At 43.1% G+C, this 143,849-nt stretch overlaps 7 protein-coding genes across 13 annotated transcripts in view; 4 read left to right on the top strand and 3 right to left on the bottom strand.

Moving 5' to 3' along the window:
* Positions 1 to 16,852, bottom strand: part of LOC311017394 (protein bicaudal D homolog 2-like) — a 40,451-nt gene extending 23,599 nt beyond the window's left edge. The window contains exon 1 of one of the 2 annotated variants that reach the window (XM_084015695.1): positions 16,300 to 16,852. In XM_084015695.1, coding sequence (XP_083871821.1) covers positions 16,300 to 16,539 — 240 coding nt within the window. In that variant the 5' untranslated portion in view covers positions 16,540 to 16,852. The remainder of the gene's footprint in view (positions 1 to 16,299) is intronic. The other variant, XM_084015696.1, reaches the window with a different exon arrangement.
* Positions 16,853 to 19,655: 2,803 nt separating this feature from the next.
* ptpdc1b (protein tyrosine phosphatase domain containing 1b) lies at positions 19,656 to 25,804 on the top strand. 4 transcript variants are annotated; one of them, XM_084016090.1, is made up of 12 exons: positions 19,656 to 20,206; positions 20,461 to 20,541; positions 20,639 to 20,717; positions 21,280 to 21,445; positions 21,533 to 21,613; positions 21,724 to 21,842; positions 22,260 to 22,397; positions 22,489 to 23,516; positions 23,775 to 23,951; positions 24,480 to 24,590; positions 24,686 to 24,769; positions 25,687 to 25,804. In XM_084016090.1, the coding sequence occupies exons 3-12, from the start codon at positions 20,681 to 20,683 to the stop codon at positions 25,690 to 25,692; spliced, it is 1,947 nt and encodes a 648-aa protein (XP_083872216.1). In that variant the 5' UTR covers positions 19,656 to 20,206; positions 20,461 to 20,541; positions 20,639 to 20,680; the 3' UTR covers positions 25,693 to 25,804. The 4 variants fall into 4 exon arrangements, with proteins under 4 accessions (XP_083872216.1, XP_083872215.1, XP_083872217.1 ...); XM_084016089.1 differs by lacking the exon at positions 25,687 to 25,804 and having other exon boundaries at positions 19,658 to 20,206; positions 24,686 to 25,304; XM_084016092.1 differs by lacking the exons at positions 19,656 to 20,206; positions 20,461 to 20,541; positions 20,639 to 20,717; positions 25,687 to 25,804 and having other exon boundaries at positions 21,386 to 21,445; positions 21,755 to 21,842; positions 24,686 to 25,304.
* On the bottom strand, positions 24,568 to 29,847 carry fbxw12 (F-box and WD repeat domain containing 12). Of its 2 annotated transcripts, XR_014597644.1 has the most exons (11): positions 29,658 to 29,847; positions 29,493 to 29,530; positions 28,653 to 28,819; positions 28,163 to 28,287; positions 27,846 to 28,052; positions 27,610 to 27,774; positions 27,309 to 27,516; positions 26,085 to 26,266; positions 25,874 to 26,004; positions 25,613 to 25,788; positions 24,568 to 24,586 (listed from the first exon to the last, which is right to left on the bottom strand). XR_014597644.1 is itself a non-coding variant. In XM_084016093.1 (10 exons), exons 1-10 carry the CDS (start codon positions 29,754 to 29,756, stop codon positions 25,689 to 25,691), a joined length of 1,422 nt encoding a protein of 473 aa, XP_083872219.1. In that variant the 5' UTR covers positions 29,757 to 29,847; the 3' UTR covers positions 25,375 to 25,688. The 2 variants fall into 2 exon arrangements, 1 of the variants encoding a protein (XP_083872219.1); XM_084016093.1 differs by lacking the exon at positions 24,568 to 24,586 and having other exon boundaries at positions 25,375 to 25,788.
* An 886-nt stretch (positions 29,848 to 30,733) lies between these two features.
* On the top strand, positions 30,734 to 38,953 carry LOC311017411 (protein Wnt-7a). Its single transcript, XM_084015727.1, has 4 exons — positions 30,734 to 30,951; positions 31,461 to 31,687; positions 33,883 to 34,154; positions 37,610 to 38,953. Exons 1-4 carry the CDS (start codon positions 30,881 to 30,883, stop codon positions 38,090 to 38,092), a joined length of 1,053 nt encoding a protein of 350 aa, XP_083871853.1. The 5' UTR covers positions 30,734 to 30,880; the 3' UTR covers positions 38,093 to 38,953.
* Positions 38,954 to 62,538: 23,585 nt separating this feature from the next.
* LOC311017666 (fibulin-2-like) lies at positions 62,539 to 85,281 on the bottom strand. Its single transcript, XM_084016160.1, has 17 exons — positions 85,173 to 85,281; positions 81,966 to 83,442; positions 75,351 to 75,465; positions 74,377 to 74,506; positions 72,805 to 73,009; positions 71,396 to 71,614; positions 70,668 to 70,772; positions 69,952 to 70,053; positions 68,941 to 69,072; positions 66,899 to 67,036; positions 66,206 to 66,340; positions 65,980 to 66,108; positions 65,463 to 65,588; positions 64,959 to 65,075; positions 64,714 to 64,842; positions 63,599 to 63,722; positions 62,539 to 63,508 (listed from the first exon to the last, which is right to left on the bottom strand). Exons 2-17 carry the CDS (start codon positions 83,314 to 83,316, stop codon positions 63,151 to 63,153), a joined length of 3,615 nt encoding a protein of 1,204 aa, XP_083872286.1. The 5' UTR covers positions 83,317 to 83,442; positions 85,173 to 85,281; the 3' UTR covers positions 62,539 to 63,150.
* A 7,462-nt stretch (positions 85,282 to 92,743) lies between these two features.
* On the top strand, positions 92,744 to 123,498 carry nup210 (nucleoporin 210). Of its 2 annotated transcripts, none has more exons than XM_084015441.1 (40): positions 92,744 to 93,361; positions 94,480 to 94,619; positions 96,481 to 96,612; positions 97,475 to 97,571; positions 97,707 to 97,857; positions 98,242 to 98,374; positions 98,466 to 98,624; positions 99,025 to 99,093; positions 99,199 to 99,305; positions 99,755 to 99,895; positions 100,019 to 100,156; positions 100,359 to 100,514; positions 101,614 to 101,812; positions 102,504 to 102,649; positions 103,474 to 103,692; positions 104,523 to 104,696; positions 104,780 to 104,972; positions 105,653 to 105,759; positions 105,964 to 106,068; positions 106,670 to 106,771; positions 107,772 to 107,900; positions 108,081 to 108,208; positions 108,295 to 108,430; positions 108,517 to 108,579; positions 108,912 to 109,091; positions 109,579 to 109,659; positions 109,744 to 109,875; positions 110,153 to 110,311; positions 110,664 to 110,755; positions 111,689 to 111,863; positions 112,513 to 112,688; positions 114,178 to 114,398; positions 115,034 to 115,170; positions 116,374 to 116,494; positions 117,936 to 118,082; positions 119,474 to 119,721; positions 120,308 to 120,512; positions 120,913 to 121,029; positions 121,379 to 121,456; positions 122,358 to 123,498. In XM_084015441.1, exons 1-40 carry the CDS (start codon positions 93,195 to 93,197, stop codon positions 122,459 to 122,461), a joined length of 5,664 nt encoding a protein of 1,887 aa, XP_083871567.1. In that variant the 5' UTR covers positions 92,744 to 93,194; the 3' UTR covers positions 122,462 to 123,498. The 2 variants fall into 2 exon arrangements, with proteins under 2 accessions (XP_083871567.1, XP_083871566.1); XM_084015440.1 differs by having other exon boundaries at positions 120,910 to 121,029.
* A 4,291-nt stretch (positions 123,499 to 127,789) lies between these two features.
* Positions 127,790 to 143,849, top strand: part of LOC311017806 (uncharacterized protein) — a gene marked incomplete at its 3' end in the record, with an annotated part of 36,765 nt that continues 20,705 nt past the window's right edge. The window contains exon 1 of the mRNA XM_084016383.1: positions 127,790 to 128,719. Coding sequence (XP_083872509.1) covers positions 128,457 to 128,719 — 263 coding nt within the window. The 5' untranslated portion in view covers positions 127,790 to 128,456. The remainder of the gene's footprint in view (positions 128,720 to 143,849) is intronic.

The following is a 143,849-nucleotide window of genomic DNA, read 5'->3' as shown; positions in this document are numbered from 1 at the left end:
ATGGAGTTAATCTCAGTAATTCCTTTAGAGAAAGAAAAATCTGGAAATGTGCATTAGTCTCTCTGGCCTACTTGCAGGATTTACAGTAGACTGAATGTAGGAAACTATTTCAGTGGGTCAAAGGAAGCGCGTGACATCGCGTCTCATGCCGGGCGGCGCCTGCGGGAGAGATGGCGATGCGGCGACTGTGAACAGATAAAGCCTCACGCTGGGACGCCATGTTGCTTTATTTAGAACTGCAGCGACATGAGGAACCTCGTCAAACCACACAGCAGCACGTCTGCTTATTTATAAAAGAATGTCACAAGACTTTACAACTGATGTCTGACGACATTTTTAACCAGCTGCAGCAGATCAAATACCGACTGAGCCAACAACACCCTGAAATGAGAAATAAATCAGACACTATTCACATTTTATGTTATTCATATATTATTTAAGCTTTGTTTGAGCTTCTCCTCTGTGATGATTTGCTGCTGCTATGTGTTAAACGTAATACCTTTGGGTTTGGGAGAAGAAAAAAACAAGCAACTTGTAGACATTATTCATGTTCAATTATGCACTGTTTGAACATGCATAATTGCACTGTTTACAGTTCCATTTGCACCGTTTTAGTGTTCTTACTTATGACTAACATCCTGCCTTTTAAATGACTTTGTTTTTATACTTTTGGCATTCTGTGGACAGCAAAAGAAGAATGTCATTGTACAGGGAATTTCTTTACTGTGCATATGACAATAAACCCTTTGAATTTACCTGCCATTTAATGGACCAAAAAAACCCAGATCAATCGAGAAAATTGTATGCAAATGAATTAAAAAAAGTTAGTTTCCACCCAGCAACACATTAACTGGACCTGTTTGTATCATAGAACAGCAACACAAGATCAGCATATATATCTAGTAGACGTGGTGCTCCAACCAATGAGAGCGGCTTCAGACATCTTCAAACCAAGGTTGATATGGTTGATTATTGGCAGACTGTCCATAAACAAATTCTAGATTAAATATCTGTTAATAAATGTCCTCACACCTTCCCCTCCTCTCCAAACATCACACCACCAATCAGCAGGAGATGGCATTTGATTAGAAAGTCACAGCGATGGGATTAACCCAATCAGACACTCGGGGGAATCCCATCATTATAATCTTGCTGTATGGTAGATATGGAAAGGACTCTGATCAATCTGATCTCGGAGTCCTTCAACCCCCCCCCCCCCCCCCCCCCCGAGCCAAAACCCCCTCTGACCCGAGGCCTTTAATCTAAACTCCCCAAGCGTGGGTTTAGGCTACTTTTAGGGAGGAGGCTAAATTGGGGACGCACGCGACCAAGCCAGTAATCCCACATCGAGCTGCCCACCCCAAATTATAATTCATCTTTTAGCTTGCCATATGTTACATAGGAGCGTGGATTATTAATCTCTTGTAAAGCTAATCAAAGGCACGTCTGTAGTCATTAGCACGCTGTCTGGACTGGATTTGCCCTACAGAAGGCTAACGCTACATAAGGAAAAGTCAATAATTCAGGAGATTTAGCCCTCTATGGAAGCTGATTCCAGATGAGTGCATCCACGAGGGGGTTCACGAGGTCAAGACCCCCTGCTGAGCTGGTCTTTGTATACGGTGGGCTGTCATGTGGGGATCAAAGCACGGAATCACTGATCAAAAGCATCGCGTGATTGAGGTGGATTGATTAAAAACGAGATCTTCTTTCTTTCTTGTTTTTTTTCCTCTCAGCCTTCAGAGTGATTTTCATTCCTTTCCAGAGGATCTGATTCCCCGAGTCATAACACGAACACATGGGCACGTTACATGGGTGCATGGGTGCAGACTAATTAAAGGGAGGGTGTGGTTAAGCTTTCATTTTTTAACTTAAAAAAAAAGGTACAGCCGACAACAAAACAGTGGTTTCTCTGGGAAGGAGGGTGTTAAACAGTCGGCTCGCTTCCAGCTAAGCAAGTGTTGCTACGGCGATCTGACTGTTTGAGTTCTAAGCCTGTTGGAACATGATGTATAATTGTTGCATTTGTTCTCCAATTTCGACCAAAGACACAGGGCCGAAGTAAGAGAGAGGCTAAGCCCCGCCCCTTCCCGTGGACCACCTTTTAAAATATGTCGGATCGTAAACGTCGAGAGACAAATACTTGTTTGATCCCATTTGAATCGTGACAAGAATTACACAAGATACATTTTTGCAATACACGAAAGTGGCATTTTATCGTAAAAACAGTAAAATAATTCTCGTGAACTACTATGCGTTTCGTACCAGGATGTACCCACGCGAACAACAAGTCAAGCTTGTTCTTTAGCTTCCCGGCTGATAAAAACAGTCGCTGTATAAAAAAAATCAGTTAAAATAACATTCAATTTGTGAATGAAACACGGTTAAGTTACCTAGCTAGCTAGCTAGCTAGTAGGGGTGGGCAAAAAAATGTATTCAAGTAAAAATCGCGATTCTTATTTTCTAAGATTCTAAACCGATCCATAACATCCAAAAATCTATGTTTTTGTTTTGTTTTTTTTAATACAAAAAGTTTGTGCAAGTTAAGCATGAATGTAATATTTGCTCTTAGATTTGCCTTTTTTTGTTTTAATATATTTGTTATCAGTTTTAACTTTACAAACTTTAAAAAAAATGAATGCTCTCATGCCATAATTTGCCACATCACCTTTATTAGCTCACAGAGGACCGGAGTAGATCCTGAAACATCTACCAATTCAAAAATCTATTCGGAAACTTTTGAATCCAATGACCGTGTTGGTGACGAACATTATCTATCACGCAAAGCTAAACTACGACACACCTTTCTCAGATGACAAATCATCTTTTACACATGTGATATTCATGGCACAAGTCAAACGGGGACCACGAAACAGGATTTGTCTCGTCATCGTTGACTCTTTCCCAAATAAGGCCTCATGGGGGACACCAGACGGGAGGGACTCGGCTCCTGCCTAATGCTAAACACTGGCTTCTAGAAGGTTCAACACCTAACATGGTGACGGGCGTTTAAAAGCAGAGAGAATGTAGGTTGAGGAGTTCACTGCTCACAATCCTCCTTCTCTGATCCTCTGAGTCAAGATCACGGGTAGCAAACCGATCGATGCTGCCGGTCTCAGAGGCCCTGTGGAGCTCCAGCAAGCCGCATTCAAAGGGTCTATTTTCAGTGTTTTTTTGTGGGAATAGGGAGCAGGGAGACATGTATCCAGAGATAACAGTCCTGCAGACCCTCTGGGTTAGGGAGAATATAAAAAACACACTGGATACATTCAAGGTAAGAAGCCGGGAGGATTTCAATCAAAAAGAGTGAGACCTCCTGAAAAGCTTTGTCTTAAGACTGAAACCCAATTAAGGAAACTCTGGATTTGAGACTTCTATCTGCGGTCCGTCTGTAATCATCTCACCGTTAAAGCCTCCATTTAGCCTCCTGTGGTCACACAGCCTGCATTTAATAGGAAAAAAAGAAGCAATGCTCGCTGCAGCAGGAGAGACAGACTGAAACAGGATCAGCCAGACAGCTTCTTTGTTGCAGAGTCAGACTGAAAGAAGCTAATCTTCGCCATAGAAGCTAACCAGAGCCTTCTGCTCATTTCCTAATGATTTATACATCCTCAGGATACAAGGAGGAAAAAATAACGGTAAATAAAATCTGCATACTGAGGGGGGACACATTCAAATCTAACAGGACAGAAAAGCAAAAAGACATAACGCTGACATGATAACCAGGTCACAGCGGAGCAACGCCTGCTTAAAATACCAGACGACACACCCTCGAGATGCAGTAATGTGATACGAGCAGGCATTTGGCAGCAGTGGGCCGATGGAGATCTTCAACTCTCTGCAGCTGCATTCTTGTGCTGTGAACAATACAACCGCTATGTCAATTAGATCTATTCAGTTAGTCATACAGATGGTGAGTGTTGAGCCTGGACGCGCTGAGTAGGGCCCTTTGAAATCTCTTCATTTTTTTTTAATTCTGTGTTTTTTCCCATGAACATTTTTCTAAATTCTGTGTTTTTTCCCATTAAAATGTTTCTAAATTCTGTTTTTTCCATTTAAATTTGTCTAAATTCTGTTTTTTCCCATTAAAATGTTTCTAAATTCTGTGTTTTTTTCCATTTGAATTTTTCTAAATTGTGTTTTTTCCATTTAAATGTTTCTAAAATCTGTTTTTTCCATTTGAATTTTTCTAAATTCTGTTTTTTCCCATTAAAATGTTTCTAAATTCTGTGTTTTTTTCCATTTGAATTTTTCTAAATTGTATTTTCCCCATTTAAATTTTTCTGTATTCTGTTTTTTCTATTAGAATTTTTATAAATTCTGTAATTTTCCCATTTGAATTTTTCCAAATTATGTTTTACAATTTAAAAGCATTTTTCCATCATATGGTGTCTAATCAGGTGGTCGATTAATCTATATTCAATACATCAATAAGAAAATATGAGAAATTTATTGAAAAAACATTCTAATAGTTCAAATTAGAATCCCTCGCCATTCAGACACCGTGCAAATGTTCATAAATATGTAAATATATAATAATATATAATATAATATAAGTATATGTGCAATCATTATGGAGTCACAATGCTTAAAATCATGACTTTTCTTTTCTTTCTGTTTAGGTGCAGTGACATGCTTATAATGAGAGGGAAACCCTCAATTTTGATAAATTGTATCCAGATTTTGACAAATTTGACTAAATTCTGCGCTTTAAAGTTAGTGTTGAGGGATATCGTTGCAGCGGAGGAGGAGGAGGAGGAGGATGAAGAGGAGGAGCAGGAAAGGAAAAAAACCAACACTAAATGATTCTTGTGCATGTGAGTCACAGCTCACGTGGAGTCAGTTAGTGATGATAAACAGAGACTCGCTCTCTTTGGCCTCGTTTCCATCCGTCTCTCTCTCAATATCTCGACTCTGCAGTCGAGAGAGAGAAGGCACAGATTGCCTAAAGACTATATTTAGCCCTCTATTATCAACTCCTCATAATAAAGATAACTCGAGGCACGAGTGCTTTCCCACAACACATATATGACCTCACACTACATTTATTTCTTTAGGGAAACATCAGCGTTCTGTTTCACATGTTTCTGAGAGGAATGCTCTCTGTCACGTGTCGTGAACTCATGCATGTCAGAGCCAGAAGCCGATGACACTTCTAATGAGTAACAGAGACGCTAATCATTCACTTCAGACTTCACTCTTCAGCGAGCCGTAAATTGAAAATTCCCGTTCATCCCTCGACAAAATCCGTGGAGGTTACGATGGACTCTCCACGGGGTTTGAATTTCACAGCAAATCTCAAGCAGGGATTTATGTCTATGGAGAAAACTGTGATATTTAACAGTCATACCAGTATATGTGCCAAACAAACAGAAGGAGAAAGAAGGAAATATAAAGCGGTGAGAGTAAAAAGGAGGGAGGGAGGTTAGCTGTTGGCACTGAGCCACAATGATTCACTGCAGAGAGCCGTCGGGGTTATTATTCTCACACACGGGCCTGGACAATTTCACACACACATCCCACATTTTCCAATTTTCCCAGCATGCCCTGCGGTGGTCAGCCATACTGCAGCACCTGGTGTTCTGCCGTGTTGAGGCTCGCTCGCTCCTCCAGAGATAAAACGAGGAAGAGGCGAGCGTTGTCAACACGTAGAAAACCGCACGCCAGAGGCAACGAAAAGACACTACCGAGAAAAATAACCACATGTGGGTTCACAAGACTTTTTAAGAAAAGAGATCATTTTGCCTCGAGTGTACCGGCTGAATGTTACGCTCTCGTGGTGAGACTTTGAGGGCGTGAACTTCCGAAAAACAACCACAAGTCTGATCCAGATTGTGGATCTCCTGAGCTGCAGGGCCGGACGGGGAAGGAGAGTATAGATGGGATGGAGCTATTGGGGAGAAGGTAGACCCATGCAATTAAATCACTCACACACACACACACACACACACACACACACACACACACACACACACACACACACACACACACACACACACACACACACACACACACACACACACACACAGGACTCTGGGTACGAGTGATGGACTAATCAGACTCAGGAGGGCCTTTACACGCCTCATGACCAGAGCGGCCTAATTAGGCTGCAGTGATACAAAATATCTACATATGCTTCCCCCTGCTTCCATGATTACACGCTAGTTAGTGTTTCCATCAGATCCGACGCTTCATGTTTTATTCTGACTTCATCCATGATCAGAAGTCAGCGTTCAAACAGCTTCTTTATATTCCTCACGCGTCAAAAAGACAGAAGCTGGAGAGAATATACCTCCTAAAAGGAAAAAGGTAAGACACCTGCAAAGAGAGGACAGTTAATCCGCCCACTGCCATTATAGTGTCAGCCTGGAGGGGTTTAGGAGGGGGGGGGGGGGGGGGGGGGCTGATGGACTGGCTCCTGTTATTACAAGGTAAAAACAGTCATTATGCCTCCAGCAGAGAGCTGAGGAACCCGGGTCTGCACACGGTTTATACAGACTTCACTGTATAATGGGCAGCTTTTACATGCTGCTGGGTATTATAACTTATAATAATAAGAAAATAGAATTCACTTCTAGTCTAGAAACAAACCTCTTTTTTTCCATTTACAGAAAAACAGTTTCCTGAGAACGCTCGTCTCGACTCTCCTTCAGTATTTATTCTCATTTTAATCACAAGGAAGCATCTGTTTAGCCCTGGCTGCTTATTGGCTCTATTGTTCATTTGCTAAAGCGGCCACAGAATGGAGGTAAGAGCCGGCGTCTCGGGGGGAGAGCAGGGATCGCATCATCATCTCAGCGTCTGAGCCGGACTCGCCGTTCGTATGGCGGTGAATGTTCCCCACCGAGGCGTTCGCCAGCTCCGTCGTTTGCAATGCAAACTCGGCCTTATCTGCTCCGTGGCTGGATGAGATCTCCCAGGTCCACGCGCCTGCACCCCCCAGGGGGACGGCCGTCGTTACGGTTATGATGCCAATTACAGGGGCAGAGTGGCGAGGCGGCCGTGAAGAGGCAGATACACGGACACAGATGGCGGTTTGAGAACTTGGACCAGCACAGATTGCTCTCCTCCCTCTTCCTCTGGCAGCAGCCCTGCTCACCAGGTCCCGTCTCATATTTGAAATCCGTCCTGACCATCATGCTTTTCATGATTTTAGTTTTTTTTTTTGCTGTTGGCTATCCAGCCAAGCCTACATCAGAGTAAACAAGCAATAAGAAAGGTCTCTATTAAGTGTGTATTTCTGCATATTTCCCAAAAGGGCGCCTTGTGGAGCTTTTTACATACGACCTCCACAGCTGAACGGCCTCTTGCTGTTACCAACACACATGGCCGCGGAGGGGAGCAGCTGCAGCCAGGCTTACATATAAACACACACACACACACACCCACACACCCACACACACACACACACACACACACACACACACACACACACACACACACACACACACACACACACACACACACACACACACACACACACAATTTCCTTCCCAAGTCCAAGGTCAGGTTTACAGGAAGCAGCGGGAGGGTGAAGATGTTTTGACAGTATTTTATAAATCAAACCCACAGCCTGCCGACATTTAACCTCAACGTTAATCATGTTGTTACATTCATGCTGTATGTGAGACCCTGATGCATTGCCCCCCCCATCTCATCCATTAAGTGTTGAGACACGTCCAATCAATCAGGGTGAAGCATTGACAGGATGGGGGGAGGGGTTTTCCCCATCTAAGGCACGCGTTGCCTCCTGAATACAACTCGTCGTTGCTCCCTGATCAAATCTTCCTCCGCTCACAAACAAAGCTGAAGGTATCTCCTGATCTGTTTGTCTCCGTCCCTAACTCCCCTCTCTTATCGCTCCATTCAAACCCAGACTACGGTCTCTTGGGCAGGTCCTGCCCCCCCTCCCCAGGCCAGACGGAGACTGGTGGCCTCCCTTCCCCATTGGCAGTGATTAAATCCTGTATGTGACTGCACGTTCTCCCTACCAGAGAGGTTAAACCTGAGGTCACGGTGGCGAAGCTGTCCATACGAGGCCGTGATGGATCATATCTGTGTGCTCAGACTGAAAAAGGGAGAATTATGGACTATGGATTGTATTACAATCATTCATTTCTACATTAGCTTTACATCTCATGAATAGATGAAACATAATGCCCTGCAGGAAAACAGCAGATACATGTGTTTGCATAAAGAAAGAGCTGGTTATTCTCCATTTAAAGTCCCGGCTCTTTAAACTCATTATGCCAGCTGATAGACCCCCCCCCCCCAATTCTTCCATTTTTAAAAGGAGCTGGTTCCCACAGGAATGCCCCTCCCCTCCAAAAACCCTCTCCCTTTCACCCCCTTTTTCCTCAAGGACCCCAGAGAGAGAGACTGGCACCCATCCAATTAAAACCCCCTCCTCTCCTCTGAGCCCCAAAACTATAATGTTGTTATTGCTGTACAGGCACCCCCCCCCCCCCTAATACAACTCCGTCTTCTTATCTCCCCTCCCTTTCACACCCTTTTTTCCTATTCCCAATGCCTCCCTCTCTCGCTCGCCTCTGTTCAACCGAGCCTGAGTGGTTCAAAGCGTGGGCTCCCTGAGACTGGGGGGGAGATCCAGACCCAGAGACCCAGACCCACTAGCCTATTTCCAATGGGAGCCTGGGGAAGGAGGAGGAGGAGGAGGAGTGGGTAGTGCAGATAGATTGTAGACGACATGTTCTCCAACTCTGCTGTGGTGCTGAACTTAAAACCCCCAGGGTGAAAGGGGACAACCCTTTGAAAAATTGGGGTTTGGTTTGAACAGATATTGAGACCAGGTTTTAAGAATCTGCCCTCTGGTCTAATTAATTTAGGATGGGAGATTGGAGGCACCACTCTGCCTGTTAAGGAGGTAATTGAGGACAGTGAGGACTCTCAGAGGAACCAGAGAGGGCCGTGCCTGTAAACAGAGAACACTATCCCATCCCTGATCTCAACCCGGCCCCTCGGGACAAGACTGCAGAACAGAACTACTTCTTTCAGTGGGAGGATGTGGGTGTCATAGCCCTTTGGATATGTATGCACCTAGAGGTGGGGACGGGGGGGGGGGGGTCAGCCGCCATCTGTCCAGCAACCACAAGCTTTTTCAGGAGACCATTAAAAGGAGATCAATATGTGTGTCGCTCTAAATGAGCAACATCTATACATAATTTTATTTTTCTTTAAAAAAATAATAAATAAAAAAATATTATTATTATTATATATACCTACCTATATATATATACATATACATATAGACATACACATGCCACGCACTCATACACACAAACGTGTTTTTTAACCACCTACGGACATGAAAAAAAATAGTGATGGGCAGCTTTTGAGGCACAAAACAATAATGTAGTGTGAGCAAACTGAATGTCCGTTTCCGTCTCCGTTGCCGTGGAAATGGCCAGAACGTTGTGAGGAAACGCAGCATAATGAGCGCCGGTGTTAACACAGCGGGGGTGAAACCTCAGACTGTGACATTCCTCTCATTATAAATCATCCGTATTGTTGAGACCTTCGTCCTCGGTGAACGGAGGTGACGGAAGCCTGATGGACCTCATGTGGTCATTTCCTCTGATCCACTCCAAAAGAGATTCAAACTGATACAGAAAACATATTTCATATGCTTCCTATGTGCTATTAAAAGCCAGAAGCCTCACAAGTAAACAGGAAGCAGAGCGATAGGAGGGGGGGGGTTCATTTCAATAGAAGGAAGAGGAAAGATTCGATGGGAGTCCTTATGGTTGCAGGAAACCCATTTAAAGCCATTTATTATCCCAACACAGAGCCATAAACACACAGGTTTAGGAAGGTTTGTGGGCAATGTGATACAGCCCACAGCCTTTCATCTAGACTCAAAGGAATGACTCAGACAAACTTCTCTACCCACATGCCTCGCTGATTCATGTGTTCATATAATAAACCACTGTCTCAGAATAAAGACAACCCTGCTTTGAACCCTTTAAGCTGACGTTAACTAAACCAAAACGCTGGTTCTCAGGCCTCAGGGGAAACTGGACCACGTGCTCCAGTGGGAAAAAAATAAGAGTATCTATCTCAGATGATGTAACAAACATAGTCTTGGGTTACCAAAAGCTATACAGTAAGGTAGTATTACTGTGGAGCACACTTATACCTAACACAGAGGCTGGTGGGGGTTTTCCAACACAGACCATAGCCATTAAAAAAAGCCTAATTTAATTAATTCAATTTCATGACAAACCCACATAAAATATCCATTTGTGGTGCTAAAAGGAAAGCATTAGTTTTAACCAGTTGGTGTACAAAATGGGATGCAAAGAGACACAATGAAAGTTCACAATAAAGCCAGCTGGACATGCAGGAGGGATAAGCAACCAGCCAACCACGTGCACACACTTCGGCTTCTTCGCCGACAGATTTATACCCGTTTAAAGTCATGCTGCAGGACTGGCCTATTGCCTGAATGAACCACGTCTTACTGTCGGAGGCACGCTGCCATTACTATGACCTCATCCTGCTGCTTTCAGCCCCGACGGACTCCTGCCTGATCTGGTCCCCGGGACTTCAAGTAATTGGATTACGCTGGAGGAATCATGACCCTGCTGGGCTGCCATACAGCTTCTCTACGTGCACCTTTGACTTCCGTGAATGTTTTAAAGCGATCTTTGTGAACTAGGGGGTTAAATGTCACTGTAGGCTTTGCAATACGGAGAATTGAGCACAATAAATATCCAAAATAAACCACTTTGTTGCTGAGTTTCTCATGGACACACTTTATTAGCTAATAGCTTTTCCTGCAGCCAGAAGCCGGTTTCTCAGAGGGGGCCGGCTGATGACGCACCCAATTACATTAGACAACCCCCCCTCGGGCGGTCAAGGCTGGGATCCAGAGGCAACAACAAACTGCTGCATACCGAGAGTACTGAACACACAGACATTGTTTAAGCAATGCATTTTTTCCTTTTCATTTGCACACACTCTGCACAAACACTCTTTACACCACGAAGCATTCCAAGCAGCCCAAACAATCTACCCCAACAGCCCTCCACTAATGCTCCAGAGTAAATGAGGCCTCTGCTTGACCTGTGCATGGATGCTACTGATGGTATTTTGCTTATCTGAGTAAAACACAATCCCTTAAAATCATTACGGATTAACCTGAAACTGGGCGGAATGATTCTTTCATTACTCTGCAATACCATATGGTCGGCCTTCTGTTATACACCAAACATTAGTCTACAGGCCTGATAGTGATCAGAGATCAGACTAGGCTCGGCGCTGGCAGCCACCGGAGTAGGCCACTGGATCAGGACCTGGCCAACAGGGCACCTGACAAGTCTCCTCACAAGCCTCCTTACCCCCCCAGAGTCCACCGCCCTGTCCACCGGCTGCAGCAGCTGCCGGGTTTGACCGAGGCTGGCAGACTCCCAGACCGCCGTAAGCCCCGTGCATAGCGGCTGGGATTCATCCTCTTAGGCCCAGAGGGCAGGGGGATTTAGGACTTTATTTAGTGCCATTTAGAAAAGATTACCCCTTAACTGCAGACTTGCCGTCCAGCAAAAGACTTTATTGATAAAAAGAATACCCCAAACAATGGTTAAAGGTTTAGTGTACGCTAGACTGACAGCCCAGTAAAATAAGACAATTATTGAGTTTCGGGAGCTTTTAGGAAAGGCTTTGAGTTTGTGATAAGACACAAGAACGTCTAAAATACATGAGAAAAGAGTGTTTGAGCAGCTGTTGATGAAGCATAGCTTCGTGTGACGATCCAATCATTTGATTTATTTATAACTCGTCATATACGGGACCAGGTGGGTTTTGTGTCCTTGTATTTTCTACTGACCTCCAATCAGCATCCAACCCATTTAACACCACAGAGAGGGCTTAGAGTCCCACCAGATATCTTTGTTTGAGGACATTGGGATATATCCTTTAGTGATCTGCCATTTCAAAAGGGGACAAAGGTGGCCAATCCTTTCAAACGGGGACCCACAATGGGACGCCTCTCTCACTCTCCTTTGTCACACACTGTTCTGTTGGCATTTAACCCTCTCTTCATCTGTGACACCCAAGACCCGTTAACCCCAGTCGGCTCAGAGACACAAAGGGGCCGGCGAGCCGAGCACAGAGACCCCAGGTTTCACTGAGCTTAACAATATTTTACGGTTCCGATTGTCTGGTTGAATTCCACAACGCGGGTCCACAGCTGCTGCTGCACCGACGGGAGCTCCGCAGGGCAGGATCGGGGTCCGCGTGGGACCGGGTGACTTCGGAGCCCTTCTCGGACACTCAAGGGCCTGAAGAGCTCCAGGCCTTTATTTTAAGACTGTAGTCCGACAAAAGAAAGAACCGGATGTCTTTGTGGCCACTGTGGTCTTTAGGGACAGACTGGGCATGATGGAACGATATTTAATGTTTCATGTCTAAATTATCCTGGCCAAATTTACAATATTATCAGGATAATCATAAAAATGTGTTGAATAACACTAAAACATACTGGAATCACTTCATATTTAGTTATGAAACTAATTTTTTTTTTTGCATCAAAGATAAGACGACTTTTCTTAGTGAACATCCTTTTTAGTGAAAAATAATCAAACAATTTAAATATAAAGTCTCGCTGCATAAATAAAGGATACATTCATTTTTTATCTTGTATTTTTAAATATTTTTATATTTTTTCACTTCTCTACCATAACAGCAAGCTAGCTTCATCAAGTTACTATTATTACGATAATGGAAATTCTTTATTAATAATTATTATGAGCAGGTTTTTTTATATCGTCCCATCCCTGACCCAGACTACACACAGGAGCCAGCACTTCCCTTCAAGACCTGCATTAACAGTGCAGGTGTGTGGCCCCTAATGTCACCTGTGACTGGCTTAGCTTAAGAATATCAACAACAGCTGAGGGACTCTGCAGTGTGATGTCATCAGCGACCTCACCTCGTGACTCTGCCACCTGCATGAGAACGGGGGGGAAAGTCCAAGCAGCCTTATCCATATCTCCTCTCCACGAGGGACGCCTTTATCAGAGCACAGTCTTTATCAGAGCACAGTCTTTATCAGAGCACAGTCTTTATCAGAGCACAGTCTTTATCAGAGCACAGCTTATCGTGTACAAAAACCAGCTGTGTGACATAAGCTATAATGTACTGTGTGTAAAAATGATTTGGGGAAGTGTTGCATAATCGCATAGCAATGCAACGATTGGGGGAAGTGGACATATAAAGTCATAGCAGTCTCTGCAGGAGGCAGCATCAGGAGGCAGCGGGCCAAGTGACTCACATTCACCGTACAGCACCAGGCAGCAGATGGACCTCTCTAGACCGGATGCAAACCCATCAACTAGGCTATACACGTGTTGCTCGACAACTTTACAACTTGCACAGAAGGTCGGACACAATAACCGAATGGAAGAAAGCCTCGCCGGAAACAGCTGGTAGTTAATGGCGATATTTTTCTGGATTCATATTTTTCCCCCAAAAATTTGCAACTTTAAATAATGAATACTGTCGGACATAGAAAGCTTTTAAAAAGACATTTTTGTGATAAATCAACAAATATTTTTTCCACAAATCCTCCAAAATGTTGCTGTTGAGGCTTCAGGGGGTCAAACGGGGGATGTCGGACCCCCGGAGACCCACTGTATTTCACACAAAAACACATAAAAAGGTGACTATCATTAAATACAGTCACATCATTTTCAGTGGAGTAAAAAAAGACGGATAGAAAGAAGAAGGATATCGACAGGCTGTTGCAGAAACAGACAATGCATCGCGCCAACGGCCGTGACACATATTACACAAATACTACTACCAGCCGACGCCAAAGCATATATTCTTCTAGCTGTGAGCTGATCTCTGAGCAGTCGGCGACCAACACACTCAGGAAGCAGCACCTGCTGAGGAGGCAACCACAGCTGCTCAAATTAAAGGCGCAGGGCTGCCCCGTTACTAGGCAACAGCACAGAATTCCTCCATCTTCCTGCCTCTCGAGTATGTGGGGGTGTGTTTCAGTGCAGTGAGAGGGAAGTTTGCTCGCTGTCATGATGATTTCTGACTGGCTGTTTACATCCAGAGGGAGACAAAAGGAGTAGAATGTGAGCATATACATCCTGAGAAAATACACGTGTTTTTTATGGTGTGTTTGTGCATACCAGAGAGCGAGGGAGAGGTTTGGAGTCCCTACACTGTAAACATCTCCCAGACAATCTATTCCAACAGTCCAAGGGATCAGAAAGGAAAGAGATACCCATCAGTGTAAAGAGAATGTGGCTTTTACATTTGATGACAGTAATAACTGATTTATGTTTTGTGAGAGCGTCCTTCAAAACGTCCCACGAATCAGAGCACCGAAAAGAAGATAAATATGACATTTGTCTTCTCACAATTTGCAATGATATCTAGATGTATAAGTTTGGATTTGGAGTGGAAACCCACCACTGAGATAAGCGTTCATTTGAGCCCCCTGTTCAGACAGTAGCTTATCGTGTTGTGCTCCCAGCCATCTACTGTTCCTCTACAGACAATAGAGAGGAAGCAGAGAAGGAAGTCAGGAGGAATGTGTTTGCATATCTCTCCTGATACCATCACTTCTGCCCTTCATACAGAGGCTGTGTTTGGGGTGGAGGGAGGGGGTGGAGAGGGGATAAAGCACCATAGCTATAGTCTTTTCAAAGGGTTAACATCTGATCAGTGATCCACAAGCCAGTATAACCCAACCCTGTGGCAAGAGAAAGAAACCTCGGCCACAGCTCGGAGCAAATAATTGAGTTTATTGGCCGCACAGATGGATGTTTGTGTTCCATTATGAGACGAAGAGAAAGGCAAAGTCTAGGAGGCAGACCGGACTCACCATCAACTGGTTTATTTTGAAAAACCAGAGATCAAACCTCTCAAATATCCCTCCTCCTTTTTATTTTACTGCCATGGCTATTCTTTTAGACCGTTTTCTGTTTGTTTCTTCTATTCAGATCGTTTTGCTGTCATTCCTCTGCGGCAGAGCGAGGCCTTCCTGCCAATAACAACGACTTTGAGAGAGAGAGAGAGAGAGACTCAGACTAAAAGGGGGGCCGATGAGCACATTTCATGGCAAGGAATAAGGGGGTTTACCCTGAACACAGCTTTCTCAGCCATTGGTTGCCTCGCCCAGTGGGAGGACGCAGGAAGACCTCATATCTCAAAGGAGGATGTGAGCAACCAACTAGTCAAAGGGGGAATCAGATGTTTTTCTTTTCCATGAACTCTTGTCGGCACAGAGTCAGTGGCAGCAGCAGTCAGCAGCAGGCCAGTCTGCTAAATGTCACTCTCCTACCAGACTTCTCTCCTTTTGGATCACAAGACATGACAAAACTGCCACCCACTTGAAGAAAAAAACTGGACAGTGGGGAGGCGGGATGAGTCCGGCTACTGTCCAGAAAAACAGAAAAACCTTTATATCTGACGCTCTAGCTCAGCTTGAACACGTCACTCAACATTCTTTCCATTCCCAAACGGTCGTTACTCGTCTGGTTTCCTCTGAGAGTTATCATCGCTCCTTCTCTCTGAGCGGGAAGGTTCAAAATTCAAAAACTTACTCCCGCCCCCCTTTCAAACTTAACTAGTAATTCTGGTTCACGGCCTGAGCAGAGACACTTTTGACAAGACAATCTGATGCCACTCAAACATGTAATTAAAGTGTTTTTTCACATGTAAAATGCAATTAAAACATGGCAAAGGAACAGAACTGAACTTTAAACAAACACAGGTCACAAATGAATGACTCAGGATGCTTTAATGCACCCGTATGAAGTAGTGCAGATAATTGCTTGTGATAATGGTCATATTTGTACAGTCGGTAGATCTAGATTACAGAAATGGGGGGTGGAAACACGCCGAGGCTTTAGACTTGATAAGTCAGAAAAGGAATGTCTTCAGAATAAGAGCCCACGTGAGCAGCATGAATAAATAAAAAGGTGGCAGAGCGATGGGGGACACCCTGAGTAAAGAGGGGGGGTGGGGTGTGGAGGAAGCATCCCCTCCTCATCTTGCATTTTTGACCTTGTAGGATGAAAGACAGATGGCTGTCCAAATGTCCATATAAATATTATTATTATTATTATTATTATTATTATTATTATTATTATTATTATTATTATAAGACCATACAAATAAAAATAAATTATACAAGCTGAATGATAGCCAATAAGAAATGTGTATACCTCATGCTCCAAATTAAATATTAGGTTCAGGGTTGATTTGAAGATCCGATAAATTAAATATATGAGTGATTTATTTATTTAAAAAGCAGCCTACCTCTTTCAGCAGGTCCACCTCCTGCCTGACGCCCTCGTACTCGATCTCCAGGTCGTCGTACTGCTGTTTGAGCTGCTGCTTCTCCTCCAGCACCGCCAGCCCGTACTCGGCCGCCTGGATCTTCTCGTTCGTGGTCTCGCTCAGCTCCCGGGAGAGACGCTCGATCTCGGCCCGCATCCACTCCGGCGCGGCCTCCAGCAGCCGCATCGCGTCCGTGTAGCCCCGGTCTTCCACGGACATGGTGTCGGTTCAAGTGACGATCAACCAGCCAGCTGATCTACGGCGAGTAGATGGGAGAGGGGGGTGATGCCGGGGAGTCTTCAAGCGGTGTCACCTTGAAGAAGAAGCGGGTTGCTTAAATTCGTCTGTATTTAAATTGCATGATTGTTACGCTTAGGTTGCTTCGTTGCCGGTCTCGTTTTCTTTGGTCAAGTAGATGCCCCTGTTTTAAATGAGCACAGACGAGGGGGTGGGGTAGAGGGGGAGCTCGTCTGTATCTTCTTAAAACTGCTCCATCGTTGGGCTCCAGCGTTTCCTTCACCTCTCCCCCGGCTTGTCGGAGCAATTGCGCCGGAGCAGGAGTACTAACTGCCAAGACAAGAAGAGGGATAAACAACTTCTGGTTCTTACTTTCAAAATAAAACGCTCGTCGAAGGTATGGGAGGGAATAGGTTTCGGATCACGTGTGGTTTTGCTTTTTTTTAACGATACTTCGTATAATTAAATATAATGTTAGGTTGAATACACATTGTGTGAAAATCCACTGATAATTTCTCATATTGTTAGAACTCTTCTATTTTATTTTGAAGGCACACGGAATCAACTTCCGGTAAATGCCTGCCATCGGCACCGGCTTATTTGAAAGAACGTTCGTCCATACAGCTGCACGGTGCGTTGAAATGACACGCGCCTACGCAACCAGCTGGTACAGCGGCGGTGCCTGTCGGGAAATGTAGTACTCGTACTACGTAAAGTCAACGAAAGGGGGCCCTGCCGACGCCAGGAGCTGAACTCACTTTCCCGACAGCCTTTGCCTATTTGCTTATGTGGAGCGCGGAAATCTCCGTCCCAGCCGTTTGTTGTTGTAGAAACAGAAACGGGGCCAATGGCGGCTCCGCTGCAGCTGCCAAACGACTATCTGCTGCCATCTGTCGGAAACGATCATTAATTAATCATTTTTTGTGATTAAGTTCACTGCATTTTCACATATATATAGCTATGCTAACACATTCGTGTCCACTTGAAGGGTCCTAGCTTAAACAAAAAAATAGCTTAAAATGTTAGCGCTACTCGTCATGATTTACGTCACACTGGTTCCCCTACCTGTCACCGTCGTTGTCTACATAAAGTCGTCCATAGTTCTGTTAACTTGCTATATTGACACTTTCAGTCCAAATCATGACATTAATCTATCATTCAGCTCCCTCTCGCTCCAGGTCCAGATCCTATCGAACTACTTAACCCAAAATCTCGCGATATCTCCTGAACCATATCTTAACAGCTATACTACACCCCACCCCGTTTCATTACATTACTCTTTAACTGAAGAATTATTTCCTTGTAGAAAAAGATTTCTTGTAAAACAGAAATTACATCAGAAACAAATGTGATAATAAGACAATTGAATAATTAAGAAAACAGATATTGTACAGATATTTTGGTTTGATATTCACAACTGGATAAAAAAATGATGATGCTATATCTAAAGATAATATAACATTTGGTTTGACCTTGCAAAACAAGTAAATTTAAAATATTCTTGAAAAATACAAAAAAAAAAAGGGGCCAAAGCACAACGTTTGTATAACGTTATAAAATAAAATGTAAAATAAAGAGCTATGCTTATATTAATTTGGTTTCTTGTCTAGTCTTCTTCTATTTGATCTTGTCATTCTATTAACCTCATTTTATAACTATTTACATTTTTCTGTCATTCATTTTTACGATCGTAGGCACTTCTGATACTTTGTAACTTAATGAGTTATTATATATATATAATTAATTAGAGTTAATATATATGAGTATTTTCCCACTTGACAATCCTTTTGTATTAATGAAACCTGTAAAGGTGTCGATGTTGCCGTGTTTGAATTGCACATCAATAAAAAAAATACTTTACTCTAAATAAAAGGTCTGAACTCAAGTATACTCACAATTGAATGCATGCTTTCATGAATGGTATTCTCGTCTAGTTTATTAGCCTACCTGGTTCTCATTTGGACAGACAGATTTACTGGTGTCGAGACAAACATACAGGTGTGTGATTAATTAAATTAGCCTCATGACTCACTGACTTCACCCACAGGGATTCTTACTGTACATGAAACAACCATCATTCATGTTAACAATTACAAGTACATACTCAAGTTTGACCTATAGGTTACTTTAAACATGCAGGCCTATACGCTAAATTACAAATACTTTCAATAAAAAGCCTACAAAGTAACTGATGAAATGTAAAAGATAAGTACTTCTTTTCCTCGAGTAATATTTGGAATGCAAGCTGCGTACTTTATGGAGTATTTTATCGTGTGTGGGATCTACTGCTACTTTTACGGAGGTTGAGGATTCATTCACGTCACACACCACTGCTGTTCATTGACACCATGAGATGTTGTTGGGCTGATGCCTGGCTGTGTTGCGATACAAGGCAGGAAGGTACCGTGTTGGTCCACGGGGCTGCGTTCCTCATCGCTGGTAAGTTAGTTTCAGGGATTTGGATTTAGGGTTCTCGATAAGAGTGCAGATTAAATCTAAAGCATGCTTCATGAAGGGATCACAAGACATGTGTGAGTAATGGTGTCATTTGATTGGATAAGAGCCTGCCTGTGATCACATTTATCCCCCTTTTTTTTAAATCTGCAGGACAAGAACTGTAAATTGATTGTTATTATTTGCTTATCTGAATCCTATGATTTACAGTATCTCAAATTAGTTGCTGTTATTTTGTCCTACATGATACATTTTAATACTATTGTATTTCCATATGATGCCCCCCGAGATGGAAAACACATTTCAGAATACAAAGTAAGACTCCAACATTTCACAAAATGGAAAAGAGAAGAACAAAGTATATTTCCCTTTCTTAAATCATAAAAACATTTAAATGTAACCAGCTGTAGATAGAGATACATCCAGAAATGCAGTTTCTGTCACTTTTAAATGTGCAGCATTTTCAGACCGCAATTAGGGTTATTGGCTTTGAAGTCAAAAGCTGTACATCATAGACCGATCTATCCCCTAACCAGCTTTAGCACGGCGCAGGGTAAGCCAATCAGATTTTATCTACTTGCTATGTCACCGAGGTCCCACTATTTGTAGCAGCAGAGTAGGAGGGCTTAGAAATCCTCTGAACTGGTTCATGATACACACATAAAAAAACAGAATCTCTCTTGAATGAATTCACAACACATCATCTGGAAGAGTTGGACAACGTGCTTCAACAGACAGAATGTAATTGGGAATGGTTGTATCTTACAAACGTCCAGCAGACGTGGGTTGAGGAGTGGGAGCTCTGTTTTATTCCTTTGCAATAATGAGATTAGCCGTCTAATCCAGGAGGAGTCAGGAATAGCCCTCCTCTCCCCCTCAGACCCGCAGACAGGGGAAAGCGTAGGGATCATTTTAAAAGACACATTTCATTTAATCCCACGCCTGATGATGATGTCAATGCTGGTGAGACAGGTGACTTTCCACAAAAAGGGTGCAGAGGCTTGTTGTGGGTCTCTTGTGACGCCACGCGGGGATAATCTGAGATGAATCAAATCAAGCAAAGGCCACGGGATTGACTTTTCAGAGCCGGAGAGGGAAAGGCAGCGTCAGAGCCGCAAGAAATGTCTGCCATGCAGCCGTGAACTCACTGTGCTCGTAGATGGTTGTTTCAAGGATCCCGTCTCACCCACTACAGGTAAATAGTGTTTTACTTATTTGATTTGCTGTATTTAGTGTTATCTCATCTTTAAGTGGGTTATTTTGCACATTGGTCTGTGAGGTGAAGCTTCCAGCTAAGAATAGCAGCTTTGCCAATCCTTTACAATGGCTTACACCTGCTTTACGTCTGACTGGATACGATTCACGATGTTGATATTTGATCATAAATGTGTATTTGTACTTGGTTTCTTCATGTTTAAAAGCTTTGATCACAGTTTCTTTTTGTTACAGTCCAAAAATATTAAAATCCAGAGCTCTGGTTATTCATGAGATGCACGGTAAAGAAACTGCTCACTGTATTTCAGGCTTAAGGTGAGACTTGTTGATATTACATATGATCAGGTGTTATATATTGTAATGAGGCATATATATACTATACATTTATATATATATACATGTGTGTGTCCAGGCTTTGCTATGACTGTGGATGTGAGCCGAAGTGAGTCTTCACATGGCAGAAACAAGAGGGGGGGCGCTGATGGAATACAGTAAGTAAGATGGTCGTCAATAAGGTGGTCGGGTACATCTGTGTTTTTTTTTCATTCCATCAGAATGCAGAGTAAAAAAAAATCTGCCAGAAGAGTTGCTATTTTTATTGTAATGCCCTCATGACATACTTGCAATGCCAGCTAAGGATTAGACACCTCTGTCAGTGAGCTCTGATGATCTTAATCATTCAGGTGTTACAGACCGGCCTGCATTATCTGTGCTGCACTCATATATATATATATATATATATATATATATATATATATATACACACACACATATACACAGGGTTAGTTCCATAAGGTTGGAAAAATTTGCAAATGTCTCGTCTTTTATAGCCAAACAAATGTTATGCATGAATTCATTTCCCCTGGGTAGTTGTGACACATAATGTAATCTTTGACCTGGTCAAAAGTGATGACTGATGCGTTTAAATAGGAATAAACAGAGTATTGTGTCTGAAAAACTGAAAACTTTATTAAATACGATAAACAGGTGAGTCATATTACGAAGGATTTAAGAGTAAAGCTTTGTGAAATAACAGATCTTTCTTGTTTTTAGTCCGAGCCCCCAGGGCGAGGTACACGATTATCGGAGAAGCTATACGTTACGTCATCCCCGGACATATGCAATGCTCAATCGGCTGTGGAGGTCAGGCCTGCAAATACGACAATCCGAGTTACTGGAGTGATAACCAACAGGCCATAAGTGGCCTCTACTCATCCTGGTACGTATGTTTCTTCTTCTTCTTCAGTCAGCGATATTATAAACTGTAACATTCCTCCAAGTGATCGGCATCTCTGCACCCCTTTAGGGTTTCCGATCATCTCCTCGCCATGTCCAGACCCTCGACAGAAATCATTGAGAAGTACAACATCATCGACCAATTCAGAAGGTATACACGACTTCCATTGTTGAGCTTTCCTGAGCAAAGAAGCCACAGCGCCTCGACGACAATAATCAGCTGTGACTGTCTCTTGTTTGTGCGTTTGTGTCCGTGTCAAGGTTTGGTATTAAAACAGTGATCAACCTACAGATTCCCGGTGAGCACGCCAACTGCGGGAACCCACTGGAGCCAGAGAGTGGCTTCTCGTACCGGCCGGAGGTCTTCATGGAGAACAACAGTACGGAAACCATAATTTTCTTGATACCATTGTTTTCTTGCTACCATCGTTTTCGTGATAATATTGTTTTCTTCATACCATAGTTTTCTTGATACCATTGTTTTCTTGATACCATCGTTTTCTTGATACCATCGTTTTCTTCATACCATAGTTTTCTTGATACAATTGTTTTCTTGATACCATCGTTTTCTTGATACCATCGTTTTCTTCATACCATAGTTTTCTTGATACCATTGTTTTCTTGCTACCATAGTTTTCTCGATAACATTGTTTTCTTGATACCATCGTTTTCTTGATACTATCGTTTTGTGGATACCATCGATTTCTGGATACTATAGTTTTCTGGATACCATCATTTCTTGATACACTTGTTGTTGTTGTTGCCCGTGTTTAACTGATGTTTCACCATGTTTTTAGTTTATTTCTACAACTTCGGCTGGAGTGACTACGGCGTGGCGAACCTCACCACGGTGCTGGACATGGTGAAGGTCATGGCCTTCGCGCTGCAGGAAGGAAAGATAGCGGTTCACTGTCACGCTGGTCTCGGCAGAACAGGTAGATCAGACGTTGTACGAAGGTGTTCAGGAGTTTTTCACATGTTTTAATCTGACATGTGATGAAGGGTTGTCTCCTCTCTACCTTGCAGGAGTGCTGTTAGCGTGTTTCTTGGCCTACGCCACCCGGATGAACGCTAACCAAGCTATTCTGTACGTACGTGCCAAACGACCCAACTCCATCCAGACGCGAGGTCAGCTGCGCTGCGTCAGAGACTTTGTCCAGTTCCTCGCCCCCCTGAGGAGCGTGTTCTCCTGCGCCGAGCCTCGGTTCAACCCGGTCACACTGCCCCAGTACCTGAACCGCCAGAGGCACATCCTGCACGGCAGCGAGAGGAAGGAGCTGAGGCACCTGCCCAAGATCGTCCAGCTGGTGTCCCGGCTGCTGCTGGACATCGCCGAGAACCGCCAGGTGATCGAGGAGGACATCCTTGAGGCGCCCGACATCCACGACCTGGAGATGACCCTCAGCGCCATCGAGAAGATGGGCCCCAAGCTGTTCGCCAAGGAGCCCCGCTTACCCGGCATGCCCACATTGCCCCGGCATTTCCACGAGCCGCCTATCTTCTACCACCGCAAGAGTCTGTGCTACAGCGAGTCGGACTTGAGGCGACTCGGCTCGGAACTCAACCTCCTGACGCAGCCTCTGGGCCCAATGTCTCAGAGCAACGTGGAGATGAACATCTCGCCACCCAAGGTGGCTCAGAACGCCGCCGCCCAGCGACAAGGGCAGAGCGACAACGCATCCAACCTTTCCCATGGCTCGAAGAGCTCCCTCTGGCAAATGAAGAACGTGGAGAACCAGAAGGACGGATCCATCCTACTGAAGAAGGCGAGGCGGAGGAAAATCCAACGCAGCGAATCGGTGGGGAACGAGGAATACAGCGAGTACAGCGTGCTGTCCAGGTGGAAGGCGGAGCGGAGGGAGGAGCCGGTCCTGAACGGTATGAAACCTCGACTCAGAGACGACAATCAGTCGGAGAAGTCCGAGGTGCCTTTCATCACGCTGCAGTCTGAGCTGTCGCTGGACGCCCGGCGGCTGCTGGTGGCGCAGGCGCTCGCGGTGGACGTGCTTCTCGACGGGGAGGAGGAGCACAAGAGCAGAGTCCTGCTCTGGCAGGTAACCGGGCCAAACAGCTGATGTGGCGTTTGTATGCAGGTAGAAATGCATGGAACAAATTATGTTCATACCATGTCAACTAGGGGAGGGAATCACAGATCACCTGCATATTTTTATTTTTTATATCGATATTTAGCGCCAGTGAATCGATAACGTATCGCAGCGGAGAGAATCACAATATATAGAAATTTCTATATATTGTCCCACCACTGGCACGCAGTAGCTGACTAACATAACATCTCTTTGTCCTCGTTTCAGGCAGAATTGAACCTCGGCGGCGGCTGGGAGCGGCTGTGCATGGAGCGGGATCCCTTCATCCTCACGGGTCTCATGTGGGCGTGGCTAGAGCAGCTCAAAGAGCCGGTCATCTCCATGCAGGAAGCCAAAAACCTGAATCCCGACAACCCCGACGGCGTCCTCAACACACTCGGCCAGGTCAGTGCTGATCCACATTTGAAAACGACGGCTATACTACAATTTCATGAGGGGTGGGCGAAAAAATCAATTCATATAATAATCGCAAAAAACGTAAAAAAAAAAATATATATATATTGTAAGCTACAACGTGTTTCGTACCAGGATGTACCCACTCGAAAAACGAGTCTTCCAAGTTCTTTCGTTTCCTGGCTGGTAAAAAAACAACAACATCAGTTAAAATAATGTTAAATTTGTGCGTGAAACACGTGGTCGGACAAAAAATCGGTACATGTACAAAAAAAATTCTTAATTTCTAAGATTCTAAATCGATTTGTTTTTTAAATAATTATTCTTTTTATTTAATACTAAAAGTTTGTGCATGAATTCATGTAGTCTTTGGTCTCTTGTATCAGTTTCAGTTTATTAGCTCACAGAGGACCGGAGTAGATCCTGAAACATGTACTCATTCAAAAATCGATTTTGAATCAAAATTGATTCTGAATGTTTACAATATTGAGTCTGACCCTTGCTTTGGTCTCTTCCCAGGCCTCTAAAGAAACGCTGACATGCATCCTTGATTGCATGGCTCAAATGCTGGTGATACCGCTGGAGGTCGAAAACACTTTCCTGAATCGTACGATCAAGGCTTTCACCTGGGTGAGAGAAAAAATAATCCATGCACTCGATTACTTAAGGATTGTTTTCAACACATTTTATTCATTTCATTGTCACTTGGTTTTGCCTTCGAGCAGCTGAAGGACTCGGAGGACGGGAGTGAAGTGTACGAGTCGATGTCGGCGGCTCTGCGATCGGTCCTTCAGGAGATGAGATCTATGGTCAGCGACGGGGAAGACATACTGACGTCTTCCTTTGCTTTAATATAGATGCTAGCAGTTATTCATACGTGGTGGACTGCCTGTACATCTGCTCTGTGCCTTACTTAATACGTCATGTTTGTCTATCTAGACCAAATATAACAATGCACAGTATGTAGACTAGTGCAGCTTATACATAACTAACACACCTCAGTATATGTATATATTATTTACTTCATTAGTGATTGGAGAATTATATATATATATATATATACACACACACATATGTGTGGTGGGAATCATCAGTCACCCCACGATTCGATTATTTAACGATGCATCTCTATTTTGGATTTAAATATAATGAGAATTTTTCCTTTCAAATCATTCAAACCAATTCCTATTTGTATGATACAGTCGATGTGCTACATTACATAAAATGTGGAAAGATTGCAAAAAAAATAGAGAATTTTGGAAAAAAAATATATAGATTATTTATATATATATACACACAAATATATATATTAATGTATTTATTTTTTATAATATATATATATATATATATATATATATATATATATATATATATATATATATATATATATATATATATATATATATATATATATATATATATATATATATCATTTTCTTTAATAAAAAATAAATGAATTAATAATGGATTTTAGACTCTCCTGCATCGCTGCAGAATCATTCAACAAAACTTCCTGATGCATCGTAGAATCGATTATTTCTCCCACCTTTAGTATATAAACATACATATTGAGAACAGGTGACCAAATTATGTTTTGCAAACATTATGCCTTAAAACAGAAATCCTTTTACATATAATGTTATATAATTTACCGTGTGACGACCGGTCCGTAATAAAAACGAATGCTCCTCCTTCCCGGTGTTTTTTTTTTACAAACTGCTTTTAGGCTTAGCAGGCGAAGGAATACGCCTTTAAGACGTCTTTCCCGTCTCTCCCGTCCGCCAAGGCCACGATGCTGGAGTAGTCGCAGGCGACATGAGAGAACCCGCTAGAACACAAGAGGATGGACGGATCAGGAAAGGACTGCCGAGGATAACGGAGACTGGGATGTTCTTGCAGCATATAAAAGGTACCTGGACACCGTGTGGGATCCCCCCAGCAGGTGGTATCGGCCCTCCAGGGTCCACCCGTGGTCTCCGTCATGCCTCCACGTCGACACTCGTAAAGACAGGTCCCGGGACGCCGTCACCACACGGAAGCTATCCTGCAAACATGCACAGATGGTTTATGTATAAAAATAAAAAAGGATATTTCTTTGAATTTCCCAATCAGAAGTCGACCCACCACACATATAGAGGAGATGGGCATGGTGTGGTCTTTGAAGCTAGCCAGCAGGACTCCACTCAGATCGTAGACCCACAGCTCCGGACCGGCTGCCAGCACCACGCAGTCGCTGTCCTTGGCCTCTAGGAGGACGTGTGAGGACGTGGTCTTCAGGGTCAAGGGGAAGGACTTCACCTGCTGGACTGAGATCAGAGTCAACAACAACTTTTAGGAATCCTCTTTTTAACCCCCAAAGATGTAGATTTCAGGCTTTATTCTGGGATGTTGAGTTGTCCTGAACATCTTAATTTTCTTTTCTTTAGAAGACTTGACTTCGGCATTTCAGCTGTCGCCATTTTTGTTGGTTTTTTTGCAACCGGAAGTGACACCAGAGGGCGGACCTCATGACAACCAAACATTCAACAAAAGACATTTTTTAGGCACCCGAAATATTCCAAAAAAACGATGAAAGGGTCTTTTTTCGACCAGAGGAGTCGCCCCCTGATGGCCAGTAGAGAGAATGCAAGTTTAAGGCAGTTCACTTTTCAGACCTGCAATTGCGTTGCTAGGCAACACCTTGGGCCCATGTTTACTTCCAGTCAGTTGTTGCCATTCATGTAAACATAAACCAGAAATAAATGAAATGTTGGAAACTGAAATGTTCTATATGTTGATTAGCTGTGACATCACGACTGTACAGGAAGTCACGATCACTCATTCAAAGCTCGAGTGCAGGACTTTTGGTTTCCCCCCTATGACGGGCATAAGGCATAAGGAAGTTTAAACCATTTCAACTTTATTCTCAACATTTCGACTATAATCTCGACACTTCAACTTTATTCTCGAAATCGTATTTCAACTTTAATCTGCTAACTTGACACTTCGACTTTATTCTATATTGCATTTAGACTTTAATCTTGACATTTCGGCTTTATTCTCTACATTTCAACTTTAATCTCAAAATTGTATTTCAATTTGAATCTCGACACTTCAATTTTCACAGTATTTATATAGCACTTAAACCTGCTTTATAATAAAAAGAAGACAAGAAGGGTTTTCTCACCCTTATATTCCACTACAGAAAGATAACGTCCTCCACAGAAATAAGTTAAATCCACACTGATAAGATCCAATCTGGCAGTTTAGCTAACTCAGAGAATGATTCACAAACTGACGTCTGAAATAAAGATTCAGTGCTGCATTCAAAGCGTATCAAAGTCAATCCCCACGTATCTCAGCGCTCACCCTGGATCTCTGACCGGTACTTAGTCTTCTCGACTCTGATGTCGAAGACAGTGAGGGCTTTGTTGTCCCGGCGCTCGTTGTGGACCACGGCCAGCCTGGCGGGCCGGCCCGGCACAAAGACGGCAGCCTGGCAGCCGGCGACCGGCAAACCCCGGCACAGAGGGTCTCCGTCCTCAGACGGCGAGGTCAAGCTCTCTGTGGAAATCACCTGCCAAAACACCAGATACACATGTTGCATCATCGCCGCTGTGTTATCTGTATGAGGTCATGTGGTCAACACATGAGGACACAGTCAGAATACCTTCGGGCTGAAATCATCGTTGTCCTTGGTTCCAGCCGCGATCCATTTCCTGTCCGGGGAAACTCGCAGTGTGTTGACTCGAAAGGTGTCGCAGACCATCACGCTGGACTTCTTGGTCAAAGCTGAGCCCTCCAGAGTCCACATGGATCCCTGACTGGTTCCAACCTAGAACACACGTTACCTCATGAGATTATAAACTACGTTATTATTTTCAGAAATGTGTGAAGGTGACTTACGCTCAGAAACCACTTGTTCTCGATGTTGTACTGCAGTAACGTACAGTGGGGGGACGCGGTGGGAAAGGAGGCCACCTCCTGGCCGGTCTGACCCCGCCAGGTCTTGATGAGGCCCGCGGAGTCCGCGGTGATCAGGACTTCATGCTGCTCGTCACTCGCGATCCCCGTCAGAGGAGTCTGAGGCGGACTGCACCAGAGGGGTTCACCCTGAGGGGACGAGACGCAGTAACTAGTGTAGCATGAAAGCATGGGGCTCGTCTTGTGTAACCAGTGTAATGAGGTGTGACGACGACGGCGGCGGCGGCGGCGGCTCTTGCCTTTTGGACGTCCCACGCTCGGACCGTACCATCAGTGGAGGCGCTGCACACCGTGGAGCTGCTGCTCCAGAGGTCCGGATGCTGAGCAGAGTTCCCCTGCAGGTACACGAACCCCACCACCCGGCCTGGCAGAGGTCAGAGGTCAGAGTTAGATGTGACATGGGGGGGAGGGGAGAGAGATGGAGAGAGGGAGAGAGAGAGAGGGGGGGGGAGAGAGGGATGGAGGGGGAGAGAGAGGTGGGAGAATGAGAGAGAGAGAGAGGGGAAGAGAGAGAGAGATAGAGAGGGAGGGAGGGAGGGAGGGAGGGTGAGAGACGGAGAGAGAGAGGGGGGAGAGAGAGGGGGAGAGAAAGAGGGATGGAGGGGGAGAGAGAGGGGGAGAGAGACAGAGGGGAGAATGAGAGAGGGAGAGGGAGGTAGGGAGGGAGGGAGAGAGAGAGGGGGGAATGAGAGAGAGACAGAGAGAGAGAGAGAGAGAGAGAGAGCATACCTGTGTGTCCTCGGAGGCTCCTGCAGGTGTGACCTCCTGACCTTCCTTCCTTCATCTTGGTCTCTAAGTGTCCTCGTCGCAGGAAGTATCTCTTCCACGAGCGTCTCACGCTTTCACTGCCGAGGACGCCGAGGTTACAGAAGCTCCAGCGCTGCAGACTCAACCTCCTGAGTGGACACAAAGAATGTTTTCATGTCAAATATCATTATATATAGATATATATATATATATATATATATATATAGACAAACCGAATAATGGCTGGATCATATCAGATATTTTAATAAATAGCAGTTCAGTACATTTCCATCAGTTTATTAATGAATGGAAAGAAATATTTAAGTCGAGGCTTAAAACTGAAATCGGTGCATCCTCATTTCTTTTTTTAAAAAAAGGGCATTTTCTAAGATTTTAATTCATAATTTAATTCAGGTATTAGTCTGTATCGGGACTGAAATCAGTGCATCCTTAATTCACAGGAGCATCCACTTTTTTCTTTTCTTTTTTTCCCCCAAGATTTTAATTCATATAAATGTCTGTTATGTCACTAACGACTGACTGATGAACGTATTACAATATATATTTGCAGTTTTACACACTGGGAAATATGATGACGTTCCGGGGGAAAAAATGCTGTTTTTTTTCTCACAAAAAATATATATAATAATAATTTTAAATTGAACTGTGCACACATGTGTGAAATTCATGCAACAAAGAAAACCTGCTAAATTCAGAACATATTTCCACTCAATAATGAATTCTAAATCAACCAGGTTTAAAATGTGATTCCCACTTTAACTCTCAGAATCACACGTTTGATTCCCTCAGATCGAAGCTCACCTCCATAACCAAGGTCTCTCTGCAGCTTCATTCCAATCCTAAAAAAACACATTATTATTATTATTATTATTATTATTATTATTATTATTATTATATTATTGTAAAAACAGACAAAAAAGTCACTTCTTGCACACGAGCTACTTCCGCATGTCGGACACTCTTTACCTTACACACACCGGAGGCGCTGATCAAATCTCCGTCGGTCAGGAAGGAGAAAATATGGATGAGACAATCACCGATCAAGTGCGGGGGATGAGGATCCATACTGATATCGATAACCCGTTGCAGCCCCCCCTCTCCCCCTCCACCAACAAACAACTACCGGTATCTCCCTACTTGGGAGTGACGGCAAAGCTACGGGAAGAATCCAGGGACAAGAGGAGTGGTTTTGTTTCGCTTTTTTTTTTTTTTAAGCCTGCGGTGTCGCCGCCTCGCCACCAGATGTCGCCATTGTAAAAGGTAGGCGATGCAGAGGAACGTGCGGGACGGAGACGCACGACAGGTAGCGCGGATCCACGTATTAAACTAATCCATGGATGCATTTTAAATATATGTTTTAATTAATATGATTAAAAATAAACAACTACAGTTAATAAAAGTGTAAAATGTCATAAATATGGTTAAACCACCTGTTGAGTGCAGAGTGTCATTCATATCTACTTCAAAACAACTCAATCCTCTATGTTTTATTTATTATTATTATATTTATTGTTTTATTTTGTAATATTTTAAATTATGCATTTTTTTGGGCTTCTTTTTTGCAAGTGTTGGGAGATATTAGTTTATTCAGTAAACTTATAACATCTGCTTTAAAAAATGGACACATTGGGTTTTGAGCCCTGACCCACTTAATAATAAGCAAATAAAAAAGCCATGCCAATCAGTCAAGGTGATTTCACGGCAGAGGCGTGTGTGTGTGTGTGTGTGTGTGTGTGTGTGTGTGTGTGTGTGTGTGTGTGTGTGTGTGTGTGTGTTGAGATTCAGCTCTGGCGGGATTCTTCCGCAGGGCCCCACGTCTCCTGTGAACACGCCCCAGATAGATGAGCCAGATATATAGCCGAGACCTGCGGGTAGCAGAGGAACTGTGAGGGAAAGACATAATCGCACTTGCTCACCACCAACCCCCCACCCCCCCACCCACCACCACCACCACCCACCACCCGAGGGTTACCTGTGACACCCTCGCGATGACAAGAAGGCCCAGCGAAAGGTGCAGGGAGTTTGGATGATACCCTGAAAAAGAAACAGAGAAAAAGAAAGTGTGTACTATTTTCTTTTTTTTGTATGCTCCCCGTGCGTCGGGAGTTCCGGTGGAGTTACTACCTGCGCTGACGCGAGTTCTTCATCAGCTCCACGGATCGGTGCATGAACCGGAGCGCGGGGCCGCAATGAGTCGGAGAACACGACGCTGGATTCTACGAGTTTTACTTTGTCTGGGGATCGTGTATTTGAAGATCGGGTGAGCTGCGTTTATTTCCCCTTCACGCCGCTGCGCTGCGGGACAGAAAAAAGAAGGATTTAAACGTTTTGTTGGTGCGCCTCGTGTGTCGTATTTGCTCCAAAAGAAGGGCAGGTGATTTTTTGAAAAACGATTAATAAACATAAAGTGGGTAAAGAGTGTTAAACTGAGTTAAACTGCTCTTTCTCCTAATAACATTTCCTTCATTGTGTCCTTAAAGGCTGGTTAACACCCGGAATAATCATTTAAAGTGTCTACAACTTTAATATTTAATCAACACAATTATTTTAAATAATCTCTTATAAAGTGGGATCATTTTGGTGATTATTTCTAGTTATAATAAATATAATCCCATAAATATGAGAGTATACCCATCTACTGTTTATTAAAAAAAACAGGCGGATTTGATCATTTAAAAAAAAGTGAATAAAAGAGGTTTAGGGTAAAAAAAATCATCTCAAAAGAATATGAGAAACATTTCCTCAGTCATATCCATCTTCCATTCACAGTGGCTTCTCGTCGGTGGTGGCCCTAGGTGCGAGCATAATCTGTAACAAGATCCCCGGTTTGGCCCCCAGACAGCGGATTATCTGCCAGAGTCGCCCCGATGCCATTATCGTCATCGGAGAGGGAGCCCAAATGGGCATCAACGAGTGTCAGTTCCAGTTCAAAAGCGGGCGCTGGAACTGCTCCGCGCTCGGGGAGAGGACCGTCTTCGGAAAAGAGTTGAAAGTGGGTATGTTGCTGTCTGTTAACGTTTGTTTACCGTTTTTCTAGCATTAAACACACTTTCTATGCGATGCGTATTTGTGCGCATTTTACGCACGAATGCGCACACTTCCAATTTGGCTGTTTTGTGATTTACATCAAAAGACAGTTCATATTTATGATATTTGTTACAACATTCAAGCCCTGTATGACCTGATGCATTGATATCATTTAAAAAAAAAATGACCTCGTCATACATCTTTTCCCACGTGATCTCCAGTTAAAACCTGCACATGAATGCTCATCCGCTGTGCTTTATTGCATCCATTGTCCCATCAGGAGTCATGAGTGTCATTTTCATCAGGCCTAGTTTTTTTGCTCCAGAGTCAGGTTTTTTTCTCTCTCTCTCTATAAAACATGTATACCTGAAGCCAGCACTGTAACAAAGCTCCTGTGAATGTTTGGCAGCCTTTCCTTTCAGCCCGGCGGAGTCTCCAGAGATACATTTTCACTGGTCTTTATCCCGTCTAGTGATGGGTGCCGTGGCTCCCACTGTAAGGACGTGGATGTTACCACGGGTATAAGTTACAGTGGGGCAAAAAAAAAAAAAAAAAAAAAAACAGAGAGGAGAGCAAGACCCTGAGAGCTCCAAATTAAGAGAAACAAATGAGTTGAAATCAACGTTCCTGCTGCAGGATGCTGGCATTAGAGCTGTAGTTTTGTGGCTCCTTTGAACTGATGAAGTGGATTGAAGGCTGTTAGATATGAAGGACATGAAAACCAGGAAGACCTTTGAAAGGTTGAATGAAGTATAATGATATTTTGGTGATTGTAGTCCATGTAAGGAGTTGGATAAACACAGAAGATGCTTTAGATAGAAACTACAACATAATTTGGATTTATATTTGAGCTCTGGGAGGACGATTGATGTTAAACAAAGAATCCCCAAAACTTTTTTTTTTAACACAATGGTCAGTAGCTTGGACCAGCTGTTTGAGGCCGCCGCCGCCGCCTCCGCTGCTGGAAAGAAAGGATTATCTCCTCACGCTGTCCCAGTGAAAACAGTGGCGTTTGACAATGTGTTCCTTTCTGAACGAGTGGTTTCCAGCTCATCCAGAGTCTCTGTTTGTGTTTTCCAAGACAGACCGTACCAAATAGATTGGTTTCACCGATCAGATTAGTGTCAAAGGCCAGCGGTGGGAAACGGAGTGGAGCTGTGAGGGGGGGGGGGGGGGGATGCAAAGTGCATCAGCATTGAGCCATTTTGGGCCCTGGACTGTTTGCACTTGAACTTTGTCGTTACACTAAACCGTGTGGGATGAGATCCGTGTTTTAAAAGAAGGACTCTGCAGGAGGATGAAAGAGGAACAAACATGGCAGAAGAACAGCGAGCTGGCACTCCCCCCCCCCCTTTTTCTCGTCCGCCTCGTTTACAAGGTTAGGAAAAGAAAAAACATTCATACCAATCTCTTGCGGTGAACTCATGCACTCAGAACATGCAGCGGAAAAATTAACAACGGTGCAGTCAGAACTCACCGACACACCTTCTTTTCTGGCTCGGAGCCCATCCAGCCTATAAAAACGTCCACATAATTGATGCCTCAATATTTTTTTTTTCTTCAATGGCGAGGGCACACATCCAAGATGTTGATCAGAAAACATGGCGGCTTTGCATAGTGATGGTGGGGGGGGGCACAAAGAAGGTCCGATGTTTGTCTTGAACAAAGACAAGAGAGGAGAAGTTGTAAAACTGTTGTAAAACTTAAAAATTAAAAAGTGCTACATAAGCAAGGAAGTATTGCTTTGTAGGCGTACGGTTCTGAAAAAAGATGAATCGTTTCCTTCTCAGCTTCTTCTTCTTCTTCTTCTTCTTCATCGTCCCGTCAGATTAACCTTTAGTGATCCGTCGATATTTCCCCCGTCGCGTGTAAATGATTGGTGAGCCGAGATAACGGCAGGAGGAAGATGCCGATGTCAGAGCCTTATGAGCTTCCACACAATGTGACAGCGGATCAATAGCCCTTCCTTCGTCGACAGCCCTCTTATTCATGCCTGCTTTGTTGACTGTGCCACCGGTGGCCATTTTGGTTCACGGGGCAGGAAGCAGTTTCCAGGTCAGGTTTAAAAGAAAAAAACAGCAAGTCTGTGATAGAAGCACACACACTGTTATTAATTAATCTTTTAAAAAAATACATTTCTTCTTCTTCCTCCGTGTTCCGCCAGGCAGCAAAGAGGCGGCGTTCACCTACGCCATCATCGCGGCGGGGGTCGCCCACGCCATCACGGCCGCCTGCACGCAGGGCAACCTGAGCGACTGCAGCTGCGACAAGGAGAAGCAGGGCTTCTACAGCAAGGACCAGGGCTGGAAGTGGGGCGGCTGCTCGGCCGACATCAGCTACGGCCTCGGCTTCTCCAAGGTGTTCATCGACGCGCGGGAGGTCAAGCAGAACGCCAGGACGCTGATGAACCTCCACAACAACGAGGTGGGACGCAAGGTAAGTGATTCACACCGAGGAGGGGGCGGGGCTTTAAGTATCAGATCTGTTCCCTGATGGAAGTTATTTCATGGAACAAAGAATAGACCGACTTAAGGCCGTGATGTGATGCGGTTAGGGGTGTGGCGGTTATACAGGTATTAAACCATAAATGTGATATTAATCAGATTAAATATCGATATCATGTTAATAACACATATAATAATAGCCTCCTGCTTTTAGTGCCGTTATAGTTACAGGCTCTCCCTCCCCATCAGTCTACACGCGTGACTGAAATTCAAAGAGACAGATAAAGTTAAAGACTAACTGCACACTAATATAATAATTAATATGACTGTTTGATTAAATACATCAATGCTGGCATTAATGATGACATTCCTTCACCAAGTTTATAAAAAATGGTTAAAAAATTGCTCAAAATGCCGATCTACAGTTTTAAATCAGCCCTAACTTTCTAGAATTTTGAGATAAATTCAACCGTTTTGAATTTAATCTACGTCACGAAACAAAATAATATTGACGTCCTCTCATCGGACCTCCCTCTCCGCAGCGTTGACTGTTTTTTACTTGTTCCGATATCGTTGTGTAGCATCACAATCAGAGTGTTCTCTACTTTCTGTGGACTAGAAATGATGCTGTCTTAACATCGCAAATTAGTGTTAATCACTGATTATCTATCTTAAACTAATTTCGGTCATTTAGCAACTGGCTAGGTGGTGAGCTAATGCTAGCTTGCTAATTCCACCATGCTTTCATGCTAACGTGACGCTGTTTTAAGTAAAATGAGACCGGGGTTGCAGTTACGTTTTAAAAAGGAATTATTATTTTAAATTGTCCCTATAGATATTGAGTGATAAAATCATTATGGTGAAACCCTAGTGGCGGGGGGGCGCCACAGAGGGGGGGGGGGACTGAACAAGCCAAGCCGTATCAGAATAAAAGGCTGCTTTTAAGGAAGGAGCTGTCTAAGTGGCAGGGTTTGATTACAAGCCAGATCTCTGCACTGGAAACCGATTGACACTGTACAAAAAGGCATTACCCCCCCCAACCCCCCCATGGGATTTGCACCATTGGGACCGTATACAGTTACCTTTATGACAAGCCCCGCCCACAATATCATAAACCCACATCAGGTGCACATGCACCATCGAGTGTGTTTACTGTTTGCTTCCCAGCTTCGATCGTCACGATGAGGCTTAGAAAACTTGAATCCACACGTTTTAGTCATCATACGGTTAGTTTCTAATATCTATATATCTATATCTCTATATATCTATAGATATATAGATATCTATATATCTATATATCTATCTATATAGATATATAGATATATACCGGGCGACGTGATGGTGTTCACAATGCTCGTTTCTGCATGCACGGCTGCAGAGCGAGCTGCGAGTCACAAAGAGACTCCAGTCAGTCTGGAGGTTAGAGATGGAGAGGAATCATGTGCCAAAGTGAGGTGAGGGAGGAATAAAGAAACAGCTTTTGCACCAAAAGTTAACTCCTATCCTCTCTCTCTCGCCCTCTCTCTCTCTCCCTCGCTGTGCCAAACGGCCTGATTCACACAACCGACACGTCCGTCCCACAAAAGCCTCCCGCCGGCGACACAGCCGTCTCCCGGCAGACCGATTCTCGACGCGACCGTGAATTCAAAATCGGGCTTATCTGACAGATAAATTGCCTCCCAGGGAAAAGACTGTACTCTTGGATTCTACTTTCTCTTCCGTCTGCTGATAAATGGCCTCTCTGTTTTGATAGCCCCCCCCCCCCCCCCTCCTTTATTTATGCTAATCAGACGCAGTGACACCGAGCAGGCCCCCCCCCCACCCCGGGTCCAAGACCTCCAACACAAAGGCTGTCACAAGTGTTGGTCACAGGACAACTGATGGATTAGAGAGTCGGTTCACACGTCTGTATTTGGGTTCTTATAGTTCACTCGCCAAGAAGCATAAATATCGCCTCAATGGCGTCTGGAGACCATTTCTACGACTGCGTGTTCGGACCACTGTAGGAAAGAAAGAAAAAAGAATAAGTCGCAAATTTGTGACTTTATAAAGCGATAAGAAAGTTGTTTATAAAGTGACAAAAATCACACATTTGTAAGTTTATAAAGTGACAAAAATCGCAAATTTGTGAGTTTATTACAATGCTAACAGCCGGCATCTATGCTAGCTAACTTCCCGTGAATGTACGTTTATTTTTTCGTGTGACGACGCCTCGTTAAGGTCCTTAGGGTGATGATGTTGATGCTTATTGTTGGTTTTATTTATATGAGGCCAAATATGTCATCTTATGGGTGTTTTATTGATTGTTGGGCTAAGATGCTAGCGGTAGCTTTCACTTGTTGTCATAGCAACAGCAAACAGCCGATGTTAGCAGAAGCAAGCAACTTGTTTCTATCGGCTTTATGTATTTATAAACATTTTTTCCTACAGTGGCTTTAACTAACGTCGCACATATCGACCTCCGAGCAAAAAAAAAAAGGAAATTGCAATTTAACCTCCGTTGCCGGAGAGAGTCTCCGTAATGGCCTCCTTCTCGTTGTCATCGGCTCGGGCTTCAGCAGTAATCCCAGTCACTCGGCGCCTCGTACAGTCACTCTTGACATTTGTGTGTGTGTTGTGTGTGTGTGGTAACTACACACACGGAGCCTGAAATCTGATACATTATTTTTGGCTCCCGTGTGTATGTGTGTGTGTGTGTGTGTGTGTGTGTGTGTGTGTGTGTGTGTGTGTGTGTGTGTGTGGACGGTATCACGCGGCTACGCGGTGGGGGTGTGTGTGTGTGTGTGTGTGTGTGTGTTTAATCCCCCGAACTACATCACGTTGTTGTGAAGTTGCTGGTTTTGTACAACAATGTTTGAAATGTACTTGACTTATGTCCAAAAATACACCCTGAAAACATGAATACAACCTATATTAACAAATATATTATTCCTGTTTGTTTAATATTATGTTGAGAAATTGTTATAAAATAGAATTAAAAAAAGATTCAACAATTTTTTTTATATTTAATATTATTTTGTATACATACATCATTACAAAATACTGTTATACATGACACTATAGGCTGCACTACACCTTATTATTATTATTATTATTATTATTATTATTATTATCAATAATAATAATAATAATAATATATTTTATTTGTAGTGCTCTCTTCATTCAATAAATCTAAAAAAATGAAATAAATAAAACATTTAAATACAATATATGAATGATTATTGGCCCGGTTTAATAAGTAAAAACAATGGTGTAAGATATGTAATAGGTGGTTCCTCCAGCGGGTCTCTATCAGCCTTGGGGGTCCATTGAAGACCTCAGCTCCAGCAGATAAAATCCTTATCATGGTAACCTGCGTGGTAATTGGTTCTAATAATCTCCAGCGTGTTTTAACGTATCATCAGAGCGTGTTTTAACGTCACTAACTCTAAGTCCCCGTGTCTCCAGGTCCTGGAGAAGAGCATGCGGCTGGAATGCAAGTGTCACGGCGTCTCCGGCTCCTGCACCACCAAAACCTGCTGGACTACACTCCCCAAGTTCCGTGAGCTGGGCTACATTCTCAAGGAGAAGTACGCGCACGCCGTGCACGTGGAGCCCATCAAGGCCAGCCGCAACAAGCGGCCCAAGTTCCTGAAGATCAAGAAGCCCCACTCGTACCGGAAGCCCATGGACACGGACCTGGTCTACATCGACAAGTCGCCCAACTACTGCGAGGCCGACCCGGTGACGGGCAGCCTGGGCACGCAGGGCCGCGTCTGCAACAAGACCATGATGCAGCACATCAGCGGCTGCGACCTGATGTGCTGCGGCCGCGGGTACAACACGCACCAGTACTCCCGCGTCTGGCAATGCAACTGCAAGTTCCTGTGGTGCTGCTACGTCAAGTGCAACACCTGCAGCGAGCGGACAGAGGTGTACACGTGCAAATGAGAGTATTTATCGTAAACTTTACGAGAAGACTCGCTGGACGTCGCGATTCTTTTGCACACGGAAGCTCCTCCAACACGCCTTCTTCTCGGACTGTTTCGTTGGGCTGCGATGTCACTGTAACCCCTGGCAACCAGGAGCGGGAAGACTATTTAAGCTATATGGACATTTAGAGGAAAAAAAATGGAAAATGCAGATGAATTATTTGTGGATGCGGGACGCACTCGTCGGATGTAACGTCGCAGCCACATTTTGGAATATTTAACACGCTGTATTTAGAGAATGATAAATAATTAATATTAATTTATTCTATAAAAAGGTGAAAAAACTACTGATTTTTTTGTCCAATATGGATAAAAAACAACTTAATGGTTGTTGTTTTTTTAGTTTGTTAAAGAGAATGGAAACACACACTTTGTTAACACACTGGATTTTTTTATGTGTTTTTTAGTATAATTGTAGGCGACTCACGTTGACCTCTTGACCCTTGACCCCCCCTGCTCGTGAGTTGGTCTCCCTCTCTGTTTGCTGCTAGTCTAGAGAATCCCACTCTTGGCTTAACGGGACTTATTCAGCGACTTAAAGAAAAAAACAAAAAAAACACAGGCACATTTCCCCTTTTTTTGGTAAATATTGGTTCATAGAGTATATTTTGTAAAAGCCTTATTTTTATATGAATGTCTTATTTATATCTTTTTTTATTTGCATATTCAAATGTCGAGACACCTTTTTGTTTTTAAATCCCTGTGAGAAAAAAAAGCTGATATATGTTAAGTTGGCCCCCTGCTGTCACTGCCATAGTTGTATATTGTGAGTGATAGAAACTGTCTTATTTCATGAATACTACTGATGGAATACAGGAAACAGAATAACACTAACCACACGATTCCCATTATTGCTTCCTCATACATCCGAATCTGAGAACAAACGGCATGCCATAAAGGAAAGGTAAATGTAGTAAAAAGGGAAAACATACTGCTTTACAGTTGCAATGCTGCAAATTACCTAAAAACTTTTTTTTAAGGCATTAAATCATTGAAAATTCAAGAAAAACTTCCCATAAAGTGTCGTAGCATGGAAGTTGACTATTAACGACCTTAATCGCTCGTTATGTAGGAATCAATTAACCCTCTGGTTCATTACTTACACGTTCAAACTAACATAAATGTAAATCTTTATTAATTGTAGCTACATTAATGGTTTGCACGGCAATCGTAAAGTCATTAAAGCAACATTCTCAGATATCACTCGGTTGCCATGGAGATAAATCAGTGTCTCCGAGAGCTTATCCTTACAAGTACAATGTGTGCGATTGCCGAAAGAGAGACGTCCTTTGAGAAGTGTGGGGGGGGGGGGGGGTATTCGGGGGAGGGGCTTAATTGAGGGCCTCCGTCTCACAGACTGGGAAAGCGGTCGAATGTGTCGGGAGGAGAAGAAAGCATCTAATGGTAGGGTACCGGAGTAATTGATGAGGACTCGGTTCAGGGCGGACTGTCAGGGAGATGACTTGCTCAGTCTGGGAGGGGGGGTGGGGGGGGTCTGTCAGGTGATAGATGACTCGCACATCTGCTTCATTCACTCCTGAGCCGCTAGTTGCTACAACAACTCGGAGGGCAGCGGAGAAAATGCAAAGGAGGGAGGGGGGGGGGGCGGTTTCTCGGAGAGGAAATGTTAACGATGCCGGAGCCCAGTTGGTTCACGATTCACAGCCTGGAAGTGGAGTTGGGGGGGGGGGGGGGGGATGAGGTGTTGACGGAAAACCTGCTCCCACATAATCTCTTGGGAATGACGAATGAAAAAAAAAAGTTTCACCTGTGCATTTTTCTTTGTAAAAACCTCCATTTATTCAGGTTTAATTCTGTTCAGCGGCGATAATCGTCCCCTGAATAAATAGGGTGGTGGTGGGGGTGGTGGGTGGGGGGTTAATAACAGAGGCTTGTCTCCGTCTGACAGTCTTTCATAATATTGATACAAAAGGACTCACGCATAAGAAAAGAAGGCAGCGGGCTACAAAAGAGGGGGACGCACAAACCTCATTATGTGGAGTCCTTCACATGTGTCACTTATTTACTTATTTCACGTTTGAATGACAAAGAAAAAGCCTTAGGTTTGTGTGGAGCTCTAAGGTTACACGGGGGCCACTAATGCGGATTAATTACGCCGATAAACCCTTCATGCTATTATTTACAGCACAACAATGCAGTTTAGCTACCGTTCCTCGTCATCCACCTGCAGTCTTTTTCTAGTCAGGTGCAAGAAACCATCGAGTACGGAGGCCACAGTCACAAATACCACCTTCTTTGATATGGCAGACTGTGTCAGGATCACTGAGACACTAATTATACTCTTAGCTGTGTTTCTCCATAAACAGGACCGGGCCATGTTGCCAAGATGTGTTTTTTTTGGGGGGGAGGGGTAATATCCATGTTGCTGTGAAGTGGGGTTGCGTTACCCTTTGGAGTTTTGTCTATAAGAACACACACAAACAGAAAATCGCACGTACTCGCCCGTCACCTGCAGTGGTTGGAAATTGGCGGTAGCGGCAGATTTATGGTTGGCAGTCTGGCTGACTCCCTGTGTTATTACTGGAGGCCTGCCACGGCTTCCCTATCTGCTCCCGTGACCCCGTTGCATCAGGTGGCGGCCCGGCAGCAGCGTGAACGCTCCAGCCGCCAATTAGCGTTGAAAAAAAGAAGGAAAAAAAGCCCCAACAATGAGTCTTTTAACACATATTTGAAGCAAGACCCATCCTGCTTTATCGTGTAAGATCGGGGGAGATCGGGATTTATAGCCGGGGATTAAAGAAGCTGAACTCACGACGCTAGGTAGTGATAGAAGGCCGGATTTATTTCCAATTAATCTCATAAAAAAAACCTAAATCAACTGCACTTCCTGCTCGTTCTGATCTCCTTCTTTGTGTCTGGATGACAAGCTCGACATGCAGAATTAAAAAGGAGAGCATGTTATGTTTACTTTGCTGGAAATTAATGAAAATATATAAACCACCGGGCGAAGAGAAGGAAATGAGTCACAATTTCAGAGTAAAAGTCGTTAAATCATACATTTTTTAACACAACGTGTGTGTGTGTGTGTGTGTGTGTGTGTGTGTGTGTGTGTGTGTGTGTGTGTGTACGTCTATGTTTCAACAGCTTCCAACACTTCACTCAAACAAGTGGACAGCACTAAAGACAATAATTTGAAGGAGGTGGGAGGAGTGAGAAAATGCGCTCTACCATTTTTTTCTCCCCCCCTCGTCCTCTCTCTCTCTCTCCCCTTCGCTCTCTCTGACCATAAATCTTCTGACACATGATTATGTCAGTCATACTTTTGTTTTTCCCCTCTGGTTGAGACATGCACAAGCACCTGAGCCTTTGCACAGTAAATTGCAGAGCACAAGGTTGTCTTTATGTGCGATTCCAGAGATACTGCACGAGCCTTCATTCATGCACTCTCTTAACAAGAGTGCCGTTTGAGGAATCGGGCCCGCGATGGAAACCACAGATAGCAGACAATATCCACTCCCCGCCAGAGAGAGAGAGAGAGAGAGAGAGAGAGAGAGAGAGAGAGAGAGAGAGAGAGAGAGAGAGAGAGAGAGAGAGATCTACAACCCCGGCCTCCTATCTTGACTTCCCATGGTCTATCTGATATTACGGGGTAAACACAGCGGTCAAATAGCTTCCAGGCGTTTTGTTAAAAAGGTATAAGGAACGCGGGTCGGATCAGCTCTTTTTGTTTGTTTGGGGCGAACATACCGGCCCGCTTAAACCTGCAAGCTTTGAAAAAGAAAAAAAGCGTTTCCAAATGAAAAAAAAAGCTTTTCCAAATGAGAAGTTCGTACGTGGCCTTTGATGGTGTGTAGTGTTGCATCTTCACGATGATCTGAGCGCCCCATATGATACTTTTCCTTGTTTTTGGAGTGGTTTGGAAGCAGGTATGGAGGGCCCACATATACCTGCCCCCCACCCACCGCCCCCCCCCTCCTCCAGAAGACGTCACCTGAGCTGAGCTTACAGTAATCCTCCGACGTCTCGGGCGTCCTGACACGGGATGTTTTGAACAAAAACACCAAACTCACTACAACCCCGGCGAAGACTCGCTTAGGAAATATCACTGATCTTCACCCGGTCGTCATGACAACCGCCCGGCACCTTCACGGCCCTTACAGAGCCGCCATCTCCTCTTCTTCATTTGATCGTTCTCCCGATTCTGAAATCTTTTCTTCACAACTTTTTAAAAATGGAGAATTGAAAACGTGTGATCTTTTTCCTACCCGTGTGTGTGTGTGTGTGTGTGTGTGTGTGTGTGTGTGGCAAACCAATTAACAAAAGAACAAGTAAACACTCTACAGCGATGGTGTCATAGCTTCCAAAGCGTCTGGTGTCTTGGCTTGAGCGGCTTGCAGGAAAAAGGGAGTTGCAATGAAAATTCTCTCCTCCAGCATCTTAACAACCTGTCCGGACACGCTAAACCCCTAAATGTATCATTGCAAGGAAAAAAAAAAAGCTATGAAACAATTTGAGCTGATGCTGCCAGTTTAAATAACTAAACCATGTGGTCAGAGCTATTATATCATTAATCTTCTCTCCTCTTCTCCACTCATGCTCTGCCAAGAGATGGAAACACCCTCACCTTCAACCCGACAAGAGGTAAAGAGATACCTGAAAGTACTTCTTTTGATATGTATCCCACAATGCTGGTGAGTCGGCGCCTTCAGACCTTTTTTTTTTTTTCGATCACGTTATCTTTATTTCATTCCTGGGATTGAAATGCATATCCACCCCTGAATAGACGGGGGGTGTGTAGGGGTCACGAAGCGTCCTGAGCATCAGGGTTTAAATGCGAGCGCAGGTGTCGTGAACTTTAATAACCACTTGTATAAAGTTGGGCTCCCTGTAAATAATAGCCGGTGTTGGCTGTAAACAAGGTAAAGGCCTCGGTGGAAGATGTATGCCATCTGAGGTCAGTCTGTTCATACCTCTACACATAGTTTTCCACTCGTCACTTACCCCCCCCCCCCCCCCCCCCCCACCACCACCACCACCACCAACGCGTGCACACAAAAAAAAATCTGAATTGAAACAAGTAATGTGCACCGAGTGACCTCGGAGTCGGAGCCCGGTGACAGTGCTAGATGAGGCCGTGACAGTGCTAGATGATCCGGCGGTTCAACGCGGGGTCAGAGGTTTGTCTGTAGGGCAGGAGGAGGGGGGGGGGGGGGGGGGGGGGGCACACAGCTGGATGCGGCTGCTCTGGGGTCAGCCTCAGTGATGGTAATGAGATAAAGAATGGGACAAAAAGGGAAGAGAATCTCACTTTCACTCGGACCTTTAATGATTTTACTGCGACCTACAGTATGTTGATTTATGGTTATTGTCATGTTATATTGCTGTTGTCTTTACAATGGGGTGTTTTTTTGTTTTTGGAGCTGACTATTTATTAGTGAGTGTCTCTTGGCCTAGTTAAAATCCAGAATGAAAGCCTGACGGATAGTGACTGCTGATACTGTGCCAGACGGTGACAAACACCTCACTGGCTTTCTGGCAGGAAGTCTTCAGATTCTTTCGCAGCCAAAACAAAATGACCCTGCCATGCACCGACACAGGAGTAGAAGTATACATCGCCTGCGGTTGCCACAAGGAAGGACGGCGTGAATATGATCTGGACTATGATCTGGTCTGATGTCACCTGTGACTCCCGAGGAAGGAGGGGAACAAAAGCAGCAGCCAGGACATTGGCACTGATACCAGGGTGATCGCTTTCCATCATTAATCACCTCATTCTTCGAAAAAAAAAAGGAAAAAAGGTGTCCGGTGACGGGACGAGCAGGCCGAACAAAGCGGCGTCCGCTGTGACAGAAACTCACGTGAAGTGTGGAAGAGTTTTCTTCCCTTCGAGGCAAACCGATCTCATCACTGACTGGAAAGTTACACAATGATGAATACTGGGAGTGATTAGTTTCACTTAAAACCTTAAAATGAGTAGTATAATATGTGTATTATGTACTCTACTACATTAATGTCGTATTATGCTGCTAATCAGCAATTCAATCGTTAGATGCAAGATGTATAAATGCATATCGTGCAACAACATCGAGATGAAACAATGAAATCCCCAAATTCTTTATTTTACTAATTAACAGATTTTTTGGGGCACTTGCTGACAACGGAAAGAAAAAAACACATAATAATCACCTTTTAGGTAAGTTTATATTGTAAACTGTTCACAAACAACTGCTTATTTATAAACCTCTGCTTCTGAAAAGTGCCTTAAACTCCTTTCTACTCCTGAGCAGGTAGCATAGCCTACTGTGGATTTTCTAAACTTTTTCTGCTGAGTCACCTGCATTAAACGACGCTATGAGAGCCGAGGGAGTCAACCAAAAGAGTGAAGCGGAGACAGTGAACTGCCAACAGCTGAAAGATGCTAAAAAGTTGCAGCGTTGGTGATCATTTTGTGTGAGATCATCTTCCGTGAGCAAACCCTCACACATACATGATCAATTATTATAAAAATGCAGACAAAAGACTAGCGACGTCCAAACTGACAAACAAACAAATTAGCAAAAAGAGCTACAACTCCTACGAGATGTAGCTGGACAGCCGGAGACGTCCTGTGACAGGTGGAAGCTTTCTGCAGGTGGCGGACCTTCAAAGGCAGCAGCAGCCGGAGACGTGTCAAGACATCAAACTACGTTGCTGCAGCGTTCAGTGGAAGCTGTAAAACCACGAGCGCCCACAAGGTCACCGAGGTCCAGACACGTAGAATAATACGTAGAATAAACACGTCTCGGTTTTACATACACAGTAACAAAGTAATATAAGGGTCATTCCGTGTCATTTCATCAAATTTCTGAAAATCTTCCCACCTGACCATCTCAGAATGTCCTGAAAAAATTCAAGTACAAAGACACACTTGTTAATAGGACAAATCCAAAATATTAGGTCTCTACTTTCAATAGTTTTCTCATGAAACATCATTGAATGAAGGGTAGTTTAGACGTTTTTTGGCATCATGCTCTGAAAAGCCATTTTTAAACAGCAATATCTGGAAAAAATATCTCACCTGTGGCCTTCAAAATTTTTACAGAGTATATCTGTTACTAATAGCCTCCAGACATCGAATATCAGGGATGTAGCTCAATGATAACCTAGTATGGTAGGTACTTAAAATTAGGCTTTTTGAAATAAAGTAGTACATTTGAAGAGTGACTGAGCTCCCATTTTTGCAGATAAAAGACTTCTATCACTTCTGCCTCTATCTCTGGTGTTGGCTTAAACATTCTACAAAATATGGTTTCTCTTAGATTATTAGTTTCACAGATATTAAGGCTCAAAAATGGAAGTAAACACATCTTTGCCCAACTTCAGAGTCATATTCCAAAAAACTGACAACACGTATCAGGTTCAAACTTACTTTTTTTTAAAGATCATATTCTTGTTAAAATCATATTTAAAAATCAGGAGGGTGTTTTGCCTCAATTTGTCGCAGTGATTTTTTAAAATCCTGATATTGGTGGGGTTTTTGTGGCCAAAAACCGTCTAAACTACCCTTCATTCAATGATGTTTCATGAGAAAACTGTTGATAGTAGAGACCTAATATTTTGGATTTGTCCTATTAACAAGTGTGTCTTTGTACTCAAATTTTTTCAGGACATTCTAAGATGGTCAGGTGGGAGGCATTTGATGAAATGACACGGAATGACCCATAAACCCCCCCACAGGCAAAAACATGCTAAAACAACTGCAACTCAATTATTTAGCAAAGGCTTCAAAGGGAAAAGCACAATGTTCTAATATGTTATTAGAGAATGCAGAAGTAACAGTCGCCCCCTACAGTCGGGGTCCGGTATGCTGCATCACAACATGAGTTCTGCACCATTTCTCATGCAGGAAACACAAAGGGAAGCAGTCAGAATGTGACAGGTTGGTCGGGGCTATAATGACAGGTTTATCTTGAAGGGAAGACAAACATTACCTCAGAGCTGCCTCCTCCAGTTGCTGCTGCCTTCCCCGCCGCCGCCGCCGCTGCAGACTTGCCGTACACCCCAAAGCCAGCGTCAGTTCACAGAGTCTGTACTGATCTGTCCCGGGGGGAAATTCCTTTCTACTACTGTCCCTCTCTGCAGCAGACTTGGGTTGTCAGTGTTGGGTCATACGATGATATATATTTGTACATTTCGACAATGGAAAAAATTCCACCATCGTGAACGCATGCATGAGCGGCAAAAGGCACACTCGAAACCCAAGACACGTGGTGGATAAAAGATGGCGACCAGGCGGGAGAACACGAAGCTCATGGTGGAATCGACTTGGTGGATCGGTAAAGCCGAGTCGTCACCTAACTAACAGTAGCTTACTGGACACATGACATGGATGTAGTCACTGTGACGTCACCCAACGGTTTGTGGACTGTGGTTTTCTTCCCTCTATGTAGACACCGACAATGTTTCATCAATCATGGCTGAAATAACCACTATTGCTGCTTCATGCATGCTATGAAGTCCCAGATATGCTGGGTAATCAAATTTCACTGAGCTGTATTCACTGTGAATAGCAAGAGACACATCGGCTGGTTTACTACAGCGGTATGAACCCAAAACAAAACAATGTTGTTGTGATTTAATTGCAATAAATGGATAAAAAGTCATGCTTTGTTAGGTCTGTCTGCAAGACGACAAGCAATCAACTTTTAAACTGCTGGTTTTCTGAATGGAGTCTGGTTGATGGTGCTAGGCTACGCTAACATTGTAGCTGCTTCATCAACACTCCAAATAAGGTCATCTAGACATAAATACGGCAGAGACCTTGTTGTTTGGACCACAGACAGTCTCTGGTTCCTCCACATAGTCTGGTCTGGTCTCTGGACTAATGTGAGCTACTATTTAGACCTCTGGGGGACCACAGACAGTCTCTGGTTCCTCCACATAGTCTGGTCTGGTCTCTGGACTAATGTGAGCTACTATCTAGACCTCTGGGGGACCACAGACAGTCTCTGGTTCCTCCACATAGTCTGGTCTGGTCTCTGGACTAATGTGAGCTATCTAGACCTCTGGGGGACCAGACAGTCTCTGGTTCCTCCACATAGTCTGGTCTCTGGACTAATGTGAGCTACTATCCAGACCCCTGGGGGAGCACAGACCGCCAAAATTTGTTTTGTCTCCATTTCTGATTCAATGCCAGTGCAAATTTGCAAATATTCACACATTGATGTTGTATGCAATAGTGGCGTGTGAAAAATGGTGACCAAACTTTTAAAGTTCTACAAGTTTTTTAATTCTTCTATTTTTTTCACTTTATTGTATGACAGGTTATGATGTGAAGCACTTTTAATCTGCCTTGTGTATGAAATGTGCTATACAAATAAAGTTGCCTTGCCTTGCCCACAACGAAACCTGTCAATCTCAAGGTATCCCCGCCCTACAGCATACCAGGCTTTAATCATCTATTTGACCCTAAACGCAACCTTGATTTACTAAATGATCATCATGCTGGATTGAAGAAAACTTTGAACTAGCGATCAAAACCATAAATTCATGTTTACAATGTTTACTGAGGTAATCAATCAAGAGAGAAGAAGGGTAATTTTCTCATTGTCTTCTATACAATCAGGGGACCTGCCCCCTGCTGGCTATTAGAAGAATGCAAGTCTTTCCAGACCAAAAGGATGTCACCTGATCCAAATTTGAAAAAGGACTACACCAAACCCTCCTAAATCAACAGTTCAACTCTATCCCTTATAAACAGCACATTCTGAAGCTGCATCAACAGGTGATTTGTTTCCGTTTACGAACTCCTCAGATGTTCCTGACAACATTCGACCAAATTAGTAAAAGTGAAACAAGTGGAATTACCTTTTACTAATAGTGGCTGGTAAGATGTTGGACTGTACAATGTAGGAAAGACTCGTCCCTCCTTTCACAAGCTGCCTCAAAGCCAGTCAGGCAGGTTTTCTGTAGGAACATGAAAAATGGCTTTGGTCCCTCCGGGGTTTTGGCCACATCAGAGACAGACGAAGTGCCTTTGCATGCTTACAGTATTTGTGTGTGTGTGTGTGTGTGTGTGTGTGTGTGTGTGTGTGTGTGTGTGTGTGTGTGTGTGTGTGTGTGTGTGTGTGTGTGATTGAGAAATAGGTAATACCGACAAAAGTTCAGTGAGGGTGTTTATATGAATGGCCATCTCACACTTTGCTATCTGTTTCATAAAGTCTGACACAGCAATCAAATCATCTGTCAGCCTCTCTTTGATATAAAGTACACAAGTACTCTGTAAAGTTTTTAAAACCGTCAGTCAAAATTTCAATTAATAGATCTGTCAACATCACAAATAAGACGGTTGCAGTCCGTTTCCAACCGTGTAAAAACTCTGAATGCCACTGGCAACAAGCAAACTCTTGTGGTTTATTCTCAGAGTCTTTCATGATTTGTGTTAAATTGTGTGAGATTCCTCCCTAAATCCCGGTGATCAATCAAAACCTTTAAAAAAAACAAGCCTTGGGCAACATATTCTGGAAAACCCCTGCAGTTTTTCAGTTGCCGTGGAGAAGACGATGATGAGTCTCAGGTGAGTACGAGGGGTTGAATTTATGATTCATCTAAAACGGTGTCGACAACATCAATATTTGTCTTCTGCACAAGAAGCGAGCTAATTGCGAGTCACAATATCGGCTAACTAGGCTAATCTGCAGCCCCGAACAGACGCTGTCGGGGGTTTGATAGATTTCGGCGAGAGCAGAATGTGTCTGGAGCTCCGCGGCCCGCCAGATGCTTCTGTATCAACACCTCTTTTATCACCTGAAGAGAGTCATCATGCCAACTATGACAGTAATTCCATTTGAGAGGGCCACACTGACAGAGGTCTCGTCCCGGCATGGATGAGTGGGATTGACTGAGTGCACGCGTTCACATTCGCCAACATGCTTTCTGAGAAACTCTCCCGGGTAGCGAGTCGACTGTCGGCCAATGTTTGGACTTCCTGAATTTATGTATTCAATAAAAAAAAAGAAAAAGAAAAAAAAGAGCACATTCCAGTTCTGTGCCAACCTGCATAACAGTATTTACAAATGGAAGCCTCTTTTTTTTTTATGTGTAGGAGAACGGCAATAAAAGGGTTGCCATGTTGGCAGGTTAATCCTCCAACATTAACACCCAAGAACACAATGATATAACATCAAATCTCTGGATGCTCGCTAGCTGCTGCTACAAGCAAAGGAAACGGGGTATCTGACGGCTAGAAAAACATTGTTTTACTCTCGTCTGACTGTACAAACAGCCCAGTGTGTCCAGAAGTGTGTCTCATACTATTATCAACTAATCACGCGGCAACTTGTGCTCTGTTATATAGGAAGGACCTGTCCGTCACCGGGTAGCCCCGCCCTAAAGGATCCCCCGATTTATACTCTATTTTAATTTAAGATGGGACAATCACCTACGAAATGAACATCATGCTGGATTGAAGAAGACTTGAAACTAGAGATTGAGGCCATAAACTCATGTTTACTGAGAAAATAAATCAAGTGAGAAGTCAATTTTTTTTTTTTTTTTTCAATTTTCTCAGAGACTTCTATACAATCGGACTTATTTTTACAACCAAAGGAGTCACCCCCTGCTGGCCATTAGAAAGAATGCAAGTTCAGAGCTAGATCACATGTGGACAAGGTCATATTATGCACATATATAATAAAATTACAACAACAAAAATATTTCCTTATGTCATTAACTCAAAATCAATTATGATGCATCAGCTAGTGCCAACCAATTTCAACCAATATTACGACATTCATCCTATCAATCTTTACAGAGCTGGAGAAGGTCTTGAGCTAATCTTTTCAACAACAAGTTACGTCCCGCCTGCCGATCCTGTTTTATTCGGAAATAAGTCGGCGTACAGAAGCTGGATACTCTTGAAATGACATCTGAGCTTGAATTTAAAGGGTCCGTAATTGAAGGAAGAAACATCCGGTTCAGGTCTGAAAGAAGGTATGTTTTCAGTAAGTTCAAGGTAAAGGTGAGTATTTAAAATATAAGTGGTGTTTAGATCACTTGACGAACCAAAGTAGTTTCTCATCCCATTCGGCTAGAAAACTATAAAACAACCTAGATATTTTATGGCGATAACAGTGCTAAAATTATTGTTATTCATTATTTCTGGAACAATTTGAAACAATAGCTAGTCGAACTTTCAATTCCATCCGAGTGGCCAGGTGAGATTGTTAAAGCAAGGCCTCAAATCAGTCATTTTTGCTTATCTAAAGCCAATATCTCAAATCACATTATGTCCCTTCATATTTGGACTGTTTTTGGATTCTGGGTGCCTGTTTTTCTCTTTTTTTTACAGACCGAATGAACGCCAATAACAAATCCCTCTCCACGTTTTCCTTTCGAGTTCAACATGCCACAGCACAGTCCACAACTGCATGACGATTGCACCTCGCAGAGGAAAAAATGCCTTTTTGAAATAACAAACACTCGAAGCCAGCTCATTACTTGGGGGTGACATTGTTTCTTCCGAGGCAAGCCTCAACTCTTCATCATTATACAACTCTGCCCGTTGCTCACCCACAGAAAATGCATTACCCTCGCTTGAATCCACTTAAAGAGTAGACAGCGTGCATTCCGTAGCCGGTTGGCTGCGAGAGCCGAGCGGTTTGTGTGGAATGCTTCACGCCAGCTGACGAGATGTCAGGTATGAAGCCACGCCTCCGGGCGCTTTTCACCACAAATAGATTATTGCAGATTGATTAGCGCAGTCTTTCAAGGACATGGACTGACACCGCATTGCTGTGAAGGATCACCAGAGTCTACAGCCACTCTAGCTGCTTCGTCTGTATTCAGGTCGAATGCTAGAAGTCACCACGCCAACATGTTGAGGTTTAAAATGTTTACAATGGTCGCCATCTTGGTTTAGCTGATCTGTCTTTAGTTTTGACAACCTGTTCTCATTCCTGGGCTGATAAATACGGGGTCTGATACCAATGCACAAGGCACCCTTTAGCACCCTTTGGCTTCCTTTAGCTTCCTTTAGCAGCCTTTAGCATCCTTTGGCTTCCTTTAGCAGCCTTTAGCAGCCTTTAGCATCCTTTGGCTTCCTTTAGCACCCTTTAGCTTCCTTTAGCATCCTTTGGCTTCCTTTAGCTTCCTTTAGCAGCCTTTGGCTTCCTTTAGCACCCTTTAGCTCCCTTTAGCATCCTTTAGCACCCTTTGGCTTCCTTTGGCAGCCTTAAGCTTCCTTTAGCAGCCTTTAGCACCCTTTATCTTCCTTTAGCAGCCTTTTGCACCCTTTAGCTTCCTTTAGCAGCCTTTAGAATCCTTTAGCACCATTTAGCTTCCTTTAGCACCTTTTAGCTTCCTAAAAAAAGTAAACCACCATCCTCATGGGGCCTCCTTCAAGCTCGAGGCCCTAGGCAACTGCCTAGTTTGCCTACCCCTTTTGCGACGCCCCTGACTGTATCACATAGTCCATGTTTGCCATTTTGGCTCTGGAATTACTCTTATTTTAATTTCTGTATGAAACCGAGACTCAATTGCAGGCACAGAAAGCAAAGAGGCTCGGCCTCTACTGAAAAAGCAGGTGGTCACACACAGGTAATCAGTCCAAGTCAAGCAAACAAGTCCTGACAGGAAGCAGGCGAAATCCAGAAAACATACACAAAAAACCTTACATGAGAATTGCTGGAAAGCAAAATGACCACGGGGGTGAAACGAAGACAATCTGACTGGGGAACAGGGGCAAACACAGGAGGGCATAAACAGGCTCAACTAATGGCAAAATCAGGGGCAAAGTAATTGAGGGCAGGTGTGGATAATCAAAGAGACGGGAAAACACACAAAGACAGGAAGTAAAAACCTAACGTGACACACGAGGAGCGAACCTACAAAATAAAACAGGAAACGGACGAAAGGTAGATGATTAGATCAAATAAACACACAAGATAACTGCTGACATAAAAAACAAAGACAGATAAATGAATAAAGCAAGTCCAAGGCCTCCGGACGCAGAGCCAGAATGTTACATTTTCTCGTTTGCATAACTGATTTGATGTGGAGGGAACATAACTGGGTGTGGACTCGGGGAACACACTTGCCTCAGGACCCCAGGGCGTCTAATCTACAGAAAGTACAGAAGAGAAGAAAAAACGCAGCTGTCCCGCCATTATTTTGTGAGCGTTATCCACATTTGCTACATTTAAACCGTCTTTGAAGTGATGATTGGGGTCCTGCAGGATAAATCACAACAAATCCCAGTGGTTTCAGACCACAAGGATCTGCATTCTCATCACGCATCTTTGAAATCATTTTTTTGAGTCATCGGCTCCTGTGGGAACAAGTCTGCAGATAACCCATTCAGGAAGCCCATATTAGAGTCAATGAGGCAGGGGAGAGCGAAAACACTGAAAACACAGCCCTGCAGGTAAAAATACTCGTGTAAAGAGGAAGCCTTGAAACGGGTTGAATAGACTGCCGTGCAAAAAAAAAAAAAAAAAATGGGAAAGGCCACGTCGTGAAATGTCAACAGAACAAGAAGGAAAATGCACATGATGTGATATTCGGCGTTGCACCTGGAACACGATTTAGCCACCAGGCATGAGCTTTCTCAGATGAGAGATAGACGGGGATATTCTGTCATTCAGACCAGACAGAAGCTCTTGTGGTAAAAGGGGGAGGAGGGGGGGTGATACATCTCACCGAGCTGTTGGGTAGTTGTGAAAGATCTATGAATTCACCTCACACACAACAAGGTCGCTTGATTTGAAAAGCGAGGAACGACGCACAAGAAAATAAACAAAAGCGATTCCGGAGCTTCGACTTCAAAGCCGACGTTGCACGAGATCGACACACAAGTGGATAGTTTTGTACTCCGGGAGCCTTTTTCAGGGGCCACCCAACTGTTGTGTATCACTAAACAAATGTCATCAAGGTAGATAAGCACCAAGCCAAAGCAAATAAGACTCCGTCATCTTATTTTTTTTTTCCTTCGGATGCAAAACGCTTCATGACTTGTGTCGATGTAGACGCCGACAACGTTTCATCGACCATGGCGGCTTTGTACGTGTTGTGAAAGTCCCAGATAAGGCGGGTTTTCAAACGCTGTTCATGACATCATGTTCATGACATCACTCAAAGGTGCTCGGTGAATTTCACTGAGCACATCGGCTGGTTTACTATAGCGGTATGAATCCAAAATAAACCATTTTGCTGTGATTGCATTGCAATAAACGGATTACAGTACATCATTTTCTGCACAGTGGTGTAGTGGGTAGCACTGGCGCCTCACAGCGAGAGGGTCCCGGGTTCGATTCCCGGGTCGGGTTCAGGTTCCTTCTGTGTGGAGTTTGCATGTTCTCCCCGTGTGAGCGTGGGTTCTCTCCGGGTTCTCCGGCTTCCTCCCACAGTCCAAAGACGTGCAGGATGGGGATGGGTTCATTGGTGACTCTAAATTGCCCGTAGGTGTGAATGGTTGTCTGTCTCTACATGTTAGCCCTGTGATGGACTGGCGTCCTGTCCAGGGTGTACCCTGCCTTCATCCAATGACAGCTGGGATCAGCTCCAGCCCCCCCGCGACCCTGAATACAGGATAAGACGATGGATGGATGGAAGTACATCATTTTTTTAAAGAAAAGTCAGAATTCCTGGTTTGTTAGGTCTGTCCACGAGACGATTTAACTTTTAAAACACTTCTGACTTTCTACTTTCTGCTACTTTCTGAATGGAGTTCAGATCAATCAGAGGCATGCTATGCTAACGTTCATTTTATAGGGTTTTGAATATGCCTCAAAAGCTTGAACAAGTGAGAACATTCCTGTGTGTTTCCGTCCGGTCACTTACAATGTTTGAATCTGAGTCCAATCAGGTGTTTTCAGTGAGTAGATATGCATCTGCAGACTCTGGCCACGGTGTGCAGAGCTTCATTTCCACTGAATTGTTGGCTCAGAGCTGCCCTCTGTGTGCATACCGCTGCTTGTGCATGAGTCTCGGCATGCGTGTGTTTGCTGCCTGCACCTTGCCTTCCAAAAAGTTCAAACAGGGCAGCAAGGTATACACACATTACTGACCACATCCCGTAAATGCAAACGTGTCACGAGCTATAAAACAAAGCTTTAGTTGCTGCCAAAGGAATCTTCCAGTCTGAGCCAGGTCTTAAACTACATCTGAAATCTTATCTTCCATCTCTCAACACGACTTGAAACTTTCCCCTTGAGCATCCGAAACTTCAAGAAATCAGCATTAAAAGGTATATTTGCAGAGCGGCCACGAGCGTTTTTGTAGTCAGGATCTTGATCAAGGAAGGTGTCCCTGTTCATCTCTGATCAACTAAGTGCATATAAAAAAAAAAGATGAGACTTCTCTTTTAAATCAGGCAGAAAGGAATGCACATTTACTCTCAGCTTCGCCTTGGGGCCTTAACCTGCACCAAACATGTTTTTGGAGTACAGAAAAGAAGACTAATGGCACCTACTGGGGGCTCCCACATGCATACAACTGTATCATAAACGGCTATTATGGCACACGTCCAAGTCCTCCCATAAGAATGAATTTGTGTTTTCATGGTTGTGAACAGTAATGCCTGAAAATGTGCTAATAATGTTTACTTTTATCTGTAAATGTGTGTAAAAATTAGGTTAAGAGGACAATATGTTTTTTGTTTTACTTTCACAATCGCTGTAATTAACTGTCATAAATTACCCCGTAATTAGTTATTATCTGAAGATTTGATGGTAATCTCATGAAATGCAGATTCTTTTCTTCCGGAGCTGACTTTATAATCCCATAATGAATCCGTCCTTTGATTTGAAAGCCAAAAGCGCTGCTGTCATTCCCCCTTCGTCCTGTGTTTGTGGGAGAACACATGCATGCAAGTGGAGGCACGAGAGCGTCTGTGCACTTTCTCCGGCTTCTCCAACATTTGTTTTTCCGTGTGATTTTTCTTTCTCTATTACCGAAGATGCCCACAAATGATACCGGAGATACTTTGCACAGGCCCCTTTGTGGTGAACTCAGCTTTCACCAAAACATTCACAGTTCAATAGATCCTCTTGCAAAGGCTGTAAGTGAGACTGAGGAGTCTGAGCTTTAATGAGCCTTCGCACAGGGAGGAGAGAAAAAACAAACTAATGAAAGACTACCTTAATGAAACAATGGCGACAGGTATCAAATTGGGAATACCCTCTCTCATTAAAGACTCACAGCTAAGACCATCTGATTCACAAACTCCTCAACGATGCCAGAACAAAAGGTTGCTTTCACAACATCACACACACAGGGAGTCAATTAAAACATACCATGTTCGTGGGAATAATGGTGATATTGAAAATAACAGTGTCTCCGGATCAATGATGCTACCTCGAAAATGAGCCGAAGCCCCCGATGACAAAAGGTTGGCAAAGCTTCTCCGGCTTATAGCCTTAACCTTAATAGTGGCACCGTGGGGACACAACATAGAATTAAATGCAATTATGAAAAAATGTTTTCCAACCCAAAGAGGTGCCGGTGAGAGGGGGGGAAACCAAGAGAGAGGCTGTATTCATTTCACGCAGCCCCCCGGGTGCCGAGAGGATACGGCAGTCCTTTTCATATTGGCAGCTGTTTGATCAGACTCACAGCGCTCCTTAGCTGAACTATATAGCTGCAGGTCTGATCTAAACTCCTCATCAGATTCAAAGGAGACACCACGTCTCCAATGCACTCCAGGCTCTTTCCATAAACACAGCTGAATTATTCTTTTGAGCGCCCCTCGCTCCATCCTGGCCTCAGAAAGCAGAAGGGGGCTTTTTTTTTGTTGCTTCTTGCACCACCGAGCAACTTCCATGGGAATAAACCGGAGCTCCTCGAATCATCACTGTATAGAAACATTTTGAAGCCACGTTTTCGGTATTTTGGCCGTCACCATCTTGTTTTTTTGCAAGCAGAAGTGACACGAGAGGGGCGGAGTCTATTTGACTTTTAATGGGACAAATAATTTATGAAATCAACGTTGTGCTGAATTGAAGAAGACTGTTTACTGAGTAGGAGGGTCATTCTCTCATTTTGTAACCAGTGGAGTCGCCCCCTGCTGGCCATTAGAAAGAATGCAAGTTTAAGTCGTCACTTCCCCATTGGCTTCACTTTTCACATCTGGAGGCTGTATTCCGGTTCTCCTTTTACACCCAACAAACCTCCCAGTGGTAGATGTGGAATAATCTTACCCGCAGTGTGTCACTGTATATCTGCAATATCTGCCTGCAAGGGTGTGAAGTTTTACCGTGAAGGGCATCTTGATAGCCCGTAGATCGATCGGGGCTGATAGACTTCTCTCTGTGCATTGTGGGTAAACAACAGGGAAAGTAAAGGGCAGCGAAAGAAAGAGATTAAGAATTCACCAGACACTGACAGTGAATGGAGGGGTAGCTAGCGTGGCTCTGCGTTGTGCGTTGATCGCGGTTATCAGAGCCGTAGTAGAGATGGCTGATAACCAAGGTGTGGTGTTGTGTGTGTGTATGTGTGTGTGTGTGTGTGTGTGTGTACCTGTGCGATCTGACTGACTGCACAACAAAGAGTCTGAATGGATTTAGTCAAAGCTCAAACTCTGATGCAGCTGCATTCCAGGAGCTTTATGATGTGAAACACCAAAGGAAAGGAAACAATGATCACATTCATGAGATGTCATTTTCTTCCACTTTTATCTCAGGAATTTGTTGAGTTGTTTTTTCCCCTCCCCCCTTTTTTTTCATAACGTAATGTGTCCACCTTATCCGAAGTGGGCCTTTGTTGGGGGGCTTTTGGTTGGACAAAGCTTGACCTCATTCTCACTAATTAGTAGCAGGTCAGCTACCTCAACGGTAGCATACACCCTCTACGGTAGCATCCACCCTGAACAGTAGAATCCAGCCTCTACGGTAGCATCCACCCTCTATGCTAGCATCAACCCTCTACGTTAGCATCCACCCTCAATGGTAGCATTCACCCTCAACGGTAGCATCCAGCCTCAACAGTAGCATCCACCCTCTACGGTAGCATCCACCCTCTACGTTAGCATCCACCCTCAATGGTAGCATTCACCCTCAACGGTAGCATCCAGCCTCAACAGTAGCATCCACCCTCTACGGTAGCATCCATCCTCTACGGTAGCATCCAGCCTCTATGGTAGCTTCCATCCTCTAAGGTAGCATCCACCCTCTACGGTAGCATCCACCCTTTACGGTAGCATCCACCCTCTATAGTAGCTTCCATCCTCTATGGTAGCATCCACCCTCTACGGTAGTTTCCATCCTCTATGGTAGCATCCACCCTCTACGGTAGCATCCACCCTCTATAGTAGCATCCACCCTCTACGGTAGCATCCACCCTTTATAGTATCATCCACCCTCTACGGTAGTTTCCATCCTCTATGGTAGCATCCACCCTCTACGGTAGCATCCACCCTCTATAGTAGCATCCACCCTCTACGGTAGTTTCCATCCTCTATGGTAGCATCCACCCTCTACGGTAGCATCCACCCTCTATAGTAGCATCCACCCTCTACGGTAGCATCCACCCTCTATAGTAGCATCCACCCTCTACGGTAGCATCCACCCTCTATTATCCACCCTCTACGGTAGCATCCACCCTTTACGGTAGTTTCTATCCTCTATGGTAGCATCCACCCTCTATGGTAGCATCCTCTACGGTAGCTTCCATCCTCTAAGATAGCATCCACCCTCTACGGTAGCATCCATCCTCTATGGTAGCATCCACCCTCTATGGTAGCATCCACCCTCTACGGTAGCATCCACCCTCTACGGTAGCATCCATCCTCTACGGTAGCATCCATCCTCTATGGTAGCATCCACCCTCTACGGTAGCATCCACCCTCTATGGTAGCATCCACCCTCTATAGTAGCTTCCATCCTCCAGAAACAGTGCTGCCCAGGAAAGTCAACGGTCCAGAGACAGGAGCTTTACATGTGTGTCATTTTGCACCATATCGAGGCAGATATCTCAAGCTCTTCTCAAATCAAAGCTATAGGGTTGTGTTTTGGGGGGATTTGGGTAAACTGAGGTACACAAACAGCATCTGATGTGACTGTCGAGACCTGACAGGACTCAGAACTCGCTCTCTAGTATTTCCAACATGATGAGACGTTCCACTGCTGCTCTTTTTTTTTCTTCTCTTTTTTTTTAGCTGTCAGCCAGAAAAATGGCAATTCGTCAGGTAGAAGTTGTTTTCCCAGAATGCATCTGGGAACATCTTCAAAACACCCCTTGAGCGTGAAAACATGCATCTCCACAGTCCTCTAACCTAAAGTTATTGTGAAGAGTTAGGGAAATTTCCCCGCTGCAACGAGACCATTATCTGGGCGTGTTGCTCGTGAGTCATAAGCGTGCGCATCAGTGACAAGTTAGACAATTAGACAGAAATAACAACAAATCAACCTGTCGTTAAAGTAAAAAAAAAATGTATTTCTCGGAGCGTATAAAGTGTGGCAAATGACGTGATTTATGCTGATTGCCGCTTGTGTTTGGGAATAAGAATATCGAGCAGCTGTCAGTCAGAAGGAGACCGTTGAACAGGATTCAGCCAGATAAACACACAGGCATCAATCTCTGGAACAAAAACCCTTCCAGAGCTCCGGCGGCGGGCAGCAAGCACACCATGCGGTTTCTCATCTAATCACTCAAAATCCATTTCAGAATCCTGTTTTCTTTGCTTTCTGTAAATGACAGAGATTTGCTGTAAACACAAACTAATGTACAAATCCCAAAGAAGTTTCGAAGAAGAGTTTGTTTTTTTTTGTTTCTGGAAAGAGAACACAAGGTTTTTCTCCACTGGTGCCGGAGGGCTGCAGAGATAAAGAGAGTAATAGTTAGACTGCGGTCACATTGGTATGCAGACAGTCATGAAAGCGGTGCTGCTGTACAGGTTGCATCTTGCAAATTCATTTGCTGAATATTGTGAAATAATCGCCGCTCAAATTAGGGAGGCCCTTTTTAACAAAATTCATTGGTGGTTTGATTCAACACAACCGGTTTGTGTTACGGATGCAGCTACTGATATATATGCTGCGGTCATCAATGTCACCATCAAAGAGGCAAAGCACACGTTTAATTAACACGTTTCTCATAAATAGCACTTTGAAATTAAAGTCTACGATCCTCATTTCCTTGTTTTGTTCTCATCATTACAGGATTGTTGTTGGTTTAAACTGGATTGTTAGCCGACTAGTCTATATAAATGTAAAACAAGGCTAAGAGCGTACAGCCTCGCTAGCTTAGCAGTGCTCTGAGCCTAATGCTAACATTAGTATGCTAACATGTTCACAATTATAATGCTAAGATGCTAATGTTTAGGAGGTAGGCTATACGCTAAAGTTTTCTGTTTAGTATATTTACATGCTGATATTTGCTTTTTTACATAAAAACATAAAGACTAAACCAAATAATTGATTTATTAGCGGTGATGCTAGCTGAAAAGGAGAAGCTAGTGTTCACAAAACCCGAGGGCAATTTGAATGTCTGAACCAAATTTCGTGGCATTTCTATGAAAACCAAAAACTAACTAAACTAAATTCTGTTGACTTCCATTGAAGATACAACACGTTAAACCATCTGCACATCAATTTAAAATGATCAGTATGGTGACACACCACATGGTTTTGGTGAACTGTCCCTTTTCCTGCCAGTGAGTCCATACAGTACATCCAGAGAGTGAAAAACAATGGTTTGCTGGTGTCAAAAGTCAAACATGCTGCAGATGTCTGGCATTCTGTCAAAAGTGGCAGTTAACAAGGCGAGACTCTCCTCTCCCATTGGTCAGAGAAGCTGTTTCCAAGGTGGCGACCTGTGATTAGGACTCCCAGTAAATCTTCCCACCCAGGGAGCCTCGGAGACCCTCCCCCCCTCGGGTCGATCCACTCCTGCAGGGATGATCCTGGCTCTCCTCTGGATCTGGATCTAAACCCTCGGGGGTCTAAACCTCTCACACGGATCTCCCTTCCCTCCCGGCCGTCTCACAGAAGGTACTTTTTTTTTTCTTTCTCCGATCACTTCCATTCTAAAAAAGTGGAATATTAGAGATGTGGTGCAACGATCTGCTGAAGTGTGATAAGATGACACCTCGGAGGAGCTATCAGGCGCCTCAACGTGACAGGCAACCTCGCATACCTCCCTCCATTCACCTCTCAGGCAAATTCCTCTCTCGCTGTCTTTCTTTCTGCATTTCTCACTTCTTCGTCTCTCTTTTCTTTTTTCTTTTTTGGCGTTTTCATACAGGAGTTTTGCTCTGTACTTTTCTATCCCGACGTTTGACCTCACCCATCGTGTCTTCTCACGTCCGCTCCCCAAGCCCACGTCAATCCGACCTTTGAATAAACTCATGTTTCACAGACTCTCAGAGGCAAACCCCATTGTCCCCGTCGTAATTGAGGTGTTCCGGCGATGATCAGTCATCACACCCCTATTGTCTATATAATTGCTTATAATAGAAACGCTGACGCGCAACATAATCTGCAATAATAACAGGTATCACAGCGCAAAAAGTATTGACCAATCGCACTCAAAGACCTATAGCTGATCGTTGTGAGGGGGTCGGGGGTACAGAGTGTGTGTGCACTGCACACATGCACGTCGCTACTGTATGAAGTGGGCCTGACTGCAGGTCGTTAGCTTCAGCCTAATCTAATGATGCATACTTCCCCCTGTTTATGGCAGCCGGGGAAGAGGGAGCGCTAGCCTGTGCTTGTCTGCTGCTGAGAATGCCCATTAACGCTCTTTTCGCCCTCAGGTGATGACCACCTGAGCTATCAAAGACAAGTGTGTCTGTTACACCACCCTCCACCCCCACCCCCACCCAGCCTTTCGCTCAGACCTCTCCACCCAGACAAACGCTGTACAGTCGATTGCGGTTGTTGTTTTGTGGCATTTTAAGAGCGTTTCTATTTGGTGTATCACCATCGTCACGCAGTTCATAAACCCAGAAACAAACAGGCCACCAGGACGAGGTTGTACTGAGCCTCTCCGGGGTAAAACTGACCGGTTTGGGTCCGTTCATCCAGTACCACAGCACCATGTTTTGACCCCTTTATTGGGCGTTTCAACCAAAATATACGGTTCTTTTTAGCCGTTCAAGTTTGACCTCAAAACTGTCAAGATGTTCGAAACTGAAAAGCACCTACGTCTTCTATCCAACCACTAAAATACTGACGTGTATGATTGAAAAGGAGCTGTAGTAGATAATAAAAAGGGTCGATACCTTAGCACATAAACAGAAATGACAGTTCTAACCAACCAATAGTCCTGGGTGTGTTTTTTTAATGCTATATGGACTCAAATTGGGTCAGTTTCAACCCAAAGATGTTCTTTCAGTTCTCAGCTAAAAAAACACACACATCTCCTCTGAAGCAATGTGGATTGAGTGCCTTGCTTAAGGGCATATCATCATTTACTACTGACTGAAGGGAAAGCATTCCCCATTCATTTTTCCTAACGTCGCCCGTCACATCCCCCCCTTTCGCAACCGATGATGAACGACTGAAAATCCTGCGGCACCGTATCATTAAAGGCCTGTACGTCTAATTTAATCGCAAATATTTTTTTTCAAAGCCTGATGAGCACCAGCACAGGGATTTTGTGCCTCTCCTTTAAACCGTCCAGTCTTTCAGCTCCTCTTCCTTTTGTTTTCAAAACTTCCTGTCCGTGTCCCCTAACCCGTAATAGATGTGCGTATATCTCCACCGTCCCTGAAAAACACAGCACCCACCTAATCTCCAGGAGCAGATAAAGCTAATTAGGGGGAAAGGAGCCATCCATCACGGCTCCGGGGGCCTTCGTGTTGTCTACTGTACATACCGAGAGTGGCATCTCACTCACTGGGTGTGTTCACAAGCTTGAGCCGCACGCAGATATGATTATTATTATGAGTTATTAGGAGGGACGTCTGAGACCGTGGAGCTGTATGAAACGTTTCTGGCGAGGAGAAGAAGGGACTAAAATTAGTGCAGAAATCACAGAAATCTGTCTCTTTTGTTGACCATGACCTCGGACGGTGTAACTCATGTCGGAGGGCAGAAAGCTGGCGAGCGTCTCTGTTTGGATGAAGACGCATTCATTCGGCTGTCACAGAGACACACACACCCTTTCCGATGATTACAGCAGGTCCGGGAGGTTCACTGAACCCTGACAAGGGTTGTGTTATAAGGGTTATAGTTATAAGTAGAGCAGATCCAAAAAGGAAATCATCTTGACTCACGCTTTATTTAACACAACTTTCTCTGTTGTGTAAGAGTGGTTGGCTTGGAAACACGAGGGTGCGGGACGGCGTTCATCCTGCAGGTGGGAGTGTAACTCCTTCTATAGAAATATACATCCTTCACGACACACAGCAGATGGATCCTACATGCGAGGAGAGGGTAATTATTTTTAATTAAACATATCAAACACGATCATTGCTTGGTGTGATTTCTGTGTGCGTGTTGATGGATGGTGTGAACGAGGCCCCGTAAACATGCTGGGATATTCATTTATTTAGTGTGACGTGACGAGAGCAGATTATATACTTTGATGGTAATAACGCTCCCTATATACAGCGTATTAAGCAGGAAATCAATCAGACATGTCACTAGTAATATTCCTCCAAATAAATAAAAATGAGTCGTGTTTTCTTTTTCATGTTTTACTAAAATACTTTTCAACTTTAGAAATCTAGCACGAAAATATGATACATCCATCTATAATGTGTCTGACTACAGGATACAAAAATACAGTTATATAGAATTATAGAAGAACAGCAGCGCGGGGTGAAAGCTGATATCTCCTTTAAGCTTTACTCATATCGGGTTATAGATCATCCAAACGCGGTGTTGTATTAAATATCTTTGTGTCTCCAATGTTATTTTGGATTCACGTTGTTAAATGAAAATATGGAATGTGGTTTTGTTTTTTTGGCTCTTTTGAAGATTAACATGCAACAAAACAAATAAAGTTTGACATTACAGCGTTTTCATGCGATGAAGAAGAGTCTTTCTCTCACAGCGGCGGTTTGATGTTAACTCAGTGGCATCCTTTATGAATATTTGTTAAATAGTGATATTTAAAAAGGTCCGTCGTGGCCGACCGTTAGAGCGAGTTGGCCGTGATGAAGACGAAGATCTTGGCCTGGAAGGTGGTGAAGGTCCCCTGCCTCCACAGCTTCATCTCCACGTCGATCTGGAAGTCCCTCGGACCGTCCGCCTGCCGGTTCAAGTAGACGGCGCCCGTGTAGGCGTTGAGCTTCCGCGTGCTGAAGTAGTTCTCCTCGTTGCCCCGGGCGATGCTGACGATCACGTTGTCCCCGGAGTAGGCGGGCGACGGCCCGATGCGGAAGATCTGCGCCGGGACCACGATGTTGGACTGGAAGCTGAGGTAATAGTAGGTGATCCTCAGGGGGGAGTTCTGACACTCCAGGTAGTTGGGACAGCTGATCCGCTCACAGCGCCTACGAGGGAAGGGGATTCACATCAGCATCATCATCGTGTCTCCGCAGAGGTCACGGAGGTCACATCCAGGTTTCAAACTGACAGCTTACGTGTCGGACACTTTGCGGTAGTTCGGAGGGCAGTCGAGGGAAAGGCAGCGGTAGCCTCCTTGGATGTTGTAGCAGGTCTCAGCCAGGGAGCAGTTGTGAGCCCCCGTGGTGCACTCATCCACGTCTACAACACACAGTTACACACACACACACAGTTAACACAGTTAACACACACGAGGGCTGAACAGGGAGACGAGGGAATGTGGGTAATAGTCGAGGCTCGATGGGACTTTAAGGACAGAAACAGGTCCTCGTGGGGGAATTACTAATATTATAATAAGGTTTTACAGTCTGTTTAATTACTGAGTCACTGTTTCAGAAAATTAAAGCATTTGATTATTTGCCGAGTTGTGAAGAAGAGAGTAGGAGCAAATATGTTCCTCCTAATCTTTATTAAACATTTGTTATGGGAATGTGTTTTATAATATGCTTTAAATTCTGTTTTTTTTTTCATGTCTGAAATATATTTTCATTAGGGGTGGGTAAAAATATCGATACAGCAATATATCGCGATACTTTGCCGCCCAATACAATATAGATTTTTCAACTCCAATGACTCATGTTTAGATGCGTTGTGAATGCAGTACTTTATCCTTTTTCACTTTATTTTCAATATTTTTTCCAGTGAATTTCATGGGAATTAATAAAATGGAGAGGCTGTTTTGAATGAAATGTTTTTTGACTGAATTTATCCTCTGATCAATATCATCTGATGTACATATACAGGTACTTGTGTTTTCATCTTTATTTATATCGCAATATCGTGATACGTATCGTATCGTGACCAAAGTATCGTGATACGTATCGTATCGTGAGGTTCTTGCCAATACTCACCCTTAATTTTCATTCATTCAAAGTAGCAAATATATTTATAATAGACATTACTTTAAACTCCATGAAGAGTTAAATGGGTGCTGGAGTGTTTATTTTCACCTGGTTGCAAAACAGCTTTTTGGCTATTTACACAGGGCCAAGTTGAATATACTACTTGATTAGTAGTAGTAGTATTAGTGCTAGTATAAAGAGCAACACAATGTTGGCTTCTGACACCTGAGTGTTAACCTCTTTCTAAACTAACACTTGTTGTGTTTTTTAAAGGGGGGGGGTGTATTCACCTCTGCAGGAGCGTCCGTTCGGAGACATGGTGTATCCATACTCGGGACAAGCACACTGATAGCTGCCGGGAACGTTCACACACTTATACGTGCACAGGTGGCCGACGCTCTGGGAGCACTCGTCGATGTCTGGAACGGACAACAAGAAAGAAATCAGACGTTGATCCCGCGGGAAACTGATTCACAAAAATAACTTGCCCGGACATACTTTTGGTACACATGTGGTATTTTTGTGTGCGCCCCACCTTCACAGGTGTGCCCGTCCTCCCTGAGGTAGTGGCCCTGCCGGCAGTAGCACTGGTAGGATCCGTAGACGTTGGCACACTCCTGAGAGCACGGGCTCGCCAAACACTCGTTCACATCTGCAGATTAGAGGTTCGCAGCCCATTACTGTCACGCTCCCGCCTGATCAAAGGCCTTTGCATGTTTTCATCCCGACACATAAACACAATGTCGTTATTAAGACAATTATGTTTTTACTGGTTTACGCTCCGAGGCATGGCATGATATGTAACCGGGTAACACCCCCCTCCCCCCTTTACTCCATCCCTCTGCACAGTGGCCGGCTTCCAGTCCAGGAATGTGCACCGTCCGTGCACACGGCCTGGCACTCCGACTGAAAACACATATTTTCACAAGCAGATGCACAAAAAAAAAAAACATACGAACACACATGCACCGACATGTATACACACGGACTCACACGCTCTCACACACCCAGGCAGGCAGGCGTTATTACACACACACACCTTCGCAGTTCTTGCCATCGCCGGATAAGCGGAAACCAGAGGTGCACGAGCATCGGTAGGAGCCCGGGGTGTTCTCGCAGGTCTGGGCACACAGGCGGCCCGGGTAGCGCCAGCACTCGTTCACATCTGGGAGAGGAAGAAGAAGAAGCACCGTCATCATATCTGGCCTTAAGTGTGTGTGTGTGCACGTGTGCGACCACGTGGACGTGCCTGCGCGTGTTTCGGTGAGTGCACGTGGACCAGAGTGTGACGTGAGGGGACCAGCTGCCTGCTGATAGTCTAAACACATGAGCAGAGTCCATTATTATGGGAGTCACAACACGGTGAATCACAAACAGGCAGCAGCAGCAGCAGCAGCCTCTGCAGCAGGAGACGTGATCGACTGCTGGAGAGCCTGAGGAGCAGCTGAATGATAAACAGGAGAGTGGAGGGTCGGCTGTACGGAGTGTGAACAAGTGGTGAAGGGAATGAGTTTCCCCGTCTCTTAAATCGTGTAAGACAGGTCCTTCCAACGTACCTACGCACATCCTCCTGAACGTGTCGTACTGATAACCCGTCTGGCAGTCGCACCGGTAGGAACCGGGCAGATTGTGGCACAGCTGGCCTTCTCCACACCGGTGCAGGCTGCTCTCACACTCGTCCACGTCTACGAGAGACAACGAAGATCATGAATGAATGTTTATTTCCCCATTCGCGACGCTAAGCGTTGGGGCACTCATCGCCGTGACGACTACAAATCGTACCGACACATCTGGATCCGTCGGGACCGGCGTGATAGCCGCGGCTGCATGTTATCTTCCTCTGGCAAACGTAGGATCCCGCTGTGTTGATGCAGTTGGATCCCAGGCTGCACGGCTGGGCGTCACACTCATCAATATCTGTTAGAGATGAAGATGAAGACAGAAGACGGGTGAAGACCAGAGGCAGCGGCTCTTTTAGCCACGCCGTCATATCAAAGCGGGCTGTAACATCACACGGCTGAGTTCCCCCTTTGCCCGACATTTTTTTCTCAATTTTCTCATTTCTCACAAGGGGCGCCGGCTGCCTCGACATGCCCCTAGTTCCTGCCCCCGGGGGGCTAATTCCACAGCATCAGTTTGTACTGGAGGAGGACAGAGAATTGGCTTTTATCCACCCCTCTGCAGCCCCTTAACAGCAGCCATGTCTGATCTCCTGTCTGTGTGGCATTTAACCCCCTCTGCTCCCGAAGCCTTCGCTGGTTTCACCCTCATGGCAGTAAGCTATGACCGTGCGTCGACACGGGACCGTGATTCACCTGTGGGGGAACTTTTTCAAGATTGGGAATCTCTAAAAGGAAAAACATGACTGACTAATATGTAAAACAAGGCTGACATCCTTTTATTTCCTCTCTCAGCACAACTAAAACCCAAATCCATTGCCCCAAAGCCGGACACCAGAAAAACACCTGCCCTCACCTGTACAGTCGCCCTGCACGTCGCGGTCAAAGCCCGCGGGACATCGGGGTTTTGGGTTGCACCTGAAGGAGCCCTCGGTGTTCACACACTCAAAGTCGAGTCCACAGTTGTGGCTCCACTGCACACACTCGTTGATATCTGAGGAAGAACAAAGAGTTAACTGGAAATAAAGCACACATTTAAATGCGATTCATTTCAGTCTAATAATCCACTACGAGACACATGCATGTAATTCCAGATTTCCCCACTGAGTGGCGCTGTGGTTAAATGGTAGGAGTGTGCTGTTCATGGAACAGGAATCCATCCCATCACTTCTCCAGAGGTTAATCAAGACTAAAAGAATTGTCTTTCCACTCAGGAATCTCTTCCACGATAATCTATAAAATAACCTGAATGATTTCAGCGAAGATGATTCCCCCAACATCTGTAGCATGAAAGTAAGCTGGAGGGAAATCACAGTCTCAGCGTGTGTGTGTGTATATTTTTAAGCATGCTTTGCAGGATTTTGCTGCTGTAATCGCTGGAGAAGCCCTAAAACAGCTCTGCCTCCAAACGGCAGATAGTGATTGAGCATCTTCCTCCCGCCGAGCGAGCCGAACACCGACGGAGACGGAGACGAAGAGAGAAGCCATGAAACGGGAGAAATGTTTGAAAGATTGGTCGTAACCTCCGAAAAAACGTTTGAATCCTTAGCTGTTTCATTTTCCTTCATGAACAGGAACGTATGGTAAGAGTCAGGATGAACTGTAATAACCTCTGACCTTTCATCTGCTGCCATCAGTAAGACAAATATGACATCTGTCCAGTAGTTTAAGTTGTAGAAGGAATGACACGCTAACCAAAGTTATACCTGCTTCAAAATCAGCAGTCAAGTTGATGATAATAGCAAATTAGATGGAAATCTTTGAGAGTGACACTTTAAGGTCTAATTGTCAGTTATTGGATTTCTTTTTCTGTTATAAAACGTTTTACATTCATAATTGTAACCAGTTCAGTTTTTGATTTGATCGCTTAAATCAAACTAAGGGGATGTAATATGCATATTCTGTTATTATGTATTTCGTTTCGTCGAATGTTCTTTTTTTCACGTGTTTTTAAATGAAATCAAATTAAATCGACAAATCTGCACTGCAGAAATTCATGCTGCATCATTCATTAAATTCACATTTGATAGGGATGATTTATGCCGAGATCTGAATCCTACATCGCTATAAGTAAGCACAGCTTTATTCTATCTCATATCTATGTTCACACTGCACGACTTTAACCCCGATTTTACGCTTGCTGAGAGTTTTTTGGAGCTCCGGGGACAGAAGCCAGACATCAGAGCCAAATCTGAGATCTGGGCGTTCTAGTTCTGGCACCAAAAGTGTCAATCTGGTGTTCAAGATTTAGTAAATATTGATGGTTGCAAAGTGAATTCATGATTTAGATTCGGGAGAGGGGGACACTTTAGTTCCACCCCGTGCTGGGACTCTGCTTCATTTTGTGAAATGAGGCAAAAAGGAGCGTTTCATTGGTTTCTTAGTGAGCTTTTCTGTTCGACGACGACCCGAATCAGCAGCTGCTTGAACGCCTAACCCTTCACTTTCTTGTTAAAAGCTCATTTTGCCTGACGGAATGTTCCTTTAACTTCACAAATAGCTGCAGATCAGCTGCGTTTCTTTTCCCACGAAGCCCACTGAACGCCAGCAAAACAGCCCTCGCAGCATCTTCGGGGTCCCTCTTCCTGAACACTGCTTTATGAACGAGACCTCAGCACAGGCAGCAGCGATTTATGAGGCATGGAAATAATGAGACGTGTTGGGAGGTTTACTATTGCCAGCTCTTCATTGTGAGAGTTAACGGCAGGAGAAATGCCGTGGAAATAGTTCTCTGGAGTAATATTTTGGATCATATCCTCCATGTCTGTGTGCTCACATGTGAAATTATAGGATGACAAACATTTTCTATGCTTACTTTCAAGGTACAAACAATGTGCTTTCCTTCCACTGTGAAGCTGACATAATACTGTTGGCTGGAGGTGAACGGGGCGGGTCTACCTTCACAGGTGTCGTGGTTGATCTGGTAACCCGGGGGACAGGTGATCGGTGTCTGGCAGGTGAAGCTCCCCGCGGTGTTGACGCAGCGCTCGTTCACAGGGCAGGCACTCGTGGACGAACACTCGTTTACGTCTGGGGGGAAAGGACGGAAGATAAATGTTAGAAGACGCTGGAGGAAGAGGTTCAGGGAAAAGACATACGGGGTATTTAGAGAAACTAATATTTCCCCAACTCCGTTTTCAAAAACAACATCGTGCACACAACATCCTTTTCAAAAGTTGTCATTTACATCAACCCGCATAAATCCACCGTCGAGCTCCATTATAACTATATCAAACCTATGGGCGGCAGTGAGAAGGATAAAGCCATGCAAGCCAATCAGAATCAACAACAACCAATAACACCAGCGACTTCCTGTGACGCTTGAGAACCTAAAACCCAGTTTCTCCCCGTTGACGCGACAACACATAACCGGCGTTATCAGAAATCATCGTTTTCTGTGATAAAAACTGGGTTTTCGTGTAAATGAGAGGCCAAACCGCGTGGAAATATCTGTGTTTTCCCTTCGTGTAAACCTAAAGGGACAGGTGGGAAACTCCGATTAGGTGCGAGGCCACCAGGGGACAGAAAACAGACATTTCTGCAGTGGTCATGGCTTAACTTAAAGGTGTATCCCCAGGGGAGCGTGATTAAAACACACAGTCAGTGTGAACATGCAGTGTGGGATGAAGTCGTTGGGTTGGGAGGATGCCTCCGTTCAGGAACAACGGCGTCACTCTGTGTTTGTTGACAATGAAGCGGATTAGAGGGCCGTATCTCCTCTGCACATCTAGAGGCGACGATTAGGAGGAACACGACCAATCAGAGGCCTCGCCAAGAAACTCTCCGCAACAAGACACCAGGAATGACATCACAAGGCTATTCTTCACTCGTTTGCACGAAGTTTCCACATGCTCATCCTGGCGACATGGAAGAAGAAGAAAAAATAGGGTTTTTTTTTGTTTCGCTTACCCTCGCAGGATCGTCCGTCCGCCGCAAGAGAGAATCCTGGGAAACAGGAGCATCGAGGCCTCGCGTCCACCGAGGTGCAGTGTTGCTCACACGGGCCGTTTCCTTAAAAATAATACCGTAAAGTTATTAGTTAAGTTATTACGACACTATTAAGGGTGAAGCCGAGGGGGAGCTTTGTTCTCTCTGGGTGGGAGACGGAACATTATTTACTGCGTCGCAGGTCCATCCCTGATCCCAGGTCGTATTGGATTTTCCTATGTTTGGCCCACAGCGTGGCAGAGGGCCCCCCACCCTGGTCGTCATGGAAACCAAACACAAAACTAACCTTCGATAACATCTCACAGCTTGTGTTTGACGTTTGCAGCACAGTTGATACAGAGATCGCATGTTTGATATGATGTGTTGATCTGCTTCTCCTCTTGAACATTTAAAATAATGGCCTATGTCACATTTTCATGTTTTAAAAACTAAATATATGAGTATGTGATATTAACTAATCAATTCACACAAAAAGGTGATGACAACAGATGAACCTTTGTGTGTGAAATTAATAATAAATATCATATCCTCTATATTTGGTTCAGTTTTTTTCAGTTTTTTTTTAAAAACTTGAAAATATGCCATTATTTTAAGTCAAGAAGCATCTTCCCGTCTCCCACTGAGATGTAAGGACTGACTGATGGAGCTGGTTGTGGGGCTGCCAGGCATCCTCTTACCTTCACAGGGGTTGGGTGGGACCGTCGGCTGGGTGGGGGGTGGCAGCGGCGAGGTGGGCTCCACGCCGTCGACCTCCTTCAGTCTGTTCTCCTCGTCCACCGTCTCTGCAGAAACATGAATTACACTGCAATCAAGATTTCCACCTCACCATATATATATATATATATATATATATACACACACACAAACACGGCCTTTCGTTAGAGGCTTTAAAACGCATTCCCCCCGTCTTCATCCGAGCGATACGAGGCTCGTAGCTACGGATGAAAGATGCAATATCACAGAAGGTGAGACAGGAAAACACATGGCCTGCAGACAAACATTGGGTTTTATTAGTGAGCCCCATCCCTCACTGTAATTTTGCCAACAGCTCTGGCATTAGTATCCTGTCGAGACAGGCTCGTGATGATTAAAGTCTGGTACGCTGCAGACAACATCACCTAAATATACTCTACTAGAGTGCATCTATGTACCTTCTAGAGCTGAAAAAAGCTTTTTTTTGACAGCAGCAGCAGCAGAGGTGGGATTGGTTCAGCGTTCAGGAAAGGGATGTTAGCGTGCGATTATAAGAACTATTATTAGGCCGTATCAGGGCTGGCAGACAGGAAGGAACTCCAGAGAGCAGGAGAAATAAAACACCGCGAGCGTGTAGACAAATCACGACAAATCGGGGTCTTCCTGAGCGTAAATCACATGTTAAACGGCACAGAGGAGTACGATGGGTCACCTGGTGCACAGGTGTAAGCGTCCTCCTGCAGCACGTATCCGGGGAAGCACTCGCAGCGGTACGAGCCCGCCGTGTTCACGCATCTGTGGTGGCAGATGTTGCCCTCGTGTATCCCGCACTCGTCCATGTCCTCCAACTCCACGGGACCCTCCACGGCGTTCTCCCCGTCCCCCTCCTCGCCGATGGAGAAGGCCTCTTTAGGGTACAAGCTGTCAGAGACTACGACACACGGAGAGAGCGGATTAATAAAAAGGTTTAACGTGGTTTTATGGTAGTGGTGGGAATCGTCAGTCATGATTCGATTATTAAACGAGTCACAATGCACTCTATTTTGCATTTAAATATAATGAACATTTTTCCTTTAAATTTTTGAAACCAATTCCTATTTGTATGATACAGTTGATGTGATACATTACTCATCCAAAATGTGGAAAATGTGCCCCCCAAAAATAAATAAAATGTATTTATTATTATATAATAATAATTCAAAAATAATATATATACCTATTTATTTTACTATTATTATCATGTTTTTTTCTGCTCCTATATTCTGTCTATAGTAGATACTCTTTTTATGACCATGACATATCTTTGTAAAACTTGATGTGCTTTACTGTTTTTTCTCTCTCTCTTCATTTTATATATTTTTTTCTTTTTTCTCTTCATTGAAAAAAATATAATATTTCTATATATATATATATATATATATATATATATATATATATATATATATGTAATACTTCCAGGAAAGACAAAATGGCTCACGATAAGTAGGATTTTTTGTTTTTGTTTTTCTTGTAAGGTTTATTTCTGCAGGGATAAATACACCACAGCCACATCAGCACATTATTCATACCCTTTATTTGTGTGCAAAGAGCTGCCTAAAAATACCCACGCAGCACAACATAAATAATAAATAAATCTCCTCTATTTAGATCACCAATGCACAAAACGCATCGATACAAGGATGGAGGTAGAGCGTCTGATGAGTCATTTTGTCTTGCTGTGTTCCTGTTGTTTTCTAAACAGCTGTGAAATCCCAAACGGGACGGCTGAAAGGTTTTTCATGAGGTGGAAATAAAAATGACCTCATCATGAAAAATGAAAAACACCTGATCATCCGGGACAAAAAGTAGCCCAACCACATCGGTACAAGAATACGACGACACACTGGTCCACTGGAAAGGGATTAACTGCAGACGGGCACTATCTCTTAGAATTACAGCAGCGGGGCGATGCTGGCTGCTATTCTTTGTTTTCGGAGGCCAATGGGGCGTGACCTTTATCAGCAGGGGGGGGGGGGGGTCGTACTACAATGCTTCCTTTAAAGATTGTCTTTGGTTTCAATCAGAGCGGGTGTGTATTACATAATACGTGCCCCGAACCCCCCCTTCCGTGCACAAACAGACCTTTTTTCGGCGGCGGCAGCGTGGCGTCCAGAGCAGGCCTCTCTCTGACCGGGTGGCGGCCGTCTGGAGTCCCGGCGGCGCCGTCCTCGCCCTCGCAGCAGGTCAGGAAGGCGTGTCTGCAGTTGAAGCCGAGGTGGCGGTGGGCTTCGCAGCGATGCAGCTCGCGGCGGAACTGAAGCCCCAGAGAGCAGCAGCCACAGCAGTCCTGCAGGTCACCAGTCAGGCGGATCAATGCATCAGTAATCACTTCAGACCAGGTGCAATCATTTACATGATGTGTCAAATTACCCGGGTGGAATGAACTCATGCATAACAGACAAGACATTTAGGTATTCAAACTTTATGGGCGACCCCGTTTATATCGATCCACGCTAGCGGCTCCGCTCCAAGGATGGCACCACTTTTGATCGAGACTGAAATAATAACTACCAGATGGATCGTCAAATAAAACGCGCTGTGCAGATCATTGCTGCCTTTAGTCATTAACGAAGGTCAGGTATTTTTTTAGGGACAAGGAGACATCCACGATGCACCAGAAGATGAACTCTAATTACTTTTGTTTATATAAAAATCAAAAGAAATACATTTTTTTTTAACTTTTTTACTACATATAGTGTTAAATAGGTGCAAAATATGTAACCTAAAAGGGTTAAAAAGGCATTTTTCATTACAACTCAACTGAATTTTGTTAAAAAAGAGTGTTGGAGGGTTCTAAAACCCCAAAAATCAGTTAGCATTTTTGCACTTTTGGTTCCCTCGTCTCAAAGTCAATGGGTTCTTTTTAAATGGGTTTTGAAGACACATTGTTGGTGTTTTGTTCTGAGATATAATGACCTACATGGAGCTGGAAGATTTTGGAAGATTTGCGTCATCCCTGGAGCGCTCTATGAACTGACAAAAATCACAGTCTCTCACTCTTTCCCTTCAACGTTAGCCCTCGGCAGGCTGCCAGGGGGGAGGGGGGGGCATTGGAGGGGAGGGGGGGCGTAACATAAAACCGGAGTAATGACCGCTGTGATGTACTCATGGTTGTAGGTGGCATAGCATTACCTAATCTACAGGGGTCCTAACCTAAGGTGGTGAAAGCCAATATTTAACAGCCGGGCGGCGGCATGGAGGTGATAATGGGCCCCTCGCTGCTCAACAGCCTCCGGGCGGCGATTAGACATCGTTCAACACGCCGGCCGGTCACGTGGCAACACGACCGCGCTAGAGTTACGCGGTCACCGTGACTTCGCCATCATAGCCTCGTGTCCACGGCCGCTGCCCCCCAAACGACATTTCCTTTGAAGGTGAAGCTTTCAGGACGGTGGGAACCTTCCAGTGTAATTGGCCGACCCTTGCACCTAAATTAAATAAGATAATTGAATAAAAAGAGGGGGGAATCGGCAGGAGACTCTCAGTCCTATCACTACACGTGATTTCACTTCCACAGTGACTAATGCATTCATCAACCACAAAATCAGACTGTATTAGGGCTTAATTTGAAAAAATGACAAAGTCATTATGTCTGTGTGTGAAACCCCGGTGACCTGCGTTTGCCCCCTCTGTAGCCGATCACAGTGTGCTTGCCTTGTAGGAATCAACTTCACAGTTATTGCCGGCGTCCTCCAGACACGTATTTCCACTTCTGGCGGCGTTGATTCCAGCCGAGCACCGGCTTTCTGTCAGGGAACCGCGGCAGCACTGCTGCTGGGCCGTCCTGGCAGAGAGAAGGGGAAGGACCGCTAAGTGTTTTGGACCGCGACTCAAGTGTGAGGTTGGCTTCATTTTATTACATGGAGAAATAAAAAGTCAGAAAACCATATATAGTACCAGTCAGAGCTCTACGACGGCGTATCAGGGTCACTGTAGGGGGAAAAAACAGAGCCGAGAGAGGGGGGCAATATTCAGAGAATGCTAATAACCAGCATCTATGCTAGCTAACTTCTGATGAATCCATCCCAATGTGTGACAACGCCTCGTTAAGGTCCTTAGGATGATGATGTTGATGCTTATTGTTGGTTTTATTCATATGAGGCCAAATATGTCATCTTATGGGTGTTTATTGATTGTTGGGCTAAGATGCTAGCGGTAGCTTTCACTTGTTGTCATAGCAACGACAAACATCCGGTGTTAGCGGAACCAAGCAACTTGTTTATATATATATATATATATATATATATATATATATATATATATATATATAGTCACAAATATAACATCGGCACAAATTTGCCACTTTTTTCTCCGAATATTGACACCTCTCTCGTCTCCCTTTACAAAAATCTATAATAATTAAATTAATCCTAATACGCCATCGTATTGCTCTGAGGACTATTTGGTGTCTCCAAATACAAATTCACTTAAATGTGATTGATTGTCGGGAAACACCCCATTATAACCAAATAGTATTTTTGGCATTATGTCTAATTATGTCACTTTATTAAATGTAACTTGCTATTAAATGGATAAACTGTCCACTACCTTTCCACAGGAAATGTTTTAAAGTGATGTATTTAATTATAAGAATGAAGCTGAATGATGTTATTTAATATCAGCCTTACCAGCAGATGGAGTTCCTGTCTTTGGCGGGCGGCTCCATGTTGCCGCAGTGACCGTTAGCCGAAGCCCACTTCTCGCCGGTCTCGCAGCAGGTCTTCACCAGCTCTTTGGCAGAAACTATAAAAAAAACAAAACAGCTCCAGCATTGTCCCACAAAATCAGAGAAAATGATCAAGACGTGAATGATTATGATAACAGCTCCAATGTGAATTCAGATGGTTCACATTCACCAGTGATTCACACAATCCCATCAGTGACATGTTGTAAAAATAAATCTGGTGAGTTCAACTGAACTTCATTTGGCTGGAACACTATTTTTCTTTTCTTGGCAGTGACAAGCATGTAACCCAAAACTCCATAAAACTACCTTCAGAGTTTAAAATTGACATTTTTTTTTTTTTAAATCAGAGCTGGAGCGCTAACGCATTAACACTTCATTTTCAAACTGGGTCAGGAAAGACACAAGAGCCATAACACATTATCCACTTTTCAGGAGAGGGAGGGAAAAAATGTATGTGTTCGTTGAATAACAGGGCAGCGCATTCCTACTTTGATTTGTGGCTCCTGCTCTACTGTCGAAGACACAACTCATGACGAACGTGTCTTAACAGTAAGGCACAACATATTTGCCTTTCTGGACACACACCAAACACAATATCTTTTTTTGCCATCAAGTATTTTGAGTTCATCAAATCAAACTTAAAATTCTGTTTATTATATTTTAATGCGACGATCCCCACCGGATATGAAGATGATTCATTATTTTGTGTTGATATGATAGGAAAAAGTATAAAGTCATGCTATAATTGCTCTGTGAGGTCTACTTAGACACAGCTGCGCTTTGGGCTAACGTCAGCATGCTAACACGTAAATGTGCCCAATGTTCTCAGTTTAGCATGTAACATATGCTAATTAGCTCTAAGGGTGTAGCTGTGGCTGATGGGAATATCATTTGTTTTGCAAATTTGGTCGTAAAGCAAAGTCAGTTAAGTGATTATGGTTCATCCTATGGGGAACATGAATATATTATTATTATATATATCCGATATTTGTCGAGACATTTCACTGAAACCAAGAATGTGAAACTAATGGTGGCACACTTGAAAAAGTCAGCAGATTCCTAAAAGTCAGTAGGGTCCATCCTATGGGGACCGTGAATATGTGTTCAAAAATGCCATGAAAATCACATATTTGTGGAGATATTGCAGTCTGGACGAAAGCGGTGGACGACGCCGATAGACCGCCATCGCCATCTCAGGAGCCAAACCATTGTGACGATGTGAACAAACCCTCTAGAAGCTTTAATTGGTCTCCCGCGACATGGTCGGCTCCAGTGTACCCTTTAAACGAGAGCGGGGAGGACAAGTCCTCTCATTGCAAATCTAAAATATATGAATCTCAGGGCAGACATCAGGGAGCGCCTAAGGTCACTCTGCCGTTTCAACGTCTACATCAACCTTATTTTCTGTTGAAATACCTCTCCTCGACTTAACTATACATAACAAGACCGAGGCTATTACTCAGAACAGAGTCAGTGAGCGCTGCAGTGTGCATAATTTAAAGGTTTGAGACGTAAAATAATCTAAACCTTGAAAGGCACAATAACTCTTTGAAACGTAACTACAAGTATCGGTACCGGCCGCGCAGTTAAACAATTCCCTTTGAACCTAAAAGTGAATGTATATTAAAGAGACGGAGAACATAATTATTCATCCTCCTTCTTTTTTGCTTTCCTTTTCATTTTCTCCAGGTGGAATCAGGTTTACCCGTAATGAACACGACACAGATTAGCTCCATGTGTCCAGAACGTGGGTTGAAATGCATAAAGTTTATTACAGATTTAGTGGATGAAATTATTTTGGAGGTGAGAGAAATAACAACAAGGGACAAAAACAAAAGATAAACTCATAAAATGGGTATAAGAAGTGGTGATGTGGACTACAGTTTTGAAGCCTTGGGTTCGGCATTTTGGTCGACACCATCTTGAAACCAGGAACACCCAGACCAGGTAACGGTTGCCATAAAGCATACCCTTCTTAATTGTCTATTTTACTCTAATAGGACCATAGTTTAAGAAATCCTTACTGAGGGTAATAAATCAAGTGAAAAGTAGGGTCACGTTCTCATAGGCTTCTATACAGACTTCTTTTTGCAACCAGGGAAGTCGCCTCCTGCTGGCCATTAGAAAGAATGCACATTTAAGGCACTCGAGCCGGGCTTCACTTTTCAGTCCCACTAAGTCTCTTCTCGTCTCCCTCTTGACGTACCTTCTAATTAAGCCTTCATCACAACGTGCTCCATTCAGCTGTGCAGTAATTAGCTACGTGGATTTATTGTGCGTGCACAATGGAGATCTAAAATACACACTTGAAAGGTGACTGAGGACTTTGCTCCAGGCCTGTCATTATAACATTTCCATTGGACTAGCTAACACCAGATGCTCTGCTCTTGTCCAAAATCCAAAACTGGTGACATCACACACTTTGAAAATATGAAGCTAGAATAACAACCCAAAAAAAAGGGGGCAACTCTCAACACGTCTGGAGGCGCACTGCCACTAAGGCCCCCTGGGTTTTTTCTTTCTTTCTTTTTGTGGACTCGGCAGTGATTTATCATACAGTCGGGGAGAAGACAGCGTGACCAACGACATGAATAACACTACAGGCATGCGCCTAAAGGTCCAGGACAGATTGCTAAGACGGCGCGTGCACGTATGGCGTGTTGCAGGCGCCGCGCTAAGCTTCGGGGAGGGAGCGGCGTTCTTCTCACCTTCAACACGAGCACTTCAGAGATAGTGTGTGCCTCTCCAAACACATAATCAACCGGCTCGAGAACAGCTGGCTATGACATAACTGGGAGGGCGCTCCCCGCTCCGCTCTCACCATGACTTCACTTCACAAAACGGCCCATTCAGGTTTCAATTATTGACGACGCGTGCCTTAATCTCCCTGTGATCGGGAGCCAACTCTCGTGTGATCCATCTTATTTGTTTTTGCGGCCTTAGTCGGAGGTGGGGGGGGTTGAGGTTTAGTTGATGTGAACCCCAGAGAGAGGTCGCCACGGTCTGTGTGATGGTTTCACACACACACACACACACACACACATATCCTCCAATCCAATTACACCTCCTTGTGGTTACATACACATGCACGCTGCCAGGAGGACTTATCGCAAATGAGTGCATTGAGTTACCGCGACTTATAGCTCGCCTTTCCCGAGGATACCACGGGTGTCCTTGACACCACCAAAGCACGCTACCCGTGATGTTTTTGTAAAAACATCAGTACTACGGATTATATTTGTATATTCCAACACATGCCTCTGACCACAATGCAAACCCATTGGCTCATTAAGCCTTATATATTCTAAGGTGTGCTCAAGAACCAGAACACAGGAAATTTGCTCATTTTTCTCACCAGGAGGAAATCCGTCCAAAATCCCTGATTTTGGACCCTGATGGACAAAAATAACTGGAGGAATAATATTACCTAATTGGCTGGTTTTCACAAGCCCCATTGGAAGTAACAGTTTTTGTGCATTCGGTAAACGAATGTTAAGATTTCATGTGATAGGTTTTATGTGATAGGTTTTATACTCAGAAGGAAAAAGTAAAGTGGCTGCTTATTGTGAGTCTGAAAGCATCTGTACACATCTGTACTCTGTTACTGACAGAAATACAGAAAGGTACAAGACGCAGATATGTTATCCTGTAGTAATTTTATCATCAATCCCTCTCTACTTATACAGCGGGTTTCTTTTATGAGCGGTTTTCCTGCATCTGGAACAGATGTGTGTGTTTTTATTTATAAGCACGGGTGACATGTGGATCAGGCGGTTTTTCAGTAAGGACATGTTGTGGATGTGAGATTAAAAAAAAAAAAAAAAAAATCCTGGAAATGACCTGGAAGGCACCCTAGATTAACTGAAACACACGGCCGGCTCTGGAATTCACCCTCCTTTTAAAAAAAAATCCTATGGAAAATTACACATATGCTCAGCCTTCTCCCATAGGCAGCATGTTGTGACAGCAAAAAACTTCTTCAGTCATTCAGTCTCAACTCGCATTATTTTTATGCTTCAGTTTCAATCTAACATTCTCCTTGTTTAGTTCAAGAGGTGTACTTCAGACGAAATGATTGACCGGTAAGATTGGGAAACCAGCAGCCAGCCTCACCAGAGAGAGAGAGAGGGGTAATCACGCCGGCTCATGAGGGAGCAGTGAGTAGCGTCTGGCAATCAAGCCACAACAGTGGTCTCATTCATCACATGGGTATTATGCCGCTCACAGGTACAACCCCCAAGAAATCCTATACCAGCATCTGAAAGCCTCTAACAACCACACACACACACACACACACACACACACACACACACACACACACACACACACACACACACACACACACACACACCAAGTCTGGTTGGAAACACAGAGAGCAAATGAACAGTTATTGGCTGAAAGGAGAAAAAACATTTATCTTGGGCCGCTGCAGATCATTAATATTTTTATTTTTTGTACTTTCTCTTTTCCTCTCCGAATAACTTCTGCATGTTCTGCTGTATTAGTCAAGGCTCCTATCAACCAGGGTCTGTACTATAACATGTCACAGCTCTGGGAATCTTCTCTCAGGCCAATGACCTTCACACATGAACCAGCACATTCTCATCAAAACAAACTACTTTAACGCTCAAAACTCGCTTCCGTGAAGCTATAATTCACAACTCAATAGCTGGACTTTAACCTAATGGACATAATGGATGTTGTGGAAAATCTGTCCAAGGAAATATCCATTTTTTCCACCCTGAATGAAACAAAACGTTTTCTACATTGGCTCAAAGGCAGTTACCCAGACTTGACATGATTCTGTAACACTCCTTAACAAAAATATGCCATAGAAAACAACAACAAACCAGCCCATTTCAAACGTATTCTCCAACCTGGTGCTGGTAAATGAACTAGACCTCACGGGTACCTCTGGAGTTCACTCCCACAAAATGCATTCAGCATATACAAACCTGTGGAGGCCAGGTGCTGACAGGAAAGAAACAGGTCCCAACAACAATCACAGTCACAAGTAGGTTAAACACAGATTGCAGGTTTGCCGGAAAAAACACCAGAAATAAAAAAGACCAATTTCTTTAGTAACACAGGCACCGGAGTGGACTAACTTGTGGAGAATTATGATATAATTTGTTTTTTCCATGGCACGTTAATCAATAACTCTTATATACAATTTGATTCCTTAAAGCTAAAGTGAACTAAATTTGGATTATTATCATCATGAGATTAATATTACGGAGCAGTATCCGTTCAATCCATTGTATACAATTTAACCTAACGTCATATTTTGGAATAAGATGTTTTTCTCGTCTTTTCCCAGCGCGGCGTAACTCATCTTCTAGACATCCGAGTAATCACTTCATCATCTGCTTTCTCCTCCCGCTGCACCAGACTGGCCTATATGTCCCGAAGGGTTGGCGGATCTGTTTGAGGACATAATCGTGTGAAGGATGCACAACACCGGAGCAGAATGCAAATTCAGCTACTCTTAAAAAGGATATCATCCAATATCTATTTAAGCACAATAATGTACACCTGGCTCGGTATTATTCACTAAAGTTGCAAAAAAAACAAACCTGGAGGGGATATTCTCTCACGTTCGAATGCATTAAAAGTGAGCATGCACTAAGTATTGTTTTAGTCTCTTCTGAGTCAAGGTGGATAAATGCTATCCAGGGAAAACAGACTCTCCATGAACGGTTGTTTTTCCTGGACCGCTGCCAGCTTGAACGGGGCGATTATGAATTCCTCTTCAAAAGACAGGACGTGAGAGGAGGAAAGGGAAGATGTCTTATGTAATGTTAACAGTCAAACATCGGCCATTACTAGGCTATAAATTATGCCGACGTGATGTATATCCATGTAGGCTATGAATGAAAACAAAACATTTCATGTATCGCATTTGTTTCCAATGAGAAGAGTTAGGGTCGTAGTTAAATGCAACAGGACTAGAACGAACATTGAAATGGTTTACTGTAGATTATTAGAAGTTGTAATGGTGACAACAAACGTCAAAGCTAGCTAGCTAACTAGCTGTCAGCTGGATAGCTAGATAGCTAGCTCTTCCGTTTCTAGAGCAACAGGGAGTGAGAAAGAGGGACTGTTAGCCCCAGCGTTGCATTAAAGCATATAGCTAAATTAGCAAGCTAGCTATCTAACCAGCTGTCTGTTAGTTAGCTACCTAGCTTTCCTTTTCGAGAGCAAAAGGAAGTGAGACAGAGGGACTGTTAGCCCCAGCGCTGCATTAAAGCATATGGCTAAATTAGCAAGCTAGCTACCTAACCAGCTGTCAGCTAGCTAGCTAGCTTGCTTTAATGCTACACTGGTTACAGAAAATAATTGCAAACAAAGTTGTGATGAGTGTGTGGATGACGCATTTTGCTAATTTACTGTCAGCTTCTTAATAGGTAGATACCTGCCGTGCCCTTTGTGTGTAAAGGCCTGAAAGGTAATGAAAACTCAATGATTCTTATTTTCAGGTGATTATACATTGAATAAAACAGATTTATTCTGCCAATAAATCCCTCTTTAAAACTCTTGAAATGTGCGAATGTACCTTCGGCATCTCCATCGGCGTAGTTGTGGAGGGTCTGGGGTTGTCTTTGAGGTTGCTCTCCGTCCTCCCTCATCCGGATCAGAGGTCTGCTGGTGGGACTGAACTGGACTGTGGGGTATGAGGTCTGCACCTCCTTCGCGGGTGGCTGCCGGTGCTCCGCCGACACCTTTTCTTGTTGCTTATGGCCCCCAGGCTGGGAGCCGCCGTGAGGCCCTGTCTGGGAGCCACCGTGAGGCCCCGTGCGACTGCCTGGACCAGGTTTGTGATGACCAAAGTTCCTGCTGGACCCCTTGTCTCCACGGGCCGTGTCTCTTAAAGCGTCCTGTGCCAATCGGTTTCTGCCACTGTTGTGCCGAATGCTCCGGTCACCAATTTCCTGTTGTGGCCCGAGGCTCTCTGTGGTCTCTCTCTGTGTGGTGGTGGTGGTTGTTGTTGTTGTTGTTGTTGTGGGTGATGCTGATGTTTCTCTCTGAGCCCCTATAGTCACCACATCCCTGTTATAAATGATACCCTTTGGATCAGAACCTCCCCTCAGATCATGTCTCCCGTCATCGAAGGAAGTGGAGCTCAACGCCGGGTGAGTGTGCGACGGCAGCGGCGCTGTAGTAGATTCCAGCGGCGGTGCCAGATCTTGGATAGTGGAAGATGTGGTCCCTGCCAGCGTGTAGTCATAGTCCCCCGTGCCAAATCTGGGTGGGTCTGGTTTATACAGGGGTAATGAATTACTCAGTGCCAGCTCGGAAAGCGGCTCCACGGGACTCGTGCGGCGGTTGCTAATGTCTCTGAAAGGGCCGTTGTTCTGGGTGGTAACCAACGCCGGCTTATTGGAGCTACGGGGGTCACAGTCGGGGATGGGCGAACACATCAACCGCCCGCCAACATTCGGGCAGTGGCAAACCTGACACCGGTCCATGTGGAAGGAGTGTCCCGCCTCGTACTTCTTGTTGCCATGGGAACAGCCAATTCGCTCGCATCGCGAACATCCATCTGCAGGTTGCGAAATGTCAATGCAGTTGGGAGCGATTTCGGGGCACGGGATAAAGTGACAGCTTATCCTCCCGCCTCCCTGCGGACAAGAGCACTCGGTGCTTCCGAAATCCACGAAGTAAGACTCCCCCTGGGGGACTTTGCCTTTCCGGAAGCCCGCTCGGACGCAGTCGTAGTACTGGTAGCCCTCGCAGGTGCAGCCCCTTTGGGTGCAGGCTGGACAGCAGCTGCCCTTCTCTAAAACAGTCTCGATGCAGTTCTGGAGGGCGGGGCAGTCCACGCCCGTGCAGTCTCTCTGGCTCAGACAGGTGTCCATGCACAGAACCATCCAACAGAAGAACAGCAATGCCCACCGAGTGTTCATCTTCAAAAATATATTTTTTTAAAAAGTAAAAAAAAATGAATATTTTAAACCGGTTTAAAGTTAAGTGTCTCTCTTCAGGCTAGATATTTTTTATTCCAGATGACAAATAATGTGGTGTCTTTTAGCCTGTGAAAGAAAAAAAAACACTGGTTAATGATTTACAGCACAAACGTCTGGTATTTGGACTTGATAACAATCAGTGTCCTGTTATTTTTGGTTTCGTTTTTTCACAGTTATTATCAAAAACACATGTTTTAACTTAATAACCTGTCTGCTTTAATTTGGCAAAATGCCCTTGTACATTTTTTCCCATGCAGACTCTTTTAGCACCACAGTAGTGGTGAAAGCTGGGGTTTGTATTTGATTGCACATAACTGAGGGAACAAAAAACAAAAAAAATGAAAAAGCAAGGCTGGAACAACAAAACCCTCCCTTCTAAGACAATATTATAGTTTACCATACAAGAACAATGTGCTGCAGTTATTCTGTAGTTATCTACTTGCAGCACATGTTAGTGTATTCTCATTCAAATGTTTTGCTTCCCTCTGTGATGTTGTGCAAATACTGTCCAGTCATTGGAGTCCCATTGTTTACTTCTGCCTGTAATATCTGGTGGAGCGTGCAAGAAAATAAAGCCATTATAGGAATGATTGGATGCGATGAGGTTGCTTCATCAGAGTGGCAGCACAGAGTCAGGACGCGACAGGCGTCTCTTCCTGTGAGTAAGTGATGTGACTTCAGATCAGCCAGCGCATTAACAACCAGGTGTTTTCTATTTCACTTTTTCCTGTTTTCCCCCTTCGCTGCTCCCCCTTTTTCTTTGTGCCAGTCGCCAGAGACGTGTGTGACATATCGGCAAAAATAATAAAGCCAAAAAGATTTACTCAAAATCGTTTTGCATACTCGTCTCAAGACAATGCCCTTTTCCAAAGTCTATTATTATCACGTTTCCCCCCCAGAACGGCACGTCCTTGGAATAGATTCCCACCGAAAAGAGGATAAAAGATGTTTACAAGATTACTGGTGCCTTCTGGGAAGTAAAGGCTGCAACACCTGCCTTCTATTTTAGAAAAATAACAAAAAGGACATGTGGGAACCTGGTTATGTCAAGTGCATCTGAGCACTTGCATAAAAAGCATAAAAAGTGCTTCCTTTTTACCTCACGAAACACAAAACAACGCAAAGTGCACCGCAGCTCTGTTTGCAGAATCAAAGGTGTCTTTGTGTTCTGCGGGCACAGAATCTTTCTACCAGATCTTTGCCGTGTTTAACAGGCACATGCATGGCTCACCGCCACAGTGTTGAGTTAATTCATACAACTTTTATAGAGAGAGTGAAGGGGGGGCGCTTGTTGACAGTCAACTCATCCATCACTGCAGAGCTTTGATAGAACTTGTTTTTTTCTGTGAATGAAAAAGTGCAGTGTTGGGTTGTTTGTTCAGCTATCAGTTCAGCTTCCACAGAGCCAAAAAAATGACCTTTATCCCTTTTTTTTCTCCTTTTTTTTTGCTCACTGTGACACACAGGCGCGCGCACATACGCACGTGCAAAACACTTTTTTTTTTACGCATTTACTAATTCTCGAAACCCAACGAGCGAACCGTCAACCCCTTAAAGTCCCACTAATGAATTAAACCACGCGGATATGAAAGTGAACAATGTGACACACTTCCCAGCTGTAAAGGCAAATAAAAATACAAAATAAATACCACACTGGACATTTAGGAACCGCAGATTCAACAAGAAAGAAAGTACCTCTCACGTAAATATCAAACAAGCTTAAAACATATGACAGACTGTCTGATAGTAGATATTTATTATGTATTGATATTATCCATAGAAACCACGATGCCTACCTTGCGTCTCTGAGCTTGCGGCGCCGCTTTGCTCCGAAAGGAAACTCGTGCGTAAAGTTTGTGTGCCCCGACTTCGACTTGGGAGGCTGGGAGCGCCCTCGCTGGCTTTTTTTTTTTTTTTTTTTTGAGGGGGAGGGCGGGACAAACTTCCATAGAATTATTTAAACTATTTCGAAATGATTTCGGTTCCCCTTTCTGCATCACAATCATCAAAAATAGGAGAAATGAGTGGAAAAATGTGTTGTCAGAGTGAATTACTATGTAGAAGTTTATAATCATACCAGATAAATCATTATAATCTAATAATAAAAAAAGACAGGATTTTCACTTTGATGTATGGTTCAGTATATTTACACATGGCTTCCAATTACCTGCCAAATGATTGAGATGCTGTTTGCTCCTGATGCCACAAAGCCACACTGATAAATAAATCAAGCTCAGACAAGCATCATTAGAATCACATGATGTTTGTGATCTTTGTCAACAGAGCTTTTCTTTTTTTAGGTTAATGGTATTACAGCAATTACACTGCTTTAGTATGAGTCCTGAACAGACGACAGGGGATTTTATCTTTCCAGCATCTCTCCACTTTCCTCCTATCTGATGTTCAGGAATCGCTGAGTCACTATAGTGAGAGTAAATTATAGACCAGAGCTGCCCTGTGATCAGACAGGCACCCTGGGTGCTGGGTGCTGGGTGGGGGGGGGGGCATTAATCACCTTGGTTCAGGGGGTCTCGCCCCCTTGACTAATCAGTGACAGATTGTTACTTTTCTCTGTTCATTCTAATCAAACTAATGCCCCTCTGCACCGGTCACACACACACACACACACACACACACACACACACACACACACACACACACACACACACACACACACACACACACACACAATGGAGACTGGGAGCTCATGAATGCCTTTTTTTCCTGATTGAATACATGTTCATCTCTCATCTAATTCACAAGAAGGACTCTCCATTTTGCATATTCGGCACTTGATGAAGGAAACAGACACTTGGTCCCAACGACGACGGACCAATCAGCCTCCGAGCATGTCTACAACTACACTTTACGTGACTCGCATAATAGTAACAGCTGCTGCACTGATTATTTCTCCTGGTTTTAAATGTTATCTTCTGTCTGCCCCCCCTTACAGGAGACACAAGTTCAAGTCGCAATTAACCCGCAGATATGATCATTAATAATCTTGACGCGTGAGGCGAGTGGCCCCCCGGACCCGGCTAATCCCTGGGAGAGGGAGCCTAAAACACTACCAACCCCTTCAGAATGGTATAGGAGAGTAAAAAAACATCATCAAAGGACAATCAAAGTTGACTTTATTCCACAGATGCTGCACATAACACACAACATTTCCCATGAGCACCTGCAGGAACGTGTCTGTCGTCACCGAATACCACCATAGAAGTAAATTGGGCCATTTCAACAACTTTACTCGTCATCTACTAGAAGTCAGTGGTGGAAGAGAAATGGATCTGCCTCGTGCCTTTAGGACATTTGAGCCCCCTTCCCTTCCCTCTGGACTCCGGAGAGATGTCCTCATGTCACACAGTCACCAAATGCTCTCAGCCGGCGAGATAATGTCTTCTGACACACACTGATTCGGGGGGAGGTAATTGCACCCCACACCGTTGTAATTTCTCATTCATGCATGTTTCAACGGTGACTTATGCCGCCACTAATTTGCCCCGAGCCCAGCTAGACTAGCGACCCCGCCTCGAAATAATGTCGCCCTAATGGGCACTTTTTCTTCTTCTCCTCCTCCGTTTCGCACTAATATTGAATTAGAGTTCAATGTTTATTATTTGTTCTCCGAAGCGAGAGTGAAGTCACCCCCCCCCTTTGCATCACTTCTTTCCACAATAGCGTATAGCTTCTAATATTTTTTTTTAAATTGAAACTGATGCCAGTGGCGGTGACATCACCGTGTACTCGGAGGGGGGGGGCGTTAACGTTATCTGTCCATTGTGGTGATGCATTGTCCCGATCTTCTGCTTGTGTTTAAACAGGTGTGTAGAGCCTCTGAGTGTGTGTTGTAACCTTTGTTAGTGTGTGTGTGCTCGTCTGAATTGTTATATTTTACAACTCAGTCCAGAGATCTTTAACAGGGGGGGGGGTCAAGGATCCCTAGGGGGTCTGCAGGGTTACTGCAGGGGGTCCCTGAAATTATTTAATCCCAAACTTATTTTTTTTTTAAAAACACATTTAACATGAATACAACCTATATTGAGCATCTACCTGTTGGTTTGATATTATGTTGAGAAATTCTGATCAAATAGAATTAAAATGTGAATCTGTCAACAATTACTATTTTAATGTCTAAGAATTATACATCCATCATTACAAAGTACTGTTATGGCACTATAGGCTGCACATGTATTATTGGCCGGTTTAATAAGGAACACAATTTATATGATATGTAATAGGGGGTCCCTCCACCGGGTCTCTGTCAGCCTTGGGGGGTCCCTCCACCGGGTCTCTGTCAGCCTTGGGGGGTCCTTGGCCTGAAGACCTCTGCCTCAGTCCATTAGCTGTTCATTGCTCGAGCACTCGGGAAGGAATCATGCATGAATTCCCTGCAACACACACACACATACAGAGTGTGTCAGATGATTATTACCAATCTTCTAATAATAGTGTTTTGGCAATAATGCGGTTGGTGAGCTATAAATGTCGTAGCTTCTCAAAAGTTGTGTACTCACGCTTCCCCCCAGGTCTGAGATGAAATACAGAGAGGAAGTCTTTAAAGCAAACCAGCAAAGCCTGGCTCGCTGTGCTCTGCGGGGGGTGGGGGGGGCTAAACTAGGAGCTAAATGTAATGTGTGGAGAGCGACGCCCCACCTGTGTCTTGTAAAGACTTTCCGAGCTGCAGTTAAATGACAAGTCTGCCACACAACAGCTTCTGCATTGAACATTTAACCCATTTATAAATGTGCCGTCATATAAATAACAGGGTTAAGAGGAAGTCAAAACCGTTGAATGTCATAAACTACTCTCAAGTAGGCTATTATCGACAGGGTTTGACTTTGATGTTGAATTTAAACGAGAAATAAAAACCTATTTAAGTTGTGAATTAAAAAAAAAAAGCATAAAACGTGGGCCCCGTGGAAACACTGGCAAAGATTACACCTCCGTTGTCCGGGATCCTGAATGCGTAGAGAGAGTGAGAGCTGCAAAATACAAAAAACCCACTCAGCTGTGTCCACCTAATGCCTCCACCATGGAAATGGCGAGGGGGAATTTACAGCGTGTAGTAAAGACTGTGAAAGGAGGTGACACTTAAAGCTGCAGCTCTGTTGAAGAGCTCTCGACTCCAGCTGGTCTAAAAAGGGAAAACGTGTATTACTTCTCAAGGGAAATGTTGATATTTAGAGTCTAGAGGTCTTCAAAGTTTTCAGGCCAAGGACCCCCCTCGGCTTATAGGAACTTGGTGGAGGGACCAGGGGTGCCTTAATAGCACTTGAGGCCCCTGGGCTATGGAGATTTTTGAGCCCCCCCAGAGTCCACTGTAGAGCGATGTGTTCAATGATTTGGTATTACCTCCAGAGTCCACCAATACGGACATTTATCATCCTTATTATTCATTATAATTATTAAGAGGCCCCTGATTGGTCGAGGCCCCTGGCTGGCTACGCTATGCCCACGCATAAAGGCGCCTCTGGGAGGGACCCCCTAATACATATCGTATAATGTTCCTTATTAAAGTGGGCCAATAATAATGTGTAGTGCAGCCTATAGTGCCATGTATAACAGTACTTTGTAATGATGTATGGATACAATGCTAAGCCAATAAAATAATAATTGTTGACAGATTCATATTTTAATTCTATTTTGGCATTAACATCATAATCTCAACACAATATTCAACAAACAGGAAGATTTATATTTGCTTAATATAGGTTGTATTCTGTTAAGGTGTATGTATTGTGTAAAATTGTAAAATCCCCCAAAAATTTGGGAACAAAAGATCTCTGGTCCAGTCCATGGTTGTACCACGGATATCAGCTAGTCCCATAACCTCCTCGTCATTTCCTAAAATTGCTCCCAGAGGGTAAAACCCTGATTCCACCGGAGAGTAGCACCTTTTTATTACGGCTAACACACACTACAGTATGGTGACCTTTAAGTGGTGTACTTCCAATCTGAAGGGGCGACTCCTGCTAAAGCCTATTACACTTCTGGTGAAAAGCTGTTCTGCCAAGTGAGAACGTTGCCATTGAGTAAGACCTCCTGCACCCTCTAGCACAGTGGCCTAGAAGAGCTTCCCGACTTCACACCAGGAAGGATGTGACTACTGATGCATGCCAGATGAGGAAGACAACGAGGATGGAAGGTTTTCTTTTAAAGCAGCTGCAGCCATTTGTGACAGAGGGGGAAATATTTTATGGGTAACGATGCTGAATGCTTTTGGAGGAGAAAGAGGTTTCGATGGTTTTAAGGTGTGGTGCACAATGCAGAAACATTGTCCCATATATATATATATATATATATATATATATAAACATAAACTTTCAGTAGCTTTTTTGTTTTTGTTTGATACATTATTTAACTTGGTCAGATGACACAAAACACAAAATGTATAGTCTGAACACATATCTTCTGTTGCTTGAGTTCACACAGCTGTATTTGCAGGTTGATTTTTTATTTTTTTTATTTGTATTTTATTTTTTATTGCAAGACATCGACAGGAAAACACCAGTGAAAACAACACGATATGTACTGTTAAGTTATTTCAAGTCTAGACAGAAAAAAATGAATACAAATACAAATAAAAAACAACAACAAAAGTTTCTGTAAAGGTTATGCCCATTTAACTTTCCACACAACACAGTCACAAACTCAGAACATTTGAATAAAATGTCTCCAACCAGTTCCCCCTCTCTTTTTCTTTATTTAATCGGATAGAGTTAATGGTTGCTGAGCTCTAAAGCCAGCCAGATTTGGACCGAGTTGCTGCATTACAAGAACTTTTCCCCCTTTAAATGAGCTCAGTCTTGTGCTGCGCTTTGTGTTGTCTAGACTCGGGTCTCCATGCCAAAGTGCTGGAGACACAGAGCGTGACATTCAGGTATTGTTTTCCATGTTCTCAGACATGACTTCATTCACTCCTAGTGTGGATTGTACATGTGCGTTGCCCATGGAGAAGGGGCACAAAGATGAAAATAAATGTATGAATATATGAAGTGAAAGCCCACAGCCATCACATCACCAGATACTGTGAATATACAACACTGTATTGTGTAGATTGCTGCAGTTGCATTTGTGTGGTTGAGCCTTTCCTTTTTGGAGCACGGCACCAGTCGGTGATGTGCTTTCACTGCTAATGTGCTCTGACTCAAACAATATGTCACCTTTGGCACAGCGCAGTTTTATGTAAAACAAAACAAAAAAAACCTTCAAAAAACAGTGTATTTGCTAATCAAGCTGTGCCTCTCACTGTGTGTATAAAAAACCAAGCCAGAGAAGTCCAGACCGGGATGAGCGAAAAGGCATCAGAGCGGGGCTAAACGGATAGATCGGAAACAATGAAGTGTAATTAGCATTTCTGTGAACAATTCGAGTTGTATGACCGATTTCAACGCCAGAACAATGATCTCACACACAAACAAACAAAAAATGTTCTTTTTTTTAAAAGATGTTTGGCTCTTGATTTTACACAGGATGACACGGTTCAACCTGTTTCCACTTTTTAAGCCGTTTCAACAACAGTTGTTTTGTTAAATGTGGAATTGTTTAAAAGACACTGATATTGTTTCCCATTTCTACCCATATCACACACACACACACACACACACACACACACACACATATATATATATATACCTAATAAACCTCTCCCTGACTTTTTGCTGTCATCCACGCCTGGAGAGGATCACATACAAGTATAGCTGTCAGTGACACCTGGGGGTGAAAAGTTGCACACTGCATGTTCTTGACAGAACGCTGATGAGCCAAACTGAGGGTGGGTTCAAAAAAAGTTAAAATAAATGCACGTCTATGATGGTCTGCTTCGTCTGCTTATTTAGATGAATTAGTATTAAATACTATTGTTTCATTAGTATTATTAATGAAACAATACAAACTCAATCAGTCAACTTCATAATGCCCCTGCACTTTATATTCATTCACCAAGCAGAGCAGCCCGTTCTCTGTGCAGCCGTGCCCGATGCTAATGTTTGATTTGCTTCCTAATGGCTTTCATTTATCTTACGTTGTCTGGAGTCGACGAGACAGCTATAAATCTATCGGCCGGGATTCATTGATCAGTCAAACAATTAAGGTTATCACTTGAGCAAGAATACACAAAGTTATATGATCAGTTGTAAGAAATGAATTAACCAAAAAAACTCTGTGGTCATTTTCTCCAGCGAAATTTGATGACGGTGTTGTATTTGATTACTTTATGGTGGTTTAATGAATACATGACAGGGGACAAAATATTAGAAATACCTCTCAATATACAACAATAAGGATCTTAAAATCTACATTAAAGATGAATCTCTTTGTTACAGAAGCAATACTGCACATTAAGGGTTTTTGGGTTGGATTATAACTGTACAAGGGTACGGACCGGCATTGCTTCAACAGGGCAGAACGTGACATTTAAAGTTGCTGATCTGGGTGGGGTCTATCTCGTCTGGCCTGAGAATGCTCCCAGGTAAGCAGAAAAGATAATGGGCGGATAAATGTCTGATCTTGGTGTGCCAACATGCTGCTCTACAGTACCTGGAGATAAAAAACACTTTTACACTGCATGTGCAGCCCGCAAAACCGTTATCATCAAATAAACAAAAGGTTTTTTTAGATAATGAAAAAGATCTCAGGATTGATCAATAATGAAGGAACTCATTTAATTGATTTGTGTGACTAATCACAAAACAAATTTGCAATCAATTAAATTAACACAAACCAAATAAACTTTCTCCTAAGGGTCTGGGGTCCACTTTTACCAGGCTATCTAATCCAGGATTACAGTGCAATAGACCCTTTTCACAGCTGATATTAGGTCTGCCCAGAACCCCTAGAGGTTTTTAAGTCCTTATTGAAGACTCACCTTTTTCCCCTGGGTTTTAATTCTGCCTTAGAAAGACACCCATTTACTGTATTTCTGTATGTGTTCTTTCTTCTATTATTGTACTGTTTATTATTTAATTTATTGTCCTGTACAGCATTTTGGTTGACCGTTGGTCGTTTTAAACACGCTTTATAAATAAAGTTTGAGTTGAAAATTTTTTTTTTTTAAATCACAATAATGATTAAATCCATTAACTGTCCTAGCAAGCCATGTCAGCGAGCCAGCATGCACAACACCATCATTAATCCTATTAATCCGAATTTCTATTATATTATTAATTCAATTCAGTGCAATTGCAAAATGTTTGTTTAGATTTGATGTGTTCATGCTTAACTTGGCATATAAAGCTGATTCTGATTCAATTCACTTGTCTAAAACAAACAAACAAACAAACGCTGTCACTTTAAGAAAGCGCGTCATCGTCCCGGTCGCCCACCCTCCGCCTGTGACGTATCCCCCTCTCCCGGCATGCACACTGGGAAGTCCAATTATTGCTAATGGCGGGTATTTGTATATGTCAGTTGTTTTAAGTTACTGTTTGCTAGCTGTTCACGGCGATATTAAAACCGAACTATCGCCGTTTGTTTGAAAAGTATCTCCGCGGATAAACGAAGCGAAGCGGCGGGACCGGGAAGAAGCGCCGGTGGAGACGTTAGTAACAGTTAGCTTAAACTGTTATCATCATGTGCTGCCTGTCAACTACTGACACAAACCGAAACCGAGCCGGAAGCCAGCAGCGTGTCTGATTTTTTTTTTTTTAATTATTAATTATTAGCTATGTTAGCTCACTTAAACGTCCGTCTAGTAGCTAACTTAACGGGACGGAGGAGGAAGTTTAGCTAGTACGTAAAAAACGCAGCGTCCATTCATTCATTCATTCATTCGACCGTTAGGATTCCGCTGTCCGGTGAATCACTACACAGGCGATATGATTTCTTATGCGAACTTATTACCATCGTTATTATTATTATTAATAACAACCGTTATTCACGTCGACGGCTCGTCGAAGCTGAATATCCCCAAAGTGTTGCTGCCGCTCGCCAGAAGTACGAGGATTAACTTCACGTTGGAGACGACTGAAGGCTGCTACCGGTGGTGAGTCAAACTGACCTGAAGTCTGCCTTTCTAAAAACTCGAGGGCAGCTGAGGGCTCGGATACCGGGGTGTCATCTTACACCGGGGAGTGCGGGGGCATGTGAGGCCACATGGCTGGATTCAGTGTGTGTGTGTGTGAGACCCTCAAACAGCTAGTACAGTTAATATTCACCTTTTAAATTATAATTTCATATTTATTCCTGCACCCGTTGCACTATTCTCATACTGTTTACAATGTTATTGTCCTGTGCTTGTGTGTATATACTTATATTTATATCTGTACATAGTAGTCAAATGTCTTTGTAGTAGTATGTCTATTTCTGTGTTTGTATATTGAGAGCGACAAAAAGCTAGAGTTAAATTCCTTATGTGTGTTTACACTTAGTTCACACTAATATAGCTGATAAATCAAGGTGGATTTTCTTCCTTGACTTTTCACGTGTTGACTTTTTCAATCCACATACGTTTACTGTTAACTCTCCACACAAAGCATAAAGATGTTATTCCACCTCAGATCTCATTTGATAACAATCTAACCCCCTTACCGATTTGGATGTAATTTCCTGTATTCTGATGCATCTTAACATGTGGTTTGATACTTGTATCCGGCTGTAGCATGAGAGAAAAAGTAATATGGGTACATTTTGTAAAGAGGTATCACATTATTTGAACATATTAAAAAAGCTAAGCGTACAGAAATGGATTCCATGACTAATTCAGAGGATTGCAATTTCTGTTCAAATGAATTTCTGTTGTCAAATCGATGAGTTAAGTGGAGTCAAAGTACATTCTCCAGACTACATCCCCATCGTGGATTATTCCTTATATATTATATTCTTTCCCATTCATAATAAAGAGTCCCAAAAATGGGAGCTGAGCTTCTATTTAGAGCTCATTTTCTTAAGTGACAGAAATCAACATCCTGGTAATTAACTCAAACATGTTGAGGACCTGTCACATGTTTATCTGTTACAAACTGAAATGAATCCCACAGACGTGAATCCCACAGTAAAAGGGGTCCAAACTAACATTGGACGTGTCCCACCCTCATACAATGGGTCCGACGCCCATAATGGTGACTGATGAAGATTTTTTTTCCCCTCCATCGCCTCCACCAGGTCTTCCACCAGACCAGAGGTGGCGAGCATCCAGGCGCTGGAGGAAGAGCGTGGCAAAGGCTGCTCCCGAAAAGCCGTCCTGCAGGCTCTCTCCTCCCAGCCCTCCAGACTAACCAGCATCATTCTGGCCGAAGACGTTGGTAAATACACGAGAAGCTAACTCACAACTTAGGGAATGGATTTGTGTAGTCCAGGTTGTGTTTTTCTGCTGAATTCCTTTTGAACATGTAAGTGAATCCGTGGAGACTCAGATACAGGGATATAGAAGTTTGCTTTGCTGATGTTGACATTTTGTTTCTTAGAAGTGGACAGAAAGTTTACAGACATGCAAATTAGGGTCATCACTAAACTCTATATCAATACCCAGAGGTTTTTTGTAGGGTTAAGATGTGAAACACTCCCATGAATTTGTTGCACAAACGTCACATGACGTGACGGATATAAAATGCTACTTCTGGCTTGTTTTTTTTTTGTAAATCCGTCTCTGTGCTTCACTCAGTTCATTTACTCTCTGGGAAGAATTAATGTTTTGCAATGTGGTGAGTATAAGAAGTTGAAAAGCACATCTGGAGGAACATCATATTTCTACAGGCTGCTTGAACGGTCACTACCACAAATTGTTGTGGTTTATAACTTTGCCAGGTGCTTATATGTCAGATTTTTGGCAACACAATAGCGTCCCAACTGTGCCAGAGGCAGTCGCAAACCTTTACAGGTGTGTTGTGTAAATTAGTTTGTATTTGGGTGTGGTCCAAACTATATCCTTCCTGGTTTTACAAGAAAACATAATTACGGAGTTTTCTATGCTAGTAGAAGTACTGCAAGTAAAGGCATGGAACACGGCGCAGTGTGTATGGTATAACATATGATTATACTTTATGATATGCGTCTCTGCTATATTCCCTTTTTTTAGAGTAGCAAGTACGATGATTATTCTGTTGCACAACACTTTTTTTCTCTCGATTCCTCCTGCTATTGTGTAATGTCATATGTCATCTGTTGCCCGTGGCCCTGTTGGCCACTCACGGATGACTGGCAGTTGGGAAAATCAGGAAAAGTCAAGACGCATACAAACTCAAATCTTTTTAAACGTTAAAACAAAAACCAAGTAAGACCACAACCGCTGACTCTGAATGTGGCCTAACTCACTCTGTCTGTTTTAGGTTTAACCAAAACATAATCTGATATAATCTATCTTCCATGTAACAGCCCACTTGGCTGACCGGAAAAAACACAAGATTTGATTTGTTTAATAACTGTAGAGCGTTGTGCCCAAAGTGGAGGGCGCTTCAAACAGGGTTGGTACGGGTGCTGGAAATCCTTGAAAATGCTTGAATTATAGTGTGGTGTTTTCTAGGTTTGAAATTGGATTTAGACTAAAGGTCTTGAAATGTGTGTTGTATGTGATGACATCTATGATAGAACAGAGGAAAGAAGATCTCCATATTTGAGGGACTGAAAACAGCATTTTCTGACATTTCTTTATGAAAAATGCCTTTTGATGATGAACAGATGATGAAAATAGTTGGTGATTATATTTCTGTGGATCTGTTAGTGGAATTAGTTTTCCTTTCATTTGTGGTCCTTCTGTAAAAAGCTGTCTCCAAACATCATGTTGGTTGTTTAGAGGACAATAACATCTCATTTAATGTGATGAACAAGTGACATCATAAGTAGACTGAATACTGACCATTGGATTGATACAAATATGGAGTTTACCACAGCTGGAAGGTGCTGGAAAAGCATGGAAATGCACCTTGAAATGCTTGAAAAGTGCTTGAATTTGAATTTGGAGAAGGTGGAGGAACCCTGTTCAAAGCCATCATTCTCCTTTCACCATTTCCATGCACACATGTGTAGTTTTAATCAGGAGGAAACAAGAATCATGGCTTTCCTTTAAAGTCACTGATCCTCCAAAAACACCAATCCTTTAAATTTCTGAGCTTCGCCTTGTTTGGGGAAAGTGTTTATGATGCTTTGTCCCCCCTCATCCATCTGCAGTTACAGGACAGGTCCTGCGTTGCGACGCCATCGTCGACATCATCAGTGAGATCCAGGTGGTGTCGACCACCAGAGAGCTGCATCTCGAGGACTCGCCGCTGGCGCTCAAAATTCATGCACTGGACTCTGAAGGTAACGTTTGCCGACTCATCACCAGGATGAAGCCATTCTCGTTATGAGCTGCTGGTGTTATTTGACGCCAATTTCCCCTATTGTAACATGCCCACACAGTGTTTATTTGGCGCTCTAAAGATTTCTCGCCGCGATGACTGAGATGACTCGAGGCTGCGTATTTCCCCCTCAGGCTGAAACTGTGTTTGTTCAGTCCGACTGGTTCCAGTTAAGGCTGACACACTTGGTTTAACGAGCTGTAGCTACAGCCCCATTCTCTCCTCGATCAGGCCGTTTAGTTTTTGTTTGCTTTGGCCCTTTTAAGCACATTTTAGATTCCTCAGATGGGAGCAGATTACAAAAGGGACGGCAAGTATCCTGTCATTAAATGCATATTAGGTTTAGTTGCAGCTAATTCGACTCTAGAGGCTTTCAGACAGTTGTGCTCAGGATCCATTGTGCGTTCAAGTGTAGTGACCTCAGAGTCTTAACACAAGTAGAAAGGCAAATATCCTCCGCTCCTCACCAAATCTCACATACCCAGGTGTTTAGATTTGAAGTTGTCTTTTAAATCAAGGCAGAAGACTATTTTTGCCCCTGCCTTTTTATTAAAACATTTGATCACACTTGTATGATAACTACTTAATTCCTATTATATATTATATCAAACCTGTCTTATTCTATTCCAGCTTGTTTTTTATATTTTCTATCCTCCTTGGCTCTTAAATTACTGTTTTAATCCTATTTAAATGTCCATGAATAATGTGTTTCATTTGCACCTTGTCTTTGGGGTTTTGATGTTTTAAGCGTTTTAAATTTACGTAACTTGCCCTGAAGTTGTAAGTCAAAAGAAATAACAGTTCCCCCTTTTTTAATGTTGCAGGAAACACTTTCAGCACCCTTGCCGGTCTAGTGTTTGACTGGACCTTAGTGAAAGACGTAGATGTGAATGGATTCTCTGACTCTCACAATGCTTTACGGTAGGTTTCCCTGCATTCAAACTCCACTGAGCTTTCTATTTTTTAATCTGATAGCAAACCCAAAACAAAAATTTTTTTTTTGGCTCCTCTTTCTCTGACATTAAGTCTCAAGTGTGTTTCTTTTCTCCCCTGAAGGGTACTTAAATTCTCCGAGTCCACCTACACACCTCCTGCATACATATCTGAAATGGAGCGTGTTGGGAAACAGGGAGATATTATTCTGGTATCGGGACAGAAAACAGGACACGCTAAACTGAAGGCGAAAATACAGGAGTCGTTGTATAAGGTAAGCAAGTTTTAGACCGGCTCAGACGAGTAGAATAAGCTTGTGTTCTTATGTCTGAGATGCAAAATATTGCTTGTAATGAGTCCTTCCCACCTCATATATATGATGTCATAGCAGTGGTGACAGTTAAGCTGTATTTCTGTCTTGTCAAAGAGTTAAGCATACATTTTTTTGTCATCGTGCTCACCTCTTACCTGAGTAATTTTCCAGGTAAGAGGTTATATATAAAATATTGAAAGAAATGAGCAAGAGCTACTTTCTTGTAACTGTATATGTTTGATTTATATATATTTTTGTTATTTAATCACTGCAACCAGACCTGGTTTGTTAAGGCGGGAAGCTAGTGTTGTGTTTATATGTTGCCATGGTTACCGTGTGCTACAGGATGTGGGTGCCGCTGAGGTACGGCTGCTGATTTTAGAGAACATCCTGCTGAGTCCCGCGCACGACGTCTACTTGCTGGCGGGAACTTCCATCCGATACCGAGTCCTCAAGATAAGACAGGGCACCATCACAGGTCTGACTTGTGGTTTAGTGAACAGTAAAGTCCGTTATTTTACTGTCACTTTGCCGTTTCTCCAGCTAATGTGCGGTTTATGTCCGTCCAGAGCTCGTGATGCCTTGCGATCAGTATGAGCTGCACCTCCAGGACGGTGTGATCGGCTCTAATGGAAACCCGGACGTTGCTGTGGCCGGTCTGGACCCAAGCACCTCCACGGCTACAGCCATTCAACTGGGACACATGAACGTGGTGCTGGATCATAAGAGTATCCTTCCATCGAGTCGTATTAGCGATTTATTCACCTTAATCTTGGCCCTGAACTGAATACTTTGATTTTTAGGGGCGACGTCACCAGCTGTATCATCCTTTTTACTTGCCCCCAAAAAATGTGTAGTATTTTCATGAAAAGCTGATATTTAGTTTTAATCATTTTTCAGGAGAGAAAGTAACAATTTAGATTCCCAGTATGTGATGAGTTTATTTCAGTAAAGCCCAATTTGGACGTTTAAATTGACGTTTATTGAGCTGAAACCAAGATGTACAAATTCAGCAATAGTTAGCCTGATGGGAATTTGTGATCTTGTTATTAATGTGTGAGCAGTGGAGTGATACTATGATGAGTAGGTGTCATTGTCCCATGTTAGCGTTCCTTAGTAGAATCTAAGGCCTCCGAATGCAGGGAGTGTCTCGCCTCCCCAACAGCACCCTGTACGTGGTGGAACCCGGCTACCTAGGTCTGTTTCTTACTCTTACTATTAAAATAAACCAAGACGTATTTCATAGTATCATTTTTTTTTTAATATGTATCTAACCTCTGCTTTTCACTGTAATTTGTTTAGGTTTTAAAATCCATCCAGGAGACAGCTGGGTTCTGGAAACCGGCCGAGAATATAATATCCTCATCGAAGTCTTCGATAAATCAGGCAACAAAATCTACCTGTCTGATGTAAGTGTGCTTCAGTTTAAAAAAAAAAAGATTTAATTGTGTGTCTGGTATGACGTTTGTATTTCTATAGAATATGATTATGTGAAAGTCAGATGAGAATTCTTCTAAAATGTGGCCTCACCTAACTATTTAATTTAATCACCAATAAATTAAAGGCAGCAGAACACAACCTCTGTCACAGTTCTAAAAGCTTAACTCTTTTTCTTGCTCTTTTTTATTAGTTGCATTAAATAATCCACTAATTTGATTAGGATTTTCCTACTTCCTGTATAATGGTAAATAAAAAAAAAGAGAGATTTTATCATCTTCAATCAGAGGCGGTGAGGAACACGTAAGAGACATTAGGAAAAGAGATTTGGAGCCTTTGAACCTTTCTTTAAAGGGCTATTAAAAAGAAAATGAGTCTCTGTGCAGACACATACAAAGGTCGTTGATTTTTATGTTTGCAGAATGTCCGCATCGCCACTGCTTTCCCCGCCGAGTACTTGGACCTCCTGGAGTCCTCTCTGAATGGATCGTACCATCGTGTCAAAGCTCTGAAAGAAGGCCTGACTCTCATCGACGCGACGCTAAAAGCTGTCGTGGATGAAGTGAGTTCACCTGCAAACTTTGTCCTCTTTTATTTCCAGCCGGAGCATCGCTATCAGCATTCACCTTCTGGCCCCTTTTTTTTTTCCTCCACTCATTTCCTGTTGCCTCTTGTTCTCTTTCAGACTGGAACGGTCCATTCACTCGCCAACCCGGTCCACAATGAACAGGATGTAGAAATCTACAACCCCATAGTGCTACGTCCAAGCATTCTGACATTTCCATGGCAGCCCAAGGTTGGAGCTTATCAATACACAATAAAGGTAATTATTCCCTTTTCACAATGAACAACTTGGTGCCTGAATGGCTTTTAATCTGCTGTCGGGCAGAAATATTGAGCATATGACATCTTTTTTTTTGTAGTGTAATTAACTATTATTCATACTTTTGCGATAAAGCTCTCCAATGAATGTGTCATTCGTGTGCATGTGATGACTTTCTATTCTCCCCGGGTGCTTGTGGCAGGCGACAGGAGGGAGTGGCAATTTCAGCTGGTCCTCCTCCAACACGGCTGTCGCCACGGTGACGGTGAAGGGAGTCATGACGACAGTCAGCGACATTGGCGTCAGCGTCGTTTACGCTCACGATCTACGCAACCCCCTGCACTTTGGCGAGATGAAGGCAAGTCATCAGTGTTATAATTCACGATGTCAAAATTACTCAACATATCGCATTTTCTTTGAGTGAAGCGTTCGTGTCAAAGTAATATATTATATTCTCACTCCTCGTTTACACAAGCCACTAATCAACATTTTAAGATTACACTTTTTTTATTTGTTCCTTTCATGAAAATGCACACAATATAAAGTTGACACACAAGTCCACATCATATATGTCAAATTAATGCATTTCATGATTGGAAAGGAGCAGAAAGAAGAATATAATTATTCTTTTTTTGTCTGCCCCTTACTTGAACCAAAAATCTGCCATTTCCATTAACCTACACCATCACCTACACCCTTAATCCTAACAACAACAAACCAAATAACCTGCAAAATATACATTTTCAAGTTCAAAACACTTTCACCTAACAGAAACACACATTTGTATTGAAACAAAGACAGTAAAACAAATGTGATTACTACAAAAATATGTCCACGTTTTACAGATATGCCCATTTTCTGCTTATTCCATGCAGTTTTGGAAAAATGTGTTATATTATGTGTTGTGTTATGTTAAATATGTTTTTTCCTCACAAAGTAGCTCCTACTGAATTATTTAGAAATTAGTCTTCACTTCACTTTTGCAGATTTTGCACAAAATGTTGCTAAAAAACTTGCTTGTTTTGGTTTTAATATAAATATACACAAAAACAAATATTTTATATTATATATATATATATATATAATATATTAACTTTTTGGTACTAAATGTGTGTTAAAAAAAGGTCTGCAGCGCTGAACATTATATTTCACCTCTTGGAGATGATTGCTCCGCCCCCTTCCATCGTTAATCTCTATTTAAGGATGTGATTTGTCATATTTAATGTCAGTATTTTATATATTCGAGTTATTAAAGCGAATTGAAAAATCACAACAGATAATAAATTATTTCTGGAGTACATTATTATAGAAAAACATTAAAATTGTGATGTGCAATTACCCGACTTAATTGTGCGACCCATAAAAGTACACTGCAGCCTAAAAGCTTTAATCTCACTGTTTTACTATCGTTCCCATCCGTCAATTTAACGCTCTTTTCTAACCCCGTGGTCCTGCAGGTGTACGTCGTCGAGCCCGTTGCCATGGACTTCGCTCCTTGCCCGGTGGAGGCCAGGGTGGGTCTGGTCCTGGATCTGCCCCTCAGGATTTTCGGGCTCCTGGAGGAGGTGGGAAACGAGCGGGTCATGTTGAGCGACTGCTCCCAGTTCGACCTGCAGGTCGAGGAGGAGAACCACGGCGTCTTCCAGCTGCTGGACGGTGAGTCCGATCGCACATTCACTCCACGTTGGCCTCGTTCATTGATCGCCCTGTTTGGAGTTAATCAGCAGGAGTTATGACTGATCACAACTCTTGGCCCAGTGGACCAGAGGCAGGCAGGAAAGTGTGTTCATGTGTTGTGGGCTTATATGAGCATTTTAATTATATTACTGAACTTATTTGACTAAAAGTGTGCGTTCTATTTATTGTATTCATTTTAAATGTTCCCTTTGTATTCATTATGTTGTTGCAGTAATAATTTAAATTATTACTGTATTTTTTTTTTTACAATCTGTATAATTTCCCATGAAAGCATGAAAGTGCTGGTCCTTTTGTAATCAATTCACACTTCCGATGCAGTTTAACATTATGGAAGGAAGAATTATGGAAATAATTAATAGAAATATGTATTTTTTTGACAAATCCCTCATCCAATGCTTTTGGATTGAGTGCACAACATTTATCACTTTCAAAGTTCTTCTGTCAACAAGATTTACAGATTTTCATTTTGGGATCTTGTATTATTAATCTGAAGAGTGGGAAGGAGAAAAATAAAAAGTCCTCTTTGTGCCCCGGTGTGGTTTTAAGATGGGAGGATAAATCGGCCCTGCCGGCTGAACAACCGGAGGTTATCTGTACATTGTCATGATAATAATGTGTTCACTCTGCACTCCTTGGCCTCTTGATCCAGGGAGGCTGGCTCCGGGCCAGGAGCACTGCAGCGGGGTGAGAGCCAAGGCCGTCGCCCCCGGTTACACCATACTTACTGTGAGCTACACCCACGGCAACGTCCACCTCAGTGTCAAGATCACCATCGCTGCCTATCTTCCTCTCAGAGTGAGTGCAAAGGGTTTTTTGTTCATTTTTACCCTCGTAATGGACCTCCAGAGTTAATTTCCTTTTTGGGTTGTTTTAGTTGTTTCATTTAAAAAGAATGTTTCATATATTTTCTGTGATGCATCCGCAGGGTGTCATTTTCCTTAAACTTTACCTGAAGTATTTGTTGTGATTTGCTTTTGTTCTTTCCATTCAACTCAATGCACCAATTAGCTATTAAGGGAACATAATCACTCATCCACACACACACACACACACACACACACACACACACACACACACACACACACACACACACACACACACACACAGACACACACACACACACACACACACACACACACACACACACACACACACACACACACACACACACACAGAGTATCTCCTTACAATCAAGGCAGATATGCGATGATCATTTTAATTTTCTGCACCTCGGCCACAGAACTGCACAAGAATAAAAAACGTCTTCGCTGTTGTTTTTGTGTACTGATCAGGTGACCAAATCTTCCTCTATCATGAAGCATTTCATTACTCCCGAACCACCAACAGCTGTGGTTTTCTTGCATAATAGCATTCTTAAGAATATTGCAGACATTTTTTGTGGTGTTACTTCACTTGTTTTGCCCTGGCAGCTAAAGATTGACCCAATTTAGATTCTTTTCTGTGAAATAATGAGGATTTCAGCTCAACATTTTTCCGGCTAAGTTCCTTTTAACACTAGAATGCCCAAGCTGCTTAACATAAATACCTGCTTTCATTGTTTTGTTTTCTTTAAATTGAGATATCCTATTTCCAGCATCATTTTATTTATTTATTTCCAGGCGATTGACCCTGTATCTGTTGCCGTGGTGACCCTGGGGTCATCCAAAGACATACTGTTTGAGGGCGGGCCACGGCCTTGGGTCTTAGAGCCCTCAAAGTTCTTCTGCAACTTGAGCGCCGAGGACGAGGCCAGAGTGAGCCTGACTCTGACCAGCCCCCCGTCTCACAACTACAACCAGCACTGGGTCAGAGCCTCCTGCAGGGCCCTGGGGGAGCAGGTGAGACCTACTGCTGCCAATATCTGCGTTTGTTCAGAACATCATGGTAAATCCTGTTATCCTGGCGTGTGCTAGTTAGCGAGTAAGAGCCTAATAAGCAGGTAAACGCTCGGCCAATCCCCATAAAGTGTCAAGAGACTGCAGCGTTTGCACACAGAAATGGAAAGGGAAAGAGAAAACTGCCTAAGTGGGGTTTTAAAAAGCAATTTTCTTCTGAGCCTCATTGTTGAATATTAGCTTGTTCCTCCTCGTACCTTCAGAATAAATACACCGCTTGAAATCCTGGCTTCATAATCTCCTTATCGTCAATCATATTGCCCCTCTGTATAGTCAAGATGTTTTATTTTTAGTCATATACCGAGTTAAACATAGTTCACACTGAGCAACGACATCCTTATTTTGCAATTTCCTGTCACACAGTGACCTCAAATGGAAAATACGATAGAAAAAAAAGTATTCAGTCTGTGCAGTTTAGCAGCAACTTTTCCATAGACTCAGAAGACATGGATATAGTGCAAATATGAAGATATAGATATAAATATTAAGGCAAAGCAACTCAAAGTGCTTCACATCATACATGTCATACAATTAAGTGAAAAAATACAAGAATTGAAAATAAAATAAAGGCAAAATTAAAATGCATTACAGAAAGACAAGGAGAATAAAAACATATTTGTAATACAATGGACAATAAATAAAACAAAACAGGATATAGTAAAGGATATAATGCAGTGAACGTTGTGCATGGTGCAAATGTGCAGTGTACCTGTGATGACTCCCAGTATGTATAGAAATATGACTGGTATGTTTATCATTGTGGTGGTGTTCAGGTGCTGGAGGTGATGGTGGGAAACAAGGCCAGTGTGACCAACCCGTATCCGGCCGTGGAGCCGGCAGTGGTCAAGTTTGTATGCGCCCCCCCGTCTCGCCTCACCCTGGTCCCGGTGTACTCCAGCCCCCAGCTGGACCTCACCTGCCCGCTGCTGCAGCAGAACAAGCAGGTGGTACGTCGACGAGCTTCACCTTTCTGTGATTGGTTCCCACAATGGAAGCAAATTGATCAGCACTACCTTTTTTTTCTTCCTAGGTCCCTGTTTCAAATTACCGTAACCCCATTTTGGATTTGGCTGCTTTCGATCAACAAGGAAGGAAGTTCGACAACTTCAGCTCTCTGAGCGTGTTGTGGGAGTCGTCCATGGACTCGCTGGCCAGCATCGAACCCACGATCCCGATGGAGCTCCAGCTGTTTGAGGATGGCAACAAACAGATGAAACTTCACGGTAAAGCTTTGTGACTTAAACCTTTCTAGTTGTCTACTAGAGTGGATTGTTGGCTTAATTAATCTCTTTTGTTTAGACATTTGGGAAGTAATGAGGCAAAGGCAGCAGAATAAGAATTATTTATTCACCTATTAGTGGGAATACAGGAGTTTTTAGGGGTGGGTAGAAAATCAGTTCATGTCAATATTGCAATTATTAAACATGTTTTTATACTAAAGCTTTGTGCAAGTTAAGCATGCATTCATTTAATCTTTGGTCTTAGATTTGCCTTTGTGTATTAATATTGTTGTGTGTATATATAACTTAAAAAAAATTATAATTATATAATATTATGCTATCATGCCATAATTTGAGGACTGGAGTCGATCCTCAAGCATGAACTAATTTAAAAATCAAATTCAAATCGTTAATCACTTTGAATTGAAAAACAATTCTGAATGGAATCATGAGATACCCAAGTATTCTAGCCTCTAATGTTTTTATATTATGTGCTGTCTGTTTGTATGAACACAGCTGGAAAAAATGAAGGGAACACTGAATCATCACAGTATAACACCAAGTCAGTTAAAATTCAGGGATATCAATCCAAGCACAAGTGATTGTCAATCAATCTGACGTGAAGTGTTTTTAATCAGTGTATAAGTGATGCTCATTGGTTTGTATTGTTTCTTTAATGTCAGGGCGACAGACGGTTCTCGTCCATCATCAAACCGGCATCGCTGCCATCACAGCGACGGCTCTCGGTTACCAGCTTTCACATCTCACAGCAGCCAAAGTTCCCAGTCCAGTAAGTCACACAGCCACCACCAGATCTGGCAACGAAAACGTTTCACTTCCTCTAAACAAAGCAGCTGTTCAAAAACATCTGCATAATGCTCTTCTGTTTTGCTGCTGTTCTTTTGTCATAATAATAATAATAATAATAAGATGTTTATTTGATTTAGCACCTTTTTACAGACAAAGTCACAAAGCCTCTCCTTCTTCTGTGCAGTATGACCCTTTGACCCCCGTGTCAGCCACTCTGGAGCTGCTGCTGGTTGAAGATGTGAAGGTTTCTCCAGATGTTGTTACTATATACAACCACCCAGATGTGCGGGTAAGTGGACAGGCTGTCACTGGGTTTATCTCTTAATACGGCCAGAGACGCAGGCTTTTCATGGCTCCTGTAATTCCAAACCAAATAGCATTTAGTATTTAATTGTAATGGATGTCATTTACACTTTTAATTAAGCAGAACCAAATACGAAAATTAATATAATCACTCTTGTAACAGTTAATTAATTCAAACATTAATCATAATTGCCGTGGACACAGTGGGGCCTCCCTCTCATAATCCTGTGTGATATACAGATGTGTGATATAGAGATGCTATACAGATGTGTGATATAGAGATGCTATACAGATGTGTGATATAGATGCTATAGAGATGTGTGATATACAGATGTGTGATATAGATGCTATAGAGATGTGTGATATACAGATGTGTGATAGAGGAGCCGTGTTATGCAGGTGTGTGTTGGCTTAAACAACAGCTCAGTGAGCTGTGTGAGAGGATTTTAAAGTGGTCAGAGGTGCTCCTTGATGTCTCGTGCGAGGCCAGCTGGCTGTCAGAAAGAAATAGTGGTGAACTTTAACGGTGTAATAATTTTCAGCTCCGTCACAAAGCGTTAATTGTATTTTTTGGGGGGCGTTTGCAGACTAACTTGGCCCTGCGAGAAGGTTCCGGACACTTTTTCGTCAACACCAGTGTTAGAGGGATTGCAGACGTGGTGTTCCAGGAGGCCCAAGGAACCGCTCAGGTAAGAAGGAAATACAGGACATGGGTTGCCATGGAAATGAGGGCAGATTCTGGAAGATTTGGGAATTCTTGCACAATTTCAATAGTCAATTTATTTGGTTAAAATATCGATCTATAGAGCAATACTCTGTCTTATGGCATATTTTGGTTAATGTAATTGAATTGTGACCATGCATGATGAAATTGGCCGGCATCCCAATAAATAGGAACGGATGTTAGTTTGGTTATATTGCCTGGTGGGAATATTTCACCTTTGTATGATATTTTAGCAGATAAAGCAAAGTACGCCATGTTGTATGTAGCTTTGTTGAGCAGGCTAATTCAGGAGTTGTAAGTAATCTATTTCCATTCATTCTTGATTGTAAGTAAAGTAGCTGTTCACTTGAAACCCTAGCTTTACACTCAGCCCAGATTGTTGAGTTGAATTAGTACCTTTTCAATCATTAGTTCATGTTAACTCGCTGCCAACTCGCCACATAGCCCATTTCACATTGCATGCATTTGACAAATTAGTCCAGTCAGTTTTATTTATAAAGCCCAATATTACAAATCTGCCTCAAGGGGCTTTACGATCTGTACAGTTTACGACGCCCTCTGTCTTCATACCTTCAGATAAGAGACTATTAATGGAGGGGGGGGGGTTTGATGGAAGGAAGAGCAGCGGAGGAGGGATCCCTCTCCCGGGACGGACAGACGTGCAATAGATTAGTTACAATATGGTGTACAAATGAACGGGTAGTGTCTGCTTATAATATGGTAACATGTTTGTTTCTGTCTGCATATGACATGGTAAATTCATGTATTTTTATTTAATTCCTGTTAATTCCTTAAATATTAGAGTTTGTAATCTGGACGGCCATGGGATCTATTCAAGAGATTACACATACTGTTGATTTCCAGGAATTATATTTTAATCTACTATAATCCACTGAATGCAGATAATTGAGATGCTGGGAAATTAAATCTAATTAAATTTGAATTTCCTGTGCGTCTCCCCCCAGGTCTCTCCCGTCCATCCAGGCGAGGTGACGGTGATGATTCATGACCTTTGTCTGGCTTTTCCAGCACCTGCCAAGGCCACGGTGCAGGTTTCTGACATCCTGGAGGTTTATGTGAGAGTGGTTGACAAGGTGAGTCTCCAGTCCCGGGTTCATCATGCCTCAATCATGTTAAACGCTATGGTCATCTTCTTCTGGCACTTCCCTTCCCAATTTACACTGAAGCTTCTCTTAAATTAGCATCATTAGATTTGCCCTGTGGACCAAAAATGATGACTTCACTAATGATTGATGCATTTCGTCTTCACTCAGGTGGAGATTGGCCAATCCGTGAGAGCTTACGTCAGAGTCCTGGATGATAATAAGAAGCCCTTCCCGTCCAGCTATTTCCGTTTCATGAATCTTAAACTCAAGGCAGCTTCCTCAATCGTCTCCCTGAAGTAAGTCACGGCAAACGTTTTGTTTCCATTGCAAAGGTTCTCGCAAGGCTTCGTGTAAAATCTTTAATTTCTTTTTTTTTTTGCAGACATTTAGCCGAGGCCACAGAACATGACACGGCTGTTTTCGTGGTGAAAGGTGCATCTATTGGTCAGACCACTCTGTCGGCTGTTGTCGTGGATAAAGATGGGAGAAAACTTGCATCTGCACCTCAGCAAATTGAGGTATAATTTTGGGTGATTTTCCTAAATGTCATATTCAAATTATAGCTCTTGCACATATAAAAAACATTTCTTCTCTCCACCTCCAGGTTTTCCCGCCCTTCAAACTCATCCCGAGGAAAATGACTCTGTTAATTGGAGCCATGATGCAGGTTTGTATAATATTGATGCTTAAGCTTTGGCTCTGGCAACAGCTGGCCTCGGCTTCGTCGTGCCAGAAGAGTTCATCTGGCCCTCGGGTTTTTTTTTCTTCTTTTTTCTCTGCCAGGACGCCTCTGGAAGATAACATTAGCCTAATTGGTTAAAACATCCAGTCGTTAATTTGCCTCAACTTGTGCTTTAATTAGAAACCATTTACCCTCCATCCAAGACATTAAACTCTGTAATACATTTGCAGCATATTATTATCAGACCGTTGCGATGATGACAGCTGTTGACTGAACTGTTTTTTCCCCCTCCTTTTCATTCCTGCCGTCATCTCTAGATCACATCTGAAGGCGGCCCTCAGCCTCAGTCCAACATCCTTTTCTCTATTTCCGACGAGGACGTAGCGTCGGTTAACGGCATGGGCCACGTCCGGGGAGCCACCGTCGGGAACGTCAGCGTGACCGGACTGGTCCAAGCTGTCGATGCAGAGACCGGGAAACTAGTCGTCGTGTCTCAGGTAACCAAACATATACATAGCAATGTGGACGAGTACAGAGGTCTTCAACGTTTTCAGGCCAAGGACCCCCAAGGCTGATAGTGACCCGGTGGAGGGACCCCCTGTTACATATCGTATAATGTTCCTTATTAAACCGGCCAATAATAATGTGTAGTGCAGCCTATAGTGCCAGCAGTACATTGTAATGATGTATGTATACAATGCTCAGCCATTAAAATAATTGTTAACAGATTCATATATTTAGAGAACAATTTCACATTAACACAACAATTAACATTTATATTTGCTTATTAGATGTTGTATAAATGTTAGTGTGTATTTTAGGTCATATTTTACATTTTGGAAGAAAAATAAATAATTTTGGGGACCCCCTGCTGTAACTCTCCCGGACCCCCTAGGGGTCCCAGACCCCCTGTTGAAGATCTCTGGACTAGTATGTGACTTAGATTTCACTGTAAAGAGATTCCTGTCTCTCGTGTGTCCGCAGGATCAAGTAGAAGTTGAGGTCGTGGTCTTGACCGCCATTCGAATCAGAGCGCCTGTCACAAGAATGAAGACAAAGACACAGGTAGGATTATTTTTGGTATTTCTTCGTTAATTGGGAAACACATGAGGACTCTCTCCCTTCATTCATCTCCCTTTTCTTCTCTAGATGCCCGTATACGTGATGGGTCTGACCAATAGCCAAACACCTTTCTCCTTTGGTAACGCCGTCCCGGGTCTCACCTTCACCTGGTCCACCACCAAGAGAGACATTCTGGATGTTAAGCCCAGACACACCGAGGTACCCGGCACTGTCACATGCAGTTTATGCCACTGAAGCGTTCCTATTTTGGGCTAACGATGTCCCATCGATCCCCCTTTTTATCAGATTGATTTTAAGACGAGCTGTCCCTGCATTACATTATGATTTAGAAAAGAAAAAGAGGATCTGCTTTGTCTCTGCATCCTTGTTAGCCTCCGCCTTGTCCCTGCTTCCTCATCACTGTTGTCTCTCTTTATTTGATTTGCTGCGGCTATTCTTTGCTCAGTCCTCATAACGATGCCTATCTCCGTCTCAGGCTAATGTGGAGCTCCAGTCAGAGCACAACTTCGGCATGAGGGTGACGGGAAGAACGAGGGGGCGGACGGGGCTGAAGGTGGTGCTCAGAGTGACCGACCCAGAGGCCGGCCAGCTGGTGGGGAACCTGCAGGAGCTCAGGGATGAGGTCCAGATCCAGGTACAGCACTGAGGCTACACCAGCTGGAAACATCCAGTTTATTATAAGCACTGTTTATGCAGATATTTAACAAAGACCCCCCTTTTATGAGCTACTTTGCTTATCGTGACCACGACCCCCTGCTGTCTCTCCATAAATTGCCCACCGCTGGTATCTACGGCAACAAAGCAACAGAAAGTTGCTGAGCTTTTGGAAATATCTGAAGTTGCGAAAGTGATTAGACTTTCAGATTAGTCGGAGCTGAATGCATCCGGCTTCAAACTGCGTTAAACTATGACGTGTCTCTTGTCCCGAAACATCAAAGAATGATTAAAGCGCCCTATTAATCAACGTCTTTTCTGCTTTGATCAAGGTCTATGACAAGCTACACATGCTTAATCCCGAAATAGAGGCTGACGAGTTACTGATGGCTCCGAACTCTGCACTCAAACTCCAAACTAGCAGGTGAGTTACAAGAGCTTCTCTCTTTCTTTGGCTCTCTGCGTGTCGCCGTACTTCCATCCAGTCGTGCTCCCACCTGCTCCTGAGCTGAATGTAACATGACGTTTTAGATGAATATTATTATTAGAAGAGCCAGAATTGTTTTTTTAAAAACAAAATGATATTTGTTTTCAGAGTATTACATACATTAATGACAGTTAGTGTGTTTCCTTGCTGTTGATTACTGGGAATGAAAAAGCAGTACATTTAAAACGTACAACGGAAGACAACATTGCTCCAATACTCCTTTTGTTTTTGTGTTTTTCCTCCTTTTAGACTTTCCTCCAAAAATATATTCATATATAAATACTAAATAATGTAAAGTAAATAAACGGATATCCCATCTACACATATACACGGGTAATTATATACATCTGTGTGCCTACAACTAATAAGTAAATAGTATTTAATGATAGCAAAGTTAAATAGTAGCAGTAAATAAATTATAATGCTAACTTATGCATTCTCCCGTGTATATCTATAGGTGTAAAAGGTAGTGTAAAAAACAATAATAGTAAAAATAAAAAGGGGAATAATATTGATGATAAATTAACCATTAAAATAAATAATAATAATACAAAAATAAAAAAGGGAATAATAATAATGATGATAAATTAACCAAAATACGAAATAATAATAATAATACAAAATAAAAAGGGAATAATAATGATGATGATAAATTAACCAAAATACGAAATAATAATAATAATAAAAAAATAAAAAATAAATAATAATGATGAGAAATGATAATAATAGTAAAAAATAAAAATCTAATAGAATAAATAAAAGCACAAAAGCTTTTGTCAACGTGCGTAGACAAATGTGTAGATCATTTATTTCAGAACATTTATTCCAAAGTGACATGTTCATGTTCATGTGTGTCTCCATGTCTAACAGGGACGGCGTAGGTGCTCTCTCTTACCGGATGCTGGATTGCCCCGACCAGGTTGTTATCGCTCAAGTGGACGATAAGGGCTTCCTCCTCTCCGGCTCTCTTACTGGCACCTCCTCTCTGCTCGTTACCTCCCAAGAGACCTTTGGTGTCAATCAAACCCTCGTCCTCGCCTTGAAGGTCAGTTTGAGAGCTGCGTCCAACGTGCTTCACATTTTTTTAAAAAGCAGAATCTTAAGATTATCAACAGGGAAATCCTTTTCAATGACCTCCTGTCTGTAGTTATTTTTTATTTTATTTGTTTATTTGGAGAGGACAATACATATTGATGAACACCACTTTGTGTAAATATGCCAGATTTAGCCAGAAGCTCATTTCCATCCAGTCCTCAATTAAGAAGTTGTGTATATCACATCATATCTGCTGAAACATTTACATACATACCCAGTTTAAATGATAGCGATTGAACAAGTGTTCACAAGTGTGATACAATTTATTGTACACAATGTTTGTTATTTTGAAATATTTTCATTTGCATTTCGCCCCAAATCTTAAATCCACTAGAAACAAAAGCTTCGTAATGGTTAAATGTGAAACCACTGTTTTTTTATATGTTCAGCCCTGGCAAAAATACATGAGGCATATTCTGATATCATCTTTCTAAAAAAAAAAAAACATTGTCATCTGGGATTCTAGCTGGTTGTGAGGTCACGTCTGCAGCAGGAGAAGAGTTGTGATCGTTAGCAGTAGCGCTGACCCTTAAAATGACAGCTGACATTGTTCCCTGTCGTTAATGAGGGCAACGCCGCCGCCTTTCATTTTTCCTCAGGTGGTGCCCGTGTCCTACGTGCGCTTCAGTGCCAGTCCGGTGCTCTACACGCCCACCAGAGAGAACCTGAAAGCCCTCCCCCTGGGAACAGTGCTCACCTTCACTGTCAACTTCCACGCCAGCACGGGAGAAGCCCTCCACAGCTCCAACTCCCAGCTGACGTTCTCCACAAACAGGTCTGCGTGGCTGTCATTCACCTACATTATTCATCCATTCATGCATAGTTTCACTCAATGAGTGAATTCCAGACGAGCGGAGGAGGATCTGATTTGCAGTCTTTATTCATTTATTTAGTTTTCATTTATATATATATCGACCTTATTTCTGGAGATAACTTCCCTTCCTCCTGTGCTCCCTGTCTTCATGCTGTATAGATTAGGTGTACAGTTATATAAAAATCTATTTTTCTTTTATAATTTTATAATTTATTCCCTCATTCTGGGAAAGATGAACCGGTGCGGGCGGAGTTGTGTTTTAGCTCTCTACCAGCTGAACAGAAAAATGGATTAAATTCGACATACATGTGTTTATCCATTGTTCTGTTCACAGTGTAAACATTTAAAACATTTTTAACTTACCGGTATTCTCTATACATGCAGCTGTGGTGTTGGTCTCGGGTTCAGACTGTGTGTATTAATACCACCGGGGTAGTTGAGGTCATGGCGGGCTGCCACTCTCAGTTCACTGCATTAATCTGCTGGGCTCTTCCTCCACCCTCCCTTCAGGTGGAGTTGTTTCCACCTGAGTGGGTAAATTAACGGGGTAGGGAGGGACTCCCTCATCTGTCTGCACAATAAATTGCTTCGGTTACGTAGTTCTCCAGGTGCTGACAGACCATTTTAAGGGGGAAAGCTGGTAGTTTTGGGACTAAAGGGGGCTTCTCTGTGATTAGATCCCAGAGTCTCCAAGGAGCCAATTGGATTTTTAGTGCCATCTGAGGTGAAAGAAGTGTGGTCCAATTTGTCCAGAACAAATTCTTTCTGCGATGGAGGCAAAAAGCAAAACATTCTTTCATGGGAAATAAGATGGATACATCGGATGTAGAACTATTGGAGCAGTAAAAAAGAATAGAATGTGATGTATTGCTTGTTTTTCTAGCGTGTCTTATAGTATTGGCCCAAGTGAGCAAGTTTAATTTCTTTATATAGCCCAAAGTCACAAACCGCACAGAGAGCAGCTGAGGAAGGATCTGCAGTAGATGTGTACAGAATAATCAAAATAATAATAAGAATCCATATAACAAAATGTATAATTGTAATCAGAGCAGTCGTAGCAGCAAAAAAATATCAAATATGACAGATGTAGTGGTTATAATAGTGATAATAATATTAAAGCAGAAATAGCAGCAGAATAATATTAGAATATATGATATAGCAGCAGTGAGTGTCATCTAGTTCTGCCATTTTTCTTTGCAAATTAGATCATTTGAATGACGGATAACGGGGGTTTGGGTCGTGAATGAAAGGGGATCGATGAATGGAGGTTAAAGTGTGGATCAATAACAGGCCAAAGGGTATCACACTGTGGTACTAGAACTTGGATTAGGTGTACTTTTTATTCTTGGACCTTCAGTAACCTCCACAGTCGATGAATGTGAATGAATTCCATTAAACTATTAATTAAATAATAAGTAATGCTAACCTATGCCCATGTTCTGTTCTGCAGAGATGACTTGGTGCAGGTGGGGGTCGGCCCCGGGAACCACACTCTGACCGTGAGGACCGTCAACGTGGGCCTCACTCTGCTGGCCGTGTGGGACACGGAGAACGTGGGCGTGGCCGACTACGTCCCGCTGCCGGTGGAGCACGCCATCCGCCCAGACGAGGCCCAGAGGCTGGTGGTGGGGGACGTGGTCTGCTTCAGCGCCCAGCTGACCAGCTCCGACGGTGAGACAGCTGCATGTTCTTTCATACGACAGAGTTCGTACGGGTGCTGGAAATCCTTGATAACACCTTTAGTGTGGTGTTTCCAAGGTGTGAAAGTGCTTGGATGTAGAATAAAGGTCTTGAAATGTGTGTTGTATGTGATGACATCTATGATAGAACAGAGAAAATAAGATCTCCATATTTGAGGGACTGAAAACAGCATTTTCTGACATTTCTTTATGAAAAATGACTTTTGATGATGAACAGATGATGAAAATAGTTGGTGATTATATTTCTGTGGATCTGTTAGTGGAATTAGTTTTCCTTTCATTTGTGGTCCTTCTGTAAAAAGCTGTCTCCAAACATCATGTTGGTTGTTTAGAGGACAATAACATCTCATTTAATGTGATGAACAAGTGACAGAATAAGTAGACTGAATACTGACCATTGGATTGATACACATATGGAGTTTACCACAGCTGGAAGGTGCTGGAAAAGCATGGAAATGCACCTTGAAATGCTTGAAAAGTGCTTGAATTTGACTGAAAGAACCCTCTACTAATAGATAAGATGTAACAAACGATTTTAAATGTACTACTTGGCTGAGAAGATCTTCATATTTGTACATATTCTTTATCATCTGTTCTTCTCTGCAGGGGGTCACGGGACTTGGAGCTGCTCAGCTGACGGGGTTCTTCAGGTCGACCCTAAAACTGGTGCTGCAGTCGCCAGAGACTCCGGGACGGTCACCGTGTTTTACGAGATACCCGGCGTTCTGAAAACGTACAGAGAGGTATGATATCTGTAAGCAGCTCAATGCTTCGTTTCCCTTTCAGTCTTGTGATTTATGAGCTACAAGAAAACGAGTTTGTAATTAATGCAAACAGCACACCTCTCTGGTTTCTCTTATTTCTTCTCTATTCTCCGGGGATTTTTCAATTTCTCCACGCCACGTCAATCCTTCAGTGATACATCACAAACCAGAACAAACGGAAGTCTAACAGATGTATAGTATATCCATCATCACCTTTCAGTGGCTCATTGTTTGCATAACGTTTGTGTGACATTAGTGTGTGGAAAGTATTAATTTCTCTCTCCGTGTCACCGTACTTCCATCCAGTCGTGAATGAAACCTCTGTGTTTTTATTTTACATACGTTATGACAGTTTGTTTTGTTCCTTGCTTGATTACTGGGGATGAAAAAGCAGTACATTTAAAATGTACAATGTAAGAGAACATTAATCCAATACTCCTTTTGTTTTCTACATCTACATATAAACATGGATAATTATATACATCTGTGTACCTACAAATAATAAGTAAATAGTATTTAATGATAACTAAGTTAAATAATAGCAGTGAATAATTGATAATGCTTATTTATGCATTCTCCAGTGTATATCTATAGGTGTAAAAGGTAGTGTAAAAAAAAACAATAGTAGTAAAAATAAAAAAAGGGAATAATAATGATAAATGAACCAAAAAAAAAAGAATAATAATAATAGAAAATTAAAAAAGGGAATAATAATGATGACGATAAATGAACCAAAAAAATTATAATAATAAAAAAATTAAAAAGGGAATAATAATGTTAATGATAATAAAAAATAGAATAAATAAAAGCACAAACACATAAAACATTAAAAAATAATAATAATGATGATAAATTAACCCAAAAAAAAAATAATAATAATAAAAAATATAATAAAAAAAAAAAAAAAAAACATTGGAGAGGAGGGGATAAGAAGGTGTTTTATCTTCCACAGCTCACAAGCAAATAAATCTTCTAACTAAACTTCTGTGAGAGGAGACATTGACGGAGGCAGCAGTGATGTCATACTACACTCGGCTGTGTTTTAATTAGTTTCACTGTCTCGCTGTGATTGATGTAGACGATTAGTTTGGGAATGTAAATTATAACGTGATTATTTCAAGCACACACCTGCATCTTCTTCTTGTTTATCGGCTGTTCTCTCCCCCCCGTATGGTTCCGTAGGTCGTAGTAGAAGCAGCCACGAGGACGGCCGCCGCCGCCGCCGGGCAAGCGTCATCGGTGAGGATCGGCAAGGAAACCAAGGTCCCGCTCACCACCAGAGACGGAGGAACCAACCTCATTGGTATGGATGCAGGTTTCTTAGTGAGATGAGAAGTTTGATTCCACTCTTGGTGAATAGAAAGCTGCAGCCTGGAACCGAAGCTTTCCACAAAGACTGGAACAAGAGGAAAAACCAGCTAACCTGGATCCGACAAAATCCACCTGCCAGCCCCTCCGAGGCTCGGCAACATGTTATATCCTGTTTGTTTTAATCTATACACGAAAAACAAAATCCACCTGCCAGCCCCTCCGAGGCTCAGCAACATGTTATATCCCGTTTGTTTTAATCTATACACGAAAAACAAAATCCACCTGCCAGCCCCTCCGAGGCTCAGCAACATGTTATATCCCGTTTGTTTTAATCTATTCACAAAAAACAAAATCCACCTGCCAGCCCCTCCGAGGCTCGGCAACATGTTATATCCTGTTTGTTTTAATCTATTCACAAAAAACAAAATCCACCTGCCAGCCCCTCCGAGGCTCGGCAACATGTTATATCCTGTTTGTTTTAATCTATACACAAAAAACAAAATCCACCTGCCAGCCCCTCCGAGGCTCAGCAACATGTTATATCCTGTTTGTTTTAATCTATACACAAAAAACAAAATCCACCTGCCAGCCCCTCCGAGGCTCAGCAACATGTTATATCCCGTTTGTTTTAATCTATACACAAAAAACAAAATCCACCTGCCAGCCCCTCCGAGGCTCAGCAACATGTTATATCCTGTTTGTTTTAATCTATACACAAAAAACAAAATCCACCTGCCAGCCCCTCCGAGGCTCAGCAACATGTTATATCCTGTTTGTTTTAATCTATACACAAAAAACAAAATCCACCTGCCAGCCCCTCCGAGGCTCAGCAACATGTTATATCCTGTTTGTTTTAATCTATACACAAAAAAACAAAATCCACCTGCCAGCCCCTCCGAGGCTCAGCAACATGTTATATCCCGTTTGTTTTAATCTATACACAAAAAACAAAATCCACAATTCAGATTTCAGGATCGTTATGTCCTGGACTAATCCTCAATGTCGACCTGTAACATTGGAGTGTCTGCTGGTTGCCTAGCAACTGCTCCCCCCCCCCCCCCGATACACATTATTTATACAGAGGAACCAAAGAAGGTACAAAATGTTAACAATCAGTGATCTTTCGAGGTGTTGTAGGAGGATTTTGTTAACCTCTGGTCGAAGCCAGGCTAGCTGTTTCCCCCCGCTTCCAGTCTTTGTGCTAAGCTAAGCTAACCGGCATCATGTTTGTCAGATGAAAAGATCGATACCAGCGTCATATCCATCTAACTCTTTTATCTTTAACAGTCTTTGTTTTGCTCTTTTGTAACCGCCCTGCTAGAAAAACTGAAGACTTACAAATAATGACATCATTGTTTTTTAATTAAAAACAGCGGATGATAATAAAGTCGAAGGTTAGTTGTATCTTACTCCCCTGTGCTCCGACCATGCAGGAACCTGCTCCTCCGCCCAGACCTCAGCTATTTCTCAGCTGCAGCCAGAAACCTCCGTCAGCTGCCACCTCAGCTTCACCAGCGACGCCATCGACTTCCCGGCCAGCGACGTCTTCAAAACACACACCAGCTTCGACCCCAGTATCGGTAAGACTAATCTGAACTGGGACCAGAGATGGTGTCCTAGCGGGACCCGATCCTGTATTTTTAATTTCTTCAAGCTCACAGATTTTAAAGGTTGAAAACTACATCTGAGCATCCCTTAGCTGTCCGTAGTCAGATTGATCCTATTTTGACATTCACATCATTTTCTACCTTTTTTTTATGTATTTATTTATTTTTTACCGAGACACGTGTGTGTTCTCTGCACCACTGGTGGGGGGAAGAAACTATTTACAAGGTCATAATCGATATCTGCATTGCCCATGGAATGAGTTTAGCAGGAGGACTATAAAAGGTGTCCCGGTGATGTATTGAACTGAGGACTCGCTGCAGCCTGGAAGCACCGACTAATTGTGTTTGGGGACTCCACTCCAGTTGTTGGCTTATCTGTAATAGGATCGTGTGTGTGTGTGTGTGTGTGCGTGTGTGCGTGCGTGCGTGCGTGCGTGCGTGCGTGCGTGCGTGCGTGCGTGCGTGCGTGCGTGCGTGCGTGCGTGCGTGCGTGCGTGCGTGCGTGCGTGCGTGTGTGTGTGTGTGTGTGTTTTTTCCAATTAAAAGATTTACATTCTATAAATGAATGAATATTTGGGAGTTATAATCAGGAAGTTGTTTAAAAGATTTAAAGGGGAAAAAGTGGGAAAAAATATAAATATACAAGAATTTTATGGTTGTGTCATTTATTATTTTTTTAATGACGTTGCACAAAAAGTAATAATCCATCAAAACAATGTTGGTGCTAATCGTTAACCTATCCCAGACAGTCATAATAAAACTTTTTTTTTTTGCCTTTATTATATTGAGAATATTTCAATTTGATTTTATGAATATGAGTGACATCATCTCAAGAACTATCATTTAAAGGTTTAATATTGTGTAAATTAATGAATATGTGGTAGTTATGATCAGGAAGTTGGTTAAAAGATTAAGAAATAATAAGTAAAAAAATATCTTATTATTTTAAGAATCCTAAAATATCCATTTTAGGATTTTATGGTAATATTTCATGTGGACACTTTTGTCCACGAGGGGTTTTTGTTTAACTTTTTTTTTTATGACATTGCACAAAAAGTAATCCATCAAAAACAGTGTTAGTGCTAATCATTGACCTGTCCCAGACTGTCATCATAAAAAAAAATCTGCCCATAGCCTTTTATTATATTGATATATTTTATGGTAATATTTCATGTGGACACTTTTGTCCACGAGGGGTTTTTGTGTAACTTTTTCATGAGGAGGGTAAAAAGGTTAAACTATTCACAATAAGAACACAACTCTATCTACACATCCCATGATCGGAAAAGAAGAACAAAAACATGTATTTGCCATTTTTTGTCCATAATGAATCCCGACCTTCTACCTTGTGAATTCTCCCCCAGGCTCCTACACATGCTCCGTAACCTTGCAGCCAATGAGCGACCAGCAGACCCGCGTGCTCAGCGTGACCATGACCAACCTGCTGGTGAGCGCCGGCCTGGAGGGCGTCCTCTCCGGGGAACAGGTCAGCGCCCGCTTGGCCATCGAGCCGGGACTCTACTGCGACCAGACGGAGCTGCTCCTCTCCAACCTGCACCCGTCAGCCGAGCTCACGGTCTACGGCCCCGCCGCCGCCCTGTCCAACATGGAGGTCAGGCAGAAACGCCACGACTGAAAATGTGTCAAAATGTCTACTAAAGACAGGGTTAACGGGTGCTGGAAATCCTTGAAAACACTTTAAACATTTAAATGTGGTGTTTTCAAGGTTTGAAAAGTGCTTGAAAGTGCTTGAAACGTCTGTTGTATGTGATGACATCTATGATAGAACAGAGAAAAGAAGATCTCCATATTTGAGGGACTGAAAACAGCATTTTGTGACATTTCTTTATGAAAAATGCCTTTTGATGATGAACAGATGATGAAAATAGTTGGTGATTATATTTCTGTGGATCTGTTAGTGGAATTAGTTTTCCTTTCATTTGTGGTCCTTCTGTAAAAAGCTGTCTCCAAACATCATGTTGGTTGTTTAGAGGACAATAACATCTCATTTAATGTGATGAACAAGTGACATAATAAGTAGACTGAATACTGACCATTGGATTGATACAAATATGGAGTTTACCACAGCTGGAAGGGGCTGGAAAAGCATGGAAATGCACCTGGAAATGCTTGAGTTTGACTTTGGAGAAGGTGTAGGAACCCTGTAGAATAAACATGTGTTTATAATCTCTTTTCAGGTGGCGTCTGCTTCTCCCAACATCGCCATCCGAGTGAACGAAGTCCACGAAGGCTTCCCCGGGTTCTCCAAGTACACCGTCAGTGCCGTGGACCCTCAGGCGGCCGTCTCCACTTCCATCTCCGTTAGCAGCACCTCCTCCGACCAGAGCATCGTCATCCCGGTCGCCTTGATCCACGTGGCCGACCCCGCCGCTGCCACGCTAGGTCAGACATCCTATCTAGTGCAAATAAGCAGCCACAAGGTCACGTTGCTTTAGGCATGTGTAACGTGGGTCAGAGTGTGAAGGTAGCAGAGGAGCCTGACGTCGTATCAGTGTAGTCCACGGAGCTGAAATCACCCCTCTGCCTCTGCGAGTACAAAGCTAATGTTAGTGTGAGACGTCAGTAATACAGTCTCACTGGACCCTTTTTATCCACAATCTTTCCATCAGGGTCTCAAATTTAAAATTCACCTTCATATTACTGCTCGGATGGTTTGTTTGTCCCGTCTGTACAGCGTTGCACTTCATTATATATTATATATATAATTTTTCCAACTCTTAGGCCAGTACACACCACACAGTAATATGAACATTGATTTCTATGAATGACTCTCTCTCAGCAGCCGTCCCCCCCGTTAACACTGAGGGGGTCCACTCCCTGCACAGCTTCATAAACTGCTACCAGATGATGTTCTTCACCCTGTTTGCTCTGCTGGCCGGGACGGCCATCATCATCATCGGTGGGTTCTCCTCCCGTTACCGTAGAAACGCTATTCTCGTTTAAATCCACGTAGTTCGGAGGTACAGGAGGACTGATGCACGGTTTGAATACCGGGCTTGTTACGTCATTATGTATGAGGGAAGTTAAGTGTTTCATCTTGTTTATTGTTTTTAGTTGTAATAATGGGATGAAACTAATTCTGTACTGTCTTTTATATATATGTGAACATCTTAAACATTGCTGGATCCTTCATAAAAAAATGAATGTAATGAGTCAAAAGTGTATTTTCATAACCAGACATGTGGTTTCTAAGAGGTTTTAATGTTATGTCATACCGTGTTTTTTAATGTGTGTGTACCGTCCCACAGTCCTCCACTCTGTGTTCAGCCCAAGGGAACAAACGTATCACCCTGCCTTCATGCAGAGGACGCCGCCGCCCGTCTCAGGTAGGACGCTGTCCCCGTGACATTTCCCCGCTTTGACACGAAAATGCAAAATACACACGCCTGGGGAATATTTCATCATCCAGATATCGGCAGTGATGCAGATTTTTTGCAACAGTTGCAACATCTTTTCAATAAAAGATTTGTATGGATTAGTTCAGGGCAGAGGCCCAACTACCAGCATCCTATTGAACCAGAGCAGCGTCTGCGAGTCTGTTTCACATATACTATTTTATTATTATTATTATTATTAATATTTTAAGTTTCCTTTTAGCAAAATGCTCTGGGTAAATGTTATATTCCCTCTGGGGCTTTTATTGTGAAGGGTAAGAACAGAAAGTGGATCTCGGGACACGCTGCCTTCGTACACTAAAGTTTTGAATTTGTACGTTCTGAAAGCTCAGAAAAGTCACCTTTGTTCTGCAAATACATTCCACCTTTTCACTGCATGTACTCATAACTTACATAAATTGAAGAGTAAATGCAGCCAGTTAATGTTTTCTTTTGAGTAATTGAGCTCCATCTCACGTTGGTCTTAGAGCAGCACAGAGAAGTTTATTCAACCAGGCTTCAAACCCCCGAGAATGAAATGGAAGCGATAGAAGAGGACTCGGCCAGAATCGGAGAGGCAAAGCATTTTATTTTATCAGTCCCCCAAGTATCCTCCCGACATATTGTGAACGACTCTGCTGCCGCGGGCGGCGTTTGATATTTTCACAATTTATAGCCTCTCGCTGCTGCGATGTTTCCCAGAGATCTCTACACGTTACCAATACCAAACAGGCTGCACCGCTCTCAACAACCTCAGCGACTGATTTGCATCCTTCATTTTCTTGTTTGGACGATTTTGAGACGATTTAAATGACCCGTCTGCTGCGGATGCTTCGTTGTTACTCTTTTTCAGGTTTGAACTCTCCCGTGATGAATTCCTTCAACCTCGCGACGCCGAGGACGGACGCCAACAGCAGCCCCAGGTCGCGTCTCTACTCTCCAGACTACAAGTCCTGATGAAGCCCCGCCCCCCCCCCCTGTTCTCCAGAGGCCTCCAACACCACAGGCCAGTAATGCCTATTTAAATGTGCCTCTTGTCCCTCAGTACGAAGGCTGCGGATGTGACTGCAAAAGAGAAAATCACTGGAGCGTGTTCATTTGTTCGTACAGAAACTTCCTTTTCAGAACAGCAGATTCTCTCAGAGCTGCGAGACGATAACAGGGCTACTGGTCTTTGTGTGGAAACAGACTTATATGTACGTTTTTTTTTTTTGCTTTTATACGAAACTGCTCTGTTATTAACTGACAAAAAACAAACCACTAGTTTGTGCTTTAAATACGGTTGCATTTTGTGTTCATTACGCATCTTCTACTCAATATATGTTGACATGTGAAACCTAGAAACTCAGGAGGAAACCTCATCCACATGTGACAGGAAAGAAAACACATTCACTTGAAGATTTTTTCCATAAGCAGAAAAACGTTTGTTTTTATTGTAGCTTTATTCCATTTTTGTGCAAGAAAGAAAAAGCGCTGTCCAACTGAAACTGTCCTCCTCGATAACGAACCCTTCAAATGTGCATAATGCTAACTTTCTGTTCTGGGCATCTCATTATTCAACATTACTGTTTTATTTTTCATGATACGTGCAGCTCCTGTAATGAATCAATGTGAAACAGTTTCAGTTTTTTTTTTATTGTCATCCCAGTTTTGCTTCAAACGCAGAAGCAAATCAAATGTGACCTGGTGTCTGAATATGGATCGTTCTGTTCCAGTTTTGTTTTACCTGATCACATGTCGGGGGGGGGGGGGGGGGGGGACGAGTGTAGCACTGTCCAAAAAACACAAGAGTGTGATATTTTTGTATCTGACAAAGGAAATCGTATTTATGTTAGCTTGTGAATTCAGTTTTAGTGTGAGAGAACGTGTGAATCAAATGGTTTTGTTGTTGTTTTTGTGTTATTCATGCCTTAACAATCATATCTGATTTCGCTTTCAGCTCATAATGCAGACACAGCTGTTTGTTTTTTGCTAATTAAAGTTTGTACTTTTCACGTTTTCGGCCCTGTGATTGTTCATCAGGTACATCATGAGTATCTTGGTGCATCTTTAATAGAGAATCATCATCTTGTCTGAGGAACTAGAATTCAGATCCAGTCTGAACGAGAAGCTGCAGCTTCTCTGCACCGACGTCTCTGTGAATTCATTTTCTGCATCGGCGCCGTTTCATTTATCTGGTCTTCGGGTTTCCTCCCTGTTGCTGGTTTGTCGACATTAATCCCTCTTTTCCTATTTGTTTTTATCAGAAATGTTTGTCATTCCTTAATAGTTTTAGCATGTGGAGAAATAACAGGATTATTTAAACAATCTGAAAAGTATTTAAATGAGGAACACAAGGGAAGTATTTATAGTACCATTTACAGAAATGGAGGATTTGTGTGTATTATCAAAGGCTGAATTCCAATTTGTTCCAAAAGCCTGTCCACTCCCCACACAGACGGGGAGCGTGTTTGTCTCGTTGTCTCCCCGAGGTCCGTGACATCTGATCAAACATCTCCCATCTGCCCCGTGACGCTGCTCTGGACCCGCCGCGGTGGATTCCTCCGTCCCCCTTAGCTGATTTGGTATGCCCCCCCAGCAGCCGCCTGCATGTCAGCAAATGCTACACAAGCTCAGACTAGAAGCCGGACCACAGAATTACATGTCCAGCAGCAGCAGAACATGAGTTATGGCGTGTGTGTGTGGCACATTTAACAAGCTGCCACCATCTGACTGGGTTTTTTGTGCGTTTGTACACTTTTTAGTCATTCTTAGGCTCTGTTTGAGTTCAAGGCTGCACAATAAGGCTTATTTTCATTGATATGCAGGTGAAAAATGTTTTCAAAATGCTTCTTTTGTCCATGTAAAACCTTTAGACCCATTTAAAAGTGATATATCTGCACATTAAGAAGCTGGAACTGGACATTTTGGCTTCAAAAAGCAATGATTTTAATGATCACAGTAGCTGCTGCTCCTTAAACTAGTGTTATTACTGAACACAGAGGCCAGTGAGCGATGTTCACCGACTAAACCCACGATGCTGCATGTGATGGAAACAACCCCGGGTGCAGCAGCGGCAGCGTTTGCTCAGAGGCCGTGTCAGACAGGCCGGGGCTGGGAGCTGTTAATGCTCGGGAAGGGAGGGGGGCTCAAGGGCATTCTTATGCTGCTCGGCTCGGGAAGGGAATGCATGATTACTGCTGTGTTGTGTGAGGAGACACTGATTGGCTGTAGAGCTTCTTTTTCTTTTTTTTTACTGCTGGCAGAAAAATCCAAAAGTAGTTTAAAAATGACTCCCATTAAGCGACGGTGCAGTTGTGGGTTTGAAAACGTGTATCTACAGCTCATCAACGCAGTCATCCGTGTTGAGCTAAAATGACACGCAATTTATTCTCTCCATTAAGGCACACGAGGGTTGCATAAACCCCACCTGTCAGCCCCCAATCCCGCTGCATTCTGGGAGAAGGGGGAAAGCGCCACTGTTCCAGATGGCTTACTGTGCTTGTCAGCGGACGGGGATCAGAGACCTGACAGGAATGGTGAGGCTGCTCCCCCCGGATGGAGTGAGGAGGTCCTCCTGGAAAGCTATCTCTGTCTGGGAGGAGGAGGAGGAGGAGGAGGAGGAGAAGGAGGAGAAGGAGAGGTGGCTGGGGTTTTTTTTATTGGGGGGAGGGGGCGGCGCATAAATATGATTATGACCTGTGAGGCCACTGGTCCTATAGGCTTCTAGTTTAATAGTATTCTACATATACTTCTATTTCCCTTTATTAGTTCAACAGCAAGGGAACTTGTGAAAATGTTAAATTCTTTGATGCAATTTAGTTTTTCTGGTTTAAAGCTATGGTCTACGATTTGAATTAAAAAGAATCCATTCAGCCGTTTAATCTAAAAACTTGGAAAAAATACTTTTGCTAAATGAAGAGCAGCAAGACTGGAACAGTCCTTATAAATCTAGATCTTTTACACTCACCAGTTTAAAGTGCCTCAACTTACTGCTGCGTTTCAGAGTATTAAAAACACATTATGCTGGTTTTATTGGTGCGAACGGGGCCCAACTGTAGATATGAGCTTTTTTTCATTTCTATAATTGCAAATTATGTCACAGATGGTAAACTTCTTGAAATCCCTGGATGAACTGGGTTTAGTGGATCCTCTGGCAGCTCATGTTGCAGGACTCGTATGACAAATGACACAGAAGTCAATGCAAACCCAGTCAAGCTCAGGATCCATATTCCTGACGTTTCTATTTGTTGCAGGAGGAAACCAGCTTCTTTGGTTATTTTTCATGAAGTTAATCATGAATCACAGCAATATCAGAAAAGTCAGCTCGCTCCCCGGGGAGTTCTCTCATGTGTGCCAGGTGGGATCCATCAAATGCAAAAACGTCTATATCGAGTGATTGCTGGTTCCAGCAGAGTATTTGGCATTCCCTGCAAATTAAAAAAATTAAAAAAGCTTTCCACTCTGCTGGATAAATGATTGTGGTGGGGGAGGGAGGGGGGGGCTTTTCCTTTCCATCAGAGCTGCAGTAAGAGCATTTCCGAGTGGGGGTTTTCACCTCGGTGCAAAATATATGAGCAATTTCACCGAATAAATCTCTCCGGTTGGCATCGGCACCTGCCCGGTCCGCCAACGGAAGAAGAAAGGAGGGAACCAGGAGCAAAAAAATAATAATGATGAGCAGAATTAATTCCTGGCATTCCTCATCTACATGTCATGAATTCTCCCAGAATTCCCAAGTGCTGGGACTGATGGAGCCGGCATGCTAGAAAATCTGAAAATTGGAGATTTAGATGCAAATCTGATTCTTTTTTATTGAGCTGTACATCATCTCCTTGTCTTTCAGACACAAGGTCAGGTGAGGAACAGCAGGAAGGGATTCAGCAGCTCGCTGCAGGACACCTGGATGAGGATGCTCGGCCTTCTGGGTCCACGGATGATCTCCTCCCACCTCGCGTTGTGTTGAAGAAGACACACGATGACGACGGTTCCCGAGCAGCCTCCGTGGGCGGACATGCATCACCGTACATCCTCCTGGGTGGCGTGGTCGAGGCCGTCCGTGACCTCCTGCCACGAGGATTAGGAAGCGACGAAGAAGAGAGGGAGGAGGAGGAGAGGAGAAAAAAAAGGAGAAAAAGTTAATGTACTCCATCTGGACTCCACTGCTTCCCACCGTCACCAGTTATGCAGCTCCACGTTGAGACGAGCTATCTGGAGTCGTCCGAGTGCAGCCGAGAAGCCATAAAGGCAAAAAGCCCTCAATTTCATGGGCAGAAGGGTTCACACACACACACACACACACACACACACAGACACACACACACACACACACACACACACACACACACACAATCTAAACGCAGCTTTGGGAAAAGGAAAGTAGACGTGTAAATGTTTTTGTCGCTGTGGTTGTCAGCACAATGACCCGTCATACATCACACAGATGTCTGGAGACGTTTTGTTTTCTCTCACTCATTTTGTCAGATGACTCTGTGGAAACAAAACAAAACAAAAGATAGAAAAGCTTTCAGAATATAAAACTCTAAGCTCGCATCGGTGGCTAAAAAACACTTCAGCATAAAGAAAATGTGAATAAATCAACTAAAAAGGCACGTCAACAAACGTTGCACACATTCATATATAAAATAATTCCATAAGGTGACATGCATTTCCTCTATGTGTGTCGCTTCTTACCCATAATGCCACAGTTGTGCCCTAAACTCTGGTCATGTGACCCTCCACAGCAAATCAAACCAACATTATTAAAGCGGTGAGTCCCTTATAATTTATTAATTACATTTTGAGACCCTTCTAAATGACTGTATGAACTCAATTCATTGTGATGAATATTAAAACGGGAACCATCTGGTTGCGATCGTGGCTCATCTTTCAGTTCCTACACAGATGTCTGTAATATCCTGCAAAAAAATGTCAAACAGGTTTTCTGCATGAACTTTAAAAACGTTCCAGTTTAATTATTTTTCAAAATGTCAAATATCCTCTTAATTATCAGCTGTCAAATCCCCCCCCCCCCCCTCCACCACCACCACCACCTCCTCCAATGAAACTCCAGCATCAGCCTCTTTACATCACTGCAGCGTTTGCTCTCTCGTGCACCCATGGTGAACACCCATGCGCGTGCACATGTGCCACAACCATAAATACTTATTTTTTTTTTCAAACATTAACAAAACATCATGTCAACACACACACACACACACACACACACACACACACACACACACACACACACACACGCACGCACAGCAGACTGCTGAGCTCCGGCGGACTACAACGCAACAAAGTTGCAATCCGCCAACAAGAGTGGGACTACTGCATGCACGTGCGCACGCCAGAATATGGAACGCGCGCGCGCGCGCCGAACGCCTGAACTGACGCGACGATAAGTGTTGTCCTTTCCGCCTCCCATACAGAAAACGGAGACGCGTCCCGGCGGCGCCGCGACCTGCGGATTCATAAAACTTGGAGAAGCCCCGCCCACTCAGCCAGCAGCAGTCTCTGTTTACGAAAAAAAAAAAAAAAAAAAGTCACGGGAGCCGCGGCAGCAGCGGCAGCAGCGTGGAGCTGGGAGGTGGACATGTCACACTGCGCCGCCAACAAGCTGGGGGGGCAGGCGGAGTCCACGGAGTCCACTACGGTCCGCTACACTGTGGTCTGGCACGTTTGGTTGATGGGTCATTTTTACGCCTGCTGACATTTTTTTTGGAAGCAGCGTTATCCGCGCGCGCGCGCGTGTGTGTGTGTGTGTGTGTGCGCGTGTGCAGCGGGACTTTTTTCTTTCATCTTCCTCTCCGACTTAAAAACAATGGCGAGACGTAAAAGACGCAGTTTCCTGAATTGTTGCGTTTAAACTCGGACTACGGGAAAAAACATCTCTCCCTCCGCGGCTTCCGCGTCTACAACCAGGAGGGGAAGGAGGGGAGGTGGTGTGGGTTTGGGGTGGGGGGGCGACATGGAAAGCCCGAGCGAGAACCCCACCAGGGCCGTGGAATACCTGAAGGAGCTGAACCGGATCATCGAGACCCAGCAGGAGCTGCTGGAGCGGCAGCGGGGACGCATCGAGGAGCTGGAGCAGCAAGTGTCCGACCTGTGCGCGGAGAACGCCCGCCTGAAGGAGAAGTACCAGCGGCACCTGGCGACCTGCAGGCTGCTGCAGGGCGCCAACAGCCCGGGCACGCTGCTGGGGGCCATCCGGGAGCACGTCACCCAGGAAAAGTAAGAGCCAGCCAAGTCACACACTGTCTAACTACATCTCATTGATGTTTAAAGTTTTCATAAATGCATTGGTTTGATTCCTAAATCAACTTTGGCATCAGATTATTTTCCTTTTGCTGCTGTTTGCTGGTGGAAAATGATAGAAAATGGGAATATTTGGACAGTGCAGAGCTTTTATGATGCAGATGATGTTCCCAGCATCACCATAATAGATGATGGACAAACGTATTGTTAAATATCTAATCTGAGTGTCTCACCCACCTGTCATCATGTATTTAATATTATTCAGCAACATTGCCTTTTAAAAAAAACCAAATGATTCATTAAATTTGACTTTTATATAGTTTGAGATCATTCTGCTTTGTCACCTTGTATCATAGATTCTTGTCAAGTCCTGTAATTTCAGCTGGATTGTGAACCGTAGCCCTCGGCGGTCATATAAAGATGATTTCATGTGCGTGGATGGACACATCAATCTGTGATATATGGGAATGCAACAGCTCAAACCTGCTGGGAAAGGAAAGGGGGCATATATATTCTTTGGTTGGATCCATTATGCACATCTTGTAGGGGGGGGCTGGCCCCTGGCCCCTGGCAGGTTAAAGCCCCCAGGTGGAGCAGAGGGGGGCAGATCCAGTGGAGCAGGAGTGGTAGCCCCCCCTCGTTGGTTGTATCTCTGACATTGAACTGGGCTTTAAACAGTCGTCAGATTCATGTGATGGTGCTCGACCTTTGTGTCGGGGGAGGGGGGGGGGCATGTTGGTGTCATGGTGTCAGTGGCAGCAAATCAATACTGATGAGTCATGGACTGTATGTCTTTGCTGGCTGATAAAAACCAGACTCATGAGATTAGGACGTTCTGTAACACTGACCTTTTTATCGCTCTTTGCTTTTTTTTTTTTTTTTTAGAAATGTCTTTCTGGTGGGGAGAGGATTTTTTTTTTTAATGGCTGGTTCTATCCGATCACAGCGAGTGAACACCATCAGCCTGGCTCCGGTGGACGGCAGTTTAGAGAGCAGCCTCTGATTACCGGAGTACCTGATGAAATATGACAGCTGTTAATAATTGTAAAAGTGGGGTTTATGGAGGGATGCAGGATTTAAAAAATGTCATTTGAGTGCAGTGAGCTATTTGAAGGAGGAGCGGGCTGAAGCAAGACTGATTGAAAGATCTGCAAAAGGTCATTTTAGCATGAAGAAAATGGTATTTAAATAGCGTGTGTGTGTGTTTCTGCCTTATGTCTGGTTCTCCTGGGGGGTTTACCAGGAATTCAGGCCGGGGGGGTCCACTTCTAATCATACATACGGAGGGACGTCTGAGCAGCTGCTGGAAGACATCTCCGGTGACCTTTAACCCGAACTAATGACCTTCCCATCAGACTCACCTGTAGGCTACCTTGTGTCGCCAATTAGCATATTATGTCGGCGCGTGCTAACAAGCTAAACTAAGATGCTGAACGTGGTTGACGTGACCCACTGAAGGACAGAATCTTAGCATCACATTATTTTGAGCGTAGTAGCAATTTAGCCCAAAGCACTGCTGTGGCTCACGGCGTAGTTAACTTTACTAGCTAGCTAGTTCAACTAGCTAACTAGTTAATTTGACTAGATATCAAGTTCAACTAGCTCGTTGAACTAGCTAACCTAACTAGTTAGCTAGTTCAACTAGCTAACTTGTTAATTTGGCTAGATATCTAGTTCAACTAGCTAACTAGTTAATTTGACTAGATATCTAGTTCAACTAGCTCATTGAACCAGCTAACCTAACTAGTTAGACAATTAGCTAACTTGTTAATTTGGCTAGATATCTAGTTCAACTTTCGTTGAACTAGCTAACCTAACAAGTTAGATAGTTCAACTAGCTAACTTGTTAATTTGGCTAGATATCTAGTTCAACTAGCTCATTGAACCAGCTAACCTAACTAGTTAGACAATTAGCTAACTTGTTAATTTGGCTAGATATCTAGTTCAACTAGTTCGTTGAACTAGCTAACCTAACTAGTTAGCTAGTTCAACTAGCTAACTTGTTAATTATCTAGTTAAACTAGCTAACTTAAGCTAGCTAGTTAAACTTGCTAACTTAACTGCCGTCGGCTGCAACAGTAACCTCTGACCTTGAGAGTTTGAGAAAAGGTTCAAGTGCGTTGCAGAGGGCTTTTACACCAGGCAACTCAATGGCAACTTAGTTTCAAGCAACCAGTTGCGTGAAAGTTTCACCGTGTAAAACCAGTCTAAGAGGGAGAGTTACCTTAGCTTAGCATAAAAACAGGGGGAAACGGCTAGCCTGGCTCCGTCTGCGTAACGGAACCTTTAAACCTCACTAAACTTAACGCGTCTTGTTTTGTTTAATTTGCGGAAAAAATCCAAAGCGTGAAAGACAAGACTTTCTACTGCGCCCTCATGCTAAGCTAACTGTCACCTGGCTCTAGATCCATATTTACCAAAGACACATGACATCGACCTTCTCATCTCTAACTCAAGGCAAGAACGCGAATATTTCCCAAAACAGTAAATCTCGTAATATGATGTTGTATCAACGAGTGTCCTGTTTACTACATCGGCTTACTTCACTTTTAATTCCTCGGAACTCGGATAAATCCTCTTATGATTTTTATTTTTTAAGATTGCGATCACCACCTCAGGTTGGCTTTATACTTTTGCTGAAGCTCGTGGGAGGATTTGACGGCAAGAACCCAGTCGGGTCTGAAACCTCCAGCTGAGGAGCTGGTGCTGTTACACTTTTTATTAGAGGGGAAAATAAATAAACAAGGGGGGGTTTATGCGGAGAGGATGATGCAGTAAGGTTTAATCATGCATTTTATTTTTCTTAGCACATTGCTTATAGCCTCAGGTGACCCCGCTTTATGCAGTCCTTGTGCTGCTTGTGTTTGCGATCCATCCTACATGGTCCTCAAGGGAATTCAGGGATTTTAAAACAATAGAAACATCTGTTTGAATCTTCGATCGCTCTTTGCTTGCCTTGTCAGCTGTTTATTTGTATCACAGGAATTAGCAGGGATGTACTCAATTCTATGTTTATGTACTACATACATTTTATTCTGGAAGATTCATTTTTTAGTTTTTTTGTCGTTGCATTTTAAAAGGATTACACTTGAGCTGAAATTCCTCTTGATTTTGAAGATTTGAAGTTGCTGGTGAATGATTGACTTATTTTATTAATAAATAACCATTTATAATATTCATATCTATGTATATATTTCAGTTATTGAGATTTAGCGTGGGGCGATTATCCCGGGCAAAATAATAGCAGTTTGAGATATTATCATCAAAATATGCTGCAAACTTTTAAAATATGCTGGTTTCACTTTAATTTTTGTTAAGAAACAAGTATTTGTATTGTGTCACAGATAACGCATCTTTTTGTTGTTGTTGTTGTAAAAAACAATCTTAAATAAGATGATCATAAATCATAGGCACGTCCTGCATAAATTAGGATAATATATTTCATAAATCAGGTTCTGTTTTTTCATTCAAGTCACTCTTGACGATATTTACGATTATCCTGATAATAGAAATCCACGATCAACCTATTTTATCGTGATCTGAGATAAAATCCTACATCGTCCCTAATACGTGATGGATAATCACAATCTCAACATGGATATTATCATTTTGCCCTATAATCAGTCATCTTGAACACAGAGTGTATTGTTTGTTAGATATGTCAGCTATCAGTTCTCAGTCGGCTCATGACGTCATCACTAAGTGATCTTGAAAAGGAACAGAAGAAGAAGAGAACACGGTGTGTAACATTCTGTTCCCTAACAAGTGGCAGATAAAGAGCTTCTTCTGCTGAATGATGCATTCGGTTGCTCGCTGCTATCTTGGGCCGTCTGTAAATGGAAGGCTTTACCCCCCCTCCCTGTTTGTACATTTCCTTTTTTTTAGAAACAAAATGCAGAGAGCAGGAAATGTGATGCACCACTGGTAGAGGAACCTGTGGTGCCAAGTCAACAGATTTCCTTTGCGGTTCTCTAGAACGGCCTCGGATCGCCCGACTCCTACGCTGGGTATCGGAAATCACCTCCGTGTGCACCGACCACCCCCCCCCGTTGTGGATCCATAAACTTATCCACCTGGTTAATTGCCCCCCCAGGTGCTGATTGAGCAGAATCAGCAGTAGAAGCTTCCCCTTTCCGATGGATTCGGTTTCTGTGAATCACAAAAGCCAGAAATCCCCTTAAACACTCTATCGGCAGTTAAAAGTGAAAGCGTGACTTTAAGTAAAGACGGTTGGTCAAGTATTAACACTCACACACGTATCAGTTTTCACGCTTGTCACGGCTCCCGACTCGCCCGCCTCGTCAGCCCTTTTTTTCCGTTTTAGTCCGCCGGATGCTGACCACATGCACTTTCCCTCTCCTTATGGTCTTTGTTTTTAAGTGTACTTGTGTCCCTCGTGTTCACTTAGGAATTAAATGACAAGCGATACAAGAGTGGGTTGCAAGTTCTTGGTGATAAATGGCTTTTCACGAGCAGTTAAATCCCAGTGATTTAAAGAGGTTGGAGCACATGAACATCTGGTGTTTCTGGGCGGCAAACGCGATATACACTCTAAATCAGAGGTGGTCAACGTTTTCAGGCCAAGGACCCCCAAGCTTATAGAGACCTGGTGGAGGGACCCCTATTACATATTATATAAACTTGTGTTCCTTATTAAAGTGGGCCAATAATAATAATGTGTAGTGCAGTATTCCAATAATAATTGTTGACAGATTCACAATTTAATTCTATTTTATCAGAATTTCTCATCATAATATTAAACAAACAGGAAGATTTATATTTGCTTAATATAGGTCGTATTCATGTTAAGGTGTATTTTTGGACATATTTACTTTTTTGGAAGAAAAAAAGTTTGGGATCAAATAATTTCGGGGTCCCAGACCCCAGGTTGAGTTTCTCTGCTCTAAAGTGAAATAACAAGAAAAAAAGAAAAAAAAGTGGACTCTGGGATGCAGGAGGAGTCCGGCTGGTTTAATGAAGAGTGGATCCACCGTGATCTGAACCTGTCCTCTGGGGGGGTTCGGAGTGGAACAGCATCAGCCTCTTATCTGGCTGCTGGGTGATGCATCTGCCGGTCCACATTTAGCATTCAGACTCAGTCCCGGGCCCAGATAGCCAGACGACGGTAAAATAAAATAAAACATTTGGGTGGAGACGCTGCTGATGTGATCACCGGAGAGAGACGCTAACGACAGCTGATGTGTCATTTCCTGCCCTCCTTCTTTGCTTTCCTAAATATTCAAACATACAGACGGGCTGGATGTTCATTGTTTTGCTGGAACATTGCAGGTGTTGCCAGGTTTAGATTGGATTCGGAGGAGAGTCGTCTCTGGATTGGGTCGATAAGAGCCAAGAGTATGTGTCATTTAAATTCAGCACGAACTCCAGTCGGCGAAGACGCATAAGTAATCTGGAGTCATCAAATATTGATGAATGAACGGGACGAATCATTAGCTAACTCCGACTCTCGAGCGAAGCTCTCCAGTCGCCGATTCGTTGCCAGATCTGGAGCCGGATGTGCGCCAGAAGGTCAAAAAAAAAAAAAGAAGATAATCCACAAGTGGATACAGTGTATCCATGTTTGTGCTGCGTAATTGCTTTGATGCTCGAGAGATTAAATGTTGTGAGGAGTGGGAGCAGCTGCAGGATTATGCAAACATGAGTTTTGTGATGGAAGATGAGTGTTCGAACATGTGTTTCGTTGTAGCAGAGATCCCATCTGACGCCTTTTTTTTTTTACACTGGCATCAAAATAGCATTTTTGTTTTTAGGTTAGTAAATCTTGAGGATGGGTTATCGCATCCTGAACAAACGTTCGATTTCATTGTTTGAACTTTAAAGCTTTAAAGTAGAGCTGAAATAGCCGGTTGATCAGTTGAACTATTCTTAAAAATATTTATTTTTGCAATAAAATGAAGAACATGATGATTCCAGCTGCTCAAATGTGAGGATTTGTTGCTTTCAGACATCTTAAATTATAGTAAATTCATATATTTTGCTTTTGGACTGTTTGGACACAACAGCAAATGTGATGATGTCAACTTGGGCTTGTATTGTACTATTTCTGACATTTAACACATCGGAAAAAATTCAAAATTTGATTATTAGTTGAAGCCCTGCTTAAGAGTTTAGTAATGGTTTAAAAAAAAAAAAAAAAAAAAATGAATGTATTTTTTTAGAATTGATGTAGATTCCTGCGAATTAAACGTTACATGTTGTTTTACAAATTGCTCACGTGATTTCCATTTTTCAGTTCTCATTCGTGTGGATGCGACTCGCCCATCGATCCGTGTTAACATTGATGTTGCCGAGTCCAACTCTGATGAGTTTGGAACGAAGCCAGCGGAGTTAATGGTTCAGAGGATTTAATCAATAGATACTGAAGTATTTGATAAAGGTCCTTTTTTAGGTTTGTCGATTGTGGCTTCTACTGAATTTACCCTCTGAAAGTCGGCGTTGCCGGTTTGAGAGTTTTGGTTTCCGTCGTCGTCTTGCTCGGCCGGTGTTCCCCCGGCAACGGGAGTTTGGCGAGTTCATGAACAGTTCAGTGTGATGCTTTTAGCGTGTGTTTTCGGGAGAAAATAATAGCCTGATGGAGAAAGCTGGCGGCGTCCACTCATTCAGCCCGCGATCTGCTGAACAATCAGTGTGCCAGAGTGGATTTACGAGCACGTGGACCCCCCCCCTAATGAAATCCCCCCGCTGGATTAATGTCCACACGGTGATGATTTGCATTCAGACTCACCTATAAATCTCGATGATGGCCAAAGATAATTTGCAACTTGAGAATCGGCTGCAGGCCGTCTGTAATGGACCGTCCCTCCTCGCAGCTCGGCGGTGCCGGAGGAGAGCCGGACCCCCACTGACCCCCCCGGCCCTCGGATCAGACCCCATTAAGACGGCGTTAAGGTTGCTTTGTGTCCTTTGATGTCGCTGGTCGTCCCGTGTGTGAAAAAGGATGATGATGACTTTAACGAGCGCCATTACCTCTATGTGATGGCGTTGGCGGTGAAGGCCGCTCTGAGGGGGTCGGACTCTGAGGAGGTCGGACGGTCCGGCTCGTTGTCCAGGTCCATACTTGTTATCCTACTAGAACATGTTTACATGATTTAATGCTCAAAACAAAAACAAAAAAAATTGGTCCGTCTGATTGTACCTGAACTCATCCTCGGCCTGAAACGCTGCGCTAAAAGGCGGGAAAATGCGTTGCCAGGCAACAGCTTGGATCCATGATAACTAGCTGTCAGCTGAAATGTGACACGGTCTTTGTGTTGTTTATTTGTGACATCACAACCGTCCACGTAAATCTTTCACGGGCTCGGCTTCTTTTCTTTTTTGTTTGATGCTTTCACATGTTGCACTTTCATGAAACAAGGTACTCATTTACCGTTTTATATGAATATTTGCAATTTGGTACCAGGTGTTTTATCTTACCCAGCTTTGAAACCTACAATATGGAACTCATTTTACTTTTAAAACGTCTTACATTTTATAAAAAGTTGTATCTGATTAGCATGGAAATGAGACTTAAAGGCACCATGTGGAGTTTTTACTAGTGTGTTTTTAGGAGTGTTTTATCTGCCCTCGGTCACAGACACACTCCTGTGGTGATAACGCATCATAATTAGAAATTGCAATTTCGATTCTAAATTGATTGAAATCAGCTTTAATTAGCTCTATTTACGGTTGAAGTCAAAAGCAGTATTTAACTTGCTTGCTTCCAAAGAAAAGAAGAATAAAAAACACTTAAAATTGAACACAGTGTAGATTAGCTTTAGTATTAGTATTTTACGATTTTCCCGTTAAAGGAAATTCCCCCGCGGCCGACACACTGGACCATTATTTCTTTATTTCACCATATAGCTATAATTAGTGGACCATGAATATCAATAATGACTAACGTTGATGGTGAAGGTTCTTTTAAACTGTAAAATCTATCATTACAACACAGTAGCGGCAAAATGTACATAGAGGAAACCCCTGGAGTGTTTTTCTGTTTTTATTGCGATCTGCGATGAAATCCTGTATCGTAAGAACTGAAGAACCCGGTTCATCTTCTCTGGGCAAGAACGTGAACTTTTTACTTTCTATGCTTTTAATCAGCCAATTAAAAGACAAGCTCATTAAAATATTCTTCTAAATTTCCTCATTACGTTTGCTGCAGTATAATTCTATCACTTATTATAATTTAATCAGGACAGAATGAAAACATAACACTCCCTAAAATGTTCTTCATTACCTGCTTTTTTCAGTTTGTGAGAAAAATCGAACTCTCTTTTATCGTAACCTGTGATCGACACTAAAGCAGGGAGTTCGGGGGGGGGGGTCGTTGGGGCCACAGGGGCCGAAGTACGCATCGCATCTTCCTTCTTTATTTCTTCACAGTTGAACCAATTATCTGCCACGCGGCTGTCAAAAGCCGCTGACGCAGCGGCCGAATCGAAGGCAATTTGCTGCCGCGTACCTGTAGAGAGCTGTTTGACAGGCTGTGTGTGTGTGTGTGTGTGTGTGTGTGTGTGTGTGTGTGTGTGTGTGTGTGTGTGTGTGTGTGTGTGTGTGTGTGTGTGTGTGTGTGTGTGTGTGTGTGTGTGTGTGTGTGTGTGTGTGTGTGTGCGTGCGTGCGTGTGTGTGCGCTTGTGTGCTTGTGTGTGTGTGTCATGAATGAGTCGGAGGCTGAGTCAACAGCTAAAAGCAGATGAGAAGCTCCTTCTGTCATCAGGGTGTAAATGTCCCAGTCGGCAAGTCTGGCGGATGGAGGGCACTCTGTCAGATTTTGAATGTTTACAACTCTCAGGCTCCTCCCCCACGACCACCGAGCGCCTCCCCCTCGACCACCTAGCTCCTCCCCCTCAACCACTGAGCTCCTCCCCCTCGACTCCGTGCCCTTTGAAATCCCTTAGATCACGCCACCTTTGAAACGCGGGTCCGATGTTGACTCTGGTTTTATCACGGACACCGTCGCCATCTTTCTTTTTTTCCTTCTTTTCCACCGGTGTTTTCTTCTCCTTGGTTGTTTTGGACCTCCTCATTTGGGTTTTTAACCAGGAATTGGAAGCTTGTTGCTACTTCCCTCCGCCTCCCCCCTGTGATAGTGGTACGACCCGAGGGGGGAGGGGCTCTGTGTGTGCACGAACACAGCCCTGCGTGCTGATTGGACAGGATGATCCGGGCGCTGTCGATTTGTTTGCAAAACAAACAACAGGCTCTACGTGCACGTAGAGGCGCGCTTTTTTTCTAAAACCGGATGATTTATGTTGTTCTATCGGAGCGTAGTGTCGGCTTCAGTGAATATGATCAAAAAAATGTTGCCAACTGGGACTTTAAACAGCTGTCGGAGTATTTGAGGTGAGTCTTCTGCAGGACGAAGTTCGGAGTCTTTGCGTGGTTTCTAAAGACGACGTAGTCGAACCTTCGGTTAGCCGAGTGTAGAGACTCACAGGTTCTGTTGCTTCCGCTTGCAGGTGTTGGACTCTAACCCGTGTGTTTTGTCCGCTTGTGTTCTCCGTGACCTCGGAGATTCGGAGGGCCGATCTATAAATCCGAGCAATATGTTCAGGAATGTAGCTCTCATATCTCAGTCAGGGGTTTGTGCTTTTTTTTCCAAGCGTCCGACTCTTAACAAACGGGTCTGTCGAGGATCTGAGACGATTTGAAATCAGAATATTGGATTTTTCTTTTTCCAAATCGTATGAAATACCGACGACTGATATTGTATTATTGCATCACATGAAAGCAGCCGAGAGCAGAAGAGATGTCTTTCAAAGAGGTCGAAGAGTATGAACTGCCTGTTTGTAGTACTAGTAGTATGAACTACCTGTTTGTAGTACTAGTAGTATGAACTACCTGTTTGTACTAGTTGTATGAACTACCTGTTTGTACTAGTAGTATGAACTACCTGTTTGTACTAGTAGTATGAACTACCTGTTTGTAGTACTAGTAGTATGAACTACCTGTTTGTACTAGTTGTATGAACTACCTGTTTGTAGTACTAGTAGTATGAACTACCTGTTTGTAGTACTAGTAGTATGAACTGCCTGTTTGTAGTACTAGTAGTATGAACTGCCTGTTTGTAGTACTAGTAGTATGAACTACCTGTTTGTACTAGTAGTATGAACTGCCTGTTTGTACTAGTAGTATGAACTGCCTGTTTGTACTAGTAGTATGTACTACCTGTTTGTACTAGTAGTATGAACTGCCTGTTTGTAGTACTAGTAGTATGAACTGCCTGTTTGTAGTACTAGTAGTATGTACTACCTGTTTGTACTAGTAGTATGAACTACCTGTTTGTACTAGTAGTATGAACTACCTGTTTGTACTAGTAGTATGAACTGCCTGTTTGTACTAGTAGTATGAACTACCTGTTTGTACTAGTAGTATGTACTACCTGTTTGTACTATTAGTATGCACTACCTGTTTGTACTAGTAGTATGTACTACCTGTTTGTACTAGTAGTATGAACTGCCTGTTTGTACTAGTAGTATGAACTACCCGTTTGTACTAGTAGTATGTACTACCTGTTTGTAGTACTAGTAGTATGAACTACCTGTTTGTACTAGTAGTATGTACTACCTGTTTGTACTAGTAGTATGAACTGCCTGTTTGTACTAGTAGTATGAACTACCTGTTTGTACTAGTAGTATGTACTACCTGTTTGTACTAGTAGTATGAACTGCCTGTTTGTAGTACTAGTAGTATGAACTACCTGTTTGTACTAGTAGTATGTACTACCTGTTTGTACTAGTAGTATGAACTGCCTGTTTGTACTAGTAGTATGAACTACCTGTTTGTAGTACTAGTAGTATGAACTGCCTGTTTGTAGTACTAGTAGTATGAACTACCTGTTTGTAGTACTAGTAGTATGAACTGCCTGTTTGTAGTACTAGTAGTATGAACTACCTGTTTGTACTAGTAGTATGTACTACCTGTTTGTACTAGTAGTATGAACTGCCTGTTTGTAGTACTAGTAGTATGAACTGCCTGTTTGTAGTACTAGTAGTATGAACTACCTGTTTGTACTAGTAGTATGTACTACCTGTTTGTACTAGTAGTATGAACTGCCTGTTTGTACTAGTAGTATGAACTACCTGTTTGTACTAGTAGTATGAACTACCTGTTTGTACTAGTAGTATGAACTGCCTGTTTGTACTAGTAGTATGAACTACCTGTTTGTACTAGTAGTATGTACTACCTGTTTGTACTAGTAGTATGAACTACCTGTTTGTACTAGTAGTATGTACTACCTGTTTGTACTAGTAGTATGAACTGCCTGTTTGTACTAGTAGTATGAACTACCTGTTTGTACTAGTAGTATGTACTACCTGTTTGTACTAGTAGTATGAACTGCCTGTTTGTAGTAATAGTAGTATGAACTACCTGTTTGTACTAGTAGTATGTACTACCTGTTTGTACTAGTAGTATGAACTGCCTGTTTGTACTAGTAGTATGAACTACCTGTTTGTAGTACTAGTAGTATGAACTGCCTGTTTGTAGTACTAGTAGTATGAACTACCTGTTTGTAGTACTAGTAGTATGAACTGCCTGTTTGTAGTACTAGTAGTATGAACTACCTGTTTGTACTAGTAGTATGTACTACCTGTTTGTACTAGTAGTATGAACTGCCTGTTTGTAGTACTAGTAGTATGAACTGCCTGTTTGTAGTACTAGTAGTATGAACTACCTGTTTGTACTAGTAGTATGTACTACCTGTTTGTACTAGTAGTATGAACTGCCTGTTTGTACTAGTAGTATGAACTACCTGTTTGTACTAGTAGTATGAACTACCTGTTTGTACTAGTAGTATGAACTGCCTGTTTGTACTAGTAGTATGAACTACCTGTTTGTACTAGTAGTATGTACTACCTGTTTGTACTAGTAGTATGTACTACCTGTTTGTACTAGTAGTATGAACTACCTGTTTGTACTAGTAGTATGAACTACCTGTTTGTACTAGTTGTATGAACTGCCTGTTTGTAGTACTAGTAGTATGTACTACCTGTTTGTACTAGTAGTATGTACTACCTGTTTGTAGTACTAGTAGTATGAACTGCCTGTTTGTACTAGTAGTATGTACTACCTGTTTGTACTAGTTGTATGAACTGCCTGTTTGTAGTACTAGTAGTATGTACTACCTGTTTGTACTAGTTGTATTAACTACCTGTTTGTAGTACTAGTAGTATGAACTGCCTGTTTGTACTAGTAGTATGTACTACCTGTTTGTACTAGTTGTATGAACTGCCTGTTTGTAGTACTAGTATTATGAACTGCCTGTTTGTAGTACTAGTAGTATGCAGTACTAGTAGTATGAACTACTTGTTTGTAGTATTAGTAATATGAAATGCCTGTTTGTAGTACTAACAGTTCTACTAGTATTTTGTAGTAGTAGGGGTTTGTAGTACTAGTAGTTTGTATTAACAGTTTGTAGTACCAGTAGTTTGTACTAGTAGTTTGTAGTTTTTTTCCTCTTAGCTTGAAGCGTTTCATCACCATCACGGTTGCCGAGCAACGACGGTATATTCAGTTAACCCGATAAATGTTTGGGTAACGTTTTGGGAATAACTCCGGACTGAGCGGGTTCAGATCAGGACTCGATGTAGTCCACTACGGGATTCCTGCAGGTCTAGGTGGAAGTTCGGTCTCCGTGTCCTGATAACGACGAAAACATTCTCACAGAAAACATCAGTCACTCTGAAAGACTGACCTCTGATTGGCTTCTGGATTCTGGATCGGAAACAGCCACACGTTTCCTTTAGTGCAGCTTTATTGCCGTGATAATGGCGGGAATGTGATGAAGTGCTGGAAGCCGTTTCTTAAACCAACTCGATATTTTTACACAAATAATGTGTTTGTAATTACATTACGTACGTCTTTCTCTGAAGTAAAACGGCTTTGGGGGTTGGCGGTACTGTATTTGTGGATTGTTGCGCCCTCAAAGTGTACAAAGTGGATTTGAAGCCGGGCAGGCAGAGCTCTGATTAAACGAGCAGACTGGTGCACTCCTGCAGTCGTGTCCAGTTGCACTTACTCCTGCAGAAAAGGCAGATTGATAAACGCTCAGTCAGCATTTTTTTTTTTTTTTTTGCCGGGTGTGGTGCCCTCTGTCCGTTTCCTCCCTCACAACAGGAAACAGTCTGTCCTTGTTGTACTGGAGCCATGAAGGGGGGGGGGGGGGGGGGGCATGGAGGTATATCGTAACAGTTAAACACACAATCACTGACGGGACGGTGATGGATCTCTGTTATCGGGATAATCGGCAGACGAGCTATCGTGGTAGACAAGTAGAAGTAGTCGATTTTTTAAAAATAAAGACAGATTTTTTTTTTTTTTTAATTGAGACATTTAAAAAGCTTTTGAAAAAATAGGAACAGACTCGCACAATGTTGATATTTAAAAAAAAATGTATTGACACTTTGTTTTTTATTTATTTGACTTTATTTTTTTTAAAGAAAGAGGCGTTCCATCTGTGACACAATAAAGAATTTGCTTCTTGACAAACTGTAAAGTGATCCGGTACGAATGTTATTGTGTTATATTATTATATTTCAGTGTCTCTCTAGTGGTCTTACCTCCAGCTCCTCCGTCATTCGGAGAAACTGATCTCGGCTCTCGTGAAGGACTTCCTGTGGAACGATGCCTCCAGTGGGATTTGACATTTTCATGCATTATTGAAAAGGCTTTGGGAATGCACCTGAAAGCACCTCGGCAGCCGGTGTGTTTACTTGTCGTCAGGACGATGGATTTTGCTCACGTGAGGTCGTAAAATGTGGATATTTATTTGTTCGCGGCGACACAAATGAGCTTCGTCTAGACTGCGAGCGTAATGGATCCAATCCCTAATCGATGGGTCCGTCTCACATAACCATCCATTCCTAAACAGCCGTTTCCTTTCTCTCCAGCGTTCCAAGGTTAGACCCAAACTACACATACCTGCTCCAATACTAACGATGGATGACGCCTCAGACTCATAATCTGGGCCCGGATCTGGAAATATATACAAACTGTGAAGTCATTCATTGTAATTGAAGTTCCCCTGGTAAGCAGGCATGCTGCGTATATGATAAGGCTTTTATTGTGAAAGGTAAGAAGGAAATGATGCACTCCTTCTGTCAGTGTGGAGGAAAAAAACTTGTTTTCCCCAAATTTATTACGTCAAGTATGTAGTACTAGTAGTTTTTAGTACTAGACGTTTGTAGTACTAGTAGTTAGTTAGTTAGTTAGTTAGTATTAGTAGCAGTCTGTACTAGTAGTTAGTATTACTAGTAGTTAGTAGAGTAGTACCAGTAGTCAGTAGTACTAGTATTAGTAAGTACAGTAGTACTAATAGTTAGTAGTACTAGTAGTTATCACTAGCAGTACTAGTAGTTAGTAGGGTAGTACTAGTAGTTAGTTGTACTATTACTTAGTAATAGGTAGTAGTACTAGTAGTACGTATTAGTAGGTATTAGCACTAGTATTAGTTAGTATAGTAGAACTAGTAGTTAGTAGTACTAGTAGTAAGTTGTACTAACAATAAGTAGTACTAGTAGTAGTAGTAGTAGTTAGTAGTACTAGTAATTGGCAGCAATGGTAGTTAGTTGTACTAACAGTTAGTCGTACTACTAGTTAGAAGTTCTAGTAGTTTGTAGTACTAGTAGTACTAATGCTAATAGTCAGTAGTAGTTCTAGTAGTTAGTAGAACAATCAGTTAGTAGTTATATTAGTACTAGTAGTACTAATGCTAATAGTCAGTAGTAGTTCTAGTAGTTAATAGATCTATCAGTTAGTAGCTGTAGTAGTTAGTAGTACTAGCAGTTAGTAGCACTAGTAGTACTAGTAGTACTAATGCTAATAGTTAGTAGTAGTTCTAGTAGTTAGTAGAACTATCAGTTAGTAGTTCTTTTAGTACTAGTAGTACTAATGCTAATAGTCAGTAGTAGTTCTAGTAGTTAATAGATCTATCAGTTAGTAGTTGTAGTAGTTAGTAGTACTAGCAGTACTAGTACTAGTAGTGGTCTTCCTGTGGGAGCTGTGAGGAGCTGTCCAGGGTGCTGACCTCTGCTTCTCTCGTCTCCTCTGAGGTTTCGTTCCGTCTCCGGGTGGCAGCAGCACAAAGATGGACGTCCAGCAAAGC

This window comes from Eutrigla gurnardus (genome assembly GCF_963514095.1).
Source record: "Eutrigla gurnardus genome assembly, chromosome: 8".
In the NCBI taxonomy this organism is placed as follows: Eukaryota; Metazoa; Chordata; class Actinopteri; order Perciformes; family Triglidae; genus Eutrigla; species Eutrigla gurnardus.
This window is presented reverse-complemented; position numbering and strand designations above follow the sequence as displayed.

Coding starts and splice junctions, on each gene's coding strand:
- ptpdc1b (XM_084016089.1), top strand. CDS start 20,681: ATGGCAGAAACAAGAGGGGGGGCGCTGATGGAATACA. Junction 20,718..21,279: donor GGGGGCGCTGATGGAATACA/GTAAGTAAGATG, acceptor TCTTGTTTTTAG/TCCGAGCCCCCAGGGCGAGG. Junction 24,591..24,685: donor CGATCAAGGCTTTCACCTGG/GTGAGAGAAAAA, acceptor GCCTTCGAGCAG/CTGAAGGACTCGGAGGACGG.
- fbxw12 (XM_084016093.1), bottom strand. CDS start 29,756: ATGGATCCTCATCCCCCGCACTTGATCGGTGATTGTCTCATCCATATT. Junction 27,775..27,845: donor AGAACAAGTGGTTTCTGAGC/GTAAGTCACCTT, acceptor CGTGTGTTCTAG/GTTGGAACCAGTCAGGGATC. Junction 27,517..27,609: donor ACGATGATTTCAGCCCGAAG/GTATTCTGACTG, acceptor GTGTTTTGGCAG/GTGATTTCCACAGAGAGCTT.
- LOC311017411 (XM_084015727.1), top strand. CDS start 30,881: ATGAGTCGGAGAACACGACGCTGGATTCTACGAGTTTTACTTTGTCTG. Junction 30,952..31,460: donor ATCGTGTATTTGAAGATCGG/GTGAGCTGCGTT, acceptor TTCCATTCACAG/TGGCTTCTCGTCGGTGGTGG. Junction 31,688..33,882: donor CGGAAAAGAGTTGAAAGTGG/GTATGTTGCTGT, acceptor GTGTTCCGCCAG/GCAGCAAAGAGGCGGCGTTC.
- LOC311017666 (XM_084016160.1), bottom strand. CDS start 83,316: ATGAACACTCGGTGGGCATTGCTGTTCTTCTGTTGGATGGTTCTGTGC. Junction 70,773..71,395: donor CGCTTACACCTGTGCACCAG/GTGACCCATCGT, acceptor ATGTTTCTGCAG/AGACGGTGGACGAGGAGAAC. Junction 67,037..68,940: donor CAACCACGACACCTGTGAAG/GTAGACCCGCCC, acceptor GTTCTTCCTCAG/ATATCAACGAGTGTGTGCAG.
- nup210 (XM_084015440.1), top strand. CDS start 93,195: ATGATTTCTTATGCGAACTTATTACCATCGTTATTATTATTATTAATA. Junction 96,613..97,474: donor TCATGCACTGGACTCTGAAG/GTAACGTTTGCC, acceptor TTAATGTTGCAG/GAAACACTTTCAGCACCCTT. Junction 112,689..114,177: donor CTGACGTTCTCCACAAACAG/GTCTGCGTGGCT, acceptor TCTGTTCTGCAG/AGATGACTTGGTGCAGGTGG.